At 40.4% G+C, this 144,179-nt stretch overlaps 4 protein-coding genes across 5 annotated transcripts; 2 read left to right on the top strand and 2 right to left on the bottom strand.

Annotated features, from left to right (window-relative positions):
* Positions 1-15,845: 15,845 nt before the first annotated feature.
* On the bottom strand, positions 15,846-42,463 carry pipox (pipecolic acid oxidase). The gene is made up of 8 exons (XM_031757775.2): positions 42,329-42,463; positions 38,728-38,876; positions 35,355-35,568; positions 34,779-34,961; positions 30,711-30,863; positions 26,970-27,119; positions 24,534-24,609; positions 15,846-16,398 (listed from the first exon to the last, which is right to left on the bottom strand). The coding sequence occupies exons 1-8, from the start codon at positions 42,437-42,439 to the stop codon at positions 16,268-16,270; spliced, it is 1,167 nt and encodes a 388-aa protein (XP_031613635.1). The 5' UTR covers positions 42,440-42,463; the 3' UTR covers positions 15,846-16,267.
* Positions 42,464-61,208: 18,745 nt separating this feature from the next.
* Positions 61,209-65,244, top strand: LOC120443543. The gene is made up of 15 exons (XM_039622405.1): positions 61,209-61,570; positions 61,743-61,882; positions 62,092-62,317; positions 62,430-62,505; positions 62,628-62,908; positions 62,994-63,029; positions 63,137-63,210; positions 63,312-63,389; positions 63,654-63,856; positions 63,938-64,037; positions 64,135-64,297; positions 64,400-64,506; positions 64,581-64,725; positions 64,863-64,989; positions 65,141-65,244. The coding sequence occupies exons 1-15, from the start codon at positions 61,523-61,525 to the stop codon at positions 65,242-65,244; spliced, it is 1,908 nt and encodes a 635-aa protein (XP_039478339.1). The 5' UTR covers positions 61,209-61,522.
* Positions 65,245-114,235: 48,991 nt separating this feature from the next.
* LOC120443585 lies at positions 114,236-120,067 on the top strand. Of its 2 annotated transcripts, none has more exons than XM_039622490.1 (2): positions 114,236-114,282; positions 117,096-120,067. In XM_039622490.1, exon 2 carries the CDS (start codon positions 118,376-118,378, stop codon positions 119,501-119,503), a length of 1,128 nt encoding a protein of 375 aa, XP_039478424.1. In that variant the 5' UTR covers positions 114,236-114,282; positions 117,096-118,375; the 3' UTR covers positions 119,504-120,067. The 2 variants fall into 2 exon arrangements, with proteins under 2 accessions (XP_039478424.1, XP_039478425.1); XM_039622491.1 differs by having other exon boundaries at positions 114,250-114,282; positions 117,745-120,067.
* A 19,307-nt stretch (positions 120,068-139,374) lies between these two features.
* LOC120443544 lies at positions 139,375-142,966 on the bottom strand. Its single transcript, XM_039622407.1, has 4 exons — positions 142,865-142,966; positions 142,627-142,782; positions 140,701-140,793; positions 139,375-139,700 (listed from the first exon to the last, which is right to left on the bottom strand). Exons 1-4 carry the CDS (start codon positions 142,964-142,966, stop codon positions 139,383-139,385), a joined length of 669 nt encoding a protein of 222 aa, XP_039478341.1. The 3' UTR covers positions 139,375-139,382.
* Between the last annotated feature and the right edge of the window lie 1,213 nt (positions 142,967-144,179).

Consider the following 144,179-nt stretch of genomic DNA (forward strand, 5'->3'; position numbering starts at 1 on the left):
AATGGTCTAAATTTGTTATGTATGGCATCTGATTACTTTCATTATTGAGTATATATTGTTTGTAAAATGTCAGAAAGTAGTGAAATATTATAACCTTGAGATATTCAGTAGTTTTAGTTCAGCTTCATACATTTTGTTTTCCCACAAAAAATACTTTAACATCATGATCCAAAAATGTGAAATTTTTTTTACTAGAAGGCATTCTTCACATTCATCATCAGTAGTGTAAGTTTCCTTTGTATTCATAAATCTGATTTAGATAAAATAGTATAGAAGACAAAGCTGGGTATCTTTCTTTTATCTGAATTTACTTACCCAACATTGGCAATCAAATAAGCAGCCATACGAAGCTGGTTGTCACCTCAGTAACTCAAGCCAGAGTTGCCTCTGTGTGTTCTCATGTAAGAAGTGGCACTGGCAGAACCAGACCAGTCTCAAACATGTACTTGGAGCAGAATGGCTGATTTTACAAAAGAAGGTAAAACTAGCATATTAGAAAATATGAAGAATAATGCAGTATTACAGGGTGAATACTGTAGACAAAGCAGTGACGGAAGTCTGCTACTGAAAACCCTTAGACATTCCTACTATCCACACAAGTCTGTGAGGAATTTCCAGGATTTTTATTTTTCAGAGAAGTTACTGATGAGCAGATGATGATTTCATATTTCTTAATTTCTAATCTTGAACATAACCTGCTCCGGGGCAGGTTAGGTCTAAAAGAAGAAGTGACCCATCTTTGTAGTACAGAAAACCCAATGTTAACTCTAAAGTTACCTGGATAAGCCCAACTCATCGTACAGGCCTTGTTGGGTCTGTTCCCACAAACCCCGCTAATTCTAGAGACTTATTCATCATGAATGAAAACAAGACAGTCAGCGATCAATCGATTACTTGCGCAAGGGAGGCCTCGTCTGTGTCCAGCACGAAAATGACCCCAAATCCGGCCTCCTCTCGCTGCCTTTTATTGAGAGACAGTTCACACAAAACACAGCAAAGCAACGCCCACATGGTTCTAAGGCATTGTATGTATATGTGTGAACCTTTATATGTAGGGTGTGTGTGTGTGTGTGTGTGTGTGTGTGTGTGTGTGTGTGTGTGTGTGTGTGTGTGTGTGTGTGTGTGTGTGTGTGTGTGTGTGTGTGTGTGTGTGTGTGTGTGTGAGTGAGTGAGTGAGTGAGTGAGTGAGTGAGTGACCTCCTGCTGACCAAAGGGTCATAAAAGCAGGAAGCTTACAACACAAGAAACAGATCTTTCAGATAGGATGTATCTACAATAAAACCTCCCCCAACACAGAGTGGTTAGAGGTGCTCCGGATCAAAGGAATGGCTTTGATAATACTGCTTAAACTAAGACTGTACAAATTTAAGAAACACAATGGCAACATTCAACAATTAGACCTAACAGGCCTCTTGTCCAGTATTCTGTATACAAAAGTATGATGTGAACACTTGGGCGTACAAATACTAAAAACAGACTTCACATTAAGTATGGGGCTGTCAAGATAAGTACCGCCCCGCAGATGGAAGACAGGTGGAGAGGTGTAGGTGTGGAACCAGGGTTCCATCCCAAGGGTCAGCTGCAGGGATGTAGAACCCGGATGGACAAACACCGGACACTCACTTGGATCAAGACAGGGACGTCTAAAGTTTAGTCATAAGACTAAACTTATGAAATGAAAAAAACTTCAAAAAATCCTGCAATTTTGAATTGGGAACAGGGAGTGGCATGTTCCATATTTGGGTGTATTTTAATAATTTATAAAAAGATGACAGAAAAAAAGAGCAGAAGTAAAGATTAGTTCTAAATGCTGAGCGGCAATCTTACAGAGCTGCCTGCTAAAAAAGAATCTGCAGTACATTACCACAGTAGATTTGAAATTAAACAATTCAATTGAGTTCAGTTTTATTTATACAGCGGCAAAGCACAATCACAGTCACCTCAAGCGTCTTTATATTGTAAGATAAAGTCTCTACAATGAATATGCAATTAAACTCTTAGCTTTAATTAAGAAGGTTTAAAAAAGATATTCAATTAACTGACAAGGAATGCTTACTATCTTTATACACAGTTCTGTAGTTTCAGGGGCTCACTCAAAAACCATTTCATGGACAGGTTTAATAATAATAATAATAATAATAATAATAATAATGGATTGGATTTATATAGCGCTTTTCAAGGCACCCAAAGCGCTTTACAATGCCATTATTCATTCACGCTCACATTCATACACTGGTGGAGGCAAGCTACGGTTGTAGCCACAGCTGCCCTGGGGTAGACTGACAGAAGCGAGGCTGCCACATCGCGCCATCGTGTTGGCCCCTCTGGCCAACACCAGTAGGCGGTAGGGTAAAGTGTCTTGCCCAAGGACACAAGGACCAGGACAGAGAGGCCAGGGATCGAACCGGCGACCTTCCGGTTACAGGTGCCCTTCCCAACCCCCTGAGCCACGGTCGCCCCGTGGTTTAGAATATTCCTTTGTGTTTTCTTAATAAACTAACCAGGTTTTAAGCCTGGAGAGGTTTTTACATTTGAAATTTGTAACTGGAAGCTGTCTGGAGTAAAATTACACGCAGGTTGATTGGAATGCACAAAAACTCCTTAATTGAGGTAAGAAGAACATCACAAGTGGCCAGATACAGTTTTGATAGATTACTGAAAATTGTCCAAGTTGACCATAATGATTTCTTATTTAACAGATATAATACAAAGTGTTCACCACATAATCCGAACACAGTAAAGGCTGATTACACTAACGCTGAGTGACAGAAAGGTACAGTAGGGAGACATCCTTGTTGATTTTATAGATTCTTCTGGGTGAAAATGAATGAAGTGAAGCAATGGTGCCAGACAATTTCAAATCTTATACATCAAAAACATATATGAAAAAAATAAAAACAAATTCCCAAACTCATTAAGTGATGCCTGTTTAGTATGACATATGAGAAAGAATCATTGTGTGCATTTTAGCAGCGTCCATGTAAAGGCAGCCTCTGATGTCCCCTTTTCTATGCTTAAGTGCTTTCTATCTGACATTCACACTCTGATGTATGCATCAGAGAGCAACTTGAGGTTAGTATTTTGCCCAAGGATATTTGGCGTACCCCATGCTCCTCTTCTAAAATGTGTTTATATCCAAAATGTTTCTGCAAAGTTTTGGACGTCACTGTAACTTTCAGTAATCAGCACCTCTTTGTCTTCCGGCTGCATCCCAGGATATTTGAAGCCTGTATTTAACCACTATTTTTTTTTTTTTCAGATTTAGTTTTTAAGTTTAGTTTTAGTTAACTGTAACAACTTTAGGGGTGAGATATCCCCACAGTTCACTCCTTGCACTTTGAGGTTTTAACTACTGGACAAGACCGTCCCTGTGTCTTTGGGTCCAGACTGTCATTTGTGCCTAAGCAGTAAATGACACATCAGAGTAGCTTTCTTGGAGTCACTGGGTGGGATGCTGGAGAATGCTATGTCTGGGCAGCAATGATCTGACCTCTAATTTCCTGCTTTTAAATTCAGATAAGACTGAGGTTATTGTACTGCCATAAAAATCTTACTAACATGATGTCTAACCAGATACTTACTCTGGATGACATGAACTTGGCCTCCACAAACACTATGAGGAATCTTAGAGTTTTATTTATTTATTTTTCCCATTCATCCATCTTCTTCCACTATTCTGGGGCTGGGTCGCAGGGGCAGCAGCCTAAGCAATAGATGTCTACCTTACCTGTTACTTGATTGCACTACCTAGAGGGCTATAAACACGTAGTGTGTGGCTGAAGAAGAAACACCTTCTCTAGCTTGTCCGGGTGAAAACCAATGCGTTCCCAGGCCAGCTGAGAGATATAATCTCTCCAGCATGTTCTGAGTCTGCCTCAGGGCCTCCTCCCGGTGGGACATGCCCAGAACACCTTGCCCAGAAGGCATCCTTTGTCAGATGCCTGAACCACCTTAATTAGCTATGTGGAGGAGCAGCGGCTCTACTCTGAGCCCCTCCCGGCTGGCTGAATTTCTCACCTTATCTCTAAGGGGGAGGCCAGCCACCCTTCACAGGAAGCCCATTTCTGCCGGTTGTATCTGCGATCTCGTTCTTTCGGTCACTACCCAGAGCTCGTGACCATAGGTGAGGGTAGGGACGTTGATTGAACGGTAAATTGAGAGCTTTGCTGTTACACTCAGCTCTCTCTTCACCACGGCGGACTGGTACAGCGTCCGCATCACTGCAGCCTCAGCACCAATCTGTGCTACTTTTCAATGCACAGACCTTAAAGACTTCATAGTACCATTGTAGCAGTGGCAAGGCAATGTGAAGGGGACCAAATGGGAAAAAAAACAACCACACGAGCCTTCAATTGTTTTCAAAGCTTTGTACCAGAAAAAAGAAAGAATATATTCAGAGGTTTTGTCATGCTCACCAGCAACACATCTAGAAATAACCACCCGAGCCTCTCAACAGACATCTCCTTAAATAGATGCTGGTCATACCATCACCAATAAAATGTAAAAGGTCCCCCCCCGACACAGCCCAGCTACAAAAACCTATACAGTGAAATACTGCGGTTATTTTGACACACCTCACAAAACACCCTCCAGCTAGACAATATCCAAACTAACTAAATCAAATTATACTGAAATTTCAGCCCACTCCCCCCCTCAACTCTCATCAGATGGTTCAACCCACTATCAGTGGGTGATTGGAGAACTCCTTTCAGGTGAACATCACTAGGCCATAATCATGTGTGCACTCCATGACTCAGGCCTTCAGGAAGTTGACTTTGAGAGAGAGAGAGAGAGAGAGAGAGAGAGGTTTTAATGGACTTCAAAACAAAAGCACAACAAAATCAAAACTTCCTATCAGACATGACGTGAGTGCGTACATCACTTAGTGAGGGAGATGCTCCCCAGCACCCTCACATCCCCCCTACACCAGGCTCGCCAACACAGTTGCGAGACAAAAAGTCAGCCACCTTGTTCTGCCTTCCCAGTCGATATTAGATGATAAACCGGTATGGTTGTAGAGACAGGAACCAGCGTGCAATCTGGCTGTTTGTGTCCTTCATCCGCTCCAACCACTGCAACGCCTTATGATCTGTCTCCAAGATGAACTCCCTCCCGAGCAGGTAATACTTCAGAGTGTCAATAGCCCACTTCATGGCCAAACACTCCAACTCTACTGCTGAATACCAGGTCTCCCTTGGAAACAGCTTTCTGCTAATAAAGGCCACTGGTCTCTGGTTCTCTCCCACGCCCTGCAACAGGACAGCTCCAATTCCTCGATTAGAAGCATCAGTTTGTACCGTAAAAGGCAAGTCAAAGTTGGGACTCTGAAGCACATGTTCACAACACAGGGCCTCCTTCAAATCTTTGAGGGCCTTCTCTTGCTCCTCTCCCCACACCAGTTTAGATTTTACTGTACTGGTGAGATCTGACAAGGGTGCCGCCCTCTCTGAAAAGTTTGGAATGAAGCGTCGGTACCAGCTCAATAGTCCAAGGAAAGACTTTACCTGTTTGCGGGTGTGAGGTCTCTCCGTCATCCGGATGGCCTCCACTTTATGGCTTGACTGGCTTGATTTCACCGTTCCCAATGTTGTAACCCAGATACTCAAGCTCCTGCAGAATGGGCACATCCTGACCTAAAATTACAGGATATGACAAGCTTTCCACCACCCCAACTGAGATAAGGTACTTCTGCCCAGAAACTTCTAGATAAACTACTGTTACTGGGTAGGCCTTACAATCACCATGTACACATGAAATATTAAGGACAGGCTTATCCAGAGGCAACTCTTGCTGGACTATTGTTGGATGTATCAATGTTTGCACACTACCAGTGTCCAGAAGGGCTTGGGCTTTCCTACCATTTATTTTCACCGTGGTGGTTTGCTGTTTCCCTTCCCAAACTTCATTCTCACAGGGCCTTGGAAGGGTACACACATATGCTGCCCTAGCCTTTCTGACAGGACACTCTGGCTTAATGTGACCCTCCCCCCCCACAATAGAAACAAACAGGTTTGGTGGTTAACTTTGTTTTTACAAACCCATCCCCTGACTTCAAAGACTCCTTAGGACCACCCCCAACCCCAGATAACTTACCATGTGAAGTGAAAGATTTGGCTGAAGCCCCAAATCGAAAGCTTCTAGCGCCTCGCCTTGCTGCTTCCTGCGCTGACTTTGGACCCCTTTCTTTCACCCACACCTGGAGTTCTGGAGTCAACGAGCGATAAAACTGTTCAAGGATAATGGCGTCTCCAACCTGCTCCTTGGTTTTATTTTCTGGTTGGATCCATTTGCCATATAGGTCTTTCAGACGATTATAAAACTCTTTTGGACTTTCGCCAGGCCGGATGTCAGGGTCTCGGAACCACTGTCGGTATACCTCATACTTTGAAAAAATTGCTTCCTTAACCTTTTGGTAATCCCCAGTGTCCTCTGCTGCCATGGCCACATAAGCAGTTCGAGTTCTTCCTGACAGTTCTTCTTTGATACTGTTTAGTATTAGAGTAAAATCATATATATATTAAATATATCATTTGGAATGACTGAAACTTGAATGTTATTGTTAAACTGAGTTGAGTAGTTACAGCATACAGGCACACATAGTAAAATTAATTAGAGGCAAAAAAAAAACTGCTAATAAAACTGTGACCTTGCAGGAAGGAGACTGAGAGATTTATCAGATTTAACAAGATGTCACCAGCATATAGACTGAGTTTATGATTGGAATTAGTTTTACTGCCTGAAATTTTGTCATGCTGTTTTGTATGAAAAATGGATCCTTGCCTAGTAACTAATTTTTAAATTGAAACTGACAGATGGGTTCAGGTGGAGGTGGAATTCATTAAGGGTCAGCTCTGACTCTTTTTAACGTTTGCAATTCGATGGTGAGAACCTGAGAAGTTAAAAGTATGCTTTGGAAAGAAAAAAGAAAGTCGGTTGGAGAAAACATGTGCAGGGATCAAGGGTGGGGAGAAAGCCACTTGAAATAGAGAGTCCAAGCAGAGTGGAATTGATGGAGAGAAGAGAATAATATTAGGAATGACTTGCAATCAATGTCTACCTTACCTGTTACTTGATTGCACTACCTAGAGGGGGCTATAAACACATAGTGTGTGACTGAAGAAGAAACACTCAATGCATCATGGGAATCTCCCAGCAGCCGAGACTTATTACAGCATAACTAAGGGAGGATTCAGGGTCACCTGATCTAACCCTAACTATATGCTGCAAAAAGGAAAGGAGAAGAGGGGCCTGAAAGCTGAAGTCTCTGCCTCCCATTTTACTTTTAAATACTGTAGGAACCACAAGTAAGCCCGCAGTCTGACAGCAAAGTGCTCTAATGGGGTGATATGGTACTATAAGGTCATTAAGATAAGATTGGGGCCTGATTATTTAACACCTTGTGTGTGAGAAGCAGGACTTTAAATTCGATTATGGATTTAACAGTGAGCCAAGGAAGAGAATAATAATTCCCCTGTAAAAACAGAGGCATCATGGTTTATGCATGGAAAAAAAACCTGATCAGTCATCTTGTGATGCAGCATACATCCTCTCTATTGCACGAGGGTGTAACCATTTCATTTTGTAAATCCACTCTTCCAAGTTTGTGTTTCACCATCTTTTCAACATCCTATATTAATCACCACACTGTGTTTATATACTACTGCTACTAAAACTGATTCTAGAGTACGATTTCACTGACTCAGACGGTATAGCAACTGTGATAGTTTGTCTTAAAACAACAGTAATTTTACATTTTGACTTTTTAGATTAGATTTTTGATCATAATCTTGAAATTTCGGCTTTTTTCTCAAAATGATCAATAATATTTTTTTAATGTGGTCCTAATACTCTGTTGCAGAGATCAGTGGATCCCAATCCTCAGAAAACATTTCGCACTGTTGTTGCAACAACAGTGGCCTCCTGTTACGGTACCATGCTAGGATTCAGTGCTTTAGAACGGTCCATGGGATGGCTGCAGCTCAGGCAGTAGAGCACATCATCTAACTAATCAGATGGTTGGTGGCTTGATTCTTGTCTGCATGCCAAAGTATCCTTGGGCAAGATACTGAAAACCGCGTTTCTCTGTGATGTGTTCATTGGATTGTGAATGCTAAATATAAAACAGAGTAGAAAGAGGTGCCTGCATGAACAGGTGAATGAGGCATGTTGTATAAAGTGCTCAAGTAGAGAAGGACTCTATAAGAACCAGTCCATTTTAAAAGTCTTGAGTGCTTCACAAGAAGGCAGCTGCTCTTCTTTTTAGTTTGTAAAGATGTTTCACCTTTCATCTGAGAAACTTCTTCAGTTTAAAACAACTGATGGAGAGTCCCAGGTATTTAACCCCTTGTGGGATTGAAGGTCATAATTTTGTTAGCAATTGCTGTCATGTTGGGATAGAGCATTGAACCCTGTCATATTAAATGCAGCTGCTTTAACCTTTGAGACAAAGCAAACATGGTTTCCTTGAACTAACACACTTGATGGAGCTCAGCTATCTCCTATGCCATCTATCCAATTTACACATCTTTTATGCATACATATGCTGCATTGCAAAGTGCACTCATAGTGACCAGTGATAGCTGGGTCCATTGTCTCTCCAGGATTTCTTATTTAAGTCCTACAGTGTAGATGTCCTGCTGAAAACACTCCGTCAGGTTGGCCTGTAAATATTCATCATCACAACTAGTCTCTTTTTGCAAAAATATCAGTTATGATCACTTATGCTTGCATTGGCCTGAAACTATCATGACAGCATCTTCTCACCACAGTGAGAGAGACAAACTGACGTGACACTTGCTGTAAGCTTGGCCAAGTGGAAAATACTTCTGCTGTCACTCTCAGTGGCTCAGTGTCTGCATGTCTCTTCTAGCTTTCCAGTCTCACAGCAGTGAGTGGAAACAGAGTTCTGTTGACTCACTCCCTTCTGGGAAATAGTTTTTAAAGAAGTGGTATTTCTGTCTGGTCCTGTACATTCTGGCCGATATTAACAAAGTTAACATTTTAAAAATATTAATGAGTGAAAAATAACTCAGGAAGCCCATATCTGGAAAAAAATATTGAAAAACCATCTATTGAGACAAAATAGCTGACATCCTCTTGAATGTCACTCCAGGAGACATTTTTGTACATCTTGAGATATTAAAGAATGCCAAAAGTCAAATTTCACACATCTAGTTCAAATCTATTGTAGCACACATCTAGTGTAGCACTGTTGTTGCTTCATTGGTGCTTATTATTGGGTGTGGCCTCTTAGCACACACACTAATAAGACCAAAACAACACAAAAGCCTTCATCACTTTGGAGGTGTGTGCCAAGTTTCTCACTTTTAAACTTTTCTGTCCCCTTAAACACTTCCTGTTTCTTGGTGAGTTGCCATGCCACCAGTATGCTTTCATAAGAAAGCATCAGGGTCAAAAGTTCAGACCACATTTAAGATGAATCCAGTCAACCTGTGAGGAGTAGTACACAAAAGCATAAAACATGACGCTGCATGTTTCTACTAGGTTACGCTCCAAATATTTCTTTTGGCATATAGCCTTGGCATATATTGTGACTGTTGTCACAAGCTGGACTCTTATTATTCATCAGAAGTTTGGCAAGATTGAACAATGTATGTGTGAATGACAGAAAATTACAACTTTATGGTGAATGATTGAACATTCCCCTCAATGAAAAGTCAACAGCTTTACACTTTGCACTAGCGTCACCAAAGTCTGTAGCTGATCAGACCAAATATGAAGTTGATCCTTTTGATCCCTAGAAGAAATCTGAAGACGTACACTGTCTGAAAATCACAATAAAGTCTTTTAAAATCAAAATGGCAGATGTCCTTTTGAGTTTGGTTGTTGTTTGGGGTTTTGGGATGTTACACATGTGTCGAACAGATGGTCGAATAGTGGTGGTGCCATTTTGTACCCTCCCTGTTTGAAACCCATCAAGATATACAGGTTTTTATCTATTTTAGAGCATATTTTGGTCCTCAAAAAGGTGATTTATTTGAAATATTAAATAGAAAACAGAGCAGTATCTGCTCTGGTTGGTTGTTGGTACATGGGACTTAATAATTACATTTAAGTAATTCAAAAGTTGTTATTTTTAGAAGATAAAGTGTGTTTGTTTTTTAGTATATCATGGATATTTTTGACAACTTTATCCTTTTTCTTCACTTTTATGGTTGAGGGCTAATGTAGAGTTGGTGATAAAATTACACAGCTTTAGGTTTTTGCTTAGCTATATGAATGATTATTGGTAGTTATACTGGCACACAAGGCTTTGGACAGAGCCTTGTGTGCATAATAAGTAATGCCACAAGTGAACCATGAGGCATTACTTATTCTGGACCTTAAAAAGGTGCCAGAGTTATATTAGGGTATCTAATGGTCGAGCCATGAATACTCTTCATATAACAGTAACATGTAATTTTACAAGCTAGATATTGTTCTGTAAGCAATGTTTCAGTTGATGATTATTTGTAGTTTAAACATGCAAATGCAAATATTTGTGTAATTCTAATTCTTGCATTTGTATAATGTCTCTTTGCTCCCATTTGCAGTCACTTAGAGGCAAGGCAGCAAATGGCTCAGTGATCTCTGTCGTCTCACTGCATAATTTTCCCATTCCCACTGATGGCCTTGGATGGCATCCATTGTAACAGGGCCTCTGATTAGTGATTAAAATGTTTACTGGTACATGGGGAAATGGATCTAGGCAATAGTCCACCTCCATAGCCTAAGCACGCAGCTCTAAGCAGGCAGCTAGCTTCACACAGACAGATTGCTCAGTGGCTGATGTCTTTTTAACACCATTTAAAATGATGGAAATTTAGGGAGGGTGGGTCACTGATGCATGAATGATCGATCTATCTATCCATCCATCCATCCATCCATCCATCCATCCATCCGCATACATATAATTAATATGTCATTAATTGTTGAATTAACAATAGCTCAACAATGTGGGATTACAGTGTTGTGTTGTTTGACACCCCCCCCCCCCCCCGGCTGCCTATAGACAGCTTGGAGAGGGTAAAAGGTCTTAATAATTAGGTTATTGTGCTGAAAGTCCTGAAACTGTTCTATATTTCCTAATAATAAAGTATTTTTATTCTTAATCAAATATTAATCAAAATATAAGTTTGATTATTACACAAATAAGAAATGTAATTTGAGTAGTAGAAATGGCTGTTCTAATATCGGAGCTTTGTCTGTGTGTGTGTGTGTGTGTGTGTGTGTGTGTGTGTGTGTGTGTTCGCACATGAGCCAGCTTCAACCTTGGCAGTTTTGTGTGTGTGGAGGAAAGCATAAAGATAAGAACTGTATTTCTAACTCATCATACACATAATCCTGAATTAGAATAATAATAATAATAATAATAACTTTATTTATAAAGCGCTTTCAAACAAAGTGCTGTACAACTATTTGAAACTAAAAAGATAAGTAAAATAAAAGCGATACATAGCAATACAGGTAAAAGACACAATACAAGTTAAAAACAGTAAAAATTGAAAAACTAAAAGCAATAGAATTAAGACATGTAAGATAGGGTGAACAAATGTGTCTTCAGCTTAGTTTTAAAAACCTCCACAGAGCATGCCTGCCGGATATCTTGAGCGAGGTTGTTCCACAGAAACGGGGCACAAAAAGAAAAAGCCTGCTCTCCAATTGTCTTTTTTCTGGCTCTAGGAACCTTTAGAAGGCCAGAGTCCTGGGATTGGAGAGCACGGGATGGAACATAAAGATGTAAAAGGTCGGAGAGGTATGTATGTGCCAGTCCGTTTAAAGCCTTGTAGGTGAGCAGCAGGACCTTAAAATCTGCTCGAACCTGACAAGGTAGCCAATGCAGAGAGTTCAGTACAGGGCTAATGTGCTCAAATTTCCCAGTTCTTGTTAAAATGCGAGCAGCTGCATTTTGCACCATCTGTAGACCTCTAAAACTTTTCTTTGGTAGCCCAGAAAGAGCATTACAATAATCAATACGTGAAGACACAAATGCATGGACAAGAACCTCTGCAGTGTCGCTTGACAAAACTTGTCTGATTCTGGCTATGTTCCTCAAATGGTAAAAGGCGGTCTTTGTTATCTCTTTTACATGAGACTCGAAAGAGAGCACCATGTCGAACCACACTCCCAAGTTTTTTACCTTGTCCCTGCAATTTATGACACTGTCATCAATTCTCAAGATGAAATTTTGGGACAAGTGCTGAAATTTGTGTGGCCCAATGACCATCAACTCTGTTTTATCAGTATTTAGGAGCAAGAAATTATCCGATAACCAGCCCTTAATTGCAGATAGACAAGATTCTAGTTTAGAGACTTCAGCATCATTTCCAATGGTTAAAGGAACATAAAGCTGCAGGTCATCAGCGTAACAATGAAAGGTTACATTAAAAGAACGTAAAAGAACACCAAGAGGCAGCAGGTACATAGAAAACAGCAATGGTCCAAGTACAGAGCCCTCAGGGACCCCGTGCCTCACGGCACAGGTCTCGGAGAGATCATTTTTAAAACTAACAGTCTGAGACCTCCCAGACAGGTAAGATCTCAGCCACGATAAAACATTTCCTGTAATTCCAATAAAATGTTCAAGCCTATCCAATAAAATGCAGTGATCCACAGTGTCAAACGCAGCACTTAGATCCAGCAGTAATAAAACTGAAGTGCGATCGTTGTCTGCATTTACCAGCAGATCATTTACCACTTTTACTAAAGCTGTTTCTGTGGAGTGATTTGGTCTAAAAGCAGACTGAAATGGTTCAAACAGATTGCTTGTTGACAAATGCTCAGTGAGCTGCTTAAAAATCACTTTTTCAAAGACTTTAGATAAAAAAGACAGATGTGAGATGGGTCTATAGTTTGCGACCATGTCAACATCCAGTCCAGGCTTTTTCAAGATTGGCACTACCACAGCTGATTTAAAACATTCAGGGAAGACTCCGGTCATCAGTGAAGTATTTAAAAGAAACAGAATGTAGGGTCCTAATGCTGACCAATAGCATTAAGTGTTGTTATTATTAAACATGGAACCATCATTTATGTGGTTTTATTGAGGGTTAACACAGTTGCACAAACACTTAACACTATTCACTATTACATTGAATTTAAAACAACATATTAAACGTAAATATGTACCAGTTACCATAACTTTTACGTGGTTTCACTAAGGGTTAATTATGCTCAATTGCTCTATACTGGTATGTTGAATATAAATAAATGAATCAAAATAAAGATGTTTATTTAACCAGAAAATAAAACAACAGTGATAACAGGCCTCATTGAGAGCCTTTACAGAGTCTGACCCTGGTGTGTGTGGTGCAGGATGGGGGTGAGAGTGACACACTGCAGCCACGAGTCTCACTGAATGACTTACAGAATGAATGATTTAATAAAAGATGTTACATAAAATACATTTAAAAAGATGTCTGACAAACAGTTGTAAAAGATAAAGTATTCCTCTTTATTTAAATTAAGATGGGATTATGTTACAAAAAATGTTCCTGTAAAAATGTGCTAAAGATAAATATAACTGAAGCAGAATTACATAAACTGAGTAAAACATGCAATGAATTCTATCCATGTGTGACTGAATGTTTCAATGTGATGTGAATTCTCTATGTTAAAAATAACAAAGTGAAAGTAATGAAATGATTTTAAAGTTTAACCGTTGTGTTAACTCTTGTAAGTCAGATAAGGTGTGGGTGGTCATTGGATGATTAGATGTCAGCAATTTGATTGGACGGCCAAAATGTGTACCCCACCTCAGCTCCAGCTGAGCTCTTCATACCAACTGACTGATAGAATTAGGGCTATTAGGACTTTTCAGTCAGAGAGCCGAAACCAACAAAAATAGTTTTTTGTTTTTTTCCTCGCTCTTTATCCAAAGTAAAAGTAACAAGAACCTTTTGTACTGTGTTATGGGATCACTGTCAAGCTGAAAAATGAAGTTATTGCCTATCAGATGCTTTCCAAACCATATTGGACAATAGATCCAATGACTGAGAATACTTTTCTGTAAGATCACCAACCACACTGGCTAAAACCGTCCCAGAGCCTCCACTGTGTTTTACAGATGGCTCACTCACTGTTACTTACCTTACTACTGACTTCGTTTGAACTGGGCTTCTTCTCCCAGTTTAAAGGAACTGTTATTTTTTGTTTCTTTGTCAATTCTAGTGTGAAGACTGTCCGTACTGTACTGATTCCTTTGCAAAGGTTTCTTTTAATAAATCTCAGAAAAACACAGTTTGGCTTCAACACTCAATTTATTTTTTCACAACACCCTCAGGTCCCGTGTCAGGTCTTTGGTGGATTCCCCCTCCCCAATTCATTAAGGACATGACTTTCACCATTCATCTGCCATAGTGTTTTAGGCCTGCTACATCTTTTGTCCTCAGTTTGTCAAGTTTCCTCAAACTTTTTGGGATATCTTGCACACCATGCAAAGATGTGTTATGTTTTTGTCTAACAACTGTTGGTGCAAAAAGAACACCATTTATGCCTGTCAAACAGTTCTGACATTTTTCTTGTAGATTCAACTAAAGAAATGGGAACAAACAGTGTTTTTGTGACAGACTGCTAATAACAAAAGACATCAGACCAAACTGTGGAATCATTTTAAGCACAGCACTTTTCAATTTTAAGCACTACACAATTTCAAATGGGTTCTTTGTCAAGTTGTCTGTTATACGCAGACACAACCCTGATTCCTGTCATGAGTTAGGCGCCTTTTTTGCTTGATTCACATTTAGGTCTGTTAGTAGCTTAAGAAACAAAAGAAAATCCTCTGAAAATGGTCAGACACAAAAACTGGACTGGAAATGAGTAAAAGTTTTATCACAAGTCATTCAAAACTTTCGATGCTATTGTGTTTACAGACAGAATTACACACGTGCACTAATGCTACCATAAACATGAGCTTCATCACATCTCATAAACTTTCTACAAGCACTACTTTGTGCAAATCAGCTTGAGTTGAGAGCAGAGATGGGCAGTAACGCGTTACTGTAATCTGATTACTTTTTTCAAGTAACGAGTAATGTAAGGGATTACTATTGCAAAAACGGTAATTAGATTACCGTTACTTTCACGTAGGAACGCTGCATTACTGCGTTACTAAAACCGTGATTTTTTTGCGAGAACGTCTCATGACAGTGACGTAAGCGAGTGCGACGTTCGTGACAACAGCTGTCTGCAGATCATAATATATCGAAAAGGGACAGAGTGTAGCATGCAGCGTTTAAAGCATGGAAGTACTGACCTTATTTTGAGTTTGATTCCATAAAAGTGACAAAACATTAGTGTCCGTTGTGCGTGGGAAGAAAACTTCTTTTACAGCGAAAAAACCCTAAACTTCCAAGCAAGCACCGAGTGTACTACGAGGTAATGTGAAATTCACAGAGAAACTCATGGATTCTTCCACTGACCGCCAAGGCACACCTGCACCAGGGTAAACCTCCGCCTACCCCAGTCCTGCTTTACAGGTGAAAATAGAGCAACAGGACCACTAGTCTTTGATTTTATTTATTTTCTGCTGTGTTTTACTTGCATCTATTTGAAAGAGTGAGTGTAAACACAAAAACATATTTTATTTTATGTGCTGGAATGTGCAGAAAATAGGTTTAAATGTTAAACAAATTTCTTCCAGTCAGAGAATGTTGCATATAATTTAATTTTGTTTGATGCATAAAGTTAAAAGATTAAAACTAATAAAACAAGTTTTAAAAGAGACTTTTCCATTTGATTACATTTTGTATGATGAATTATGCAGAAAAAGTAGAATTGGGCTGAAAGATCTATCGCTTTATCACCTATTCAGGTTGTAAATTGTGTTTTTAAAAAGTAACTAAGTAACTAAGTAATTAATTACTTTTGAAAATAAGTAATCAGTAAAGTAACGGGATTACTTTTTGGGGGAAGTAATCAGTAATTAGTAACTGATTACTTTTTTCAAGTAACTTGACCAACACTGGTTGAGAGATGAGAGATAGATGAGAGGATTGATAGAGCCCATCTATAATGTTTGTATAGTAATTATGGAAATGACAAAATATTATTTTGAAATCAGATTATGAGAAAAATTAGACTATAGCCTAGTTACATGGATAACAGCACACATATTCATCATGCTTGAATGCTACACATGTGATTACACCTAGTGTCAAAAAACAAAACATACAAAGAATACAATCATAGAATTTAAACGTAGTAATTAAATGAAATTACTAAAATTCAGCTGTTATTATTATTATAAAAGACTCGTTGTGTCGCAGATCTATAAAGCTGATCTAGTCTTTGACTGGAAGCGTCTTATGTGGAAAGGTGAAAGGTCATAGGAGGGCACTTCTCCCAGGCTGAGTTCACACAGAAGCTTGCCAATGATTGGTCCAAACTTGAAGCCATGACCTGGAAAAATAAAGAAGCCGTCACAGTGAGCAAAGCACAAACATAGGTCATCAAGCTGTGTCAGATGAATTGATGTCTTCATGTGAGCCAAAGCCAGGCACCTTGCAGTTAGAATAAAAATAGCCTGCATCTCTTGGGCTTTGTCTGAATAAGGCGATGGGTTTGAGATTCACGAGTGAACACATAAAAGAAAAGCAAAGCTGTTGCAACTCCTGTCACTGAGAATATACTCACTTTAGTGAACAGCACCAAATACTAAATTAGGGGAGAGTTGTCCTTTCTCGGCGTAATCGCTTCATGTGCTTTAGCTCAGGAGTAAGATGAGAGAAAGACTATTTTTAAAATGAGGCAGCATGATTCTTTGTTTTTAGGGTCTGAGAAGGAAATTGTGAATATCAACAGGGCTTGAAGAATGCAGCACAGTGCCATCTGACAAAGGTCTCAAGGCTCCTGTGGATTCTGTCTGGCTTTGAAGTCATAAAAACCTGCCTTTGACAGTTTGGACCTGTGAATTTTCATCTTGCCAGAGAAGGAGAATAGAAAACCTAGGCCAAGCCTACAGGATGATATTGTAGCCATGGCAACCCTTCTCAGTACTTGCTTGAAAGTACTTATGTCACACATTAATGATGAATGCATGAAGTGAAGGAGAGAACGGGAGGAAACACATGTTTCTGTGTTATGGTTAAGGCATGTGAACTTCCTCAATATATGAACTTATGTGAGTGGAAGGATGGAGACTGAGCACATCCAGTACACTTAATAATTAACAATTAGGGGTATTGTTCCTAGTTATGACTGTAATTGGAAAACTGTATTTTCTCTGAAAACATGTAATCAATTTATCTGAAAGAATAGAAATAGCAAAAACAAACAAACGATGCCACTACACACTAATTCAGCCCACTATTTGGGTCTGCATTTAAGTAATTTAATTATTGGATGGCTCCCCTTGTAAATTGGTAGTGACAATCAGAACCACTGATGAATCCCACTAGCTTTGGTGATCTAATAGATTTTTATTTAGTGCTACTGTGAGGTTAACATTTTTGGAGTTTCCTCTAGAAAACTTCATTATCAGGTTAATACATTTTTGACTTAATGTTGGAAGGTCATTTATTAGCATCTACTTTATGGTCAAAGTCTGGCAAGAATACTAACTACTGGGATGCCAAATGCCACTAGAAAGGCTTTAGTTTTTAAATGGCACTTGCTGAACTCTGTTCATAGACAGTAATTTCTGGAAGTGTTCCTGAGCCCATCTAGTGAGTTCCATTCCAGTGAGTTTCACAATCGAACATTGAGGAACATTTTCTTGAAATTGTACAATTTTGCACATGAATTGTTTGTACAATTTAATGTGCAAAAATAATTTCTGCACATCAGGTCATCTTACATATCAGACCAGCATATTAGGCTCATAGCGCTTTTGCACACAAATCTATTTAATACTTCAATTTTTTTTGTCTTCATTTATTTATTCATTCATACTATTTGCATTTATCTGTTCTAGTTCTATTTGTACATATTAACCGGCATCTGTGTGTGGACAGGGGAGAAAGAATTTCATTGTACAGAGAAATGCTTTACTTTGTACACATGACAATAAACGCTGTGAATCTTGAATTGATAGATACAGTTTTTGCAAGTTGGGAAATCTGTGACCATCTCTACCTCTGAGAAACTCAGCCTCTGTGTCCACCTATTACAGGACCATGTTTGGTGAGCTCTTTAAAACAAACTATTCTTTCACAAATGTTTACAAAGGCAGAATGTGCTTTTGTACACCTGTTGCAATGAGAATGAAAACACCCAAATTCACAGATGAAGTGTAGCCCGATGCTTCAGTCTATATAGTAGAAGAGTCGAGTGTAGAGAGAGCATAAACAGATAGGACAAAATTCCCAAAACTGGAAGGCAAACATAATGTTCATCCTCACCAATAAATCGGTTTTTGATTTAAGGCACATAATTAAATTACATTTTATTATGGAGTTCCACAAGATTATGTATACAGTATACATGCTTTCTTAGGCATTATCATTTGAAGGCATACCATACATTTTCATTGCATTGATACTCAACTTTATCCATGCAGCCAGATGACACGCATTAATTAGTTATACTGCAGGAATGGCTTAAAGCCAAAGATCTAGATGACTTTGTACTTCTAAATTCAAATAAAACTCAGGTTTTGTTCGTGGCCCCAAAAATTGTAGCATCTTTATGTCTGGTTGGCATTAACACTGACAAATCCTGGACTTTGACCAGGATAGGTCCTTCAATGTGCATGTTACACAAACATATAGGACTGCTTTTTGCATTTGTGCAATATCTCTAAAATTAGAAACATCCTACATAAGAGCCATGCTGAAAAACTAGGATAAGCATTTGTCACTTTTAGGCAGGACTACTTTAATTATACAATATTTTATATTGTAAGGCTGTCCTACAAATCCCTGAAAAGCAAAAACAAAACAAACAAACAAAGACCAAAAAACAAAAAACAAAAGTGCTGCCAGAGTACTGGCAGAGTAGAATGAGAGAGCATATTTCTCTTATACCATCTTCTGTTCGACTCCCTGTGAGAATTTCTGAATTGAATATATCGTAAAAGGTCTTGAATGGTCAGTCCCCATCTTACCTTAATAACCTCATAGTACCAAGTCACCACAATAGAGTACTAGCTTATTTGTGGTCCTTAGTCCACAGCTTCAGGCCCCACTTCTGTGGAACCAGTTCTCAGCTTGGTTTTTATGAGAAAGACACCCACGCTAGTTTTAACTTCAGGCAGAAAACTTTCTGTTTTTAAAAAGTGTATAGTTACGTTACAGTAGGTCTAGTGTGCTGGGGGCTTCCCATGATGCACTGAGTGTTTCTTGTTCACTAACCTAAAGCGGCTCGAGGTGACTGCTGTAATGATTTGGTGCTATGTAAATAAAACTGAATGAAACTCAAATACACACATGAAGACTTGCAGCAAAATATTCCTGGTGAAAAATGGAAGCAGTGCATGCTGGTGTGCCTCTGCAGCACTTGGTGCACAGGCAAAGTACAGAGCTATCATTTCCTTCAGTGCTGCACATGTGCATTTGGTGTGAAACTCTACATTTTTAGCTTCATTACTCATACGCCTCTAAGAATAAGAAACAAAAAACCCATTAATATGTAATCTATATTTGCAACATTTTCTATTGCAGGCCTGTTAGCCCAGTGAGTGCACACTTGTCTGAGAGCAAAGCACTGGGAGCAGGATATTAATTACAGTTATAATTAGGTAAAGGACACGACTGCATGAAGACATGGAGAGGTGCCAGGAGACACTATAGAGAACTGCAGGAGAGGAGAGGTGGAGTCGATCAGGCCGCATGGGAGCCTCTGGCATGTTAATTAGAGAAGAACACGAATGTAAATCCAAAGCACAGTGGTTAAGATCCTGATGTCTCCTGTGACAGTGAGGATACAACCATTAAGTAACTGAGGGGTCCTGGAAAATCTGTCACTGGGCCCCTAGAAATGCAGTTTACCAATCATTCAGAAAAGCTGCAATAATTTTTATACTGACCAAAAACAAACCACACTTCTGATAACTGATTCAACATTTGAGAACCAGCTTCACAAATGCTAATACTGGGAAGTTTTCTGCAGTAATAAAATTAAGATTTGAATGTATTAAGATAGGGATATTATTTGGACATTTTGAATATTTTGACAAAATAATTGCTAATTACTGCTACTCAATGCTGAGTATTAACTAATTCAGACTTGACACAAAACATACACTATTATTACACTTGTCAATAAACAATATTTCAGACTAGACCATCTTCAGCTGTTGCAAGTCAAAATGTCATAAAGAATAGCAGCTTGTCAGGACTTTTATGGTGGACTTCTTAATAATTTCTCCAAAAGGCTCCCTGAAAAACCTTCAGAGATTAGAACCAGAGATAGAAAAAAAGCTATTATCACATTAGCTTCTTGTTAATTGAGAATTGAGTGCACAAATCCTGATGATCAGAAACGGCTGGATGATATGATATCATGATCAGTCAACATGAATATCACAGTATAAATCACGTCCTTATTTCTGTCAAACTTAAAGGTTCCTTTTTATTCCTAAGTGCAGATGTGAAAATATAAGGTTAATTTTGGTTTTAATTTATATTTATTATCTGCCAGAAACTAAACTGCCCACTTTTGCCACAGATCTGTATTTATGGGAACAATGGAAACCTCATACTGTGCATATATCTCATATCGTGCATATACACAATATAGGGCAAACGTGTTACCTAGATGCGAGTAGGGATGGGTACCGGTGTCCGGTGCCATTATGGCACCAGTTCTGACATAGACGGTAGTAACCAGACCGAAAAGCAGCGCACATTTCGGTGCTTTATTTCGGTGCTTTTTTTTTTCCTGAGATGTCATACACTTTGGATTCTAGCCAATCATTTTACCTTTGCAAGCGTAGTAGGCGGGCCCAGGTACGTACGTTCTTTTAGAGCAGAACTACAGATTAAAAACGCCCAAGGCGAAGCGGTCAAAAGTCTGGCTGTACTTCACATCAAAAGATGCAAACTGAGCAGCCTGCAACAAGTGCTTTAAGGTGATACTGTGCAAAGGAGGTAACACCTCGAATCTGATGAAACACCTGGCGACATATAGCATTTTGTTAAAAGCCGAGAAATGCACCGTATTTGATAGCTTGCTGCGAGACCTCACACCATGCACATCTACTACAAGTGTGGTGCCTGTTATCGGACCCGGAGTTAGCAACATCCCCCGAGAACCCGAAGAGGAGAGTCCTGGCCCCTAGCCCTGCCAGTGTAGCAGAAATGATGACGGATGATGATGGCAGCAGCCGCCGTTCTTCTCTGCGTGAGTAGCTTCATGTTGTTCGTGTGTAATTTGCGTTGAGTAGGCTAACCACATTATTACATTAATGCATGTAAGGTGAACTAGCAAACACCGTCGTAGTTACATGCGGCTGTCTTCTTGTTTGATGGCAGATACTCCCTTCACCCTGGCCAAAAAGGCTAAAATGACCAAAGAAAAAGTGGAAAACAGCTAAACATGAGAGGTTTTTGGACAAAGTTTGTGTTTTTTTCCATTGTTTAAGCACTGCTTCCAGCCACGAGTGATACCATATATGCCCTATAGCTGCAGAAAAGGCTAACATTGTTATCTTTTTACAAAAAAAACAGCTGAACATGAGAGGTTTTTGCACCAATTTTGTGGTCTCCATTCTTTAAGCACCGGTTTGAGCACCGTTTAAGCATCAGCACCGTTTCAAAAGTACCGGTTTGGTACTGGTATCGGATAAAACCTAAACGATACCCATCCCTAGATGCGAGTACAGTTTTTAATATCTCTGGAAAACTGCATCTCTATTCTTGGAAGCTCTCAGACTGCAGATAAAAAACAACTTTAAACACACTTAATCAGACGGTCTAAAGTCTTTAGATAATAGTAAGAACTATAGATTCTTTTCTTTTCTTTTGGTTGCAAAAAAAAATTACAACAGTTTTATTGATCTATAAGAATTATTAGTTAATCCTAAAAAAAAAAAAATTACACAATACAAACTACAACTGGATAACACACATCGAAAGATTCATTTTATAATGAACTGCATTCTCCCAAGTCAGATATGACGTCCCTTTTTTGTGAAATAACATTGATTAAGCTGTCTTACTTACATTTACTAAAAGCAAACATCTGGCTTCTCTTTCCTTCTGCTACTACTCTTCATTTCTTTTTTCCTCTTTAGGCTGCTGCTCTGACAGAGGTGAAGCCCTTGATTCACCGAGTTCCGAGTAACACTGCTGTTCTTCCTGGAACAAGCAATGCTGATTAATTTAGCTGCTGCTCCTGCTGTTTTGGAGTTGGCACTCATCTGCACACATCTGGTGTACACAGTGCCAGCACACTTCTTGCTGTTCTTTGTCTTGAGCTGTTGACATTTTCATTTTAACAACGCCACTGACTCTGTCGACTGAATCAAAACACAGACACTGTGTGTTTTGTTTGACTGCTGTCACGGTGTTTTGCCATTAATAAGCGATTGTGAGGATAATGGCTCCATACAGTAAAGGTGTCAACAGGCCTTGTCAGCTAGTTTCATGATGCTCAGATGAGCCTGCCATTTTGGCTCATCTTTAGCTGATAATCCAAAAATGGAAAAGGGAAAAACTATTTAAAAAACAAACAAACAAACAAACAATTATTTCAATGTACTTTTTCAAAAACCATTTGTACCAATTTATTTATTTTAAAAAGAAAAATGTAAAAAACAGCCTCTGTATGTAACCAGGGTATGTACTACAAAGGAGGTTTGATGAGATTAATGCTGGCAGAAACTCGCTGATCTTGTAAAGTCTTCAGTAAATTTATCGTTATTTTAAAACTCAGTGCTACTGTTCCTTTGGTAGTACAACAGCTACAAATTTCAGCTCTTCAAATGTAGGTTTGATCATTTAAACATGATATCTAACTGCATTTAGAGACATTAATGAATTATTTATAGAAATCAGTTCATGTGAATATTACTGACTAACTCTTTACAAACCATCACTGCACATACGTCTGATATGATACTAAAAGAAACTTAAACCCACGCAGAGATTTTTTCCAAAAATATTTTGGACATTGTTATGATAAAAATTGTTACTTGTGTGAAAACATTTTCAGGTTGTATAATCTCACGCCACACTGAGGCAGACTGTAGGCGATATAAGCCTTATTTTATATTTCACATTACAGTACAAACACGATTCTCAGACAGGTTCTGCCCCATGATGCTTACAGAAAAATAATCTGTGTCACATCTTAACTTACATATTTACATTTTGGACGTAATAAAGCATTCATAATGATTATATGATTATAGATAATTATATAAGACTTGACTTGGGGACAGGAGAACGAAATGTTTAGAACTTGCCTGACAATCTTCTGTTTTTTTCCCCTCAGCTGTAAAAGGCTGATGTGGTATTGTCATCACCCTGCTGGGGGCAAGCAGGCAGGCAAGCACTGCCTGGACACTCAAGATTTTGAATGTGATAACTTAAGAAAGAAGTGATGTAGAATTTTGAAATGGCAATGGCAAGCAACCAGTATTTTTAATATTACTACAGGACCAAAGTAGTTCAGTAGGGTGATTAAAATCACCCAGTAGTACCTATCTGCTATAATATGACAATTAAATTAAATAAATTTTACAAACTGTAAATAAAGCTAATGCCAGCATTCAATTTCCCATTTTTATAAAATGAATCTCTTTGCTCAACGGAAAATTGTTAAAGGGACTTTTTCCAAAATGATTTGTTGAGGAAAAACAAACTCAGTTGAAGCTCATATTCGTTGCATTAAATCATTATCACGATTATCTAAATGGAATTGCTGCAAGTTTATCAGCTACAACACAGACTCAGAAACTAGTTCAGGAAAATGTAATTTTGTACTGATTTTTTGTGATTTTGTTTGATTTGATTTTTCTGACTTTTGTGTCAAGGACCCAAGGACTTAGTTGGGTCAACAGGGATGATTTTGAAGAATTAGCAGGGATTAATGCAGAGTGTCCACAGCTGCAGGGTTTCCTGAGTGGAGATGACACCTGTCCAGTGTTTACGACTACTTAAAATCCACTTTCCCACAGAGCCCATGTGCCTGAGGCATCACCACACGATGCACCTTACCTTGGTTCTTTGTTTTCAATATTAACTATTAACACAGATCTGGTTACGCTGGAAATGTCTCAAAAGGAAACATCTATATTAAGAAATTAACACTAGCATTGACAGCAAAAAAAAAAAAATATTACCATTCCTCTCTATACTTAGGTTTGTTTGTGTGGTTTGAATAACAGTAATGGTCTGAAGCAGCTTTTGTCTGAAATTCTCACAGCTAGAGTACTGACAGAATTAGCTATTGCTAGGCTACAGCTTCTACTACAAGTAAGCTAAATGAAAAGAAACCTCCAAATATAAACTGACATAGCCATTTCCTTAAAAAAGGAATTAACAGTAGTTTTGAATGAACAGGAGTTGGCTATTTATCCTGACAAATATGGCTTGTGTTATATGTGCTACACAGGTTTTCTTTCATTTATTTGGAGCCATCTTGTGCTGTACCTGAAAATCCTGCTCCAATCATGATGTTGCTGTACGCAGGGTGGTAGTCCAGCACAAAATGATGGTCAGGCGTAAGCTGCAAAAACAATAAAATATGAAGAGTTAGTAAATTAAAAAAAAAACAACAACAAAAAACCCAACCAAAAACAAAACAAGAAAAAAAATATCAGAAAGCGCAGGTTGTTTCAAGAAGGTGCAGCTGCACCACTTTAGAACTTAAATCCCTTCGGCACCCTGCCTGCTTAGGTGGAAGAATGGCGTGCATGGTACTTCTATATAAGCCTTTATACTGCACACAGAAAATGACAACGATCAGACTCTCCTGTACGCACTGGCACTGAACCCTAGAGTTTTCACCAAGTGTATCAAAGCAGCCCTGAATTCCTTGTGGGCAGAGGGGCTCAGAGTGTTAACATACTTGGATAAATTTCTAATATGTATTTCTAACAGAGGGGATCCACTACATTTTTCTATCCTCCTCTTCCATTAATATCTAACTTATTAATGTTAATTTGTTAATTAAACATAAGTTATGTTACAATAGGTGTAGGCTGCTGGGGGATTCCCATGATGCATTAAGTATTTCTTCTTCAGTCACCTTTCTCACTCACTATGTGTTAATAGACCTCTCTGCATTGAATCATACTTGCTATTAATCTCTGTCTCTCTTCCACAGCATGTCTTCCATCCTGTCTTCCTTCTCTCACCCCAACCAGTCGTAGCAGATGGCCGCTCCACCGTGAGCCTGGTTCTGCTGGAGGTTTCTTCCTGTTAAAAGGGAGTTTTTCCTTCCCACTGTCACCAAAATGCTTGCTCATAGGGGATCGCATGATTATTGGGTTTTCTCTGATGTATTATTGTAGGGTCTACCTTACAAAATAAAGCACCTTGAGGCAACCTTTGTTGTGATTTGGCGCTGTATAAATAAAATTGAATTGAACACACTCGATCTTTACACATCTGCTCAGCACGATCAAGTGCATCAGCAGTGCATCAACATTCAGCATCAGCACATCCACATCTACATATTGCACCCCTATAGAACATCTTATCAAACTTGCTTTTTTCCCCCCACCTGACTGATGTATGTATTTTTTTTTCTCATTCATTTCAGCGTCACATGCAGTGTGCAACATTAGCTGCACGCACACACAATTATTGGCACACTAAGGTTTGTCACATGGAATGTGCATGGAGCTGGCTCCAGAGAGAAGAAGTTAAAGATACTTAATCACCTTAAAAAAAAAAAAAAAAAAAAAACTACAAGCAGGCGTTGTTTTAATACAAGAGACCAATAAATCTGCTACAGTGACCCTTATGTCTTAGATGTAGTGGTAGTAGGGCTTCTGTGATCGTGGCATGGCAAAAGGGGCTTCTCATTATGAGAATCCTAACTTGGTATTCAGAGAACCAGGGTTACCCTGGTAACCAAACTTTCTTTGAGTAAATTAAATAAGTGTTATTCTCAAAAAAGCAGTAAGATTTAATGCACATTCATTCAAGAGTGCTGCAGCCTCTTCTTTCTGCTTCTTGTTGCCTCGTGAGCTGTTCCTGTCAAAGTCTTTATGAAAAATGTCTCAAAAACATGTTTAACTTGATAAAAGAGCCCACTGTATATACATAGTGACCTCTGACAGAAGACTACATTTGAGCACAACAGAAGACACGTGTAGTTTCACTAGTTATCCTCTTAAACATCACTTGTTCAGTGAGAGAAGAGTTGTCAGGATTTTCAGGGGTATTAGACAAGGTGGCCAAACTTTTATTGTCCTATTGCTTCAGTATGTGATCACATGTTGGTCAGCAGCTGCAAAACTGCTTTAAAAACAAAATACACAAACACAGTTCTGCACTGCATAAGATGAACCTTAGAGAACAGCATTAAAACCTGACAAGAAATTAAGTACAGACAGGAACTCACACACTTCACATAACAGTTTATTTTTTATTATAAACTTCATTTATTCTGATAAATCCCCTTGATACTGGATAAAATATGTAATCTATCCAGAGTGCAGAATAGAATAGAATATATTATCCATTATCGAGAAAAGTCTGCATTTTTCATTTTAGCATTATAAATGATATTTTTATTGTTGGCGACGGACAGGTCACCTTAGGTTTGCTTTTTGCTTAATAAATACCAATAGTGTTTTTTAGTTTTAAACTAGTTTTTGACAGATTACTAAAACGTTGGTTTTTTTCTTGTTTTTATGACTGGTGGTCTAACACATTAATCCCTGTCTGTGGTGAAGTACAGCATACAGAAGAAGACCTTTTTAAACCTTATTTTGGGACACAGCTCTGTTTACTAGATTTGACTGGTGATTCTATAAATGCAACACACAATTTATGCAGTAGATTTTCACTATCATTTTTTTTCCTGCACTTTCAGAGATGAAGATGATAACAAAACACACAATGTTAACACTGTACCGTATACAAGCAGCTCTCCACTATAGCAGGTTCAGGGACGAGGCCAGGAAAGCAGCGGGCGATGTAATGCTGGAGAATCTCAATATCAGACTTGTCTTTCTGCAAATCTCTCTGGTCTGGGTCTGTCTTGCTGCCCATATGGTAGCATACCTGTAATGACATCACTGGTATTGGTTCTATATGAAAGTACCAAAAACTCAGCATATTTTCAGTGATATCAGGAGCAGAAGGACAACTGCAGTATTGTGAAAAGAATAGCTTTGCATTCTGTTCTTCTCTCATAGTAACAATTTTGCATCCGAGTATTTTGTGTTTAGTGACCCTGGGACTAATTGTGGCTTTGGTGTTTACCATCAATTGAATGACAACAGAAACACAGCTTGAATGCCACTATGCACAAGTTCACTGCAAACCTGGTAGTGTTTAAAGGTACAGGTGCACACAAGAAGCTTTTTGTTTACCATTTAGCAGTTCTGGAGGCTGTCTCAGATTGTTTTTGCAGCACCGATTGGGGGTTATTCAGAACTCAATAAAATATTTTATATTAAATGTAATAAGGCACAAGCATATTCCACTCATTTCAGTAGCTACTGTCGGTTAGAATGACTCTACAAAAACTTCCAAAGCATCTTTTTTGTGCTGTTTTTATAAGCCAGGTTTGACACATACAGTCTTACTCGGAGACTAAAGGCAAAGCGAGAACCCTGAGGGATTAAAAGAACTGCTGCTTTGACTTTTTCCTTTGGGTTTTCTACAGCAGAAAACTGCTTGGCAGGTCCCTGCTGTAAAACAAACAAACTACAGATGAGAAAATGCCACAGTCTTCTGCTTCATTTTGGCATTCTTTCAAACTGTTAAATGGTCCAAGCATTGCTAGCTCTGGTGACTGTGTCTTAGAGTGAATAATGCAACGTGGCATCACCATCTGTCCTCCCGTTCTCTTCTGTGCATGTGGTCTGCTATTAGACTGTGAGCTCCTGCTGGCTTGCCATAATGCCCAAAATAGAGATGTGTCATCAGATGACATCAACTCCAGCACAAACCTTACAACTAATATGATGCTGAGGGAGAACAAATCACATTTTAAAGTCCACTTTGCAACAGCATTTCTGTTTTTAAAGAAAAGCATTAACAGTTGTGTATAACAAAACATAAAAAAAAACACTTAGAAGTGATCTATTAATTGCCTTGATTAAGTTCTTTAAAACAATAAAACAGGAAAGACCCAGGGAGGATAACCTATTTTTTCAGCTTTGATAAATAATCAAAGTGGTCAAATGTTAGCAAGACTTGCTGGTGAATTTGGATATACCCTCCAAACATGCATGGATTCATAAACTTTAAAAGGAAAACAGAAAACTTCTGAACAGCAAATAAAAATATGGAAAAAAGAAGTGAACAGTGTTCAGCAACAATGTTGAAGAATGACCCACCTCCTAGAAATGTAGACTTGTAACATTAATTATATTAGCAATATATACTGAAAAACACTGCTCATTATATGCAGTTCATATGTATTTGTTTAAAAGAGAACTCCAAAAGTCATAACCCTACAAATACAGAGTATTAGGGCTGCAATACTGATCACCTGAGGCGGGGTGGTGGTACAGAAACCACATCTGGTCAGAAGGGAAAACGACACAAACTTGGAAGAGTTGGCCAGATTTGTACAAAATGAAATGGCTGGCAATGGATAGATGCAAGGATAGTTACAGCCTTGTTCAGTAAATGCTGTATCACAAGACATGACAAGACAGTTGATCAGTTTCTTTCACTAAGATACCACACCCTTCTCCTCTGCCCAATCTACACATTATTGTGGATGTTGGGATTCTGAACCTCTCCATCTACCATTTGTTTCACCAGCAACAGCATCTATACCCTGTGGGTGCTGTGCTTTCATTTGGAGCACTGCTTCATCAGAGTCTTACTGCCAAAGGGCAACAAGACCAAAGGACAATAAGCAGATACTCTATTCCATAAAGGTAGTGACCCTTGTAACTTAAATAATTACTGCCCCATCTCAAAATTATCTTGCCTAACAAGTCTTAGAGTCCCTCTTAGTATCAATTTCACACCTATAGTTCATTTACTCCAGTCAAAATCAGTTGATGATTTTGCTGCTTTTCCCTGTGATTTGACTTATTTTCACACAGAGTAATGACCTAAGTGAACTCCAAGCACACCATAACGCATCACCACAAACCACATGACAATGTTCAGTTCAATTATTAGCAAGATGTGTCTGGGTGGGAGCAATAAAACTAAATACAGCAAGAAAGTGCTGTGTTCTGAACTACTGGAGAACATGGAGAATTAGAGACGTCTGCACATCTATAGTGGTGTGAAAAAGTGTTTGCCCTCTTACTGATGGATCTTTGTCAATTTACATCAAAACTCAAATCAACAAGATATTAGATATTAGACAAAGCTAACAGGTAAACACAAAACACAGTTTATAAACCTACCCTGTGTGATAAGGGGATTTCCCCCTAAACCTAATAACTGTTTGGGCCCTTAACAGCAACAACTGCTACTTTTGATACATTTTAGAACTCTCTTATCACACAAACTTTAAAACTTTGTTAAAACTAAGTACATAATACTTACAAGGTCACCTAAAAATATCCAGCCAACAGTTCATATTCAAACATTCATGGTCATGAAATTTAAAATGTTAATTGTTTTAAACACTCAGGAATGTGAATGGATGCTAGACTCCCTTTTAAAAACCATGCGGACCACCTCTCAAGAAAGTTTAGTTTTGATTACAGGCTGCATATGTCAGCAAGTATGGCACTCATTCACACAAGTACTGTTTTTATGCTTTGGAGTACTTTCTAACTACCATTCACACACATTCATACTCTGATGGATGGACTGAAGAGCAACTTGGGGATATTTGGCATGCAGACAACCTTCCAATCAGTAGATGACCTGCTCTAACTCCTGAGCTACAGCCACCCCAGTATGTGTTTATTATCACAAAACATTTTTTGCACTTTTGTTGGACAAATAGATCTTGATCTCAATTAGACTATTTAAAGGATGCTAAAAACCATAATGATGACCCTAAATGAACTGCTTATAGCAGTTATGTTTATTATTATTTAATTAAAACATTATATAAAGTCCTTTCAAATGAAAGTTAACCAGTTATCCAACATGATTTCTACAATATAAAGGATAAATCATCTGAGAGAACTAAATATAATTTCAGTAATATACTGTTTGGCATTGTTGTTCACTAGTTCTAGTTATTCATATCCATAAGCTATTTTCTGGTGTAGTTGCCAGATTTAATTTTTATGGACAAAATTTCTAGGCATAGCCCAGTGGTGGAAGGCTTTCACTTGGGTGGTCTCAGGATCTCATCTCTGCTTTTTGCAGATGAAGTGGTTCTGTTGGCTTCATTGGCTGATGGCCTCCAGCTCGCCTTGGAACGGTTCGCAGCCGAGTGTGAAGTGGTGGGAATGAGAATCAGCACCTCCAAATCTGAGGCCATGGTCCTCACTCAGAAAAGGGTGGAGTGCCCACTCCGGGTCAGGGACGAGTTCCTGCCCCAAGTGGAGGAGTTTAAGTATCCCGGGGTCTTGTTCATGAGTGATGGGAGAAGGGAGCAGGAGGGAGAAGGAGATCTACAGACGGATTGGTACAGCGGCCGCAGCTATGTATGTTAGAGGTAGGTATGCAGTAGTTTCTGTGTAAAACTACACTGAAGGGCCCAGTTACGTGACGTACCTTCATCAGCCCTGGGTACTCATTGGATGGAAGTCCGTAGATATGCACTTTGGACTCCAAGCATTCAGTTTGTACGAAGCAGGGAAAGCGCTGCTTCATGCCATAGGACCCAGGCACCTTCTCCTTCCAGTAGCACACGTTGATCTTCACTACCTGCAGTAACATAAAGTCATTAGCAACACAGTCAAGGACTTCATGACTGATTGTATATTTATACAGCATTGACCAGTTTGACCAAAAAATAAATAAATAAATACAAAATTCCATGCCAGTCTTGGTACTCGTTGAATGCGGGGTTTCCCACATATGACTGAATTGAATTTATTATAGTTAAACATTTTGTATAATGTATAGTCTAAATTGTAAATCTGAATAATACACATTTGAAACAAAATTAGCACGTTGATATCAGCTTCCAAACACCATTGTAGCTAAAACTTAAAATACACTCATGCATAACACCTCCCACTGCAACCGCCTCAGTTTTTGTGCTATTACAAAAGTAGCTCTGCAGTGGTGAGGTGAGAATTAGGATTTAATGAAACGTACAGATGCTTTTACAAATGACGTCCATCAATGGGTAGCAATAATAAGGACACATTTTTCAGGAGCTTTTAGCGTAATGAACTAATAGGCCGTACACTCATTCCCCAGGACAATAAAAATTCTGACAGAAGTGCTCTGGTGAGCCAATGTGCTCAGAGCTTGTGCTTTTCCACCAGTTCACTCAAGCATGGCATTCAACACCTTTTCACCCCACCACTACCCCGCCTGAATAATGCAATTCCAATATCACCTCCACTTCTCCACTCTAACAGCTGTCTGCTTGTTTTCTCATCACCTTCTCTTTTCAGGCTGTGTGGCATATTGCAAAATGGAAAAGACTGACTTGCTGAATCAGGTCTCTTGAGCTGTTTAAATATAGAGGAGAAATTATTTTGTTTCTGTGGCATCTTCAGCTGAATCTAAAAGAGTAGGAAGGACAGTATGCATGAGATAAGTCATAAGTTAATATAATAATAATATATAATATTAGTCATAAGATAATACATATGTATGTGTGTTTGCCACAAGCATCACTAATTACATACCTCTACAGTCAGGAAATTATTTTTCCTCCCAGCATTTTAATCTTCTAGCATCTTTCATTTTGGAGAACAAACCTCTCAGTCCATCAGGACTATAGGAGCTACAGGAGCTATGGTGCTTTCTTCTCTAGAGGATGTACTTGTGGTTTAGTTCACCAAAGAATTTATCCGAGTCCACAGATTTGCTGTTTATGCAAAGGTTGCTCATGTAAAAAACATTATTTGCAAAATTTAATTACAATCTTTTTTATTTTGCCCACAATAGAATTATTTCTAATAAAGCTGGTCACAACTCACCAACTGAACCACCACTGTTGCTGGTGACTGATGCCCTTATTTATATTTGGATTTAGCAGGTTCAGCAGTTCATTGCAATACTGACTCACTCGAGCTCAAAACAAGCACACAGAAGCAGTAAAAATAATTTGGCAAAAAAAACAGGGCCTATACAGCACCACTGAACCAAGGACACACTGACTTTTGTTAGCTAATTTTACGTTGCTGAACGTCATTTTACAGCTTACATTAAATGACACGTGAACGGTTATGACTCCGTCACACTAGAGTAAAAATAGGATGGCAAGCACCTAAAGGGAGTTACCCGGTGGTTGTATTGAATTTTGTCACTTTCAATAGCCTGTTGCAAATAGCTGTTGCAACCAAACGTTCATTTAGAGATTGTGAGTGAAACACCCTCAGCCTCTGGCTTACCAGAGGTCGCAAAGCAATTACACATGTCACCTGGTGGGAGGCAATTTGTTTCTAAATAACTGCGGTCCGACTTGGACTGATTGCAACCACTGACAAACTGACAAATGTCTGCAAATAATTGCTGTCTAATTTGAAAAGCCACACAAATTCTGCAATAGGGAAAATAAATCCATCCATTCATCCATCCATCCGTCTGTCCGTCTGTCGATAGCAGCCTAATCAGAGACACCCACACCGCCCGCTTCAGCTTATCCAGCCTAATACAGAAACCTGGTTACAGCAGGATGATTATGTTAGGAATATTTATTCAGATTTAAACTGAGTCATATGAACTGTCAGAATCCTCGAAGCACAGGCTGAGGAGTGGCACCAAACTCCAGCTTATTAATCAACCAAAGGCCCTGTCAGGGCCCAGGTAGAATTTGAATTCAGTCTGCGCCTTCAAATTGAATGTTTGATGCTTAGCCTTGTCCACCCTAACTGGAAAATTTTATTTGTTGTTATCTATCATCCACCCGGCCCTTACTCAGAATTTCTGATTTCTCTGACTTTTTATCTGATTTACTGCTCAACTCAGATAAAATAATTATTGGGGTAATTTTAACATCCATGTAGATACTGAAAACCCAGTCTGATCATTTTCTAATAACATTTAAATTAACAATAATGAATTTCACAGTAGTGGGCAATACATTTCATCACAGTAGATGTCTTTCTGAAAGTGCTGTAACTAAGTTTAAGGACATAATTCTGCCACTTATCTTCTTCAATGCCATGTGCCAACACATGGATAGAGCAGACAGAGCAGCTATCAGAGCTCTACTCAAACAGAGGTCGATTAGCTTGTTAACAGTATTACATCTTCACTGTGTACAACTCTGGATACTGTGACTTCTCTGAAAAAGAAAGCTTCAAATCAGAAGGACTTGATTCCCTGGTATAACTCGCAAATGTGTACCAAAGCTCATCACTCTTGAAAAAAAATAAGAACAACGCTAGGTTTCTCTTAAGCACTGCAGCCAGGCTGACAAAAAGTCAGAGCTCTGATGAGCCAAGCATTCCCTTCACTAGAAAAGACTTCATCAATTACTTTACAAATAAAATTGTGACCAAAAGAGAAAAACTTACTCATAACCATCTCACAAATGTAACATTATGTAGAGCTACTTTCAATACCATTTATATTTATATAAACTTTTTTTAAAATCTCCAATTGATCTTAGGTAATTATAGACTAATCTCAAACCCTTCTCTTATCTCAAAAATTCTTGAAAGAGTAGTTGTAAAACTAATAGCTGATCTGATTCCTGCAGAGGAACGGTTTATTTGAAGAGTTTCAGTCGGGTTTCAGAACAGTATATAAACAGCAACAGTAAAGGTTACAAATAATCGCCTTTGACAGTGGACTCCTCTCTTTGCTTGTCCTGTACATCTCAGTGCAGGGTTCGATACCACTGACCATAGTTTATTACAGCGATTAGAGAATGCTGTGGTATTGCGCTGCGGTGGTGTGAATCATATTTCTCTAATAGACTCCATTCATGTAAATAGAGAGTCCTCTTCACACACTAAGGTTAATTATGGAGTTCCACAGGGTTTAGTACTAGGGGCAATTCTGTTTTTATTATACATGCTTCCCCTAGGCAATATCATTAGAAGATATTGCATACATTTTCATTTTTAATGGAGATCACACCCATCTTCACATGTGTCATCTGCAGTCCAACGACATAACCCATGGTGTCACTGGGACCAGAAACCCCTCCTCCACAGTAAAGTAGTGATTCACACAGGGGATCTGGTTGTATTCTGGTTATAGTCCAAGAGAAAATCAAGGGTACCAGTGTCATTTTGCAGTTAAATTGCCATCATACAGCAACTACATTATTTCTGAAGGAATTCTGAATTTCTGTTTCAAGTCTATAACATGAAACAGAAATCTATGTCACAGAATTTCTATTTACATTAAGAAACTTTTATTTATTGTGAATTAAATTAATTAAAACTCACAGTTAATTGCTATATTATCTCTAACAGACAGCAAAGTCTGCTATTTAACGGGGTCAAGTTGTCAAAATTCCATCTTATTGCTTTTTGATGCACCAAAGTTGCACCAAAGACAGCAGCTCACTTGGCCCCTGCCTTTGAAATAACAGTTTCAAAAGCAACAAGGACACTATTAACTTTTTTATATACACCCTGAAAATACTGCAAAGCATGAGCAGCCATATAAACATTACTGCACATTATATACTGAACATTTTAATACCTCTAGTGGCAACTGTAAACCAGTGTTGGCCAGCAGTTTATTAGCCCAGGGTCCAGCGGTGATCACCAAACTCTTAGCATGATAAACACCCACAGAGGTTGAGACTCTTACAACAGGGCCAGGCTTGATGTCTGTTACCTTCTCATTGTCTCTTATAACGCCACCTAATTTCAGAAATTGCTCCTGTAAAAGAAGAGAGCAGCAAAATATTTGAAATTCCTGTTATAGCTACTAAATGGTACAGTAATAGCTACTAGACCGAACACAAGAAATGTATATGGAAATTTGTAACATGTATGATGATTAATGGACAACGGGTTCCAAGTATATTTAATTTATTATAAAAAAACAAAACAAAAACAGATTCCTCATACTGACTGATTGTCTTTGAGCATGCAGTTTAACAACATTTAAAGTCTTAAAAATATTTTGGAATGCCTGGACTTCATGTTTTAAAGTAATGATGACATCATTTTTATTTTTAGATTTGATTCTGTCAAATTTCAGAACAAACCAAAACATCCGCATTCACACACTCAGGCACAAGTCTGTATCATGTTATCAGTGGACGGTTACCTGGACGGTTTTGAGTGCCCGGTCGGCAAATAGAACTCCAGCAGTTGTATCCACCAGTGCTTCGTCTCCCTTAGCCAAGTTGACATTGGGAATGTGCTGACTAAAGTTGTCATGGGTCAGGACAACCATGGGGACCTTGTTTCTTTGAAGGGTGTCCTTAATATTTTGGTAATTTGCACTTTTCTCTGGTCCCATAACCAGGAGCCCTGTTTGTCTGAAAGTGGAGATTAGGGGGAAATTTAAGGTGGCATCTTGAAAAGAAATCTTCAAAAGAGAAGTTAATAAACTATTAATTGACTTTAATAGAGTGCAATATTAACTTTGGCATTGAAGAAGAAAAAAGAAAGTATCATAAAGAGCTAGCTACAAACTGCACTGCTCAAAAAAAACAAAAACAAAAACAAAAAAACACCTTAAGCACAGCATCAAGTCAATTAAACTTCTGGGATATTGATCTGGTCAGTTAAATAGCAGACAGCATTGTTAACCAGTTTCAGCTGCTTTGGCACACTAGAGGAGTTTTACAGGTGGACAACTGACATTTTTTCCTTCCTAATCTTTTCTGACCGTTTTTTTTTTTTTTTTTTTTTTCCCCCCCACTAATTTTGAATTTGGCTAGGATCAGTGTCATAACTGGCAACATAAAGTGAAACCTGGACCACGCATGTAGTTAGTGGAGAATATCTTGACTAGGCCCTAAAAGGTGCTTCACCCATCAGTAGGTCTGGTGTCCGGGATGAGCGATGCCAGAGCCCTACAAAATTACCTTCAACAGACCAGTAATGTGAATGTCCTGAGGGTGGTATGAGAGTTCTACATCCTTGAATGGACCCTGTGCTCACTGCCTGCCACTGTGGAGCTCAGTTGGCATTTGCCATAAATTCAAAGAGCCAAGTACTCATATTCCACCCTTCATATAGCTCTAGGTTACTCGACAAGTGGTGAGGACCCTTAACGGTCCTCACCACAGTGACTTTGAAGTGGTGGGGGTCAGACACGGGTGGAGCCACACAGGTATATCACCTTCCTAAAAGCATAGAGAGAGGCTGAAACCACATTTCTAGTTAAGGAAAAAATTCAACCATCCCTGCTTTCCTCAATTATGATAACTATCTCACAATAGAGAGCAGATGTTGCTGCATTGCAACAGCATTGAGGTGTTCTCCCCCCTGCTCGTTCACACGACTTTCATAGAGATCCATTTTGAAACGTCCCTAGCTGTGACAGTGCATTCACAGCCCTATTGGTTACCTGAGCCTAAAAGACAAATTGGTCATAGAGAATTTGGCTGAAAATGGAAGTAATAGAAAAGTCATACAGTGCGTGGTCTAGCCCCATAGTTCTTGTGTTATAGAAAGATGGGTCTATATGTTTCTGTGTCGACTACTGCAAGGTGAACGAGGTATCACAGTTTGATGCTCATCCCATGCCCCAGGTCGATGAGCTCCTGGACCAGCTAGGCACTGCTCAGTTTTTTGTGACACTGGATTGAACCAAAGGCTACTGGCGTATCCCCTTGACTGCAGAGTCCAAGGAAAAAATGTCCTTTTCCATTCTATATGGTTTGTACCAATTCGTCACACTTCTATTCAGCTTGTTTGGAGCCCCCGCCACTTTTCAGTGCCTCATGGACCGGGTGCTGCATCTGCACACTGCATATGCTGCCATCTACTTGGATGACGTTATCATCCACAGCGACACCTGGGCAGAGCATGTGTAACTGATAGACACGGCCCTGGAGTCCCTGTGGCGGGCGGAGCTCACGGTCAACCTGAAGAAGTGTGCGGTTGGGTGGAGGGAGGTAAAGTAGCTGGGCTTCCACTTGGGAGGTGGGTAGGTGTCCCCACAGGTGGAAAAAACAGCAGCCATCACATCTATGGCTCCATTGCAGGGGAGGGGTGGTACAGGGCAGTACAGCTGCATCGCATCCAGTATTCACACTCTCACCATTTTTCCGTGACACCAGCGGCTGGAGTGGGGGTTCTGTGTGGAGTCGGCTGGAAAGCTGCTCTGCAGTGTTGGTGAACAACGGTGTGAAGACAAAACTCAATATTCAGTATATATAAACACAAGCACGAAAAGTGTTACATGCCGTGTCTAGGGTTACAAAGACACTGCACAGTTTAACGAGAGATGGACTCAGCCAGTAAACTCAAGTTCACTAAAAATTGAAAGGTTAAGGACCTTAGCCACATAAGTTATCACATACCATCAGTTCTTTGATGCATTAATTACAGATGGTGAACAAAACTATGAAACCAAGTAATAAATGGACCCATTAATATCACCTGTGACATCATAGTGACTGGACATCATTACTAGTGGTAATACCCCAGCTCCAGTGTGTTAAGTTATTGAGTCCTATAGTGAGAGGGTCTGATTCAGTGATCTGTCTGAAAGATAACTGACCCACCCCGCGTCAGCACTACTTTCTCAAAGCTATTCTGAAATCTGTCAGCAGCCATAAGTCACTTGCAACCACAGCTTAGCAATTCATCACACAATTTAATGTGTGTGGTTGTGTGCTTGCAAGTGTGTGACAGAGAAAGCAAAAAAAAAAAAAAAAAAAAAAAAAAGTCACACAAATGTATGTAGACTCATAAATGTGATACGTCATTTGACCTGACCTGACATAACAGGTGACGCGTGGTACAGCTTCAACTGACGGATGTGCCAACACACTGTCATATATATGATAGTGAAAGGAATATAGTCCAGAAGGTAGATTTTAGCTTAGTTCTTGCTCTTTTTTAATGGCTAATATTCTAGAAGCAGCTGCTCAAACCAGCCTGGCTTGAACATTTCTCATTGTGATGCAGTCATTTTTTTAACAGCTCAAGGGCACAGGTGGCCTTCATTTGCAGACCCATCAGTCATAAGCTGTGGACCAGGAAGTTCACAGTATTTCTAAGGAAAATAATGTGGGTGTGTTCTGGTACTACAAACTATTATTTTGAGACACAAATAATGAAACAATGTGCTATCAAAATTACTGGTAATGAGACATAACGGGGCAGTTTAAGGGAATATGACCAGGAAAGTGAAAGTGCTGTTGGGGGTTACACACAGATTTATGCCACTGTCATGTTTATAAACAAACTAATTCCTCCTCACTCTGTGAATGAAATGAGGAAAGTTTAAAATAAAGAAAGAAAAAAAGGCACCGTTCCAGATTCAAAGGCATAGGAGCTGTCAAGGGCCGATTCAGTGATGCTGGAGGTAATGAGAAAGTCATGCATTTATAGCTCCTGTAGATTGAGTTGTTGTTGTTGTGCGTACATAACAACTTGAACGTAACAAATCTCCTTGTCCTGGCAAAGCTTTTATGTTCCATTTAATGGGTTTTCTCTGTGTTCTTCTGCTGACTCCTTACCTGTACAATTTCACTCCTGCCTCTCTCTCCAGCTGAGCCCACAGTTCATAGCACTCCTCCATCATGTGGGTGTAGAAGTTCTGCTCGTAGGCTTTGCGGATAATGCGGGTCTGGCCATGGGAACTCCCTCGGCTGTGGGGCAGTACAAACTGGAAAATAAGCATGAAATCAACTGGTTAAATTACTTTTGCATTGAAGTAAGAAAATGCTCAAAACTAAATAAAACTGCAGTCTAGTGACAGGCCACAAAAATTATTATGACTCGTTTACTGTACTATACATTATAAATACTAATTACTTGAATAATTAGTAGTTTTGCATTAAAAAAAAACATCCATTGATGTTACTGAATACAATGTTTTGATACAGTATAAACAAATAAAACTAAAGTAAATAGTTGGTTAATTGATTAGCAGCTGTCAGATAAGTCTGCACTGCAGTTAACGCCTCAAAATTGCAGATAAGAAAAAGGTTAGGGTTCTATGCAAGCTAGTTAAGTGGGCCAATGTCTTCCTGGATTGTCTTTGTGCATGTGAAACAAAGTGTTGAACCAGAAAAGAGCAAAACACAGCCTTTTGATAGAAAGTTGGAAGCATACAGTTGGGTAAATTTTAAACTAAAGACAACAAGGCCAGTTGAGGAAAACCAGACCCCGTCAAAAAGGACAGTATGAATACCTTTGAAATTAACGCTTAGTTGTCTTCAGTTCTTTGTTACGTTGTACTGTTTGAGTGTGTTCCTCATGCATTACCTTTTTTGGACTACCTTTGAACCCTGTTTTCTTCAGCTAACTGGGCTTGCTGCCTTACCTAAATAAAGTTCTTTTTTCATGTATTGAAATCTGTCTTGAAGTGTGCATTTTGGGTCCAAATTCTCCACAACAATCACAGAATGACACAGCCAGTAACATGGACACAGTGGATGGTGAGGGATTGACAGCGATAGCTTTTTTTTCCCTAGGAGAAAAGAAGAGGTGGAAAGCTTTGCGCACCCCAGACAATGAATCCCTATATTATGAACTCACTTGGCTATTGGAGGACCTCAAAGATGCCGATCCCCTCCAGCAACTACAATTTCCCTGCCCAATCCTCTGGAGATAAGAGTGACTGGTCTCTGCTTCACACCGACTGCTCAGTCTCCAGCCTCTCTACTCTCCACTTACTCTCTAGCCTCTTCAACCGTCTGCTCTCCTCCACCACCACCACTTGTATCCCACTCCAGGTCTGTCTAAGACAGCGCCTCTGCATCGACCACACCCGCCTTAACAACGCCAGACTACTCGATTTTGGACCACCGCCCTGGGGTTTGTCAGAGGCAATTGCTGCTTCAGCACTCCAGTCCTTCTTTTCCCAGAGAAAGCACAGATCCCATTGCCACTCCTCACCCAGGGTAGCACCGCCTAAAACCCACCTCAGTAAAGCCAGGACACTACTTTTTTCATTCATTGAGGGAAACAGGCACAACCCTAGGTTTCTTTTGAGAATTCTAGCCAGACTGACAAAGAGTCAGAGCTCTGTTGAACCAAATATTTCTTTAACTGTCCCACAGATGTATCATTAAGTACGGCAGCTCTAATAACTGCTGATATTAGATATTTCTCTACTATCATTCTTTTTAAGTCAACTTCAATAATTTCTTAGCTATAACCCATCAATGTGCCTTTTAGACCCCATTCCTGCAAGACTGCCCAAGTCCACCATAAATTAATGCTTCAATTTTAAAGAGGATGGTCTAGCTTTATTAACAGGCTACGTACAACAGGCTTTTAAGACAGTGGAAAATAAACCATCATTCAAAAAGTCATTATTTGTTCCTTAGCTAATTACAGGCTAATTTCTAACCTTCCCTTTATCTCAAAAACTCTTAAAATATTAGAACAGTTTACTAATCATTTGCAAAGTAATGGGTTTTTTGAGAGGTTTTTTTTTAGTTTCAGTCATGATTTAGAAAAAAAAAAACAGCACTAGTGAAGGTTATGAATGATATTTTTTGTGGACAGTGGACTCATCTCTGTGCTTGTCCTGCTAGTCCTCAATGCATTATTCAGTACCACTGACCACAATATTTCACTGCAGATATTACACTGTTGGTTTTAAAAGAACTTCGCTGCAGTGGTTTTGAACCACAGTTTTGTGGGGAGTCTTCCTGGTACACAAAAGGTAGTCACAAAGTTCCAAAGAGTTATGTGGTAGGAAAAAGTACATTTTACACATACTTCCTTTAGGCAATATTATTACAAAACACTGCATAAATTTTAGTTGACATCATTGCTATAAAAAAAAATTCCTGAAAATTTGATGCAGCAAGAGTGCTGACTGGGACTAGGAAGATAGATTTCTCCCATATTAACTTCTATTCATTGCCTCCCTGTTCAATTCAGAACTGAATTTAAAATCCTTTCTTCTTACATACAGAATCTTAAAAAAATCAGACCCTGTCATATTTTAATGACCTTATAGTGACTTTTTATCCCAACAGGGCACTTTGCTCTCAGACTGCAGGCTTACTGGTGATTCCAAGAGTTTTCAAAAGTAGAATGGGAGGCAGAGCCGTCAGCTTTAAGGCCTGTCTACTCAGTTCAATTCAGTTTGATAAAATGTTATTTATGTGGTCAAATCACAACAATTTTTGCTTAAGGCAAGTTTCCTCTACTGTGGAATCAGCTCCCAGTTTGGATTTACAATAAGTAATGACCAGCAGCTTGATAAAAATGATAAAGTCAGAGTTAAAATACAATACAGTTTGCATGATTAACTCCTTCAACACAACCAGATTCACAAGTGTGTCAGCTTCTAAAACAAGTGTGTCAGCTTCTAAAGCTCCCAAACCCTGAGGAGTGGAGCCTCAGGGTTTGGGAGCTTCTTTTTTTTCATTAAATTGGGCTAAACCCTTTGGGTGAGCTTCCTCCTTTAAGACGTCTTGGAAACGACTCAGAAAAGGGAATAAAATGAGCCAGGGATGAAGAATAAAGTTTTCAAACTATGAAATGTATAATGTTCACCCAACCTGAGAAACTCTGATACCCTCACTACATCAGCGTTCAAACATCTACGCTAGGAAGATCAGGACCACCACCGCCTCAAAGGACTGTAGTAATGGTCTGTAACAACAATACTTTTATGACTTGTTTTTGTTTTGCTTATTTCTTTACTTGTGTATTTATTTTTAATTTCCATACCCCTCTTGGCTCTCCCTTCTACTAATACCAATATGAGACTTAAGTATATGCACAGACCCAAATATTTCATTTCAAATACCAGGACTCGTACTTGTTTTGCTCGCCTTGGTCTGTACTATATGTGACTTCTCAGCTTATTGTTTCACATATCTGTATATTGTTTTGTTAAAGGAAAATAAAAACTACACTAAACTTCACTGCCTATCATACTCGTGAATTAAGTAGTTTTACTTTTGATGGCATTTTCATAACTACTCTTTAATACTTTCTTCTTTCGTGACATTTTCTATGCATTCTATGCGCTTGTACTCAATTATAAGTAAACTGTAATGGAGTACTGTTACAGTGGAACATAGAGAGAAATCTGATTAAAATGCGATGGGTGAAGTTAGATTCTTGACTCAAAATCGTTTTATAACACACCTGCTCCAACAGCAGAGTCTTCTTGTTCTTTTTTGCCAGCTGATAGGCTGTAAAGGAGCCCTGGACGCCTGCCCCGATCACTATGCAGTCAAAATCTCTGCTGGTCGACATGTTTAACTCGTACACAAAGCTCACAGATCGAGGTCACGCGTTTTTAAATATGCTCCACAGACCCGCCTACTAAAGCCAGGGGAAGGACGAACAAAACCTCCAGGAATTTTGCCCTGAGTGTTGGCCGTCAGGAGCCACACCGAGCAGGAACTGAACACATGCTGGACCGAGCTGAACTCTTCGTGGTTATGATCAGAAGTGCGTTATGTTGTTGTCTGGATCTACGTCAGCTCCAGTGGACAATAAGGCACACCGCATAGCATGAGTGCCTGAAAATCGTACTGTAGGGAAAATATTACCACCATATGTAATGACAAGGAGCCAACTCTGCAGCTCAGCTGTAAATGTTCAAACTTCGTTTGGGCTGTTTTTTACGGAAGCGTAGAGCTGCCACCCAGGCAAAAGAAAAATAGAAGTATATCACGTTATAACGTGAAAAGTTTATTGTTCTAACAAGATACTTTTCATGTTTGTACAATATACTTTTCACGTTATAACGTGATATACTTCTATTTTTCTTTTGCCTGGGTGGCAGCTCTACGCTTCCGTAGTTTTTGGTGCCTCGTTTTCTGCTCATAAATGAGACGGAAAACTAGGAATATATGATTTAGCCAAGGCCACTGTGAGGAAAATATCAAATTCATTTAATTTGTATTCTGGGACAAAATTTTCAGGAACAAAAAATAGAATTATTGTATAAATATAATAACAGTATGTAATAACTAGTAATAATAATAATAACTATTTGAATATGGGTGTTCTAATAATTATTTATAAGAATACAAGAAGTGTAAAGACAAAAAATACTACAGGAAAAAATGTGAAAATAACTACATATTTAATATTTTATTCCTTTATTTGTTTTACTATTTTATAGTGCAGAACAAAACTGAAGACAATCTTTCAATTATCTAAATAAACAAACAGAAACAAAAAAACTGAAAAGATTTCCAAAGATTTCAGAAGAAGTAGCTTTAATAATTCATCCACACTTCAATTTTCTGTCAAAGAAAATTAACTAATTTTACAACAGAACTAAGGCAGAATTCACATTTAGTTAAAAAGTGTCTTCTAAATGTTGCAAGTAAACACTTCTCTGAAATATTAGTTAACATATTGTGTGCAGGCCTGTTGGTCTGGGACTAAAACCATGGGTCATCTGTGGCAGGGTCCTTCCAGTTTTATCTTGCCTTTTCCAGCACTGCTAATGCAACACTTTCTCAGCAGATCAAAGTGCACCTGTATCAGTTATATAACCATAAAAAGCCTACTCAGTCCACAGGTCACTCCTCTGCAGCCCTGGAACAGTCAGGTAGAAATGCAATAATTTCACTGTGTAATATTGTGGCACAGTAAAAAAACAATATAAATTACATAAACTTTGTAAAGTGTCCGTAGCCAGCTGGAGGTTTGTAAATCTCCTGTACAGCCTGATAATAACAGTGTACATATATTTACATATTTCCAAGCTTAAAAACATTTATATATTGATATTTTCTTTTCTTTTTTTTTTTGTGGACTTCCCTACAGAACAGTACGAGTAGGCTTGGATATCCATTACCCAGAGTAGATGTCCTACAACTGCAGTCTCAAAGACAGATTTTTTATTTTTTTATTACCAAAATTTTGATCTTTAACAAAATTGAATTGAACACTTTACCTGACCCTAAATAAAGTTATCTGTGTTATAGTAGTTCCCACAGACAGAGCACAGGGACAGTATATCTTCCTTCACTTGTACATTTTTGAAGTTGAGGAAGCAGTGTGGGAATAACGTCACACCATGATTCAATTTTAGCAGCAATAAGTTTTAGTAATTATAATCCAATGAGAGACCTTGTTTGTTTCTCTCTTGTGGATAACCTCTTTTTTTTATGACAGGCCATTTGTTTATGTACAGCTCTCTTAATGCCTTGGCAGAGCAACAAGTCTCAACCTTGACTGGGCTGTTGCAACACCTTTTTTTTTTCTTTTTCAGCTATGGAGTTATATTTGCTGTTGTGCTCAGGATCATTGACATGTTCCATGACGTAGTTTTGGCAAAAAATTTAGCTGTCAGACAAATTTGGGTCACACAGAGGAGTTCATGATCAACTCATTTTTTTTCTGACTGCAATGTCCCTGGGTGCCGAGTGACTGCAAAACAAATTCAACTAATCAGTCTTCCATCACGTGTTTAACAGCAGGGTAGAGGTTACACACAATGGTGATCTTGAATGCTAATTCTTCTCATTGACACTTATTTACTTAGTTAAGGCTTTACAACTCTTTCCAGATTAGTGGGGGGCAATATTTGCTTCTTTACTATCATTGCTGATACCTTTCCTCCTTGGCATTGTGCACTGCTTCTGCACTTTTGGCATTTTGTAAAATAAGTAATGGTTCACTGTAACATGTCATGGGTTATTGTCATCTGAGGCTGTAATTAAATAATTTTCAAAACGGGTAGGGATCCAATTTAAAGTGCAATGTAAATACCATTGAAGTCAGGTTTCTGTCTTTGTGTGTAGTTCATGCATTTATTTTTGTTTAATGTATTTATTTCATTTTTGTCATGTCCTTGGTTACAACAGGCCATCTGTGGTCTGGATTCAGATGCCGTTCTTCATGGACCCAGTCCTATTACTAGACGTTGACTGACTGTTTCAATTATACTCTATTTTTCAATTAGTTCAATTTCACATATTTAGCTCCAAACCATAACAATAGGAAGCAGTAAAACAACAGTCACCTCAAGGGATTATGGCAAGCTTATTTTAATACGGCATTCTAACAGCATACGCTAGAATGCTGTTCATAGACTTCAGTTCAGCATTCAACACGATCATTCCCCACAAACTGGATCTGCTGGGGATCTGCACCTCGCTGTGTAACTGGCTGTTGGATTTCCTGACAGGAAGACAGCAGACAGTAAGGTCGGCAGCAACACCTCCAGCACAAGAACACTGAAAACAGGGGCCCCCAAGGATGTGTGTCTCTTCACTCTGCTGACCCACGACTGCACACACAGCTCCAACCTATTCATCAAATTTGCTAACGACACAACTGTGGTAGGTCACATTAGCAACAATGATGAGACCTACTACAGGAGTGAAGTTAAACATCTGGCCGAGTGGTGCAACAACAGCAAACTGTCCGCAAATGTGGAGAAGACTAAGGAGATCATCATAGTCTTCAGGAGAACTCACACCCTGCACACCCCATTAACCATCAATGGTGTTGCTGTGGAGAGGGTAAGCGGCACCAAGTTCCTGGGTGTGTACATCTCAGAATATCTCTCCTTTTCAAAAAACACAGCATCACTGGTCAGTAAAGCCCAACAATGACTCTACTTCGTCCGCAAACTGAGGAGAGCAAGAGCCTCAAGACCCATTATGAGCACCTTCTACAGAGACACCGCTAGAGTATCCTCACTAGCTGCATCACTGTGTGGTATGGCTGCTGCACTGGGTCCTGCCGGAAAAAGTTACAACGAGTAGTGAGAACAGTGGAGAGGATGGTAGGTACCTCTCTTCCCTCCCTCCAGGATGTCTACTGCACCCACCTCATCTGAAAAGCTCTCTGCATTACAGGTGACTCCACTCATCCATCCAACAGCCTTTTCAGTTTGCTGCCATCAGGAAGGAGACTGAAGAGCCTCCGGGCTAGAACGAGCAGACTGAGAGACAGCTTCGTCCATCAGGCTGTCAGGATGCTGAATTCACTCCCTGCTCTCACATACACAAACTCCAGACCTGCACCCCCCACACATTCAAAACTCTGAACTCTGAAAGGCACCACCATTGCCTTTTCCTGACTGCCCCACCCCCACTTGGACACAAACTCTTGCCTATGCCTTCTATGACTGTGTTGGACACTGCTGTTTATATAAGATTGTATTGTACTGCACATAAGACTTCTATTTTATTTTTATCTTTATATTGTTTTAGTGTACACTGAGGGCCATGGAAGCATTGCAATTTCACAATTCCTGTGTATGATCTGTACATATGGTCTTTGTCAATCAAGCTGACTTTGACTTTGAATTTGTGGAGCCTTTTCTTTTGTCTTCAATAGTTTGTGTTCAAATACAGGATTTACATCAAATGGCATCTTATGCCACTTGATGTAACTCAGATAATCAAATCATTTATTCAGAGCATGTGTGAAAATTGAAAACTGTGAGGAGACAAGATGCAGAAGTCCTAAAAAATAAGGTTGGGAAGAAGACAGAGAGAGAGAAAAAAAAGAAAAATTCAAACTAGATCCTTTTTAAAAATGCATTTTTTTAAAAAAAATGTATGAATGCAAACCTTTTTTAGTCTATATATAAAATGAGAAAAACATATTTTATTGCTTTATTATTGCATTTATTTTTACATTACTCTCCAGACAAAATTAAACCTAAACTATTTTGAAGCACTATTGAATTATACATTTCTCATTTTATTTGACAGCTGGGTGTTGACTATATACAGACACTGATACAGCTTTAGGCTAATATACTGCACTGAGTTACACTGTATGTAGAATTTTATGATGTTCTGGACCTTTGATTTCATTGTTTTTAAACTGACCTCCTTGAATTTTAATTGGATACCCCTGTTATATATTATTAGTTGCTCTCTCTATGTTTAGGATTATTTAAAATATACAAGTTTATCATGGAATGCTGATATAAAGCATGCAAGAAGTTCAGTCAAGTTTAACCGCTTGGCCATTGTTTGCAAATTAAGTTCCACTCAGATACCAGTGGGCATATTTGACAACTGGTTAAACCCACTGGTCCTGCATGTAGCAGTAGTTTTTTTTTTTTTGAGTGGGTCCAAAAATCCTGACTATGATGGTTTAATGAGCAGGTGTGCACTAAAAAAAAATAATTAAAAAAAAGCTGCATTTTACCTTGTCAGGAAAAGAAAGTTTCAGCAAGGATTATTTTAGCTGGAAAAGCAAAGTGTATGCTGAAAAGAAAATGCAGGAGAGTATGCAATGACTCAGGTAGGTAGTTGATGTATGTTCCGGTTTCCAGGTGTGCAGGTTTGAGTCTTCATGAGGGGATTAACAGAATTCTCACTGTCTGTGCTTCTCTTCACAGGATTAGTGGTAGTGGCAGAAGTTATGTAGAACTGCTTGTCTCCACAAAACAGATTGTATTTCCAGCAAGTGAGGTAAAAGTGGGTAAAGCGGGTAAGCAGCCTGATCTTGGGCAAGCTTCCCAGAAAGATCTCTAAAGAAAGTAACATTAACCAACAACTGTGGAAGGTATTTAACCCCTAGAAGGTGTTGTTATCAAAAGGCGAAGTTAGATTGGACATATATATATATTCATATATGGCATGTACAAGAATCAACAATTATATTTTGGTAATCATAGTTTAATACCATGTAATAAAAGAAGAACTCAGAGACCACAATTCTCTGCCAAGGCAGCTCACTCTCTGGGTAATATTTACTTTAAAGGTAAAAGAATTGTATATTGCTTATACATTTCCATATAAACCCAAAAAGTAAAGAAATGTGAGTTTGGATGATTATTGCTTTGTTGTAACAATGCTTCTTGGCAATTAGTCTTATATCATTCCATTGGAAAGCCTGTTCATTTCCCTTTAAACGGTACGACATTTGTAAGGAAAATGCATTTGTGGGTTTAGCAGCAGAGTTGAGTATGTGGATTGGCCCATGAAATACATGCAATTTTTTCAGCCATTGCCATACAGCTTATTCTGCTATTGATTCTTGTTTTGAGCTACTGATTGCTCTTCACCGTCAGACCCATTTGTGCTGGTGTCTGCAACATAAAGTCTGAAACCATTAGGTACCATTAAGTTCAATGATGAATCCATATTCTACCAGTTGGATCACAGGGTCAAAGTGTGGAGGAGAAAAAGACCAAGCTATACTGATTGCTGCCCTGATTAAGAGCTTTTGGTATTAATTTGGAAGTGGAGAGGATAGAATGGCCTGTCTGTAGTCCTGACCTCAACCCACCTGAACACTTGTGGGATCAGCTCAGATGTGCTGTTTGTTGAAGAGTGTCAAACACAACCACACTGGCTAACTTGAAACAAATTATGGTTGAGGAATGGGATGCCAACCCATAGCAGTATATGACCAAACTGATGGCCAGCATGAGGAAGCGATGCCAGGCTGTTGTGGCTGTATCGTTCTTTCACATGGTGTTTGTTAAATAAATAAACTGTTGAATCGCTAATATTTCTTCTTTCTTCAGATTTCAATCATTCAATCCAACAAACAACACCAAAATGTGGTACAGTTTAAGGGGAAATAAACTGAATTTTCAATTGTATGATTTATTGACAGCAAGCATTGTAACAACAAAGAAATACAAATACAGAGTTTCATGACAATTTGCATATTAATGATCAAGGAACTGACCTCGCAGCCCATTGCTCCTTCAGTGGTGCTAGTTTCAGTCACTGTGCAAAGGTGCTGTTTATAAGGTTGGGGAAACCTGCAGTCAGCTGAGACCGAAGAAGTCACTTGGATGAGTGATGAAAATATTTCTCCCACTGAAAACGCTACGTCCAGATGAACAGAATCAACATTTTGGGACAAATTTCCTTAATTTTGTGCTAAGTTTATGTTAATTTTGTTATTTTGGGGGTTTTTTTGTTTGATTTAATTAAAATCTGATTTTATTTGATCTTGAAGGAGAGGTCAGAGGTTCAGTGCAATGGGATATCTAGAATCCCGATATATCATTCATTGAGTACCTATATGTTGTCAGTACAAACAATGACAGTAGGAAACATAGATTTAAATAGCTCTATATAGCATTAATATCACGTTGAACTTCAGATCTATCTATTGACCTTGTAGGAGAGGTGAGATGTCAAATGTGACATGATATTTTAAATCTTTATGTTGTACTTCATATGGTTGACAATACACACAATACCTTTAAGAACCATAATTTTACAAATTGAAAAGGTGTTTTTTCAGTTTTCATCCAATAAATAATTTAGTTGACCTAAATATCCTGATGGATGCAAGGCAAATTTTGATGGATTGTTAACGTGTCCCCTCTTTAAGACCCAACAAAGTTTTGTCAGAATTAATTCAAAACTTTTCCCGCTATCGTGTTCACAGACTGAATGACATGAAGTTAGCAGTCAAGTAGCATTAAAAGAATGTGGAGACATTGGTTGGAGAGGTAGGAGCAACAATCAACAAGCCTGCCGTTAGCTCTTGAAGAAAAAAATCCATTTTGCCTCTGTACATCATCAAAGTGGATTTTAAATCAAAACAAAGATGCGACTGAAGTGCAGACTTTCAGCCATTCAAGTCTTTTAAGAGTAAGGCCTTAAGTGTTGGAAGTGCACCCATTTTAATTGTTTAAATAGTCTCCCAAAATTTAAGAACTAAAACATCTAAGATAAACATAAATCTAAGGATTTTTAAAATACTTGAATAAGATCCTTTGCAGTCGAGACTGACAGTCTGAAGTCTAGAACGCATAGATGTGGTGAGATGCTGTTTATACAAACTTGCTATGCTTTGCCAGGCAGGTTTCTTTGCCTTGAGATATGTTTTGGTTTCATTTGCAGGATGCTTTTAATCCCTATCCATTTGCACTTCATCTAATCAGGGAGTATACCCCTGTACAATCTTGACACATACCCAATAATCCAGGTAAGGCATACTCAGAAAGTTGAATCTGTTTATTTGGACATTTTCAGTGGAAGAAACATTTCAACATTTTTGTCTCTGATACATGAGTGTGTGGAGATTCAAACATTTATTTAATGATTTTTTTCTCCTCCCATTTGAGGACAGCTGGAGTCTCAGCCTGAACAGTTCTCCTTTGCAGTCAATGCTCAGATACCTCGTCACCATCGCCCTCTGCAACATAAGAATATATAAATAGGGTCCAGTCTCCTCAAAAACCACATCAGACCTCTGCTGTTATTAATATATGCAGAATACCAGCTCGTTATGTTGCAATTTCAATAACGTATTTTTTCCTCATTTCTATAAGACCTATCAAGACCTAATATTTGCATAATATGGATTTTCAGTGTGATTAATAAGCACAGACATAGAGAAACATAACAAAAGAAACAAACTAATTTGCTAAGCAGCTCAATGGTGAAAATGTTCAGTGCTCTACGTAGCTTACACTGACCTTCATTCATTATGGTGCCAATGGTTTGGGAATGTTTATGAAAAACCATTAAAGGATCATTATATTAACCAATCATTAGATTATGTAGTTTTTTTACTACCATTTCCATAATAAAAAAAATGACACTATCAACATGTACTACACATTGTTTTACTACCTCACCAACCATTATTGCTGCCTTGGATAGATGTGTCTGTAACACATCCACATCAGATTACGTTAGATGCCTTATGGGTAGACAATTGGGTGGGTGGGAGACAGTCTGTGTTGGGTCCATGGGGTTTGGAGGACAGCAGGGTGAACAGATGGATGGTGAAGAATATCAGACCTGCAGAGGGTCAGCTGGTCAAATGCCCTACTGTTCCGCTATGCCACGTCCCCACAATCCTGCTAAATCACACCACAAAACATTAACTTCACATGCCACATTCATCCTTCCTTCACACTGTGCTACCTTGAAGGACACATCCTCTTAACGAGTGGCTCGGGTGGTAGAGTGGGTCACATGCACAACTTGAGTAGAAAGGTGCTTTATAAGTACCAGTATATTTATTTTATTTTTTTGCAACTTTTATTTTTTGGTAATACTCAATTAATACTATGTTTTGATGAAGTTACCAAACATTCTTTGTTGGTCAAAATACTTCCAGAAAATCTTCTTGATGTGAGTTTTTGACATTAATCTCTTAACAGCACATATCTTTTACAAGCTTTGAATTTTAGGATAATTCAGAATTAAAGTTTAAATGTCAAAGAAAATGTGCCAGTCAGTATTTTGATGTGCTTCAGTGTGTATTGTATGTCTGAGAGCATGTTGTAACACTCAAGGGTACAGAGAGGCCCAACACACAGAGACACTGTTTTAGTTGTTCAGACAGACTTTAATCTTTTCTCTTTGTTGGTTGCACACACACTGCTTCTGCAGATCTAAACAATCCTATGCTGTTGAAACTTGGTTACTGCTTCCCCTCTGTCAGCTGCAGCTCTGCTCCTCTCCACTCACGCCTGGCCCAGTACATTTTATTAATAAGAATAACAAAAATCTCACTAGGCCAATATCAGAGGATCTAAGATCAGCAGGAACCCAAGGTATAAACATGAATAATGAAGAACCACACCAGAGGAACAGTTCACAAAATGGTATATTTGACAATATATTAATTGTTTGTCCTACCACACTCCAGTGAAGAAGGAAACTTCGAAGTCTTGCAGGTATCTGTTTCAACGATGCGATGGAAATGGAGCTCTGGCTTCAATAAAGCCTCAGCAATCTTACAGACTCTTGGGTTGGCTCGCCATCCAGTTAACTGGAACTGTGGAATCGCTACTCCTCTTGCTTCAGACTGGGTTCATCCCTCAAGTCATCATTTTACCAGATGAAAAATACCACACCTATAAACAGGTCACAGGAGCCATATAGTCACATACACAGTTGTGAAACAGCCACACTTATTCAGAATGAACAATAAGGAACAGTGTAACTTTTATCTCAATTCAACTAGCTCTGTTGTACAACAAAATAAATCACTGCAGCATCATACACTGTAAGAAGTCATCTATAGAATTTACCCAATAAATCTGAGGTGACAATTTGCATTGACTTTTTTGGGGTAGATTTAGTTCAATATATTGTGTATAAAATAGCTTCAATAAAAAGCTATGAAATACTTAATTAAATTGGGTAAAATTTACCCCATATTTATGTATACATTCAACAGCTACTTACTCATTGAAATTAGGTAAAATTATCTCTTGTTTGCTAGTTGGTAATATCTGATAATTAGTAATAAAATTTAATTATTATCAGTTGATAAACATTACCTATTCATATAAGGTAAAATGTACCCCCCCCCAAAAAAGATATTCAAATGGTTCCTCATCTCAATGTTTTTATTCCATAAAAATACAGAATAAAGTGCAACACAACGGCTAATGCAGACAACACTTTCAAAGGCTCATTTTAAAAGCCAACAGCACATACAGAAACTCTACAAGGTTGTTTCTGTGCATGTATGTTATCAAACATATGGATAGATAGAACAGAACACTAACACCAACATTCAATAGTTTCTGTGCTTGCTGTCAGAAGAAAAATTACAGCTCCATCAAGCTATGTCCTCTGGGAACAAGAGGGGGAAAGTGTGTGCATTGCATAAGCTTATTTTTGAGGCCGTGGACCCTTTTCAGTAGTTAGGCCCCGTCAAGTTCCAAAAACAAGTCAAATGTGTTCTTCAGTTCCTTCGGATATTCGAGGTTGAGGGCATATATCAGTCCCATCAGCAGTACACATGCCTTTGTTCGGCTTCCACATCCCTCCATCACTTGGTTTCCCTCAATCACAATGGACACATCTGATGGATCCTCCTCAGCCATGATGTTGTGGATCACGATCACCTTCATCATATTGTCTGTGTAATCCTCACATTCCTACGTGTTAAAAAGAAAGAAAGAAAAAGCATACACATGTTTTATTTTATTTAAGATGCTTTTTCAATACATCTCAGTTGATCTAAAGAGGGGAGTGGACAGAAGATGAATGGAGAAGGGGAGAACAGGGGATAGGAGAGGACAGGAGAGAAGAACATTAGGATCCCTTGAGTTAATAAGTAAACTGTTATCAATATGACATACCTGGCAGTCATGAAAAAGATCTTCTTGTCTTTCCCCGAGGTAGCTAATGAGGCAGCAGATAATGACATCCCTTTTCTTCTCAATGCTCTGTGCCTGTAGGGAGATACAATTTAGTGAAAAGACTAAGTCGAGTGATTTACTTACATTAAGACTGAATTACTTAAAAACAAAAACATGGCTGATGCCTATCTCCAGCTTTCAACAGGTGAGAGGCTGGGTACACCCTGGACAGTCAATCACAAGGAAACATAGAGACAGACAGGATAAACAACCATGCACGCACACACTCAAACCTAAGGACAATTTGGAGAGACCAATTAACCTAACAGCCATGCTTTCTGACTGTGGGAGGAAGCTGGAGTACCCGGGGGGAACCCACACATGCACAGGGAGAACATGCAAACTCCATGCATAAAGACCCTGGGCCGGGATTTGAACCCAGGACCTTCTTGCTACCCACTGCAGCCCTCCATAATTACATATTTGTGAAAAAAGTCAAATAACATACGTCATTCAAAGTGTCCAGCAGAGGTCTCATCTTGGAACCAGCAGCTCCTCCTTTGGCACGCATAAGCTGCAAAAGACCTGGTGTGTACTCATCAAGTTTCAGCATGAATGTCTCCACCAAAGAAACTGTGGTGATGCGTCTGAACTCTTCGATGAGCTAAGAAGTAAGGGGACAAAAACAATGACATTTCAAATGACAGACCAGATCTCATAGTTATAACATGAATGTTTTTTGGTGGATAGGAATAGTTATCACACATACTCACCTGAGCCTCAGTGAATAATGGTGGCCACCTTTCTTTTAACTCACCCACAGAGGGGCAGAGGCTGACCACTTCAACTCTTCGGCTAGAGAACGTTTTATTCATTTTTTCTGCAATTATCTTTGCATTGTTTTTCTTTGTTATTTCATAAATTAATTCAAGCCTCTCTTTCTCCAGTGTCTCTTGGGTTTCTCCAGTAGGATGCGGAGGGAGATAATTAACCTCTGCTTTTTTTGGCTTTTTTACATTCTTTGATGGCACTGGATCAGCTGGATGCTTCCTTTTTAAGGCATTAATTTCAATTTCCGGGTAAGAAAATTTTCGAGATCTTAGCTTGGCACGGTAATTGTGCATCTTGTTTTTTATGCGCTGCTGCCAGCCATATAAGCCGGCAAATGATCCTGGCTCCTTAAGACACGGAAACTTTGAAACCAAGGCTTCAGCCACTGAGAGGATCTGCCGATTGGTTGGGTAAGCAGTGTACGAAAAAATTACTTTTGCAAGGTCTTGCATTATTGCTGATTTAACACTGGCATCCATGAAAGGTCTTCCAGTGTTGTGATATGAGTTGTTTGCCTCAGCGAGGATTAGTTGTATGTCTCGGGAAAACTCTGGTACTTGAGACGGCACTGGCCATGCAGCAGGGCGACATGAATCAGGGAGAATAATGGTGTCACTGGAACTTGACGATGCGCAGTCGGACACCTGTGAGGGTGCATCATGATTGGCAGGGCAGATGTCCATTTCAGTAGTACTTGCAGGATGGGTGCTCACTGAAGTCGAAGAGTTCAATGTAGACGATGATCCTGATTCACATACTGATTGTAAGTCAAGGGTGATTACTGGCTCTTTAAGGATCACTTTAACAGTGGCCTTGTCATACAAGTCAGCAGTTGAGATGACACTGAAAAACTGATTGTCAAAGTCTTTGTCTTGGTATAGCAGTCCAAATTCCCCATGCAACTGGAAAGTTTCAGTAATTATGGAAACAAGATCTTCCACTGTATTAGGAATTCCTGTTGGAAGTGTCAACTTTTGAATGCTGTGTTCTTCTAAAATGACTCTTAACTGGATTGCCATTGTTGTTTGGTTTGTGTTTCCTCAGCTGTAGAGACAGAGAAAGAAAAGAAATTGAGACAGGTTATTAATAGTTGATAAGCTTACATGCATATATTTTCTTCATTATCTTCTGCCAGAGAAATAAAAGCAGAGATTTAGTTCAGTAGAATTTTGAATAAATAATTTTTGATGGTCATTTTAAGAAGAGGGAGATAAGGGAAATAGAATAGAGGAGGGTTAAGTATGCATCACATGTTTCCATTTTCTTTTTCAATGTTATATGTATTGTTCCTGTTAAATAAACATTACAATAAACAAATAAGACAGGATGCCTGCCCATATAGTTGTTGGTAAAATAATATATTTTTTCAATAATTTCAATAAGTGCATAAATATTTGATATAACAGAAATAATCAACCCATTACACTTACTCTGATGTGCAAATGAAGTGTTTAAGGGACACCATACGGCCATATGCTGTATTGTATGCAGCCATGGGGTATGTTTCTTTCAGTTCAGAATGTTTAAGGATTTCTGTCCCTCCTGTGGGCTCTACTTTGAAACTCCTCAGGTGTTCACAGTACCAGCCTCTAAGCAACTTCAGAACAAAGACAGGAGTTCCGTGCACAATGATTATTTGATGGATTTCTGCAAAGTCAGGTAGGCCTCCTGTTGAGCCAAACGGCAGCATCATGCCAATATTATAGTCTGTGCCTAAAATGGCTGCTTTATTTGTCATGTTCACAAAGTCTTCCCTGGGGAACTTCCTTGCAAAGGACTCCTTAATGCTGTCTTTTAGAACATCGACTGCCACTTGAGTCTTCTGGGACACTGACAGTGCTGGCCTTTGGTGGTTGTAATCGTGGGTATGATACGCAATCATCGATTGGTGTTTTCTTGCCATTGTCATGAGGATGTTTCTAAAACACCCAGTCTGCCTCACAATCCTTTTAAAGAATCGATGTTTGGCTTCAAATCGCGTAGTCCAGAAATGTACAAGTGGCCCGTAAACAGTTATAAGCAAAGGATAGTGCTCGAGAAAGTGATGTTTTGGTCTCAGTTTCTCCTCTGGGAACACTTCTAAATATCTGTAACGGTGTTCTGAGATCTTACTTTGCATGTATCCTATTGTGTGATCTGTGTGGAGAGGAGCCATGACAAGCTCAACAACATCTTTCAGGGTCATCAAAACCTCCCAAGCAGGCTCATCTTCTGGTACTTTGTCACCAATCATGAGTGGTATCATTCTCAACAAACACCAGTTTTCGTGTGCATTACCTCCTACACTTTTTCGTGCTGTGAAATTTGGGGCAATGGGTTGTGGACAGTTTGTTTTGTCACTCCATTTGTAAGGAAAGCAACGGATGGTATTTCTTCCTGATTAACACATCAAGACAGAGTGAAATTTCAACAGGTACAATCCCTTCAAGCAAATCATGCAAAGCATCTGGGGGATAACCTGATGTAGCATGAAAGTGACTGAGTCTGTCTGAGATTGGACACTGTCTTTTAACTCCACAGTGGTGAGCTTCTGCAGGATCAGACAGTGCTGCTTTGACATGGATGGCATAGTTGGACTTAGTCCGTAGAGGAAACAGTCCTTCTCCTACTTCATGCTCCTGGATCTGTGACCTTTCGCCAATGCAAAAGCGACAGAAATGTGAAGCTGAAAAGCTTTCAACAAACCCGCCTATTGAGTGAGCGCCAAGATTGTCAGCGACTACAGCAAGTACAGTGCCCTTGACCACTTTGCCCAGACTTGAAACAAAAATACCATTATCTTCAAAGGACTTCAAATCTTTGAGCAGTGGGTCCAAAACTTTTGCATAGCCAAACTGGTTGACATCATTTGCCTTGCATAAAATGGTTAAGTAAATGGAAGTCAGTGTAGATCTCAATGTGGCAGGTATGTCTGCAAACACCCAATACACAGCTGTGACTTTATGCTTCTTGCGGGATGTTCCCAGAGGGTTGCATATCTCAAAGTCATCTATATAAAGGATGAGTGGGAGTTTAAGTTCGTCTTCACATAAAAAGCTGTTTTCTCTTAGTAAAGATCCATCATTAAATGATTTGTATTCCGAAGAGACATCAGATGGCCTTTTGTTTTGTAATATTGTGTTTTGAATGTCTCTGTTGTCCACAAGTTGAGATAATAATGGGAGGATTGGAATATACTGAAATGTTTTATTATCTGTACTATCAAGTATGTACTCAACAGGTTCTGTCAATGAGAGATTTGAGAGATTGCTCTCTCCTGAACTGACTGCTTAAAGGCCCTTCCACTCTTAAAGCAGCACAGACAGGGCTTAGTCGGCAAAGGTCTTTGACCAGTTCTGAAATCACTGAGTCTTCCAATGTACAGCCATGTTTTCTCAAAGTGCTCAGAATTATTTCTTTAATGACGGGACCAGATGCAGATGCTGTAAGGAAATGAAGTTCCTCTACTAGTTCGTCAGTGCATGAATTGGAGACATTGAAAATGCTCTCCATTTTCAGGAGGAGTAGCCCCACTTTCTTAGTAATAATTTTGTTTAAGTCCTCATCCTCCTCAAGGACTGAGCCACATTCATTGTCATCATCAACAATGTCACATTCTTCATCCGGGTTCTTTTGGTATTGATGAAGAACATTAGTCTTGAAATCTTCCAAGGAATGTGGGTTGTGTTTTCTACTTTTGTGGCTGTGGAATGTTGTATATTTGTTAACCTTATAATCACAATCCTCAAAAACACATGGCACAGTTTCAAACTTTTTTAGATGGCCACCAAGATGTTCAAAAAACTGCCTCTCACTGTCAAAAGAGCATGAATTACAGACAATGCACGTGAATGAAAGGATGTTGCCTGGCTGGGATGACTGTGAATGATGCCTTGACAAATGTGTCCTTAATGCACCCCATGTCTTGACAGTGCAAGGGCAATCTGCATGAAGGCAGGGTATGGAGTGGAGTGGACTCGATCAAAATGCCCATGTATTAGCCTGACGTGTTTCAGCAGGTCTAATCTTTTTGTGGTTGTGAAGTTGCACAACTTGCATTTCCAGTTCATTTTCCCATAACTGAGGACTTTGGTTAAGATTAACCACATTTTTAAGGTCAATGTGATTTATTTCATTTAGAAACTTGCATACCTGTAAAGGATACACCGGGGGTGGGGACGTGGGTGGGTGCGTCAGCCCTAGAACTGGTAACAGAGTCGTCTATCAGTGAGTCTCTGCTTGTAAAGGACACACGTGAGGACCTGAAAAAGAGGGCAAATAGTGAGTGTCCACATACACAGATTCTTCATGCAACAAAAATAAGAAAATACATTACATAAAAGAAATTTTCAGATATGTACCTGGTTACAAGTTATTTATCTAACCTCAAAATTTCTCTGAGTCTCTTTAATGAAGGTAGAAATTAAACATAAGGTGAATATTGTTCTTCAGTTTTTCTTTGCTCCTCTTATCTGAGAAGTCTGTCTGTCTGTTATACTTAACAAGGGTCTGTTATGCAGAAATAACAGATTGTGTACTTACCTCACTAAAATAAAGGCATTTGCAATTGCATAGATTAGTATTCATGCTTCATGGAAGTAGCTTCATAGATCATATTCATAGATGTAATATGCTTCATAGAACATGCCGTATTTCTCCAAATTATAGCCCAGACATATAATATGCAAAATTAATTTGGACCCCAGGTGTTTAAAAGAACCAGGTTGCTATATGTGGCCCGCTGAATAATTGGGGAAGTATGATTATGAAAACAATTATTAAGCACTGACGTTCTAACACTACCCAATACAATATTAAATCAATTCAAAAATATTTTACTTGATCCCACAATTCAAAAAAAAAAACAAAAAACGTAGGTGCAGCAACAGTGGGCATTTTCACACATACTAGTGGGATACAGTAGTACTTTGTTTTATTTTTTAACATCTGCCATTTCAATATTTTAGAAGAAGCTAGCATTGACTAATTTTTAAACTTAAAACAAGCAGTTAGACAGTCATGCACAGGCCTGGACTGGGACAACATTTCAGGCTGAGAGCTTTACCCCCCCTGCTTTTATTTTGGTGCGACACCCTGGGGAATCACTTTAATCACTTTACTGACTCATGAATCATGATTCACAAGCCCAACTGACTCACTGACTCACTGACTCATCCCTGTTGCCGCTACTAAGTTTTAAAATTACTCTTATTATTCTTTCTGGGTCATATAATAAACTTTTAACATATTTTCAGGCGAGAATGTGGGTGTGTAAACTTCAAATATCTGCTCGGTTTATCAAAATATCGCATATTTGCAAAAGTGCTTCGACGTTTTCGGAGACGTCTGTTACCCAACAGCTCGATAGCTAGCCGAGAGCTCGAGGGTCACTAGAGCCGCCGAGAACGGCACAACTCCCGGCACATCATTTTCAGATCACCGCTGTCTTTCGCTACTCAGGTTAAACGTAGGTTTACATCCGGCCTACCTGACCTTCTGAGGACCCAGCCTTCGCGGGCTATGTGGGCTGGGTCCTCAGAAGGTTGGGTAGGCCGGCCCACATAGCCCGCGAAGGCCGGGTCCTCAGGAGGATTCAGCCCATGAATTTGGACACGACCTCAGTGTTCTGATTACCAGTCCGGGACTGGTCATGGATGCTGACCAGGGCTCTAGACTAACTTTTTGACATGGGCGCACCGTTACGCCTAACTTTAAAAATTTAGGCGTACCGGCACAAAAGTTAGGCGCACTCAAATTTTTCAACCGCATCGCTTAACACCGCAGTTTTACATGTGCACTTTCTTTGGGGGGAAGTCCATACAGACAATATTCATTTCTAAATTATTAACTAACAAACTTGTGCTTAAATTGCTTTGTCAATATTGTAGAAAATGTTAAACTTAATCATTATCTCGGCCTCCTCTGACGACCTGTTTGCTGCTGCCTGCTGCTGAAAGGCAGTGGGGAGAGGGGACACTTGGGCAGTGCATTTATTGCAGCATATAATGTGTTTTCTGGATACACTGCTGTTTTTTCAGCATTCAAAGATTGATGGCACCGTGTCAGAGCACTGGCTATGAATTTCAGACGGATCAGTCCTTAACACAAAAGTTATCAATAGTTCTTTTCATCTTTTCTTATTACCCACAGCTACATCCACTTCTGTCAGGCCTAGGCTGCTCACTAGGGCTGGGTATCATCACTGATTTCTATAATCCATTCGATTCCGGTTCTCAAAGTCCTGATTTGATTCAATTTAGCCTCAGACAGTCAGAAATATTATAATTCTGATCATTTATCAGTATTGATACACATGAGACTTCATCAGAATTGTGAACATCACAGCAGATGCCTTTGTGTCAAAGTAACTGAGAATAAAACACAGAAAAACATGAAGGAGATTTTCCTGGTTAGGTTAACCCTAACCTTAAAAATATTCTGCAATATTCTGTAATTTTGCATAATTTTAAGAAGTTTAAATTTCTTCAGTATTGAACAGCAGAAATTAGGCTTTCTTGTCCGAGGTCATTTAAGTGAAAAAAAGAAAAAGAAAAGAAAAAGACAGCGGCGGACAGCGCTGTAAACAACGGTAGACTGGTGGGTAATAAGCGAATGAATAATGCAGAAAACAGAGATTTGAGATGGGAAACTGTTCTTGAAGTACAGAGAGAGAGAGAGAGAGCTGTGCATGAAGTGTGATTTTTATCGTGGTGGAAGCAAAACAGCAAAAGTCAGAGGGAATTCATGACGACATTGATCAAATGTGAAGCGTAGTTTGCTGCTTCTTTTGCTGCTGGCTCGGCAAATTTTGGTTGGAGAGACGAAACCTGCAGCTCAGAATCTAGCGCAAAAAAGACGGAAACACAGCGCGGACCCGACGCATCAGAATCGCTAAGCTCCGACAGCGTGTCCGTGTTCGGGCCGTGGGGTGAGAAAGCCGAGAAAGACAAAGCTGATCCTGATGCGTCCGTCCGCTCTGTGTTTACGTCTTTGTGTGGAATCCGTTAATGCAGAGGTTCCCAAAGTGTGGGGCTATGGCGTTATTTCAGTGCCACTATTCTGAGCGCACGTAAAAAAAGATTGAGCGCACGTAAAAAAAGATTGCAAGTGCAAGTGTTGCATTTTGAGGAGAAATTTATTTTGAGCGTACAAAAGCTGAATTTGAGTGAACAAAATTCATTGCTGCGTGCAAAAAATGTATTTCAGTGTTTGCGCTTATCCATATACACACACACAATAGCACCCCCTCTCGCTCAGTTTTTTCATTTGCGCTTGCTCGCAATGTGTTGCTTGCGCTCACAACATTCTCTGCTGCGAGCGCTCAACTCTCTGTACACCGTTATAAGTGTGCCACAAAACCAACCAATCACAGACTTGGTTTCAAAAATTCTGATTGGCTCTTACGGTCTCCAATCAACTCGCTAGCTACAGCCTTCCGGACACCGGAAACACTGTCCACTCAGCCTGGCTTCTTGCAGATAGAGGGACTTTTGATTTACTCTGCAGCCAAAGAAGAGATGGCAGAATCAAACAATGGCTCCAATAATACTACACCACAGTATCAGGTGAGTTTAATTTTTTATTTTTTTTGGTGAATTTAGTAATTTGCTGTCCTTTCTGTTTAATATGCTGTGAAATTGTAGTTACAGATGCAGCTGTAGAGTTTAAGCTAGCCTAATGGGTAATTACCAGCGTAGTTGTCTTACTGAGGCAGTGTATCCTAATCATGTTTTTTAGGGTAATGGTGCAGTTGAGTCAGCAGTAAGAAATCTGGTGTCTTTGCTGCTTAACAACATATCCACAAATCCTTCAGGGAGGCCAACAGAGAGTGGGCAGCCGGAGCCTAGAAATCTGACTATCCAGCAAGAGATGACAAGGTGTTAGCTTCTTTTGTGTGGTTTTTTTTTTCTAAACTTTTTGCAATCTTTTCTGTTAAAGTTATTTGGTTTGTCGATTTATCAACATTGATTTTTAAATTAAAATGTGCTATTAGGGACTGATGTCATATTTGATAACTTTATTAAACAATAACCCTTATGTTATGCAACACTGCATTTTTTTAAACTCATGCATTTTCATCCCACAGATCATTTCCAGGATATTTCAAATCAAACTTGAGCCGTGGTAAAAAGAGATGTTTAACATCTACTAAGCAGCTTGTTAAGGCAGGCAGTAAGACGACAGGCCTCAGTTTTTATTTGCTGTCAAAAAACACATCCTACACACCTTTGACAGCTGAGGAGCTTGAACTCCTACAAGCTGGCATGGGGAGACAAACAGTGTCTCTTCCAGAAGATGGTGACCATGCAGAGGTAAGTTTGTATAGTCAGTATTAAAATAAGTCATTGGCAGACGCATTTAGCCTGAATCATATGCCACAGTCCATTTAGTGTTCCATTCTGCTTAACTGTGTTTTTAACTAAGATTTCTAGACTTCTGGAAGAAACCTTTCCAAAAATGGAATATCTTTGTGGAGGATGGCTCTTGCATAAGGCAACAGGTTTGTTGTTAATTCAGTTTTTATGTGTGTTTTTGGCATTCTTGCGTGCTCATACTGCATTATGATTATGTAGTTGATACTTTTGCTACTTGATTGTTTGTGCTATCTTTCTGTCAATAAAGGTGGGAGTGGTCGACGAAAGCTCACTGTAATTCCACCTGAAACAGAAGGATATTCTGTCAAAACACTGAAAGCTGTGTCAGGAGGTGGCAAATCCACTTTTTACATTGTACCTCTTCAGGAAACATTAGACACATCTCCTCTACCTCCCGACTCACAGCACTTTTCAAAGATGCCAAAGAAGATATGTTACCAGTGTAATGAAGTTATGCCTCTGCAGATGCTTGCAGTACACATCAATACGTGCAAAGGAAAATTCTCTCCTGATGAGACTGATGATGAGGTGAGACAATTTTGATAAAATCAAAATGAGCAATTTTGATTAAATAATATAGTATCACAATTACTGTTTTTTTTTAATTCTGCAGGAATCTGAGTTATGCATTGTGAAAAGCAAATGCAAGGTAAACCTAGCACATTACTAAAAACCCTAGTAACTACAATGAATTTTGTATCGGTAATGATCTTTTTCCCACTATGCATAACATGTACCCCCTTTTTGAAATTGTAGGTTATTTGTCCAATATGCACTAAGGACTTTCCTGAAGATGAGATCACAGTCCACGCGAGTCTGTGTGGGGATAGGTAATCTTTTTTCAGCCGTTTATGAAAAAATGTTCATCAGTAACAGTCCACGCAAACATATGTAGTTTTTTAAAAAAACAACAACTTTGTTTCGTCAACAGCTTTCTATGCATGGTGCCTGAAGAAAATGACCAAACTACAGGGACACCAGCTCAAACTTCAGTATGTACAACAGACAGGTACTTTTTGCTCTATTATAGTTCATATACACACTATTACGCAGAACCATTTGTTAAAATTATGTGTAAGATCTTTTACACAATTGCTGGGGTTTAATTTCATATAAAACATTTTATGATCACACTACTTTATTATTGTTAAAGATTGTTGCACAGAACATGCTGCGATAAGTTCTTATCAAGTTTAATGTGGTAGCCTCTTTTAATCTAGATGATTATTTTTCTTTGAGAACTTAGGATGTTTTCTACCCTGTTTTTGTTAAGCGTGGAAGATGTATTGCGTTGCCTTGAACAACAAGTCGACACCACAACAGAATTTAAGTTGTGTGTGGACAGAAGACCTTCCAGACAGAGGCATTCTCCAGTGGCAGAGAAAAAATCTGCATCTCCCACCAGTGTTCTTAGGGTGGTTTTCATTGGAGAGGCAGGCGTGGATACAGGAGCACTTAGGAAAGAGTTTTTGAGTGGTGAGTTGCCTATTACCTGTTTTGTCCTAGTGTCAAAAAATAATGGATAACTTAAAAATGCGGATATTTTTTGTATGAAAGACATGATTTCAGGTATTGAAAGCAGATTCTTTGAAGGACCTGAGAACAAGGGCAAAAACCCCAAGTATTCTCTGACCGATCTTGATAATGAAAACTTCAGGTTGGTTACATACGAGCTTTGTGTATTACATTTAATACGCAACCGATATTTTTGTAAATGTTACCTGAAAATGAATTATAATCATTTGTCTTCACAGAACTGTTGGTGAAATAATTGCAGTCAGCCTCGCCCAAGGAGGCCCATCTCCTGCCTTTTTCAAAGAATGGTGCTACAATTTCCTCTGCTCAGGAGAGGTTGATTTCAGCTGTCTGTCTAAGGAGGATGTTGCAGATGTGGAATCTTCCCTGCTCATCAGCAAAGTGAGCACCTGGTTTAGCTCTGGCACATGATATATTATGAGTATGGTGTTTTTAAACACTTTTAACCTTCTGTATTTCCTCTTTCACATTATACATTTCCAGGTTGAAGATGCAGCAGACATACAGTCTCTGATGTTGTGGGCTGATGAAATTGTCACCTGTGGATACACAAACCAGATAAAGATGGATAGTAAGGAAAGCATGATACGGTAAGCGAGAAAAAGTCAGTGAGATCATTAACCCATCCCCAACTAGTTTTTCATTTTGTTTTGTTTTCTTTAAGTGCCATTGTCTTACACTCTACAACAAGACTGATTCCAATGCTACAGCAGCTCAGAAAGGGCATGGAACTGTATGGTCTTGTGAACCTGATGGCTGTAAATCCTGAAGCTTGCCACAGTTTGTTTGTGCCTGGGAAAATCCTCAAAGTAAGTATTAACATAGCAGCTTCAGTCTGATCCGAAGACAGTCCACTTATCTGTACTGTAGTTGTCCTGTATTTATTTATTAGTTTTGAATGAACAATATATTTATAATATAATCTACTTTATTTCCTTATTTACAGCCAGACGCTGATTTCATTATGATGAGCTGCCAACCACATTTCAGTGAAAAGGGGACATCTAGGGAGAGAACTGAGAGGAAGATCATAAATTTTTTGCAAGATTTCTTGCAGGAGATTGAAGCATCAGGTACTATATAGTATTAGCTGTATATACCTATAGTATTGTGTATATATACCGTATGCATCTGTTAAATATTTTTGCTTTAACATACAGGGCACTTGGAAGTATTCTTAGTTGTTACTTTAAAACATTGTAATCCAGATTGCTTTTTATTTAGAAAAGACTTCAGAAACATTTTCAAACATCACAGATGGAAACACAGGCGGTGCAGGTGGTGAAAATCAGAGTCTCTTGCTGTCCAGCATGTGCTCCAGTGGATGACCGCCAGTCCCATGTTCCCATCCTTCCTGATGAAAAGAGACATTTCAAAATAACATGCAAGTTTGACCACGAATGTAAGGAGCGGCTGGGAGATCACTCAATTTGTTACCCAGTTGTGAGTGCATGCACTTGTACTGTGACTTTTCCAGTGCAGCATCTGGACACGTACACAATGTTTAAAACCATAATGAGTGCAGCAGTTAGATATGGTGGTGGATTCCACAGAGTTTAACACATTGTTGTCTTGTAATTTGGAAACTAAATGAGTAAAAATGTTTCTAAACATTAGCTGTTAAGATGTTCGTAGCTGTTTCATGAAAATGATAAGACTTCAAAACTTTGTGTAGGGTCCTACGTTGATAGATATTAAGCAAGTGCTTTGTTTGATTGTCTACTTGTAATCTGAATTGTAATCTGTAATCTTTCAGCAAAGAAATCCAGTATTTGAGAACAAAAGAGCGTTGACTTTCACGTCCATCTTAAGTGTCACTGTTGGTTTGACACCAGTAGCAAGAATTGTATATACAGGTCACGACCGTAAGATTCTGAATGTTCCAAAGGATTAATTGTTCTCCGAAGTCCCTCCAGGGTTTCCTCATCCAGTGGGCATTCAATTTCAGGAACCACAACTGTGCAGTTAGATTCTTCTTGCAGTACAGCACTCTCCCAGTCAATGCCTGGATCCTGAAGCTCCTTCAAATCCACAAACATATATAATAGTCATTATTCCAGAATAGGTACTTTTGGGAGTAATGTTATTTTGTGTAAGAGTTTTTTCCAATAAATACAACAATTTAAAAAGAATGCCTTTGTTTTCATGTTCTTCTTACTGTGATTTACATTAGTGGTAATTAATAGGCAAGAATGTATAAAATCACCAGAAGCATCTCGCAGATGTGCCACAAGTGTTTAATATGTTAATTTCAGAAGAGCAAAAAATTATGATCTGGTACCTCAAGTCTCTCGCCCTCGTCCAGCTCTTGTAGATGTCCTATACACCAGAGCTGTTCAGGAGTGAGACCACCTTCTGTCCTGAGGGGATGATTATTCCATCCTCCAACAAAGGCTACAAGATCTGCTCGGAGTTGAGGGACAAAGATGTAGTGGACACCAAAGAGATGAATGACATCTGAAATGTCAAGCAGGCCATCCTCCTCAAGTGAGTGAAGAACATCATGGTACTTGCAAGTGACTGCAATCCAGACATCACGCCAAAGTCGTTCTACTCTGTAAATACATTTGAATTTGGATTTATGGTATTATATGCTTTAAATCAATATCAGAACTGCTACAACAATCTACCCATGCAGTCAATAATAATATAAAAAAAAACATCAAAAGACTAACCTCTGATTGTGGACACTCTTTCCAGATATGAAACTCGCTCTCCCTGTTCCTCTTGTGGCAAACATGAAATGTGCAATGTCCAGGTTTTCTACTCCTTGATCTGCCCTAACCCTATGATAAAAATACATTTTTAAGGAAGTTGTCTTTAATGAAACTTGTTGCTAGCATATAAATTTGATCAGGGCATTAAACCTTGATGGCAAGCCGTGAAGCTGGGCTGATCTCAGGAAAAATGAGAATGCAGTTTTTGCCCTGTTGTTAGTTGCTGCATCCAAATACAGGACCTGCAGTAAAAACAAATGGAAAATTAAAGATCTGGTTTCAGATCATGTATAGTTTTTCAGTTAATAATGCAGTTCCATAATAAGTGTTCAGGGAACATTGTACGGTTCTATGTTCAAAACCATAATTCAAAGCTTGAGTAGTCTATACATCAATATTGGTAGTACTTATCAATAAATAAAAATGGCCTTTTAGTTGAACCTTTTTTTTTTGTAAAGAACTGATTATAATTTTTTTTTAAATTGCAAATCGTCCACTATGTTGGCTTGCTGAATAATTGATGTTCATAAAAAAATAACCTAATACAGCTCTCATGTCAAAACTACCAAATATTCTACATAACAGTTTAAATTTTACCTTCCTTGAGTAGCCATCCACTCCACCAAAGATCACAACATTGTACCTGTTTCAGAGGGAAAACAATCTCACTAAGGCTTGATTTGCAGAACATGTAAGACATTGAAAATACATTTTTCAGTATGCACACTTGCCACTGATTTAAACTGGACACTTGTCAGGTGTGCTGAAAATAATACCAACATTTTTATATGTGAAAGTGGATAAGTTCAATGAGACTTAATATTTTAGTTCCCTTGTCATGATTTTTTTTTAAGTTTTCAGGAGCACTTACCATATTATGTGTTGATAGGCTTGTTATCATGGAAAATATCGATATACAAAGTGTAAATAATTGCTCAAGAAAATTTACAATTAACAATATTACTGCTTTTGTTACACATCCTGTAATCCTTTTACTTAATATTACTCTATGAAGTGCTTTTTAAAATATTATAAACACACTGAAAGACCTATCAGATAAGGTTGATTAAAACAGATTTAAAGTTTAACGTGCATCTTTCTGCCCAACTTTTATTAGAGCTATATAAGTGGGTATTTTACCTTATTGGCTTGTGATTTGTGTCTATGTGGACAAGGGAGAGAGGGCCTCGCACCGAGTAGCTTCTTCGCACAACACAGCCTAGTTCTGTAATCCGTGTGAAGATCCCAACAGCATCAACTCGATGCATGGAGGCCATCATTCTCCACCACTGAACACGGAGACCCATAGAAACCAAATGTCCTTGAACCATTCAATAGCCAGCATTTGGCATCTGATTTTTGATAGCCGATATGATGTTGTCCAGCTCTTGGTCATTCATTGTGCTGTATGTTCCTCTCACAGACAAGTCAAATTCTTGCATCCTCCTGAAGATTGTTCTTCTTGAAACACCAAGACATTTAGCAATGCAGCTGACTGGCAGCTGAGTGTCCAACAAGTTCTTCAGTTTTTCTCTCTCTAGTACGATTTTGGGGTGGCCAGGTCCCAGACCAACTTCTGTTTCCAGTTCAATAATGGCCACAGAGCTGATGTTAATATCACACTGAACCAGATGATGAATGTTTTGTAGAGCCTCTGTAAAATCTGACAGACCGCCTATTTGCTGAGAGTAAGATTCAAACAGAACAAGCTCATGACGAGTCAAGAACTCGCAGCAGAGAATGTTGTGAGCGCAAGCAACACATTGCGAGCAAGCGCAAATGAAAAAACTGAGCGAGAGGGGGTGCTATTGTGTGTGTGTATATGGATAAGCGCAAACACTGAAATACATTTTTTGCACGCAGCAATGAATTTTGTTCACTCAAATTCAGCTTTTGTACGCTCAAAATAAATTTCTCCTCAAAATGCAACACTTGCACTTGCAATCTTTTTTTACGTGCGCTCAGAATAGTGGCACTGAAATAACGCCATATGGGGCCCGCCCCCTAGGGGGGGGGGCGCGGTATGAAAAGGGAAAAAAAAAAAAAAAAAAGCGCTTGGACACTGTGGACAGGTTTTTGACGGGGCTCCCACACAAACGCAAAGCAGGAGATGAAGCATCGCCAAATATGTTTCCAAACCAACTTCCTTCCAAGCAAAAGACAGGAAAATATGGTGAAGCATATCTTCCCTTTGGCTTCACCTGCACAAGTGCCAAGGTAGGTCCCCTGCAAAATTAGTTTCCCTGCATCGGGAGCACGTGCTGGGCTCTCCAAATCACGGACAAACAGGATCCCACATTCTTGATTTTTAGTTCACAAACATTTCTTGTAATAACTAACTACTCCTGACATTTTGGACATGTTAGCTCTTTATGCAGTAAAGTTACAGTGGGATACAAATAATATCAGGCTGATCCTTCCGTAATTTGTCCCCCCCCCCGGTTCAAATCACGGACAAACAGTATCCCACAGCTGTTTATGTGTTTAAACCCATTTTGCACAGAGAGGCATTTTTTGAAAAATGTATTGACAGCAATGTTGAATATTATTACACAGGAAAAAAAACAACACGTAAAATAATTACACCTTGACGCCTCTGCCTTTCTAAATGCAGGGACAGTAACTGCGTGTGTATATGTAAGCGTGTAAAACCTGAAGATAGTCAGATTAACAGTAACAGTATTTTGTCTCTATCTGCCATTCTGCAATTCATCTCATGTAAACAATAACGTGACGTGAAAAGAGGCACATACCTTTGTCGTTGCGTGACGAACTCTGTAATCCTCGTGCACACATAAACGCAAAAAAGGAGTTTTAAATAATCTCCGTTTTCGGTGAATCGCAACGCCGTTTACGTGTTGACGAAAAGCCCAAACGCATAGAAACAGCTGCGTTTTCAAAAATACCCGTGTAGGTGTGGACAAAGCGTAAAAGAGTTAGTAGTATATTTTATTACTACCTGTAATTTATTGCCGTTTACTTGTATTTGCTTAATTGTTTACTAAATGTTTGAGGTGTGAAATGAACCGCAATGGAGTTTGTAAACAAAATATGGGTGTGTGTGTTTGGAGGATGTGTTTGCGCGGGGGGGTTTAGGTGGTGGGGGGGCACGAACATTTTTCTTGTAAAAAAGGGGGGCCTGGCAAAAAAAGTTTGGGAACCACTGCGTTAATGAATTGATATCGCTTTATTCAAGCTACTCACCTCTCTCTTCCACCTGCACTTTCAACTGGACCACGGCCAATCAGAGAGGTCCCGCCCCTGACTATCTGTGATTGGTTTAGTCCACGATAGGGGCATAATGTGTGTCTGTTGTTGACCACACGGACAGTTGCAGAGAATTTTTTTTTTTTTTTGTACCGAAAATATTTGGTCGCACCATAATTTTTTTTTAGTTGCACCACTGAAAAATTGGTCGCACTCTAGAGCCCTGCTGACTGATAAAAAGCGCACCACGAACACATTTCATTGCAGTTGTCTAGACGGTTAACAGACAGCAACAGATTCAAAGTTTCATTTCAAGTAATGGTGCATTACACAGACCTAAGCAATACAAGTAAAGTGTAACAGCTCGTCACTTCAAAAATTACCATTTGCATGCGCTATTATATATTATTCACCCTATGTAAATAGCTTACCTTCACTTCTGTGGTTCGATCGGGTTCGATGGAAGCCGAAGAAAAGACCCAGAATTTGCTTGCAGTCCCGCTCAGTCAAAAAGCGCGGTCTGACTCACGGTTTGGGGGTATATTTTACTGCATTTTTTAATGTAATGTTGTTACTCTTAAGAAAAGGGTATAATAAATCCATTACTTTATAATTCCTTGGCTGAGTGCAATAATAGAGTAAATTTTATATGATTTGCATAGATTATATATACCTCTCTCCAAAATAGCTTTTATCAGTGTATCCTTCCATGTGAGCCATAATTCTATCAACTTGAAGAGTTGACAATGTTCACAAAAAACCCAACTCCTAGATTTAACACTTTAGCTGCATTTGGCAACTCACAGTAGCTCACCGGACTTAGACACACACACACACACACACTAATGCTGCTAGCACGAGTCGATAGCTTTTTCCTCTGCAGTAGCTGTTAGTCCACTAGCCAATAAGCTATCTGCCCAGCTACATCAAGTTACACAGCAACAAATCATCTAATTTGTCCACGTCTTTATTTAAACCCAAAATACATGACTAAATTTTTTACATCATAGTGTCATGTGTAGGCTACATGCTGGCAGGAATGGTGGACCCAAAGTGCAGACTCCGGGCGGACGGGTGGGCGGGCAGGCAGCGTGAGATGATGGTAGATCACAACACAGACTAAAGAAAACGCAGGGCTGAAATACACAGAGGGAGCAATCAGGGAATGAGCAATCAGGAGGGAAACACAGCTGGGACAAATCAGGCCTAATGAGACAGGGGAAGCAAAACCAGACACATTAACATAAGACATGGACCTTCAAAGTAAAACAGGAAACATAACACAGAGACGCGGACTTCACACGGGGATACAGCAGACAGGGGAGACAGCAACTATGGATCACAGACAGAAAACCAGAAGACTACAGCTCTAACAGACACACAGGGAACCTACACTTAGAATAATCCAATAACCCATAAGACAAAGAAAGCTAGAATCTAAAGAAATAAACAAAATCAAAGAACCAAAAACACAAAACACTGGGTCGACGACCCAGGCACCCTAACACATAGACACCAAAAATTACTTTCCATTGCTCTTTGTTTCTAGCCGGGCTACACCAGCGTGTTATTTTGTAAAATAGGAGAGGCATAATTAGGGGATGGCTGGTGGCTGTACCAGCCTGAGGGAATAGCACTGTGGGCACCTGCTGCACATGCCCAGGTGTTGCTATAGATGATAACATCATCCAGGTAGGCAGTAGCATATGCAGCATGCAGTCTCAGCACCTGGTCCATGAGGTGCTGGAAAATGTTGTGAAAAAATGAGCAGTGCCAGTCCCATTCAGCTGAGGAGCTTGTTAAACAAGGCAGTGATTCTTGAGATAAGGGACAAAACATGTCCGCCAGATAAAACACAGTTTTGGGGTTAAAATATGCATACAAGTGTTAACCCAACTGACTAATAGACAAATCAAGGTGTTTCTGTGCTGTGCTCAGCACAGCACAGAAACAGCTTTAGTGAAGGTTACAAATGATCTTCTTATGGCCTCTGACAGTGGACTCATCTCTGTGCTTGTCCTGCTAGACCTCAGTGCTGCATTCGATACTGTTGACCATAATATCCTATTAGAGCGATTAGAACATGCTGTAGGTATTACAGGTACTGCACTGCAGTGGTTTGTATCATATCTATCTAATAGACTCCAATTTGTACATGTAAATGGAGAGTCCTCTTCAGACACTAAGGTCAATTATGGTGTTCCACAGGGTTCAGTGCTAGGACCAATTCTATTTACATTATACATGCTTCCCTAGGCAACATCATTAGAAGACATAGCATAAATTTTCACTGCTATGCAGATGACACGCAGCTCTATCTATCCATGAAGCCAGGTAACACACACCAATTAGTTAAACTGCAGGAATGTCTTAAAGACATAAAGACCTGGATGGCCGCTAACTTTCTGCTTCTTAATTCAGATAAAACTGAGGTTATTGTACTCGGCCCTGAAAATCTTAGAAATATGGTATCTAAGCAGATTCTTACTCTGGATGGCATTACCTTGGCCTCCAGTAACACTGTGAGAAACCTTGAGTCATTTTTGACCAGGACATGTCCTTCAACGCACATATTAAACAAATATGTAAGACTGCTTTCTTCCATTTGCGCAACATCTCTAAAATTAGAAATATCCTGTCTCAGAGTGATGCTGAAAAACTAGTTCATGCATTTATTACTTCCAGGCTGGACTACTGTAATTCACTATTATCAGGAAGTCCTAAAAACTCGCTGAAAAGCCTTCAGCTAATCCAAAATGCTGCAGCAAGAGTACTGACAGGGACTAGAAAGAGAGAGCATATTTCTCCTGTTTTGGCTTCCTTCATTGGCTTCCTGTTAAATCCAGAATTGAATTCAAAATCCTGCTCCTCACATACAAGGTCTTAAATAATCAGGCCCCATCTTATCTTAATGACCTTGTAGTACCATATCACCCTATTAGAGCACTTCGCTCTTGCACTGCAGGCCTACTTGTTGTTCCTAGAGTATTTAAAAGTAGAATGGGAGGCAGAGCCTTCAGTTTTCAGGCCCCTCTTCTGTGGAACCAACTTCCAGTTTGGATTCGGGAGACAGACACTATCTCTACTTTTAAGATTAGGCTTAAAACTTTCCTTTTGCTAAAGCATATAGTTAGGGCTGGACCAGGTGACCCTGAATCCTCCCTTAGTTATGCTGCAATAGACGTGAGGCTGCCGGGATTCCCATGATGCATTGAGTTTTTCCCTTCCAGTCACCTTTCTCACTCACTATGTGCTAATAGACCTCTCTGCATCGAATCATATCTGTTATTAATCTCTGTCTCTCTTCCACAGCATGTCTTTCATCCTGTTTTCCTTCTTTCACCCCAACCGGTCGCAGCAGATGGCCGCCTCCTGAGCCTGGTTCTGCCGGAGGTTTCTTCCTGTTAAAGGGAGTTTTTCCTTCCCACTGTCGCCAAAGTGCTTGCTCATAGGGGGTCATATGATTGTTGGGTTTTTCTCTGTATTTATTATTGTGCTATCTACTGTACAATATAAAGCGCCTTGAGGCGACTTTTGTTGTGATTTGGCGCTATATAAATAAAATTGAATTGAATGAATTGAATCAAGGCAATGATTGTACAACAAAAGTATGACTTTCTGTTTTTTTATACATATATTTTTATTTTAAATGGTACAGTACATTACTAGTACCTTAAAAATCCATTGTCCAGAAGCAGGTGTGATGATATTAAAATACAAAAAAAAATTAAAGCTGCAAGCAGCGATATGAGGGCCCTCGCACCCCCGGCGCGTCGAGCCAAGCCCAACACCTAAAACCTGCGCTTCCGATCTGATGTCACATTGATGGAATTCATGCATTTAACCACCAGCTAAAATTTCATCTCATTCAACCATTATTATAGTCGTCCCACTAGGTGGCGCTCTAACCATTACTGACAAATGGCATAACAAACATTTCCGAGCTCGAGTCTCATCACGCCTGCGACCTTTGGGAGAGATTGGACATTGTGTTTTTGAGCGACAGCAGGTTACTGCTTTTTGGCGAGTGATTGAAACTCCACGTGCCGCCATGACCACCCCGTTTCCCTAAACGTAAAAAGCTTCGCAATTTAACATCACAAAGGTCTTTAGATTCCACACACAGGAGATCGCGTAAATCTAATGAAATCCCTTGGAGGAGTTCATCAAAGTATGAGGCCTGAAAAGAGGGAAAATGTCGCCAAATTTACACATTAATTTTAAAATGGCTGACTTCCTGTTGGATTTGGGATATTGCTCCAAGAGACTTTTTGTACATCTTGATATCTCCAATAAGCTTGCCAGGTTTCAAACTCATACATAAAACACAGAGCAGGGGCTGTTGTTTTGAAATTTTGTAGGGGGCGCTGTGGAGCCATTTTGCGCTGTTCAAGGAAAATGAACATATAAAAAGAAATCCCTCATCACATTAGAGGTGTGCGCCAAATTTCAAGACTTTTTAAACTTTCCAAGCCCCTCAAAAGCCACTTCATCTTTCATGGTGAACCGCGTTGCCACCAGGGTGCGCCGTTCAGTTTAAAGTCACAATTTTCGCACAGAAGCATCATGAAGGACTGATGGTGATACTCACCGCTTTTGAGGTAGCCACGATGAACCTGTGAAAATCAGTACAACAAAATGAAAGACATGACATTTCCTGGTGCCACTAGGTGGCGCTCTACGTATTCCTAACAATGGGCATATCAATCTGTTCAGGGCGGGTCTGACATCATCCCTGTAAAGTCTGGTACTGATCAGATTGGATTTCATTGAGTTACACTAATTTGTTTCTTCATGGCGAGACCTCAATGTTCGCCATGCTGCTGGGGTCACACCCTTCAGCGAAAACTCACAGTTTTCTCTGTAACCCAAGACCAACTCCTTAAGGCGTTCCTGAAGAAATTTGAGGCTGCAGATGTCACCCATTACAATACTGTACCCCAAAGTGTAAAACATGACATTTCCTGTTCCCACTAGGTGGCGCTGTACCTGATGTCAAATATGGCAGTTGAAATATGTTCAGGGTGGAGCCTTATCATATGTGTCCACTTTGGTCAAGGTCGGACAATGTATGACAGAACGAGAGGCAGTAACATTTTCATGGCGAGTCATCAAAATTAGCCGTGGCGCCACGGCCTCACCGTATCCCGAAAACTCAAAAGCTCCGCAATTTAACATGGCCCAGGTGTGTAGTTGACACTGACCAAATATGAAGCTTGTACGATGAAATTCCAATGAGGAGTTCGCAAAAGTTCGAGGCATGGAAATGGCAAAATTAGAGCCAAAATGTCACCTTCACTTCCAAATGGCGGACTTCCTGTTGGGTTTGCATCAATGGTCCCAGAGACTTTTTTGTTCGTCTTGGCATGATACACATGTGTGCCAAATTTCATACATGTAGCTCAAACGATGTGTTCGTAGGGCTGCATTTAACAAGGCATAGGTGGCGCTCTAGAGCCATTTCTCAGTGCTCATATGTAAAACCATTAAAATACAAAATTTTTCACCAGACCTCGCATGTGTGCAAAATTTCATGAGTTTTTGAGCATGTTAAAGCCCTCAAAAAGGCAATTCATTTCAATGAAAAATAATAATAATAATAATAATAATAATAATAATTAAAGCTGCAAGCAGCGATATGAGGGCCCTCGCACCCCCGGCGCGTCGAGCCAAGCCCAACACCTAAAACCAGCGCTTCCGATCTGATGTCACATTGATGGAATTCATGCATTTAACCACCAGCTAAAATTTCATCTCATTCAACCATTATTATAGTCGTCCCACTAGGTTGTGCTCTAACCATTACTGACAAATGGCATAACAAACATTTCCGAGCTCGAGTCTCATCACGCCTGCGACCTTTGGGATAGATTGGACATTGTGTTTTTGAGCGACAGCAGGTTACTGCTTTTGGCGAGGGATTGAAACTCCACGTGCCGCCATGACCACCCCGTTTCCCTGAACGTAAAAGCTTCGCAATTTAACATCACAAAGGTCTTTAGATTCCACACACAGGAGATCGCGTAAATCTAGTGAAATCCCTTGGAGGAGTTCGTCAAAGTATGAGGCCTGAAAAGAGGGAAAATGTCGCCAAATTTACACATTAATTTTAAAATGGCTGACTTCCTGTTGGATTTGGGATATTGCTCCAAGAGACTTTTTGTACATCTTGATATCTCCAATAAGCTTGCCAGGTTTCAAACTCATACATAAAACACAGAGCAGGGGCTGTTGTTTTGAAATTTTGTAGGGGCGCTGTGGAGCCATTTTGCGCTGTTCAAGGAAAATGAACATATAAAAAGAAATCCTCATCACATTAGAGGTGTGCGCCAAATTTCAAGACTTTTAAACTTTTCAAGCCCCTCAAAAGCCACTTCATCTTTCATGGTGAACTGCGTTGCCACCAGGGTGCGCCGTTCAGTTTATAGTCACAATTTTCTCACTGAAGCATCAAGAGGGACTGATGGTGATATTCACCGCTTTTGAGGTGGCCACGATGAACCTGTGAAAATCAGTACAACAAAATGAAAGACATGACATTTCCTGGTGCCACTAGGTGGCGCTCTACGTATTCCTGACAATGGGCATATCAATCTGTTCAGGGTGGGTCTGACATCATCCCTGTAAAATCTGGTACTGATCAGATTGGATTTCATTGAGTTACACTAATTTGTTTCTTCATGGCGAGACCTCAATGTTCGCCATGCTGCTGGGGTCACACACCTTTCGCGAAAACTCACAGTTTTCTCTGTAACCCAAGACCAACTCCTTAAGGCTTTCCTGGAGAAATTTGAGGCTGCAGATGTCACCCATTACAATACTGTACCCCAAAGTGTAAAACATGACATTTCCTGTTCCCACTAGGTGGCGCTGTACCTGATGTCAAATATGGCAGTTGAAATATGTTCAGGGGTGGAGCCTTATCATATGTGTCCACTTTGGTCAAGGTCGGACAATGTATGACAGAACGAGAGGCAATAAGATTTTCATGGCGAGTCATCGAAATTCGCCGTGGCGCCACGGCCTCACCGTATCCCGAAAACTCAAAAGCTCCGCAATTTAACATGGCCCAGGTGTGTAGTTGACACTGACCAAATATGAAGCTTGTACAATGAAATTCCAATGAGGAGTTCGCAAAAGTTCGAGGCATGGAAATGGCAAAATTAGAGCCAAAATGTCACCTTCACTTCCAAATGGCGGACTTCCTGTTGGGTTTAGGACATGGCCATAATAGACTTTTTGTGCGTCTCCGAACGTTAGATATGTGTTCCGAGTTTTATACATGTAGGTCATACCCATCTCGGGGCTCGCGTTTCTCATTTTTCTAGGTGGCGCTACTGAGCCAATTTTCCTGGACATGTCTCACGGAAATTAAAATACGTAAATTTTCACCAGACCTGACGCGTGTGCAAAATTTCATGAGTTTTTGAGCATGTTTAGGCCCTCAAAAGGCCGATTCATTTGCCGAAATAATAATAATAATAATAATTAAAGCTGCAAGCAGCGATATGAGGGCCCTCGCACCGGAAGCTGGCGTCGAGCCAAGCCCAACACCTAAAACCAGCGCTTCCGATCTGATGTCACATTGATGGAATTCATGCATTTAACCACCAGCTAAAATTTCATCTCATTCAACCATTATTATAGTCGTCCCACTAGGTGGCGCTCTAACCATTACTGACAAATGGCATAACAAACATTTCCGAGCTCAAGTCTCATCACGCCTGCGACCTTTGGGAGAGATTGGACATTGTGTTTTTGAGCGACAGCAGGTTACTGCTTTTGGCGAGTGATTGAAACTCCACGTGCCGCCATGACCACCCGTTTCCCTGAACGTAAAAAGCTTCGCAATTTAACATCACAAAGGTCTTTAGATTCCACACACAGGAGATCGCGTAAATCTAATGAAATCCCTTGGAGGAGTTCGTCAAAGTATGAGGCCTGAAAAGAGGGAAAATGTCGCCAAATTTACACATTAATTTTAAAATGGCTGACTTCCTGTTGGATTTGGGATATTGCTCCAAGAGACTTTTTGTACATCTTGATATCTCCAATAAGCTTGCCAGGTTTCAAACTCATACATAAAACACAGAGCAGGGGCTGTTGTTTTGAAATTTTGTAGGGGGCGCTGTGGAGCCATTTTGCGCTGTTCAAGGAAAAGGAACATATAAAAGAAATCCTCATCACATTAGAGGTGTGCGCCAAATTTCAAGACTTTTAAACTTTTCAAGCCCCTCAAAAGCCACTTCATCTTTCATAGTGAACTGCGTTGCCACCAGGGTGCGCCGTTCAGTTTATAGTCACAATTTTCTCACTGAAGCATCAAGAGGGACTGATGGTGATATTCACCGCTTTTGAGGTGGCCACGATGAACCTGTGAAAATCAGTACAACAAAATGAAAGACATGACATTTCCTGGTGCCACTAGGTGGCGCTCTACGTATTCCTGACAATGGGCATATCAATCTGTTCAGGGCGGGTCTGACATCATCCCTGTAAAATCTGGTACTGATCAGATTGGATTTCATTGAGTTACACTAATTTGTTTCTTCATGGCGAGACCTCAATGTTCGCCATGCTGCTGGGGTCACACCTTCAGCGAAAACTCACAGTTTTCTCTGTAACCCAAGACCAACTCCTTAAGGCTTTCCTGGAGAAATTTCAGGCTGCTGATGTCACCCATTACAATACTGTACCCCAAAGTGTAAAACATGACATTTCCTGTTCCCACTAGGTGGCGCTGTCCCTGATGTCAAACATGGCAGTTGAAATATGTTCAGGGTGGAGCCTTATCATATGTGTCCACTTTGGTCAAGGTCGGACAATGTATGACAGAACGAGAGGCAATAAGATTTTCATGGCGAGTCATCGAAATTCGCCGTGGCGCCACGGCCTCACAGTAACCCGAAAACTCAAAAGCTCCAAATTTAACATGGCCCAGGTGTGTAGTTGACACTGACCAAATATGAAGCTTGTACGATGAAATTCCAATGAGGAGTTCGCAAAAGTTCGAGGCATGGAAATGGCAAAATTAGAGCCAAAATGTCACCTTCACTTCCAAATGGCGGACTTCCTGTTGGGTTTAGGACATGGCCATAATAGACTTTTTGTGCGTCTCCGAACGTTAGATATGTGTTCGAGTTTTATTCATGTAGGTCATACCCATCTCGGGGCTCGCGTTTCTCATTTTTCTAGGTGGCGCTACTGAGCCAATTTTCCCTGGACATGTCTACGGACATTAAAATACGTAAATTTTCACCAGACCTGACGCGTCTGCAAAATTTCATGAGTTTTCGAGCATGTTTAGGCCCTCAAAAGGCCGATTCATTTGCCGAAATAATAATAATAATAATAATAATAATAATAATAATAATAATAATAATAATAATAAGAAACAGAGCAGATACAATAGGGCCTTCGCACTTTTGTGCTCGGGCCCCTAATTAAAGCTGCAAGCAGCGATATGAGGGCCCTCGCACCCCGGCCGCGTCGAGCCAAGCCCAACACCTAAAACCAGCGCTTCCGATCTGATGTCACATTGATGGAATTCATGCATTTAACCACCAGCTAAAATTTCATCTCATTCAACCATTATTATAGTCGTCCCACTAGGTGGCGCTCTAACCATTACTGACAAATGGCATAACAAACATTTCCGAGCTCGAGTCTCATCACGCCTGCGACCTTTGGGAGAGATTGGACATTGTGTTTTTGAGCGACAGCAGGTTACTGCTTTTGGCGGTGATTGAAACTCCACGTGCCGCCATGACCACCCCGTTTCCCAGAACGTAAAAGCTTCGCAATTTAACATCACAAAGGTCTTTAGATTCCACACACAGGAGATCGCGTAAATCTAATGAAATCCCTTGGAGGAGTTCGTCAAAGTATGAGGCCTGAAAAGAGGGAAAATGTCGCCAAATTTACACATTAATTTTAAAATGGCTGACTTCCTGTTGGATTTGGGATATTGCTCCAAGAGACTTTTTGTACATCTTGATATCTCCAATAAGCTTGCCAGGTTTCAAACTCATACATAAAACACAGAGCAGGGGCTGTTGTTTTGAAATTTTGTAGGGGGCGCTGTGGAGCCATTTTGCGCTCTTCAAGGAAAATGAACATATAAAAAGAAATCCTCATCACATTAGAGGTGTGCGCCAAATTTCAAGACTTTTAAACTTTTCAAGCCCCTCAAAAGCCACTTCATCTTTCATGGTGAACTGCGCTGCCACCAGGGTGCGCCGTTCAGTTTATAGTCACAATTTTCTCACTGAAGCATCAAGAGGGACTGATGGTGATATTCACCACTTTTGAGGTGGCCACGATGAACCTGTGAAAATCAGTACAACAAAATGAAAGACATGACATTTCCTGGTGCCACTAGGTGGCGCTCTACGTATTCCTGACAATGGGCATACCAATCTGTTCAGGGCGGGTCTGACATCATCCCTGTAAAATCTGGTACTGATCAGATTGGATTTCATTGAGTTACACTAATTTGTTTCTTCATGGCGAGACCTCAATGTTCGCCATGCTGCTGGGGTCACACCCTTCAGCGAAAACTCACAGTTTTCTCTGTTACCCAAGACCAACTCCTTAAGGCTTTCCTGGAGAAATTTGAGGCTGCAGATGTCACCCATTACAATACTGTACCCCAAAGTGTAAAACATGACATTTCCTGTTCCCACTAGGTGGCGCTGTCCCTGGTGTCAAATATGGCAGTTGAAATATGTTCAGGGTGGAGCCTTATCATATGTGTCCACTTTGGTCAAGGTCGGACAATGTATGACAGAACGAGAGGCAATAAGATTTTCATGGCGAGTCATCGAAATTCGCCGTGGCGCCACGGCCTCACAGTAACCCGAAAACTCAAAAGCTCCGCAATTTAACATGGCCCAGGTGTGTAGTTGACACTGACCAAATATGAAGCTTTTGTACGATGAAATTCCAATGAGGAGTTCGCAAAAGTTCGAGGCATGGAAATGGCAAAATTAGAGCCAAAATGTCACCTTCACTTCCAAATGGCGGACTTCCTGTTGGGTTTAGGACATGGCCATAATAGACTTTTATGTGCGTCTCCGAACGTTAGATATGTGTTCGAGTTTTATACATGTAGGTCATACCCATCTCGGGGCTCGCGTTTCTCATTTTTCTAGGTGGCGCTACTGAGCCAATTTTCCCTGGACATGTCTACGGACATTAAAATACGTAAATTTTCACCAGACCTGACGCGTCTGCAAAATTTCATGAGTTTTCGAGCATGTTTAGGCCCTCAAAAGGCCGATTCATTTGCCGAAATAATAATAATAATAATAATAATAATAATAATAATAATTAAAGCTGCAAGCAGCGTTATGAGGGCCCTCGCACCCCCGGCGCGTCGAGCCAAGCCCAACACCTACAACCAGCACGTCCGATCTGATGTCACATTGATGGAATTCATGCATTTAACCACCAGCTAACATCTCATCTCATTCAATCATGATTATAGTCGTCCCACTAGGTGGCGCTCTAAGCATTACTGACAAATGGCATAACAAACATTTCCGAGCTTGAGTCTCATCACACCTGCGATCTTTGGGAGAGATTGGACATTGTGTTTTTGAGTGACAGCAGATTACTGCTTTTTGGCGAGTGATTGAAACTCCAAGTGCCGCCATGAACACCCGTTTCCCTGAACGTAAAAAGCTTCGCAATTTAACATCACAAAGGTCTTTAGATTCCACACACTGGAGAATGGTTCAATATGATGAAATCCCTTGGAGGAGTTCGTCAAAGTATGAGGCCTGAAAGGAGGGGAAAATGTCGCCAAAATTACACATTAATTTTAAAATAGCTGACTTCCTGTTGGATTTGGGATATTGCTCCAAGAGACTTTTTTGTACATCTTGACATCTTCCATAAGCTTACCAGGTTTCAGACTCATAGATAAAACACAGAGCAGGGGCTGATGATTTGAAATTTTGTAGGGGGCGCTGTGGAGCCATTTTGCGCTATTCAAGGAAAATGATCACATAACAACAAAGCCTTCATCACATTGAAGCTGTGGGCCAAATTTCAAGACTTTTTAAACTTTCCAAGCCCCTCAAAAGCCACTTGATTTTTCATGGTGAACTGCGTTGCCACAAGGCTGCGCCTGCTCAGTTTAAAGTCACAATTTTCTCACTGAAGCATCATGAGGGACTCATGTTAATATTCACCGCTTTTGAGGTGGCCACGATGAACCTGTGAAAATCAGTACAACAAAGTAAAATACATGACATTTCCTGTTGCCACTAGGTGGCGCTCTACGTATTCCTGACAATGGGCACATCAATCTGTTCAGGGCAGGACTGACATCATGCCTGTAAAGTCTGGTACTGATCAGATTGGATTTCATTGAGTTACACTAATTTGTTTCTTCATGGCGAGACATCAATGTTCGCCATGCTGCTGGGGTCACACCCTTCAGCGAAAACTCACAGTCTTCACTGTAACCCAAGACCAACTCCTTAAGGCTTTCCTGGAGAAATTTCAGGCTGCTGATGTCACCCATCACATTACTGTACCCCAAAGTGTAAAACATGACATTTCCTGTTCCCACAAGGTGGCGCTGTACCTGATGTCAAATATGGCAGTTGAAATATGTTCAGGGGTGGAGCCTTATCATATGTGTCCACTTTGGTCAAGGTCGGACAATGTATGACAGAATGAGAGGCAATAAGATTTTCATGGCGAGTCATCGAAATTCGCCGTGGCGCCACGGCCTCACCGTATCCCGAAAACTCAAAAGCTCCGCAATTTAACATGGCCCAGGTGTGTAGTTTACACTGACCAAATATGAAGCTTGTATGCGATGAAATTCCAATGAGGAGTTCGCAAAAGTTCGAGGCATGGAAATGGCAAAATTAGAGCCAAAATGTCACCTTCACTTCTAAATTGCGGACTTCCTGTTGGGTTTGCGTCATATGTGGCCACAGACTTTTTTGTTTGTCTTGGCATGATACACATGTGTGCCAGATTTCATAGATGTAGCCCAAACGATGTGGTCGTAAGGCTGCATTTAACAGCGCATAGGTGGCGCTCTAGAGCCATTTTCCAGTGCTCATATGTAAAACCATTAAAATACGAAATTTTTCACCAGACCTGGCATGTGTGCAAAATTTCATGAGTTTTCGAGCATGTTAAAGCCCTCAAAAAGGCCCTTGTTTTGCCTGAATAATAATAATAATAATAATAATAATAAGAAACGGAGCAGATACAATAGGGCCTTCGCACTCTCGGTGCTCGGGCCCTAATTAAAGCTGCAAGCAGCGATATGAGGGCCCTCGCACTCTCGGTAGCGCCGAGCCAAGCCCAACACCTAAAACCAGCGCTTCCGATCTGATGTCACATTGATGGAATTCATGCATTTAACCACCAGCTAAAATTTCATCTCATTCAACCATTATTATAGTCGTCCCACTAGGTGGCGCTCTAACCATTACTGACAAATGGCATAACAAACATTTCCGAGCTCGAGTCTCATCACGCCTGCGACCTTTGGGAGAGATTGGACATTGTGTTTTTGAGCGACAGCAGGTTACTGCTTTTGGCGAGTGATTGAAACTCCACGTGCCGCCATGACCACCCCGTTTCCCTGAACGTAAAAGCTTCGCAATTTAACATCACAAAGGTCTTTAGATTCCACACACAGGAGATCGCGTAAATCTAATGAAATCCCTTGGAGGAGTTCGTCAAAGTATGAGGCCTGAAAAGAGGGAAAATGTCGCCAAATTTACACATTAATTTTAAAATGGCTGACTTCCTGTTGGATTTGGGATATTGCTCCAAGAGACTTTTTGTACATCTTGATATCTCCAATAAGCTTGCCAGGTTTCAAACTCATACATAAAACACAGAGCAGGGGCTGTTGTTTTGAAATTTTGTAGGGGCGCTGTGGAGCCATTTTGCGCTGTTCAAGGAAAATGAACATATAAAAAGAAATCCTCATCACATTAGAGGTGTGCGCCAAATTTCAAGACTTTTTAACTTTTCAAGCCCCTCAAAAGCCACTTCATCTTTCATGGTGAACTGTGTTGCCACCAGGGTGCGCCGTTCAGTTTATAGTCACAATTTTCTCACTGAAGCATCAAGAGGGACTGATGGTGATATTCACCGCTTTTGAGGTGGCCACGATGAACCTGTGAAAATCAGTACAACAAAATGAAAGACATGACATTTCCTGGTGCCACTAGGTGGCGCTCTACGTATTCCTGACAATGGGCATATCAATCTGTTCAGGGCGGGTCTGACATCATCCCTGTAAAATCTGGTACTGATCAGATTGGATTTCATTGAGTTACACTAATTTGTTTCTTCATGGCGAGACCTCAATGTTCGCCATGCTGCTGGGGTCACACCCTTCAGCGAAAACTCACAGTTTTCTCTGTAACCCAAGACCAACTCCTTAAGGCTTTCCTGGAGAAATTTGAGGCTGCAGATGTCACCCATTACAATACTGTACCCCAAAGTGTAAAACATGACATTTCCTGTTCCCACTAGGTGGCGCTGTCCCTGGTGTCAAATATGGCAGTTGAAATATGTTCAGGGGTGGAGCCTTATCATATGTGTCCACTTTGGTCAAGGTCGGACAATGTATGACAGAACGAGAGGCAATAAGATTTTCATGGCGAGTCATCGAAATTCGCCGTGGCGCCACGGCCTCACAGTAACCCGAAAACTCAAAAGCTCCGCAATTTAACATGGCCCAGGGGTGTAGTTGACACTGACCAAATATGAAGCTTGTGCGATGAAATTCCAATGAGGAGTTCGCAAAAGTTCGAGGCATGGAAATGGCAAAATTAGAGCCAAAATGTCACCTTCACTTCCAAATGGCGGACTTCCTGTTGGGTTTAGGACATGGCCATAATAGACTTTTACGTGCGTCTCCGAACGTTAGATATGTGTTCCGAGTTTTATACATGTAGGTCATACCCATCTCGGGGGCTCGCGTTTCTCATTTTTCTAGGTGGCGCTACTGAGCCAATTTTCCCTGGACATGTCTACGGACATTAAAATACGTAAATTTTCACCAGACCTGACGCGTGTGCAAAATTTCATGAGTTTTCGAGCATGTTTAGGCCCTCAAAAGGCCGATTCATTTGCCGAAATAATAATAATAATAATAATAATAATAATAATAATAATAATAATAATAATAATAATAAGAAACAGAGCAGATACAATAGGGCCTTCGCACTTTTGTGCTCGGGCCCTAATTAAAGCTGCAAGCAGCGTTATGAGGGCCCTCGCACCCCGGCACGTCGGGCCACGCCCAACACCTACAACCAGCACGTCCGATCTGATGTCACATTGATGGAATTCATGCCTAGAACCACCAGCTAACGATTCATCTGATTCAATCATTATTATAGTCGTCCCACTAGGTGGCGCTCTAACCATTACTGACAAATGGGATAACAAACATTTCCGACCTTGAGTCTCATCACGCCTGCGAACTTTGGGAGAGATTGGACATTGTGTTTTTGAGTGACAGCAGATTACTGCTTTTTGGCGAGGATTGAAACTCCACGTGCCGCCATGGCCACCCCGTTTCCCTGAACGTAAAAGCTTCGCAATTTAACATCACAAAGGTCTTTAGATTCCACACACAGGAGATCGGGTTAATCTGATGAAATCCCTTGGAGGAGTTCGTCAAAGTATGAGGCCTGAAAAGAGGCGAAAAAGTGGCTAAAATTACACCTTAATTTTAAAATGGCTGACTTCCTGTTGGATTTGGGATATTGCTCCAAGAGACTTTTTGTACATCTTGATATCCTCCATAAGCTTACCAGGTTTCAGACTTATAAATAAAACACAGAGCAGGGGCTGATGTTTTGAAATTTTGTAGGGGGCGCTGTGGAGCCATTTTGCACTATTCAAGGAAAATGATCACATAACAACAAAGCCCTCATCACATTGGAGGTTTGGGCCAAATTTCAAGACTTTTTAAAATTTCCAAGCCCCTCAAAAGCCACTTCGTCTTTCATGGTGAACCGCGTTGCCACCAGGGTGCGCCGTTCAGTTTAAAGTCACAATTTTCGCACAGAAGCATCATGAAGGACTGATGGTGATACTCACCGCTTTTGAGATGGCCACGATGAACCTGTGAAAATCAGTACAGCAAAATGAAAGACATGACATTTCCTGGTGCCACTAGGTGGCGCTCTACGTATTCCTGACAATGGGCATATCAATCTCTTCAGGGCAGGTCTGACATCATCCCTGTAAAATCTGGTACTGATCAGATTGGATTTCATTGAGTTACACTAATTTGTTTCTTCATGGCGAGACCTCAATGTTCGCCATGCTGCTGGGGTCACACCCTTCAGCGAAAACTCACAGTTTTCTCTGTAACCCAAGACCAACTCCTTAAGGCTTTCCTGGAGAAATTTGAGGCTGCAGATGTCACCCATTACAATACTGTACCCCAAAGTGTAAAACATGACATTTCCTGTTCCCACTAGGTGGCGCTCTCCCTGATGTCAAATATGGCAGTTGAAATATGTTCAGGGGTGGAGCCTTATCATATGTGTCCACTTTGGTCAAGGTCAGATAATGTATGACAGAACGAGAGGCAATAAGATTTTCATGGCGAGTCATCGAAATTCGCCGTGGCGCCACGGGCTCACCGTATCCCGAAAACTCAAAAGCTCCGCAATTTAACATGGCCCAGGTGTGTAGTTGACACTGACCAAATATGAAGCTTGTACGATGAAATTCCAATGAGGAGTTCGCAAAAGTTCGAGGCATGGAAATGGCAAAATTAGAGCCAAAATGTCACCTTCACTTGGAAATGGCGGACTTCCTGTTGGGTTTGCGTCAATGGTCCCACTGACTTTTTTGTTCGTCTTGGCATGATACACATGTGTGCCAAATTTCATACATGTAGCTAAAACGATGTGTTCGTGAGAGCTGCATTTAACAAGGCATAGGTGGCGCTACAGAGCCATTTCCCAGTGCTCATATGTAAAACCATTAAAATACAAAATTTTTCACCAGACCTGGCATGTGTGCAAAATTTCATGAGTTTTGAGCATGTTTAGGCCCTCAAAAGGCCCTTGTTTTGCCTGAATAATAATAATAATAATAATAATAATAATAATTAAAGCTGCAAGCAGCGATATGAGGGCCCTCGCACCCCGTTGCGCGTCGAGCCAAGCCCAACACCTAAAACCAGCGCTTCCGATCTGATGTCACATTGATGGAATTCATGCATTTAACCACCAGCTAAAATTTCATCTCATTCAACCATTATTATAGTCGTCCCACTAGGTGGCGCTCTAACCATTACTGACAAATGGCATAACAAACATTTCCGAGCTCGAGTCTCATCACGCCTGCGACCTTTGGGAGAGATTGGACATTGTGTTTTTGAGCGACAGCAGGTTACTGCTTTTTGGCGGTGATTGACTCCACGTGCCGCCATGACCACCCCGTTTCCCTGAACGTAAAAGCTTCGCAATTTAACATCACAAAGGTCTTTAGATTCCACACACAGGAGATCGCGTAAATCTAATGAAATCCCTTGGAGGAGTTCGTCAAAGTATGAGGCCTGAAAAGAGGGGAAAATGTCGCCAAATTTACACATTAATTTTAAAATGGCTGACTTCCTGTTGGATTTGGGATATTGCTCCAAGAGACTTTTTGTACATCTTGATATCTCCAATAAGCTTGCCAGGTTTCAAACTCATACATAAAACACAGAGCAGGGGCTGTTGTTTTGAAATTTTGTAGGGGGCGCTGTGGAGCCATTTTGCGCTCTTCAAGGAAAATGAACATATAAAAGAAATCCCTCATCACATTAGAGGTGTGCGCCAAATTTCAAGACTTTTAAACTTTTCAAGCCCCTCAAAAGCCACTTCATCTTTCATGGTGAACTGTGTTGCCACCAGGGTGCGCCGTTCAGTTTATAGTCACAATTTTCTCACTGAAGCATCAAGAGGGACTGATGGTGATATTCACCGCTTTTGAGGTGGCCACGATGAACCTGTGAAAATCAGTACAACAAAATGAAAGACATGACATTTCCTGGTGCCACTAGGTGGCGCTCTACGTATTCCTGACAATGGGCATATCAATCTGTTCAGGGCGGGTCTGACATCATCCCTGTAAAATCTGGTACTGATCAGATTGGATTTCATTGAGTTACACTAATTTGTTTCTTCATGGCGAGACCTCAATGTTCGCCATGCTGCTGGGGTCACACCCTTCAGCGAAAACTCACAGTTTTCTCTGTAACCCAAGACCAACTCCTTAAGGCTTTCCTGGAGAAATTTGAGGCTGCAGATGTCACCCATTACAATACTGTACCCCAAAGTGTAAAACATGACATTTCCTGTTCCCACTAGGTGGCGCTGTCCCTGGTGTCAAATATGGCAGTTGAAATATGTTCAGGGGTGGAGCCTTATCATATGTGTCCACTTTGGTCAAGGTCGGACAATGTATGACAGAACGAGAGGCAATAAGATTTTCATGGCGAGTCATCGAAATTCGCCGTGGCGCCACGGCCTCACAGTAACCCGAAAACTCAAAAGCTCCGCAATTTAACATGGCCCAGGGGTGTAGTTGACACTGACCAAATATGAAGCTTGTACGATGAAATTCCAATGAGGAGTTCGCAAAAGTTCGAGGCATGGAAATGGCAAAATTAGAGCCAAAATGTCACCTTCACTTCCAAATGGCGGACTTCCTGTTGGGTTTAGGACATGGCCATAATAGACTTTTACGTGCGTCTCCGAACGTTAGATATGTGTTCGAGTTTTATACATGTAGGTCATACCCATCTCGGGGCTCGCGTTTCTCATTTTTCTAGGTGGCGCTACTGAGCCAATTTTCCCTGGACATGTCTCACGGACATTAAAATACGTAAATTTTCACCAGACCTGACGCTGCGTCTGCAAAATTTCATGAGTTTTCGAGCATGTTTAGGCCCTCAAAAGGCCGATTCATTTGCCGAAATAATAATAATAATAATAATTAAAGCTGCAAGCAGCGTTATGAGGGCCCTCGCACCCCTGGCGTGTCGAGCCACGCCCAACACCTAAAACCAGCACGTCCGATGTGATGTCACATTGATGGAATTCATGCATTTAACCACCAGCTAACATTTCATCTCATTCAATCATTATTATAGTCGTCCCACTAGGTGGCGCTCTAACCATTACTGACAAATGGCATAACAAACATTTCCGAGGTCGAGTCTCATCATGCCTGCGACCTTTGGGAGAGATTGGACATTGTGTTTTTGAGTGACAGCAGATTACTGCTTTTTGGCGAGTGAGTGAAACTCCACGTGCCGCCATGACCACCCCGTTTCCCTGAATGTAAAAAGCTTCGCAATTTAACATCACAAAGGTCTTTAGATTCCACACACTGGAGATTGGTTCAGAATGATGAAATCCCTTGGAGGAGTTTGTCAAATTATTAGCACTGAAACGAGGGGAAAATGACGCCAAAATTACACCTTAATTTTAAAATGGCTGCCTTCCTGTTGGATTTGGGATATTGCTCCAAGAGACTTTTTTGTACATCTTGATATCTTCCATAAGCTTACCAGGTTTCAGACTCATACATAAAACACAGAGCAGGGGCTGATGTTTTGAAATTTTGTAGGGGGCGCTGTGGAGCCATTTTGCGTTGTTCGACAAAAATGGTCACATAACAAGAAAGCCCTCATCACATTGGAGGGGTACGCCAAATTTCACGACATTTTAAACTTTCCAAGCCCCTCAAAAGCCACTTCATCTTTCATGGTGAACCGCGTTGCCACCAGGGTGCGCCGTTCAGTTTAAAGTCACAATTTTCTCACTGAAGCATCATGAGGGACTGATGGTGATATTCACTGCTTTTGAGGTGGCCACGATGAAACCGTGAAAATCAGTACAACAAAATGAAAGCCATAATATTTCCTGTTGCCACTAGGTGGCGCGCTACGTATTCTTGACAATGGGCACATCATTCTGTTCAGGGCGGGTCTGAAATCATCCCTGTAAAGTCTGGTTCTGATCCGACTGGATTTCATTGAGTTATACTAATTTGTTTCTTTATGGCGAGACATCAAAATTCGCCATGCTGCAGGGGTCACACCCTCTCGTGAAAACTCACAGTTTTCACTGTAACCCAAGACCAACTCCTTAAGGCTTTCCTGGAGAAATTTGAGGCTGCAGATGTCACCGATCACAATACTGTACCCTAAAGTGTAAAACATGACATTTCCTGTTCCCACTAGGTGGCGCTGTCCCTGGTGTCAAATATGGCAGTTGAAATATGTTCAGGGGTGGAGCCTTATCATATGTGTGCTCTTTGGTCCAGGTCGGACCATGTATGACAGAATGAGAGGCAATAAGATTTTCATGGCGAGTCATAGAAATTCGCCGTGGCGCCACCGCTTCACCGTATCGCGAAAACTCAAAAGCTCCGCAATTTAACATGGCCCATGTGTGTAGTTGACACTGACCAAATATGAAGCTTATACGACCAAATCCCAAGGAGGAGTTCGAAAAAGTTCGAGGCATGGAAATGGCAAAATTAGAGCAAAAATGTGACCTTCAATCCAAAATGGCGGACTTCCTGATGGGTTTGCGACAATGGTCCCACTGACTTTTTTGTTCGTCTTGGCATGATACACATGTGTGCCAAATTTCATACATGTAGCTCAAACGATGTGTTCGTAGGGCTGCATTTAACAAGGCATAGGTGGCGCTCTAGAGCCATTTCTCAGTGCTCATATGTAAAACCATTAAAATACAAAATTTTTCACCAGACCTGGCATGTGTGCAAAATTTCATGAGTTTTTGAGCATGTTTAGGCCCTCAAAAAGGCCCTTGTTTTGCCTGAATAATAATAATAATAATAATAATAATAATAATAATAATACTAATAATTAAAGCTGCAAGCAGCGATATGAGGGCCCTCGCACCGCAGCACGTCGAGCCAAGCCCAACACCTAAAACCAGTGCGTCCGATCTGATGTCACATTGATGGAATTCATGCATTTAACCACCAGCTAACATTTCATCTAATTCAATCATGATTATAGTCGTCCCACTAGGTGGCGCTCTAACCATTACTGACAAATGGCATAACCGAGTTTTCCGAGCTCAAGTCTCATCACGCCTGCGACCTTTGGGAGAGATTGGACATTGTGTTTTTGAGTGACAGCAGATTACTGCTTTTTGGCGAGTGATTGAAACTCCACGTGCTGCCATGACCATCCTGTTTCCCTGGACGTAAAAAGCTTCGCAATTTAACATCACAAAGGTCTTTAGATTACACGCACAGGAGATCGCCTCAATCTGATGAAATCCCTTGGAGGAGTTCGTCAAAGTATGAGGCTTGAAAAGAGGCGAAGAAGTGGCTAAAATTACACCTTAATTTTAAAATGGCTGACTTCCTGTTGGATTTGGGATATTGCTCCAAGAGACTTTTTTGTACATCTTGATATCCTCCATAAGCTTACCAGGTTTCAGACTTATAAATAAAACACAGAGCAGGGGCTGTTGTTTTGAAATTTTGTAGGGGGCGCTGTGGAGCCATTTTGCACTATTCAAGGAAAATGATCACATAACAACAAAGCCCTCATCACATTGGAGGTTTGGGCCAAATTCCAAGACTTTTTAAAATTTCCAAGCCCCTCAAAAGCCACTTCGTCTTTCATGGTGAACCGCGTTGCCACCAGGGTGCGCCGTTCAGTTTAAAGTCACAATTTTCGCACAGAAGCATCATGAAGGACTGATGGTGATACTCACCGCTTTTGAAGTGGCCACGATGAACCTGTGAAAATCAGTACAACAAAATGAAAGACATGACATTTCCTGGTGCCACTAGGTGGCGCTCTATGTATTCCTGACAATGGGCATATCAATCTGTTCAGGGCGGGTCTGACATCATCCCTGTAAAATCTGGTACTGATCACATTGGATTTCATTGAGTTACACTAATTTGTTTCTTCATGACGAGACCTCAATGTTCGCCATGCTGCTGGGGTCACACCCTTCAGCGAAAACTCACAGTTTTCTCTGTAACCCAAGACCAACTCCTTAAGGCTTTCCTGGAGAAATTTGAGGCTGCAGATGTCATCCATTACAATACTGTACCCCAAAGTGTAAAACATGACATTTCCTGTTCCCACTAGGTGGCGCTGTACCTGATGTCAAATATGGCAGTTGAAATATGTTCAGGGGTGGAGCCTTATCATATGTGTCCACTTTGGTCAAGGTCGGACCATGTATGACAGAACGAGAGGCAATAAGATTTTCATGGCGAGTCATCGAAATTCGCCGTGGCGCCACGGCCTCACCGTATCCCGAAAACTCAAAAGCTCCGCAATTTAACATGGCCCAGGTGTGTAGTTGACACTGACCAAATATGAAGCTTGTACAATGAAATTCCAATGAGGAGTTCGAAAAAGTTCGAGGCATGGAAATGGCAAAATTAGAGCCAAAATGTCACATTCACTTCTAAATTGCGGACTTCCTGTTGGGTTTGCGTCAATGGCCATAATAGACTTTTTTGTTCGTCTTGTCATGATACACATGTGTGCCAAATTTCATACATGTAGCTAAAACGATGTGTTCGTAGGGCTGCATTTAACAAGGCATAGGTGGCGCTACAGAGCCATTTCCCAGTGCGCATATGTAAAACCATTAAAATACAAAATTTTTCACCAGACCTGGCATGTGTGCAAAATTTCATGAGTTTTTGAGCATGTTAAAGCCCTCAAAAAGGCAATTCATTTCGGTAAAAAATAATAATAATAATAATAATAATAATTAAAGCTGCAAGCAGCGATATGAGGGCCCTCGCACCCCCGGCGCGTCGAGCCAAGCCCAACACCTAAAACCAGCGCTTCCGATCTGATGTCACATTGATGGAATTCATGCATTTAACCACCAGCTAAAATTTCATCTCATTCAACCATTATTATAGTCGTCCCACTAGGTGGCGCTCTAACCATTACTGACAAATGGCATAACAAACATTTCCGAGCTCAAGTCTCATCACGCCTGCGACCTTTGGGAGAGATTGGACATTGTGTTTTTGAGCGACAGCAGGTTACTGCTTTTTGGCGAGTGATTGAAACTCCACGTGCCGCCATGACCACCCCGTTTCCCTGAACGTAAAAAGCTTCGCAATTTAACATCACAAAGGTCTTTAGATTCCACACACAGGAGATCGCGTAAATCTAATGAAATCCCTTGGAGGAGTTCGTCAAAGTATGAGGCCTGAAAAGAGGGAAAATGTCGCCAAATTTACACATTAATTTTAAAATGGCTGACTTCCTGTTGGATTTGGGATATTGCTCCAAGAGACTTTTTGTACATCTTGATATCTCCAATAAGCTTGCCAGGTTTCAAACTCATACATAAAACACAGAGCAGGGGCTGTTGTTTTGAAATTTTGTAGGGGCGCTGTGGAGCCATTTTGCGCTGTTCAAGGAAAAGGAACATATAAAAAGAAATCCTCATCACATTAGAGGTGTGCGCCAAATTTCAAGACTTTTTAAACTTTTCAAGCCCCTCAAAAGCCACTTCATCTTTCATAGTGAACTGCGTTGCCACCAGGGTGCGCCGTTCAGTTTATAGTCACAATTTTCTCACTGAAGCATCAAGAGGGACTGATGGTGATATTCACCGCTTTTGAGGTGGCCACGATGAACCTGTGAAAATCAGTACAACAAAATGAAAGACATGACATTTCCTGGTGCCACTAGGTGGCGCTCTACGTATTCCTGACAATGGGCATATCAATCTGTTCAGGGCGGGTCTGACATCATCCCTGTAAAATCTGGTACTGATCAGATTGGATTTCATTGAGTTACACTAATTTGTTTCTTCATGGCGAGACCTCAATGTTCGCCATGCTGCTGGGGTCACACCCTTCAGCGAAAACTCACAGTTTTCTCTGTAACCCAAGACCAACTCCTTAAGGCTTTCCTGGAGAAATTTCAGGCTGCTGATGTCACCCATTACAATACTGTACCCCAAAGTGTAAAACATGACATTTCCTGTTCCCACTAGGTGGCGCTGTCCCTGATGTCAAACATGGCAGTTGAAATATGTTCAGGGGTGGAGCCTTATCATATGTGTCCACTTTGGTCAAGGTCGGACAATGTATGACAGAACGAGAGGCAATAAGATTTTCATGGCGAGTCATCGAAATTCGCCGTGGCGCCACGGCCTCACAGTAACCCGAAAACTCAAAAGCTCCGCAATTTAACATGGCCCAGGTGTGTAGTTGACACTGACCAAATATGAAGCTTGTACGATGAAATTCCAATGAGGAGTTCGCAAAAGTTCGAGGCATGGAAATGGCAAAATTAGAGCCAAAATGTCACCTTCACTTCCAAATGGCGGACTTCCTGTTGGGTTTAGGACATGGCCATAATAGACTTTTTTTGTGCGTCTCCGAACGTTAGATATGTGTTCCGAGTTTTATTCATGTAGGTCATACCCATCTCGGGGCTCGCGTTTCTCATTTTTCTAGGTGGCGCTACTGAGCCAATTTTCCCTGGACATGTCTCACGGACATTAAAATACGTAAATTTTCACCAGACCTGACGCTGTCTGCAAAATTTCATGAGTTTTCGAGCATGTTTAGGCCCTCAAAGGCCGATTCATTTGCCGAAATAATAATAATAATAATAATAATAATAATAATAATAATAATAATAATAATAATAATAATAATAATAATAAGAAACAGAGCAGATACAATAGGGCCTTCGCACTTTTGTGCTCGGGCCCTAATAATAATAATAATAATAATAATAATAATAATAATAATAATAATAAGAAACAGAGCAGATACAATAGGGCCTTCGCACTTTTGTGCTCGGGCCCTAATAATAATAATAATTAAAGCTGCAAGCAGCGTTATGAGGGCCCTCGCACCCCGGCGTGTCGAGCCACGCCCAACACACCTAAAACCAGCACATCCGATCTGATGTCACATTGATGGAATTCATGCCTAGAACCACCAGCTAACATTTCATCTCATTCAATCATTATTATAGTCGTCCCACTAGGTGGCGCTCTAACCATTACTGACAAATGGGATAACAAACATTTCCGACCTTGAGTCTCAACACGCCTGCGAACTTTGGGAGAGATTGGACATTGTGTTTTGAGTGACAGCAGATTACTGCTTTTTGGCGAGGGATTGAAACTCCACGTGCCGCCATGGCCACCCGTTTCCCTGAACGTAAAAAGCTTCGCAATTTAACATCACAAAGGTCTTTAGATTACACACACAGGAGATCGGTTTAATCTGATGAAATCCCTTGGAGGAGTTCGCCAAAGTATGAGGCCTGAAAAGAGGCGAAAAAGTGGCTAAAATTACACCTTAATTTTAAAATGGCTGACTTCCTGTTGGATTTGGCTTATTGCTCCAAGAGACTTTTTTGTACATCTTGATATCCTCCATAAGCTTACCAGGTTTCAGAGTTATAAATAAAACACAGAGCAGGGGCTGATGTTTAGAAATTTTGTAGGGGGCGCTGTGGAGCCATTTTGCACTATTCACGGAAAATGATCAGATAACAACAAAGCCCTCATCACATTGGAGGTTTGGGCCAAATTCCAAGACTTTTTAAAATTTCCAAGCCCCTCAAAAGCCACTTCGTCTTTCATGGTGAACCGCCTTGCCACCAGGGTGCGCCGTTCAGTTTAAAGTCACAATTTTCGCACAGAAGCATCATGAAGGACTGATGGTGATACTCACCGCTTTTGAGGTGGCCACGATGAACCTGTGAAAATCAGTACAACAAAATGAAAGACACGACATTTCCTGTTCCCACTAGGTGGCGCTGTCCCTGGTGTCAAATATGGCAGTTGAAATATGTTCAGGGCTGGAGCCTTATCATATGTGTGCTCTTTGGTCCACGTCGGACCATGTATGAGGGAATGAGAGACAATAAGAGTTTCATGGCGAGTCATCGAAATTCGCCGTGGCGCCACGTCCTCACCGTATCGCGAAAACTCAAAAGCTCCGCAATTTAACATGGCCCAGGTGTGTAGTTGGCACTGTCCAAATATGAAGTTTCTATGACAAAATCCCAAGGAGGAGTTCGAAAAAGTTCGAGGCATGGAAATGGCAAAATTGGAGCCAAAATGTCACCTTCACTTCGAAATGGCGGACTTCCTGTTGGGTCTGCGTCAACGGTCCCATAGGCTTTTTTGTTCGTCTTGGCATGATACACATGTGTGCCAAATTTCATACATGTAGGTCAAAAGATGTGTTCGTAGGGCTGCATTTAACAACGCATAGGTGGCGCTACAGAGCCATTTCCCAGTGCTCATATATAAAACCATTAAAATACAAAATTTTCACCAGACCTGGCATGTGTGCAAAATTTCATGACTTTGAGCATGTTAAAGCCCTCAAAAAGGCAATTCATTTCAATGAAAATAATAATAATAATAATAATAATAATAATAATAATAATAATAATAATAATAATAAACAGAGCAGATACAATAGGGCCGCCGACTTTCGAAGTGCTCGGGCCCTAATTAAAGCTGCAAGCAGCGATATGAGGGCCCTCGCACCCCCGGCGCGTCGAGCCAAGCCCAACACCTAAAACCAGCGCTTCCGATCTGATGTCACATTGATGGAATTCATGCATTTAACCACCAGCTAAAATTTCATCTCATTCAACCATTATTATAGTCGTCCCACTAGGTGGCGCTCTAACCATTACTGACAAATGGCATAACAAACATTTCCGAGCTCGAGTCTCATCACGCCTGCGACCTTTGGGAGAGATTGGACATTGTGTCTTTGAGCGACAGCAGGTTACTGCTTTTTGGCGGTGATTGAAACTCCACGTGCCGCCATGACCACCCCGTTTCCCTGAACGTAAAAAGCTTCGCAATTTAACATCACAAAGGTCTTTAGATTCCACACACAGGAGATCGCGTAAATCTAATGAAATCCCTTGGAGGAGTTCGTCAAAGTATGAGGCCTGAAAAGAGGGGAAAATGTCGCCAAATTTACACATTAATTTTAAAATGGCTGACTTCCTGTTGGATTTGGGATATTGCTCCAGGAGACTTTTTTTGTACATCTTGATATCTCCAATAAGCTTGCCAGGTTTCAAACTCATACATAAAACACAGAGCAGGGGCTGTTGTTTTGAAATTTTGTAGGGGCGCTGTGGAGCCATTTTGCGCTGTTCAAGGAAAATGAACATATAAAAAGAAATCCTCATCACATTAGAGGTGTGCGCCAAATTTCAAGACTTTTAAACTTTTCAAGCCCCTCAAAAGCCACTTCATCTTTCATGGTGAACTGCGTTGCCACCAGGGTGCGCCGTTCAGTTTATAGTCACAATTTTCTCACTGAAGCATCAAGAGGGACTGATGGTGATATTCACCGCTTTTGAGGTGGCCACGATGAACCTGTGAAAATCAGTACAACAAAATGAAAGACATGACATTTCCTGGTGCCACTAGGTGGCGCTCTACGTATTCCTGACAATGGGCATATCAATCTGTTCAGGGCGGGTCTGACATCATCCCTGTAAAATCTGGTACTGATCACATTGGATTTCATTGAGTTACACTAATTTGTTTCTTCATGGCGAGACCTCAATGTTAAGCCATGCTGCTGGGGTCACACCCTTCAGCGAAAACTCACAGTTTTCTCTGTAACCCAAGACCAACTCCTTAAGGCTTTCCTGGAGAAATTTGAGGCTGCAGATGTCACCCATTACAATACTGTACCCCAAAGTGTAAAACATGACATTTCCTGTTCCCACTAGGTGGCGCTGTCCCTGGTGTCAAATATGGCAGTTGAAATATGTTCAGGGGTGGAGCCTTATCATATGTGTCCACTTTGGTCAAGGTCGGACAATGTATGACAGAACGAGAGGCAATAAGATTTTCATGGCGAGTCATCGAAATTCGCCGTGGCGCCACGGCCTCACCGTATCCCGAAAACTCAAAAGCTCCGCAATTTAACATGGCCCAGGTGTGTAGTTGACACTGACCAAATATGAAGCTTGTACGATGAAATTCCAATGAGGAGTTCGCAAAAGTTCGAGGCATGGAAATGGCAAAATTAGAGCCAAAATGTCACGTTCACTTCCAAATGGCGGACTTCCTGTTGGGTTTAGGACATGGCCATAATAGACTTTTATGTGCGTCTCCGAACGTTAGATATGTGTTCGAGTTTTATACATGTAGGTCATACCCATCTCGGGGCTCGCGTTTCTCATTTTTCTAGGTGGCGCTACTGAGCCAATTTTCCCTGGACATGTCTACGGACATTAAAATACGTAAATTTTCACCAGACCTGACGCGTGTGCAAAATTTCATGAGTTTTCGAGCATGTTTAGGCCCTCAAAAGGCCGATTCATTTGCCGAAAATAATAATAATAATAATAATAATAATAATAATAATAATAATAATAATAAGAAACAGAGCAGATACAATAGGGCCTTCGCACTTTTGTGCTCGGGCCCTAATAATTAAAGCTGCAAGCAGCGATATGAGGGCCCTCGCACCCCGGCGCGTCGAGCCAAGCCCAACACCTAAAACCAGCGCTTCCGATCTGATGTCACATTGATGGAATTCATGCATTTAACCACCAGCTAAAATTTCATCTCATTCAACCATTATTATAGTCGTCCCACTAGGTGGCGCTCTAACCATTACTGACAAATGGCATAACAAACATTTCCGAGCTCGAGTCTCATCACGCCTGCGACCTTTGGGAGAGATTGGACATTGTGTTTTTGAGCGACAGCAGGTTACTGCTTTTTGGCGACGGATTGAAACTCCACGTGCCGCCATGGCCACCCCGTTTCCCTGAACGTAAAAAGCTTCGCAATTTAACATCACAAAGGTCTTTAGATTCCACACACAGGAGATCGCTTAAATCTAATGAAATCCCTTGGAGGAGTTCGTCAAAGTATGAGGCCTGAAAAGACGTGAAAACGTCGCCAAATTTACACATTAATTTTAAAATGGCTGACTTCCTGTTGGATTTGGGATATTGCTCCAAGAGACTTTTTTGTACATCTTGATATCTCCAATAAGCTTGCCAGGTTTCAAACTCATACATAAAACACAGAGCAGGGGCTGTTGTTTTGAAATTTTGTAGGGGGCACTGTGGAGCCATTTTGCGCTGTTGAAGGAAAATGAACATATAAAAAGAAATCCCTCATCACATTAGAGGTGTGCGCCAAATTTCAAGACTTTTTAAACTTTTCAAGCCCCTCAAAAGCCACTTCATCTTTCATGGTGAACTGCGTTGCCACCAGGGTGCGCCGTTCAGTTTATAGTCACAATTTTCTCACTGAAGCATCAAGAGGGACTGATGGTGATATTCACCGCTTTTGAGGTGGCCACGATGAACCTGTGAAAATCAGTACAACAAAATGAAAGACATGACATTTCCTGGTGCCACTAGGTGGCGCTCTACGTATTCCTGACAATGGGCATATCAATCTGTTCAGGGCGGGTCTGACATCATCCCTGTAAAATCTGGTACTGATCAGATTGGATTTCATTGAGTTACACTAATTTGTTTCTTCATGGCGAGACCTCAATGTTCGCCATGCTGCTGGGGTCACACCCTTCAGCGAAAAACTCACAGTTTTCTCTGTAACCCAAGACCAACTCCTTAAGGCTTTCCTGGAGAAATTTGAGGCTGCAGATGTCACCCATTACAATACTGTACCCCAAAGTGTAAAACATGACATTTCCTGTTCCCACTAGGTGGCGCTGTCCCTGGTGTCAAATATGGCAGTTGAAATATGTTCAGGGTGGAGCCTTATCATATGTGTCCACTTTGGTCAAGGTCGGACAATGTATGACAGAACGAGAGGCAATAAGATTTTCATGGCGAGTCATCGAAATTCGCTGTGGCGCCACGGCCTCACAGTAACCCGAAAACTCAAAAGCTCCGCAATTTAACATGGCCCAGGTGTGTGTAGTTGACACTGACCAAATATGAAGCTTGTACGATGAAATTCCAATGAGGAGTTCGCAAAAGTTCGAGGCATGGAAATGGCAAAATTAGAGCCAAAATGTCACCTTCACTTCCAAATGGCGGACTTCCTGTTGGGTTTAGGACATGGCCATAATAGACTTTTTGTGCGTCTCCGAACGTTAGATATGTGTTCCGAGTTTTATACATGTAGGTCATACCCATCTTGGGGGCTCACGTTTCTCATTTTTCTAGGTGGCGCTACTGAGCCAATTTTCCCTGGACATGTCTCACGGACATTAAAATACGTAAATTTTCACCAGACCTGACGCGTGCAAAATTTCATGAGTTTTCGAGCATGTTTAGGCCCTCAAAAGGCCGATTCATTTGCCGAAATAATAATAATAATAATAATAATAATAATAATTAAAGCTGCAAGCAGCGATATGAGGGCCCCTCGCACCCCGGTAGCGTCGAGCCAAGCCCAACACCTAAAACCAGCGCTTCCGATCTGATGTCACATTGATGGAATTCATGCATTTAACCACCAGCTAAAATTTCATCTCATTCAACCATTATTATAGTCGTCCCACTAGGTGGCGCTCTAACCATTACTGACAAATGGCATAACAAACATTTCCGAGCTCGAGTCTCATCACGCCTGCGACCTTTGGGAGAGATTGGACATTGTGTTTTTGAGCGACAGCAGGTTACTGCTTTTGGCGAGTGATTGAAACTCCACGCGTGCCGCCATGACCACCCGTTTCCCTGAACGTAAAAGCTTCGCAATTTAACATCACAAAGGTCTTTAGATTCCACACACAGGAGATCGCGTAAATCTAATGAAATCCCTTGGAGGAGTTCGTCAAAGTATGAGGCCTGAAAAGAGGGAAAATGTCGACAAATTTACACATTAATTTTAAAATGGCTGACTTCCTGTTGGATTTGGGATATTGCTCCAAGAGACTTTTTGTACATCTTGATATCTCCAATAAGCTTGCCAGGTTTCAAACTCATACATAAAACACAGAGCAGGGGCTGTTGTTTTGAAATTTTGTAGGGGGCGCTGTGGAGCCATTTTGCGCTGTTCAAGGAAAATGAACATATAAAAGAAATCCTCATCACATTAGAGGTGTGCGCCAAATTTCAAGACTTTTAAACTTTTCAAGCCCCTCAAAAGCCACTTCATCTTTCATGGTGAACTGCGTTGCCACCAGGGTGCGCCGTTCAGTTTATAGTCACAATTTTCTCACTGAAGCATCAAGAGGGACTGATGGTGATATTCACCGCTTTTGAGGTGGCCACGATGAACCTGTGAAAATCAGTACAACAAAATGAAAGACATGACATTTCCTGGTGCCACTAGGTGGCGCTCTACGTATTCCTGACAATGGGCATATCAATCTGTTCAGGGCGGGTCTGACATCATCCCTGTAAAATCTGGTACTGATCAGATTGGATTTCATTGAGTTACACTAATTTGTTTCTTCATGGCGAGACCTCAATGTTCGCCATGCTGCTGGGGTCACACCCTTCAGCGAAAACTCACAGTTTTCTCTGTAACCCAAGACCAACTCCTTAAGGCTTTCCTGGAGAAATTTGAGGCTGCAGATGTCACCCATTACAATACTGTACCCCAAAGTGTAAAACATGACATTTCCTGTTCCCACTAGGTGGCGCTGTCCCTGGTGTCAAATATGGCAGTTGAAATATGTTCAGGGGTGGAGCCTTATCATATGTGTCCACTTTGGTCAAGGTCGGACAATGTATGACAGACCGAGAGGCAATAAGATTTTCATGGCGAGTCATCGAAATTCGCCGTGGCGCCACGGCCTCACAGTAACCCGAAAACTCAAAAGCTCCGCAATTTAACATGGCCCAGGTGTGTAGTTGAGACTGACCAAATATGAAGCTTGTACGATGAAATTCCAATGAGGAGTTCGCAAAAGTTCGAGGCATGGAAATGGCAAAATTAGAGCCAAAATGTCACCTTCACTTCCAAATGGCGGACTTCCTGTTGGGTTTAGGACATGGCCATAATAGACTTTTATGTGCGTCTCGAACGTTAGATATGTGTTCGAGTTTTATACATGTAGGTCATACCCATCTCGGGGCTCGCGTTTCTCATTTTTCTAGGTGGCGCTACTGAGCCAATTTTCCCTGGACATGTCTCACGGACATTAAAATACGTAAATTTTCACCAGACCTGACGAGTCTGCAAAATTTCATGAGTTTTCGAGCATGTTTAGGCCCTCAAAAGGCCGATTCATTTGCCGAAATAATAATAATAATAATAATTAAAGCTGCAAGCAGCGATATGAGGGCCCTCGCACTTTTGGTAGCGTCGAGCCAAGCCCAACACCTAAAACCAGCGCTTCCGATCTGATGTCACATTGATGGAATTCATGCATTTAACCACCAGCTAAAATTTCATCTCATTCAACCATTATTATAGTCGTCCCACTAGGTGGCGCTCTAACCATTACTGACAAATGGCATAACAAACATTTCCGAGCTCGAGTCTCATCACGCCTGCGACCTTTGGGAGAGATTGGACATTGTGTTTTTGAGTGACAGCAGATTACTGCTTTTGGCGAGGGATTGAAACTCCACGTGCCGCCATGACCACCCCTGTTTCCCTGAACGTAAAAAGCTTCGCAATTTAACATCACAAAGGTCTTTAGATTCCACACACAGGAGATCGCGTAAATCGAATGAAATCCCTTGGAGGAGTTCGTCAAAGTATGAGGCCTGAAAAGAGGGAAAATGTCGCCAAATTTACACATTAATTTTAAAATGGCTGACTTCCTGTTGGATTTGGGATATTGCTCCAAGAGACTTTTTGTACATCTTGATATCTCCAATAAGCTTGCCAGGTTTCAAACTCATACATAAAACACAGAGCAGGGGCTGTTGTTTTGAAATTTTGTAGGGGGCGCTGTGGAGCCATTTTGCGCTGTTCAAGGAAAATGAACATATAAAAAGAAATCCTCATCACATTAGAGGTGTGCGCCAAATTTCAAGACTTTTTAAACTTTTCAAGCCCCTCAAAAGCCACTTCATCTTTCATGGTGAACTGCGCTGCCACCAGGGTGTGCCGTTCAGTTTATAGTCACAATTTTCTCACTGAAGCATCAAGAGGGACTGATGGTGATATTCACCGCTTTTGAGGTGGCCACGATGAACCTGTGAAAATCAGTACAACAAAATGAAAGACATGACATTTCCTGGTGCCACTAGGTGGCGCTCTACGTATTCCTGACAATGGGCATATCAATCTGTTCAGGGCGGGTCTGACATCATCCCTGTAAAATCTGGTACTGATCAGATTGGATTTCATTGAGTTACACTAATTTGTTTCTTCATGGCGAGACCTCAATGTTCGCCATGCTGCTGAAAGTCACACCCTTCAGCGAAAACTCACAGTTTTCTCTGTAACCCAAGACCAACTCCTTAAGGCTTTCCTGGAGAAATTTGAGGCTGCAGATGTCACCCATTACAATACTGTACCCCAAAGTGTAAAACATGACATTTCCTGTTCCCACTAGGTGGCGCTGTCCCTGGTGTCAAATATGGCAGTTGAAATATGTTCAGGGGTGGAGCCTTATCATATGTGTCCACTTTGGTCAAGGTCGGACAATGTATGACAGAACGAGAGGCAATAAGATTTTCATGGCGAGTCATCGAAATTCGCCGTGGCGCCCACGACCTCACAGTAACCCGAAAACTCAAAAGCTCCGCAATTTAACATGGCCCAGGTGTGTAGTTGACACTGACCAAATATGAAGCTTGTACGATGAAATTCCAATGAGGAGTTCGCAAAAGTTCGAGGCATGGAAATGGCAAAATTAGAGCCAAAATGTCACCGTCACTTCCAAATGGCGGACTTCCTGTTGGGTTTAGGACATGGCCATAATAGACTTTTATGTGCGTCTCCGAGCGTTAGATATGTGTTCGAGTTTTATACATGTAGGTCATACCCATCTCGGGGCTCGCGTTTCTCATTTTTCTAGTGGCGCTACTGAGCCAATTTTATCTGGACATGTCTACGGACATTAAAATACGTAAATTTTCACCAGACCTGACGCGTGTGCAAAATTTCATGAGTTTTCGAGCATGTTTAGGCCCTCAAAAGGCCGATTCATTTGCCGAAATAATAATAATAATAATAATAATAATAATAATAATAATAATAATAATTAAAGCTGCAAGCAGCGATATGAGGGCCCTCGCACCCCCGGCGCGTCGAGCCAAGCCCAACACCTAAAACCAGCGCTTCCGATCTGATGTCACATTGATGGAATTCATGCATTTAACCACCAGCTAAAATTTCATCTCATTCAATCATTATTATAGTCGTCCCACTAGGTGGCGCTCTAACCATTACTGACAAATGGCATAACAAACATTTCCGAGCTCGAGTCTCATCACGCCTGCGACCTTTGGGAGAGATTGGACATTGTGTTTTTGAGCGACAGCAGGTTACTGCTTTTTGGCGAGGATTGAAACTCCACGTGCCGCCATGACCACCCGTTTCCCTGAACGTAAAAGCTTCGCAATTTAACATCACAAAGGTCTTTAGATTCCACACACAGGAGATCGCGTAAATCTAATGAAATCCCTTGGAGGAGTTCGTCAAAGTATGAGGCCTGAAAAGAGGGGAAAATGTCGCCAAATTTACACATTAATTTTAAAATGGCTGACTTCCTGTTGGATTTGGGATATTGCTCCAAGAGACTTTTTGTACATCTTGATATCTCCAATAAGCTTGCCAGGTTTCAAACTCATACATAAAACACAGAGCAGGGGCTGTTGTTTTGAAATTTTGTAGGGGGCGCTGTGGAGCCATTTTGCGCTGTTCAAGGAAAATGAACATATAAAAAGAAATCCCTCATCACATTAGAGGTGTGCGCCAAATTTCAAGACTTTTTAAACTTTTCAAGCCCCTCAAAAGCCACTTCATCTTTCATGGTGAACTGCGTTGCCACCAGGGTGCGCCGTTCAGTTTATAGTCACAATTTTCTCACTGAAGCATCAAGAGGGACTGATGGTGATATTCACCGCTTTTGAGGTGGCCACGATGAACCTGTGAAAATCAGTACAACAAAATGAAAGACATGACATTTCCTGGTGCCACTAGGTGGCGCTCTACGTATTCCTGACAATGGGCATATCAATCTGTTCAGGGCGGGTCTGACATCATCCCTGTAAAATCTGGTACTGATCAGATTGGATTTCATTGAGTTACACTAATTTGTTTCTTCATGGCGAGACCTCAATGTTCGCCATGCTGCTGGGGTCACACCCTTCAGCGAAAACTCACAGTTTTCTCTGTAACCCAAGACCAACTCCTTAAGGCTTTCCTGGAGAAATTTGAGGCTGCAGATGTCACCCATTACAATACTGTACCCCAAAGTGTAAAACATGACATTTCCTGTTCCCACTAGGTGGCGCTGTCCCTGATGTCAAATATGGCAGTTGAAATATGTTCAGGGGTGGAGCCTTATCATATGTGTCCACTTTGGTCAAGGTCGGACCATGTATGACAGAACGAGAGGCAATAAGGTTTTCATGGCGAGTCATCGAAATTCGCCGTGGCGCCACGGCCTCACCGTATCCCGAAAACTCAAAAGCTCCGCAATTTAACATGGCCCAGGTGTGTAGTTGACACTGACCAAATATGAAGCTTGTACGATGAAATTCCAATGAGGAGTTCGAAAAAGTTCGAGGCATGGAAATGACAAAATTAGAGCCAAAATGTCACATTCACTTCCAAATGGCGGACTTCCTGTTGGGTTTAGGACATGGCCATAATAGACTTTTTTGTGCGCCTCCGAACGTTAGATATGTGTTCGAGTTTTATACATGTAGGTCATACCCATCTCGGGGCTCGCGTTTCTCATTTTTCTAGGTGGCGCTACTGAGCCAATTTTCCCTGGACATGTCTCACGGACATTAAAATACGTAAATTTTCACCAGACCTGACGTGTGTGCAAAATTTCATGAGTTTTTGAGCATGTTTAGGCCCTCAAAAGCCGATTCATTTGCCGAAATAATAATAATAATAATAATAATAATAATAATAATAATAATAAATAATAATAATAATAATAATAAAAACAGAGCAGATACAATAGGGCCTTCGCACTTTTGTGCTCGGGCCCTAATAATAATAATAATAATAATAATAAGAAACAGAGCAGATACAATAGGGCCTTCGCACTTTTGTGCTCGGGCCCCTAATTAAAGCTGCAAGCAGCGATATGAGGGCCCTCGCACCCCCGGCGTCGAGCCAAGCCCAACACCTAAAACCAGCGCTTCCGATCTGATGTCACATTGATGGAATTCATGCATTTAACCACCAGCTAAAATTTCATCTCATTCAACCATTATTATAGTCGTCCCACTAGGTGGCGCTCTAACCATTACTGACAAATGGCATAACAAACATTTCCGAGCTCGAGTCTCATCACGCCTGCGACCTTTGGGAGAGATTGGACATTGTGTTTTTGAGCGACAGCAGGTTACTGCTTTTGGCGAGTGATTGAAACTCCACGTGCCGCCATGACCACCCGTTTCCCTGAACGTAAAAAGCTTCGCAATTTAACATCACAAAGGTCTTTAGATTCCACACACAGGAGATCGCGTAAATCTAATGAAATCCTTGGAGGAGTTCGTCAAAGTATGAGGCCTGAAAAGAGGGAAAATGTCGCCAAATTTACACATTAATTTTAAAATGGCTGACTTCCTGTTGGATTTGGGATATTGCTCCAAGAGACTTTTTGTACATCTTGATATCTCCAATAAGCTTGCCAGGTTTCAAACTCATACATAAAACACAGAGCAGGGGCTGTTGTTTTGAAATTTTGTAGGGGGCGCTGTGGAGCCATTTTGCGCTGTTCAAGGAAAATGAACATATAAAAGAAATCCTCATCACATTAGAGGTGTGCGCCAAATTTCAAGACTTTTAAACTTTTCAAGCCCCTCAAAAGCCACTTCATCTTTCATGGTGAACTGCTTGCCACCAGGGTGCGCCGTTCAGTTTATAGTCACAATTTTCTCACTGAAGCATCAAGAGGGACTGATGGTGATATTCACCGCTTTTGAGGTGGCCACGATGAACCTGTGAAAATCAGTACAACAAAATGAAAGACATGACATTTCCTGGTGCCACTAGGTGGCGCTCTACGTATTCCTGACAATGGGCATATCAATCTGTTCAGGGCGGGTCTGACATCATCCCTGTAAAATCTGGTACTGATCAGATTGGATTTCATTGAGTTACACTAATTTGTTTCTTCATGGCGAGACCTCAATGTTCGCCATGCTGCTGAGGTCACACCCTTCAGCGAAAACTCACAGTTTTCTCTGTAACCCAAGACCAACTCCTTAAGGCTTTCCTGGAGAAATTTGAGGCTGCAGATGTCACCCATTACAATACTGTACCCCAAAGTGTAAAACATGACATTTCCTGTTCCCACTAGGTGGCGCTGTCCCTGGTGTCAAATATGGCAGTTGAAATATGTTCAGGGTGGAGCCTTATCATATGTGTCCACTTTGGTCAAGGTCGGACAATGTATGACAGAACGAGAGGCAATAAGATTTTCATGGCGAGTCATCGAAATTCGCCGTGGCGCCACGGCCTCACAGTAACCCGAAAACTCAAAAGCTCCGCAATTTAACATGGCCCAGGTGTGTAGTTGACACTGACCAAATATGAAGCTTGTACAATGAAATTCCAATGAGGAGTTCGCAAAGTTCGAGGCATGGAAATGGCAAAATTAGAGCCAAAATGTCACCTTCACTTCCAAATGGCGGACTTCCTGTTGGGTTTAGGACATGGCCATAATAGACTTTTATGTGCGTCTCCGAACGTTAGATATGTGTTCCGAGTTTTATACATGTAGGTCATACCCATCTCGGGGCTCGCGTTTCTCATTTTCTAGGTGGCGCTACTGAGCCAATTTTCCCTGGACATGTCTCACGGACATTAAAATACGTAAATTTTCACCAGACCTGACGCGTCTGCAAAATTTCATGAGTTTTCGAGCATGTTTAGGCCCTCAAAAGGCCGATTCATTTGCGAAATAATAATAATAATAATAATAATAATAATAATAATAATAATAATAATAATAATAAGAAACAGAGCAGATACAATAGGGCCTTCGCACTTTTGTGCTCGGGCCCTAATAATAATAATAATAATAATAATAATAATAATAATAAGAAACAGAGCAGATACAATAGGGCCTTCGCACTTTTGTGCTCGGGCCCTAATAATAATAATAATAATAATAATAAGAAACAGAGCAGATACAATAGGGCCTTCGCACTTTTGTGCTCGGGCCCTAATAATTAAAGCTGCAAGCAGCGATATGAGGGCCCTCGCACCCCGGCGGCGCGTCGAGCCAAGCCCAACACCTAAAACCAGCGCTTCCGATCTGATGTCACATTGATGGAATTCATGCATTTAACCACCAGCTAAAATTTCATCTCATTCAACCATTATATAGTCGTCCCACTAGGTGGCGCTCTAACCATTACTGACAAATGGCATAACAAACATTTCCGAGCTCGAGTCTCATCACGCCTGCGACCTTTGGGAGAGATTGGACATTGTGTTTTTGAGCGACAGCAGGTTACTGCTTTTTGGCGAGTGATTGAAACTCCACGTGCCGCCATGACCACCCGTTTCCCTGAACGTAAAAGCTTCGCAATTTAACATCACAAAGGTCTTTAGATTCCACACACAGGAGATCGCGTAAATCTAATGAAATCCCTTGGAGGAGTTCGTCAAAGTATGAGGCCTGAAAAGAGGGGAAAATGTCGCCAAATTTACACATTAATTTTAAAATGGCTGACTTCCTGTTGGATTTGGGATATTGCTCCAAGAGACTTTTTTGTACATCTTGATATCTCCAATAAGCTTGCCAGGTTTCAAACTCATACATAAAACACAGAGCAGGGGCTGTTGTTTTGAAATTTTGTAGGGGCGCTGTGGAGCCATTTTGCACTGTTCAAGGAAAATGAACATATAAAAGAAGTCCCTCATCACATTAGAGGTGTGCGCCAAATTTCAAGACTTTTTAAAGTTTTCAAGCCCTCAAAAGCCACTTCATCTTTCATGGTGAACTGCGTTGCCACCAGGGTGCGCCGTTCAGTTTATAGTCACAATTTTCTCACTGAAGCATCAAGAGGGACTGATGGTGATATTCACCGCTTTTGAGGTGGCCACGATGAACCTGTGAAAATCAGTACAACAAAATGAAAGACATGACATTTCCTGGTGCCACTAGGTGGCGCTCTACGTATTCCTGACAATGGGCATATCAATCTGTTCAGGGCGGGTCTGACATCATCCCTGTAAAATCTGGTACTGATCACATTGGATTTCATTGAGTTACACTAATTTGTTTCTTCATGGCGAGACCTCAATGTTCGCCATGCTGTTGGGGTCACACCCTTCAGCGAAAACTCACAGTTTTCTCTGTAACCCAAGACCAACTCCTTAAGGCTTTCCTGGAGAAATTTGAGGCTGCAGATGTCACCCATTACAATACTGTACCCCAAAGTGTAAAACATGACATTTCCTGTTCCCACTAGGTGGCGCTGTCCCTGATGTCAAATATGGCAGTTGAAATATGTTCAGGGGTGGAGCCTTATCATATGTGTCCACTTTGGTCAAGGTCGGACAATGTATGACAGAACGAGAGGCAATAAGATTTTCATGGCGAGTCATCGAAATTCGCCGTGGCGCCACGGCCTCACCGTATCCCGAAAACTCAAAAGCTCCGCAATTTAACATGGCCCAGGTGTGTAGTTGACACTGACCAAATATGAAGCTTGTACGATGAAATTCCAATGAGGAGTTCGAAAAAGTTCGAGGCATGGAAATGGCAAAATTAGAGCCAAAATGTCACCTTCACTTCCAAATGGCGGACTTCCTGTTGGGTTTAGGACATGGCCATAATAGACTTTTTGTGCGTCTCCGAACGTTAGATATGTGTTCCGAGTTTTATACATGTAGGTCATACCCATCTCGGGGCTCGCATTTCTCATTTTTCTAGGTGGCGCTACTGAGCCAATTTTCCCTGGACATGTCTACGGACATTAAAATACGTAAATTTTCACCAGACCTGACGCGTGTGCAAAGTTTCATGAGTTTTTGAGCATGTTTAGGCCCTCAAAAGGCCGATTCATTTGCCGAAATAATAATAATAATAATAATAATTAAAGCTGCAAGCAGCGATACGAGGGCCCTCGCACCCCAGCACGTCAAGCCAAGCCCAACTCCTAAAACCAGTGCGTCCTATCTGATGTCACATTGATGGAATTCATGCATTTAACCACCAGCTAACATTTCATCTAATTCAACCATTATTATAGTCGTCCCACTAGGTGGCGCTTTAACCATTACTGACAAATGGCAAAACAAAGATTTCCGAGCTCGCGTCTAATTATCACGCCTGCGACCTTTGGGAGAGATTGGACATTGTGTTTTTGAGTGACAGCAGATTACTGCTTTTTGGCGAGGAATTGAAACTCCACGTGCCGCCATGGCCACCCCGTTTCCCTGAACGTAAAAAGCTTCGCAATTTAACATCACAAAGGTCTTTAGATTCCACACACAGGAGATCGGGTTAATCTGATGAAATCCCTTGGAGGAGTTCGTCAAAGTATGAGGCCTGAAAAGAGGCGAAAAAGTGGCTAAAATTACACCTTAATTTTAAAATGGCTGACTTCCTGTTGGATTTGGGATATTGCTCCAAGAGACTTTTTTGTACATCTTGATATCTTCCATAAGCTTACCAGGTTTCAGACTTATAAATAAAACACAGAGCAGGGGCTGATGTTTTGAAATTTTGTAGGGGGCGCTGTGGAGCCATTTTGCACTATTCAAGGAAAATGATCACATAACAACAAAGCCCTCATCACATTGGAGGGTTGGGCCACCTTCCAAGACTTTTTAAAATTTCCAAGCCCCTCAAAAGCCACTTCGTCTTTCATGGTGAACTGCGTTGCCACCAGGGTGCGCCGTTCAGTTTAAAGTCACAATTTTCGCACAGAAGCATCATGAAGGACTGATGGTGATACTCACCGCTTTTGAGGTGGCCACGATGAACCTGTGAAAATCAGTACAACAAAATGAAAGACATGACATTTCCTGGTGCCACTAGGTGGCGCTCTACGTATTCCTGACAATGGGCATATCAATCTGTTCAGGGCGGGTCTGACATCATCCCTGTAAAATCTGGTACTGATCACATTGGATTTCATTGAGTTACACTAATTTGTTTCTTCATGGCGAGACCTCAATGTTCGCCATGCTGCTGGGGTCACACCCTTCAGCGAAAACTCACAGTTTTCTCTGTAACCCAAGACCAACTCCTTAAGGCTTTCCTGGAGAAATTTGAGGCTGCAGATGTCACCCATTACAATACTGTACCCCAAAGTGTAAAACATGACATTTCCTGTTCCCACTAGGTGGCGCTGTCCCTGATGTCAAATATGGCAGTTGAAATATGTTCAGGGGTGGAGCCTTATCATATGTGTCCACTTTGGCCAAGGTCGGACAATGTATGACAGAATGAGAGGCAATAAGATTTTCATGGCGAGTCATCGAAATTCGCCGTGGCGCCACGGCCTCACCGTATCCCGAAAACTCAAAAGCTCCGCAATTTAACATGGCCCAGGTGTGTAGTTGACACTGACCAAATATGAAGCTTGTACGATGAAATTCCAATGAGGAGTTCGAAAAAGTTCGAGGCATGGAAATGGCAAAATTAGAGCCAAAATGTCACCTTCACTTCCAAATGGCGGACTTCCTGTTGGGTTTGCGTCAATGGGCCCCGAGACTTTTTTGTTCGTCTTGGCATGATACACATGTGTGCCAGATTTCAGACATGTAGCTCAAACGATGTGTTCGTAGGGCTGCATTTAACAAGGCATAGGTGGCGCTACAGAGCCATTTCCCAGTGCTCATATGTAAAACCATTAAAATACAAAATTTTTCACCAGACCTGGCATGTGTGCAAAATTTCAAGAGTTTTTGAGCATGTTAAAGCCCTCAAAAAGGCCCTTCTTTTGCCTGAATAATAATAATAATAATAATAATAATAATAAGAAACAGAGCAGATACAATAGGGCCTTCGCACAGTCAGTGCTCGGGCCCTAATAATAATCATAATTAAAGCTGCAAGCAGCGATATGAGGGCCCTCGCACCCCCGGCGCGTCGAGCCAAGCCCAACACCTAAAACCAGCGCTTCCGATCTGATGTCACATTGATGGAATTCATGCATTTAACCACCAGCTAAAATTTCATCTCATTCAACCATTATTATAGTCGTCCCACTAGGTGGCGCTCTAACCATTACTGACAAATGGCATAACAAACATTTCCGAGCTCGAGTCTCATCACGCCTGCGACCTTTGGGAGAGATTGGACATTGTGTTTTTGAGCAACAGCAGGTTACTGCTTTTGGCGAGTGATTGAAACTCCACGTGCCGCCATGACCACCCGTTTCCCTGAACGTAAAAGCTTCGCAATTTAACATCACAAAGGTCTTTAGATTCCACACACTGGAGATCGCGTAAATCTAATGAAATCCCTTGGAGGAGTTCGTCAAAGTATGAGGCCTGAAAAGAGGGAAAATGTCGCCAAATTTACACATTAATTTTAAAATGGCTGACTTCCTGTTGGATTTGGGATATTGCTCCAAGAGACTTTTTGTACATCTTGATATCTCCAATAAGCTTGCCAGGTTTCAAACTCATACATAAAACACAGAGCAGGGGCTGTTGTTTTGAAATTTTGTAGGGGCGCTGTGGAGCCATTTTGCGCTGTTGAAGGAAAATGAACATATAAAAAGAAATCCTCATCACATTAGAGGTGTGCGCCAAATTTCAAGACTTTTAAACTTTTCAAGCCCCTCAAAAGCCACTTCATCTTTCATGGTGAACTGCGCTGCCACCAGGGTGCGCCGTTCAGTTTATAGTCACAATTTTCTCACTGAAGCATCAAGAGGGACTGATGGTGATATTCACTGCTTTTGAGGTGGCCACGATGAACCTGTGAAAATCAGTACAACAAAATGAAAGACATGACATTTCCTGGTGCCACTAGGTGGCGCTCTACGTATTCCTGACAATGGGCATATCAATCTGTTCAGGGCGGGTCTGACATCATCCCTGTAAAATCTGGTACTGATCAGATTGGATTTCATTGAGTTACACTAATTTGTTTCTTCATGGCGAGACCTCAATGTTCACCATGCTGCTGGGGTCACACCCTTCAGCGAAAACTCACAGTTTTCTCTGTAACCCAAGACCAACTCCTTAAGGCTTTCCTGGAGAAATTTGAGGCTGCAGATGTCACCCATTACAATACTGTACCCCAAAGTGTAAAACATGACATTTCCTGTTCCCACTAGGTGGCGCTGTCCCTGGTGTCAAATATGGCAGTTGAAATATGTTCAGGGGTGGAGCCTTATCATATGTGTCCACTTTGGTCAAGGTCGGACAATGTATGACAGAACGAGAGGCAATAAGATTTTCATGGCGAGTCATCGAAATTCGCCGTGGCGCCACGGCCTCACAGTAACCCGAAAACTCAAAAGCTCCGCAATTTAACATGGCCCAGGTGTGTAGTTGACACTGACCAAATATGAAGCTTGTACGATGAATTTCCAATGAGGAGTTCGCAAAAGTTCGAGGCATGGAAATGGCAAAATTAGAGCCAAAATGTCACCTTCACTTCCAAATGGCGGACTTCCTGTTGGGTTTAGGACATGGCCATAATAGACTTTTATGTGCGTCTCCGAACGTTAGATATGTGTTCCGAGTTTTATACATGTAGGTCATACCCATCTCGGGGGCTCGCGTTTCTCATTTTTCTAGGTGGCGCTACTGAGCCAATTTTCCCTGGACATGTCTACGGACATTAAAATACGTAAATTTTCACCAGACCTGACGCGTGTGCAAAATTTCATGAGTTTTCGAGCATGTTTAGGCCCTCAAAAGGCCGATTCATTTGCCGAAATAATAATGATAATAATAATAATAATAATAATAATAATAATAATAATAATAATAATAAGAAACAGAGCAGATACAATAGGGCCTTCGCACTTTTGTGCTCGGGCCCTAATAATAATAATAATAAGAAGAAGAAGAAACAGAGCAGATACAATAGGGCCTTCGCACTTTTGTGCTCGGGCCCTAATAAATAAAAGTAATGTAAAATTAAACATCATGGCTCTTGTCAAGAAGTATTTAAGACAATACCTTATATAATATCAAAATATGCAATCAAAAATGTATTTTTACATATTTATTAGGTGAGTAAAATCGTGTCCAGAGTTTTTGTCAACACCATCAGATTTTTGAAAAAGTACAAAAAAATCAGGAATTATTGTGGGCAGCTTACTCTCTGAGGACCCCTTTACCACTTCCTGTTTGATACACATGCCATGAGGTCACTGCTCTGGTAAGTTTTTTATTTTTATTTCATTTATTGTATACCTTTCTAAAAAAAAATCTGTGTCACAACCATAGTGCGTCAACACCACAGTCGATGAAATGCAAGATTTAATTCTTTTTTTTTGTAAACAGAGCTTCATTTAGGTAGATTGTAGAGGCCATAAGCAGCTGATGAAAAACAATGAATGCTTCTATCAGAAAAACATGTGTTATGAGAGAAAGTAGGTAGGGTATTTTGTCAGCACCATCAGATGTCAACACAGGATTTTTGCCTGACGGTGTTGACCCTTTTTCTAGTGGTGTTGACAAATGCCACAAAAGTGTGTCATTTACCAATTATATTAATTTTAAAAAAAATAATATTTCAGTTATATTACTTCCTGTGTATTTTACTGATATTTCTGCTTTACAGATGTGTTGAATATTATTGAATTTGCCTTATCTTGAATCTCATTGTTATCCGGTCTTTAAGTGATGATGTATAAACATTGCTTTTCGGTCCAAACAACTCTGTGTTTATTAAGACTGTTGTATTTTTAACATGTTTTAATGTTTTCTCTCTTGTTCTTTTTAATCTGAACAAGCCCCTAAAAACCCCTAAAAAGTTACCGTTCATCTTCCAGCTTCAGTGTACAAATGTGTTTATGTTATGCTAACATAGCTGTGTCGCTATTGATCATGTAGCACATCATTATATACCAGCTAGCCCAACTTCAGTAACCCTACAAACGTCACTGCTATTTAGTTTTCTGTCTTCATTTATGTTGGAAGAGATAGCAGAGCTGTACGTTTAAATTTTTTTAATCATCTCTCAGTCAGAACAATGTACAGTGGCTTGCAAAAGTATTTGGCCCCCTTGAACTTTTCCACATTTTGTCACATTACAGCCACAAACATGAATCAATGTTATTGGAATCTACGTGAAAGACCAATACAAAGTGGTGTACACGTGAGAAGTGGAATGGAAATCATACATGATTCCAAACATTTTTTACAAATAAATAACTGAAAAGTGGGCTGTGCATAATTATTCAGCCCCCTGAGTCAATACTTTGTAGAACCACCTTTTGCTGCAATTACAGCTGCCAGTCTTTTAGGGTATGTCTCTACCAGCTTTGCACATCTACAGACTGAAATCCTTGCCCATTCTTCTTTGCAAAACAGCTCCAGCTCAGTCAGATTAGATGGACAGCGTTTGTGAACAGCAGTTTTCAGATCTTGCCACAGATTCTCGATTGGATTTAGATCTGGACTTTGACTGGGCCATGCTAACACATGGATATGTTTTGTTTTAAACCATTCCATTGTTGCCCTGGCTTTATGTTTAGGGTCGTTGTCCTGCTGGAAGGTGAACCTCCGCCCCAGTCTCAAGTCTTTTGCAGACTCCAAGAGGTTTTCTTCAAAGATTGCCCTGTATTTGGCTCCATCCATCTTCCCATCAACTCTGACCAGCTTCCCTGTCCCTGCTGAAGAGAAGCACCCCAGAGCATGATGCTGCCACCACCATATTTGACAGTGGGGATGGTGTGTTCAGAGTGATGTGCAGTGTTAGTTTTCCGCCACACATAGTATTTTGCATTTTGGCCAAAAAGTTCCATTTTGGTCTCATCTGACCAGAGCACCTTCTTCCACATGTTTGCTGTGTTCCCCACATGGCTTGTGGCAAACTGCAAACGGGACTTCTTATGGTTTTCTGTTAACAATGGCTTTCTTCTTGCCACTCTTCCATAAAGGCCAACTTTGTGCAGTGCACGACTAATAGTTGTGCTATGGACAGATTCCCCACCTGAGCTGTAGATCTCTGCAGCTCGTCCAGAGTCACCATGGGCCTCTTGGCTGCATTTCTGATCAGCGCTCTCCTTGTTCGGCCTGTGAGTTTAGGTGGGCGGCCTTGTCTTGGTAGGTTTACAGTTGTGCCATACTCCTTCCATTTCTGAATGATGGCTTGAACAGTGCTCCGTGGGATGTTCAAGGCTTGGGAAATCTTTTGTAGCCTAAGCCTGCTTTAAATTTCTCAATAACTTTATCTCTGACCTGTCTGGTGTGTTCTTTGGACTTCATGGTGTTGTTGCTCCCAATATTCTCTGAGACAACCTCTGAGGCCGTCACAGGCAGTTGTGGAGCTGTTTTGCAAAGAAGAATGGGCAAGAATTTCAGTCTGTAGATGTGCAAAGCTGGTAGAGACATACCCTAAAAGACTGGCAGCTGTAATTGCAGCAAAAGGTGGTTCTACAAAGTATTGACTCAGGGGGCTGAATAATTACGCACAGCCCACTTTTCAGTTATTTATTTGTAAAAAATGTTTGGAATCATGTATGATTTTCGTTCCACTTCTCACGTGTACACCACTTTGTATTGGTCTTTCACGTGGAATTCCAATAAAATTGATTCATGTTTGTGGCTGTAATGTGACAAAATGTGGAAAAGTTCAAGGGGGCCGAATACTTTTGCAAGCCACTGTATATTATGGTTGGGTGGAAACAAGCGAGCCAACTTCCTGCTAACTTCTAACTCTGTTAAACTTCATAAATTCTTTTTTCATGGACTCCTGGATGTTAGACTTAAATGGTACACCTGGTAGAGTAGCAACACTGATCATTTTATTAAAGATGAAAGAATTTAGACTGTTTTTTAACTCTCAGTGATGCCACAGTGTTCGTTTGACGCAGACTACTTTAGGCCCGGAAGCAGGATTCGTCACGTCATCACTTAAAGACCGGATTGCTTAATACATAATTGTTTTGTGAATATTCATCCTTAACTTGTATAAATGCATATGCTTCAGAAAAATTATAGTAATTACAAAATGGTACATTTCAGGCTAGAATGGCAAAGGGGAACCTGTCAGGAGAGGAACGAAAGAGAAGGAACAGGGAGTATCAAAAAAGAAGGAGAGAAAAAATTAACACCCAGCCAGAGTTGAAGAAAGAGTTTCTCATAAAGGAAAGGGAAAGATGGAGAAACAGTGAAAGAGGGAAAAATAAAGAATATCAGTAATCTGAAAGAAAGAGAAAAAAGGCAGAAGAGAAGCTTTTGGAGACAAGAGAGCAGCAGAGAACGTCCAGCAAGGTCTGAACACACAGCCACAGAGTACTTTAGACCTTAATTTTGAGGAATCAAGCAGTAGTAGGCAGCTACTTGCTGGTGAACTATTAAGATGCAGAAATAGAAAAAGGCATTCCAGAGATGTTAAAGCACTCAGAGACAAACTTGACAAGTTACAAAAAGAGAAAGATAAGCTTAGAAAGCAACTTGAACGGAGAAGGCCCATTCTTTGTGAGATGACGGAAGACTCACCTCGGACTCAAACGCAGAAAATGATTCAAGGGAGTGAACTCAGAAACCCTTTAATCAAACGAGCACTGCTTTTCCAACATGCATTGAATTCTGAGCTGAAAAAAAATGCTCATCATGTTCACAAACGAGGTAAACATACATCACAGTAACCAAAGTTGTCTTTATCTGGCAGAATACTCAAGAAATATCCCATGATGCACAGGGTTCGGGAGTTACAAAACACTGAGAGAAAACATACCAAAGCAAAGAAAGCCTAATTTCCTCCAGACCATTTCTTCAAGTGTCCACAGTTTTTTTTGAAAACAATGCAAGAATAACAACAGATAAGCAAGACACCATCACCAGAAGAAAAGTAAAACGTCAAAGAATGATTATGACAGACACTATGCAAAACCTTCACAATGCATTTATCGAGCAAAACCCAAACATTCAACTTAGTTATTCATCCTTCTGTGCATTGAGTCCATTCTACATCACATCGCCTAGAGCATCAGATCGAAAAACATGCCAATGCCAGTACCACGAGAATGCAAAATTGATGCTTGAGGTTCTGAAGTCATTTCAAAGCTGTGTCAACCAGCAAACTTGAAGAGTCATTCCAGCTTGTGTGTTGTCCTCCAGCTAGTGAATCTTGTCTTCTACGTACTTGTTCAAGATGTCTAAACAAATGTTCAAGTCTTCCTTCAGAGCAACGGAAAACACAAGTGGAGTGGAAGCAGTGGAAACATATCAAAGAGCAAACGGAAGATGGAGCTCATTTTCACACCAAACTTCAGAAACACACTGGCACTCTGTCAGAGCTTATGGTTCTCTACCAAGACAAATTAAGAAGTGAAACAACCACCCATTTCCATCTAGTTCAAAATCAAAACAGGGAGTACAAGAACATGACAAGAAATTGCAATGAAACAACAGTTATTGTGCATGTTGACTTCTCTGAGGCCTGGAAATGTAAATTCAACTCGGAAGTACAATCCTGCCGTTATGGACAAAACCTCCCACAGATAACACTTCACATAGGCATGTTTTACACCAAACATGAAAAGGCAGGGTTTTGCACCATTTCAGAGTCGAAGTGCCAGGATGCAGCAGCCATATGGACCTACATGGATCAAGTCCTGAAAGATATTCATACCAGACTGCCGTACATTGACACTGTTCATTTCTGGTCTGATAGTCCAAGCAAACAGTATAAAAATAAAAAGAACTTTCTCCTCCTTTCTGCCATCCCTCCCCAACTGGGATTCAAGAATGCAACATGGAATTTCTTCCCTACATCCCATGGAAAGGGTGCCCCAGATGGCATTGGGGCAACAGTGAAGAGATGTGCAGACCACACTGTACTAAGAGGTCAGGACATTGTGGATGGCAGAGCATTTTATGAGATGGTGTCCAGCAGACTAAGTGGTGTTAAGCTACACTATGTCACCACTGATGATTTCCAGTCTTACGACACTATACTCAGGAAACACTTGAAATCCATCACAGGAACAAGAAAGATTCATCAAGTATTAGCTCAGGGAAATATCATCCATTGCAGACATGTTTCATGTTTTTGCAGTGTGCCAAAGATTTGCCAGTGTTTCAGTCCAGTTGCTTACACTTTTGACGGCATCTCACAGCACCCAGATGAGCATCAGAATTCTAAGGCTGTTGCAAAACAAAGTCCTCTGGCCATCTTGATGGAAGCAATGGAGAAAGAGCCCAGTAGAGCACCTGATGGTACTACAACTACAGTAGGGTGCAGTGATGTTTACACAGGAGACTGGCTTATTGTCATGGATGACCAGAACTGGTGGCTGGCTAAAGCTTTAACAGTCGATGAAGAGCATCAAGATGTTCAAGTAGAATTTTTTTCATCCTCATGGGCCAAATGTCAGATTTCAACGAAAAAAAGGATGCCAAGATGTCTGCTTTGTTCCATTTGCTGATGTTTTAGTTAAGCTTAATGAACCATCATCACCAGTCCGCACAAGCAGAACCCGGAACATATACCAAATATCTCCAGAGGTCATGGACTTAGATGAGGAAGTTGTTAATCGACTGTTGCCTGGTGTTTAAAATCCAGGCATCCAGATTTAGTGTTATATTCAAGTTTATCCAGATTTTCTGAGATTGCTCATTTGAAAGTTTTAAGAGCTAAATGTTCTGAATTATTTTCTGCATGACCAACATATGATGATTTTCTGAACTACAAACTGATTATATGTGCTATCTTACTGCCTTGTTCCTTATTTTAAAGTCCTTGGCATGTGCAAAAATAGAACTGTTATGAAGTGTCTTGCGATATTACATATGTAGTTAAAGTTTAATGGTCATTTTAAAAGAAATAATTTCTTGTTTTCTACTAGTGTGTCACCACCGTCAGATTTGTGTCACCACCATCAACACCTTGTCAACTCCATAATATGGATTTTTTGTTTATTTTTCTCTTTTGAAGAACAAAATGTTTTGCTCCCTCATGATCTTCCAATAAAAATACTTAATTTTCTGAACAAATGTGTCATTTGCATGCTTGTAAAAATGATTGTTTCTAATGGAGATTAAATACAAGCTTCTGAAAATATGTATGACTGTAACTCTAAAAATAAAAAGACAAAAAATCTTACTTTTAAACATGGTATAATTAGTTTGAAAACATATGTGCATAAACATTGGAACAGAGAAGTTGCTAATAGTCAAAATAGCTGAAACAACTTAATTTAAAATATATATTTTTACATTTCTGTGTGTCTGATGGTGTTGACAAAAACCTTGCACTTCTCCAGCAAAAACATAAATTATTAATAGATGTCACACCTGGGAGATTGTACCAAAACATGGTGAGACGGCCAAAACTTTGTGTAACAATTATATGTAAATATGTTTTTGAAAAATCAAGAAATATTTTTTAGAAAATTAAAGCCTTTTTTGTCCCTAATCTCAGGAATCACTGAAGGGTATGAGATGAGCATCAAACACCTCATTCACCTTGCAATAATCTATACAGAACCGTATAGACCCATCTTTTTCTACTAAAAGAGCTATAGGTCAACATCATGCACTGTGCATCTCTTCTCTCACTCCCATCTCCACAATTACAGCCAATGGTATGACAGGGCAGTGGGAAGAACAGATCTGCAAAATGCAGTTGTAATGCAGCAATGACTGTTCTATGGGTCAGCGTGAGATGGTTATCTCAATGTGTGGCTATGTGGCTGAATTTGGCACCTCAGACTTCACCTCATCTCCATTTTCACCAAGCTCACCAGAGAAAAACATTCTGTCTCTCTCAATGATTTGAGAAGGTAGAATGGTATACAGTATTTATATGGCTCCACCCCTGAGTGAATGCACTGCTTCATAGTAATTGTCCTCCACTTGCCAAGTGACCAAGAAGGGTCCTTGCCACTTGGCAAGTAACTTTGAACTGGATAAAGAGCGCAATACAAGTGCTTTTTCACCCAGTGTAAACTGCATTAGTCTCGCCCCTCTGTTGTGTGTGTGTGCGTGTGTGTGTGTGTCTGTGTGTAGCTTTGGTCTCAGGTCCAGGATGTATTGAATTTTATTTTTACTTGGTCATGATCCTTCCTTCCAGTTTTCCTTAAAGCAGGTCCAACACCCCATGCAGTTTACTACTTTTAAGTCCTCATACTGTGAAGACTTAAAAAAAAGATGGGCGAAATAATAGTCAAGGCATCAGGTATTTCATAAAATGAGACATGCTAGTCAGAGAAAAATTTTACAAAAAAAATATCAATTAAACAAAGTTTATTTATGATGTGCATCATAAATAGTTTCGTTGTAGCCTATCTACAACTGTATTTTCTAATCTCAGATACAACAGTGCTCATAAAGTTCTTTCTTTTTAAATTTAAGGCCACTTTTAATTAAATTCACAGCATAATGTAATGTGACAAGAGCTTGGACCAATTTTTTATTCCACACAGAAACAGTGAAGGGCAGAAAGTTTGATCATCTCCGGCAACTCTCTTCTGTTCAGTGTTGTCTGTCAACTGCAAGGGCTTGTTACTGGTTGTTGTTGGTAATACTGTTGAAAGTGCAGCAGCAGCAACAATAGCCCTGCCAGCTAACATGAAGGTAATTTCACACATTTGGGTGCATTTTTTAAATTTTATTTTATTGTCTCACTTTTCAGGCTCTCCTTTTCGCCACTTTTTCCAAAGTAAACTTTGTTCTACAAGTTGCATAAATGCACAGTGAAGGTAGAGGAGGGCCGAGATACTTTAAGAGATTTGATTGGACAATACAGTGTCAGTAATGAAAATGACTTGAAAGGGCTGCTGTCAGTGCTTGTACTTGGACAGCAGCCCTTCAATTTACCCATCAGCCTAAAAGTGCTTCGGCCCACCGGGCAAATGCCCAGATTGCAAGCCCAGCTCTGCTGACAGACCTAAGTGCAGCATTCACAAACACCAGTCACAACATGTTAGTATAGAGACAAAAATGTGTTTCAGATCTTAATTCTGATTGCCAAAAAATCCCAATAACATAATCAGTTTTATTGTGATATCACCACAACCAAAGTTGCAAGTCCAGCTTTCATGTACTCTTTATTGAGAAAATTCAAGTTATTTTTAGCAGACAAAAAACTAAAAATTCTTTTTGCAAGGTTGTCATTTTTTAGGCTAGAAGCCACAAAGTACAAGAGAGAAGGCAGAAAAATCCATGGTTCTTCCCTCCTATATATACTTTGATATGTGTTCAAATCAATGCAGATGGAAATATTTGTTTAAAATATACATGTTCATATGTGTAGTCCTCATTTGCATTGTCTGTTTGAGGGCAAAGCTCCATTTTCCACTTTTCTATGTTGCTAGGGATATGAAATAAGACATCTCAAAGTGTCGCAGTTTTTATTGTGAAACTGACACATGCTGCTCATTGAATTCACACAAGCACATTGTCTGCAGTTTATCAGTAACAAGTTTAGTCACTACTGCATTCATGTTTTCTTTTTCATATTTGCTGTCTTGAAATAAACCAGACAAGCCTTCCAGTGACTCTCCATAGCTCCACAGAGAGGTAAAATGTAGTGTACTGTCAGTGTATCTTTTATACACTGTAAAGACAGATAGATTTTAAAAAAAAAAAAAAAAAAGCAAAAAAACCCTTTCATTATCCTGGGAGCTGCGGCTCCAGAAACATACCGTAAAGTAACAGAAATTTGCCATCTTGTAAGAATCCTGAAATTCTATGATTAAAATAAATTTATTGTTATATCTAAGATAATTATTTAGATACTTTGATACAAATAATCAGACTTACAAATTACAAAAAAGTGCTGTTGTTTGTTGGATCTTATGTAACTTCATGTGAAATATCTTGTACATTTAATTCATACTTAATTTAATAAAATAATATACCACCCATAATAAAGCACCGTTGTAAAGTTAATAAATGGGTTTATAAACTGGTGTATTTCAGTACTGGTGTACTTCATGGAAATAGTCAATTATTAAAAATTACAACAAAATATTTGACCTCTAGCATTGTGGTTGAAATACATAAATTATAGATTGATGAGGTTTAGGTTTACAATGACAGCTCTTAAAAACTTAGGACACACTTACTTCCTGTTTTCAACATTTTCGTCATTTAACCAATAGAAGGCAACATAAAAACAACATTCCTGAAAAGCAGAAAAATGCTTCTGACAAGACAAAACTTGAAATGATGTGCATTCTGTTTATTGTGCTAATTGAATGCTTAGTGCCAATTGGCTTTTAAAGGTCATGTAAACAAAGAGAGACCAACAATTAAAAAACTAAAAACTAAACTTACAATCACACTGAACGTGGGAACTACCCCCGGTGCTGTACACACCTTAAGAAGTTTCAGTCCACATGTAGCTGACAGGTCAGAGCAGCTCAGTTTCACAGTGAAACATTTCCATATCTTCAGGTGAAGGTGACCAAAAATCATTGCTCTCCTCTTATCCATGCAGATTTTTCTCTAGTTCTACTTTTTGTTACGGCCCTCACCACAAATGGTAGCATGAGGCAGTGGATTGAGGAAATACTAAGAGAAAAGGTAAGACAGGATTGTAGAAGGGTATCATCCACTTGGTTTACCATTAAAATGTTGTGACCTTCTGAAAGGTTTTTCTGTCTCCATAGACCACGTCTTACTGTTTTGTTACATTTTTGGTAACCAATTTGACCAAAGGTTATCCCACTAGATTATTTTTTTAAATTTCACAATTGCTGTGGGCACTGGACCCCTGAGAACACCAAAGATTTAGATGATTTTCTATCTCTGTTTTTTCTGGGCCTCACAACACGTTTATCTAGAAGACAGTTCCCTGGATTTCATAACTCAGTGTTTTTCCTGACTTCCAGTTTGTATTTTGGGTGTTTTTTTTATATATGCATGTGCATTTCTAAACTATTTCAAATTCATCAAATTTTCCAAATTTCCCACAGATTAATGGACACATCTCAAAGGCATAAAACAGGATGCACATGACCATTATTTGGAACCTCAGCAAAAGTTGTGAATGCTTTTCTATTTTTGCCATGTGTTTGTGTGTATAGATTTTCTGCATAAAGTCCATCCCAGTGAAAAAAACTTCATTTGAGAAAAGGTAAAAAAAGACAGCACTCACCGAGACTCAAATATTACTCTACTGCTGTTTATCTGCCATTTACTACTGGACATGTTTAAATATCAAGGACTGTCAGGAGTTTTCCTGTATTGCAACTCAGGTCGGAATAAAACGCTCAGACAGGTTTAACGTGTACACGGTCGAGACTCAGGGAGACTCGCACTGTGCAATCAAAAGAAAGAGTCTTTATTCAGAGAGCACATACAGGAAGAGAGAAAATAGAACTGCAGGCTTCCTGTGTAACTTCCCCATTTAGGAGTCTGCACAGAGTTGCAGAGTTTAAGCTGAATACTGAAAAGAGCAAACACATTTAGATAATGAAACGTACTTTTAAGCATAACATAATAAAAATCCCAAAATCCTAAAAAATCTCTTCACAAGGACCTCATGTAAATATTCATGATGATTGTCCATACTAACATGACAAGAATATGCTCCGGAACATTTAATGAATAACTGAAGGCTTATGAATAATCAACAGCTTTCGTACTGTGCTTTGGTTTGAGGCAGAAACCAGCGGCCTTTCCCTCTTTACTGCCATGATACATGTTTCTAGTACTTGGAGCAGTAAAGTGCTTCTAGCTATGTTCTCTTTGCCTTGTTAATCACTCTGTTTGACTGCTCTCCATGAATTGCTTGAGGATTAACTGTTTTATTCTCCTTTGATAAGCTCCTGTTGCTAACTTTAATTGATGCACTTTGTTTGTCAGACGTAGGCTTACTGAGGGGAAACTTTTATTCAGGAGTGTGGTTATGGATTGCAGTTCAGACTACTTACTTCACTCTCTTTATCTGAATGTACAGTAGGTGCTGAGATAAGAATACATTTCTCTGGCTTTAAAATTATGACTACCTAGTCATCCTTTTTCCTGTGCTATGCACATTGTTTAACAATTATTTTTAATGCTTTGACTCTAAATAAGAAGACATTTAAAATTCTTCCACTAGCTTTCCTGGAAAAAAACACTCTTATTCTTTATTCTGTATTCTTTAGCATGTCGCAAACTGCAGTCCCTACCAGGGTGTGATGAGACAGCTGTCGCCTGCACTCCCTCTGGAGCTGGCAGAAAGAGAAAGTCTGTAATGAACAAGACATAGCAGGTAACTACTCTGCCTGCAAATGGCTTTGTTATAACTCATATACAGCTTCTCTCTTTTGTTCGTGGTGGAAAACACGTAAATTTAATGACATTCGAATTGTGGTATAGCATGATTTGAGCTGTACAGTAGAACATTAAAGTATGAGTTCACAGACTGTTTCTTGCATACAGCATGCCCCATTCTCCCATTCTTACAATCATTTTTTTCTGCACCTTAGTGCTTTTTATCGGACAATGACAAAGAAGGCGGTACTGCCCTTGGAAACAGTTACTGTTGAAAACAAAGGGGGAAGTAACAAATTATGAAAACTTATGTACTTAAGTAGTATTTTCAGGTACCTGTACTCTACTTGAGTATTTATTTTTATGACAACTTTTTACTTTTTATGGAGATGAATTTGAGTTTAAGCTGATGGTGCTTTGATCCATTCACTGAATTCAACATTGAATTGTATGCTGTCTAGTATAAAGACAATATAAATGGTATATTGTCAGTGCAGGAATGGAAATTATCCAGTACAGCTTGAGAAATATTTGCATCTGACCTAACTCAGTTATGTAAATCCACAAAGAACAGTAAATCTCAGAGCGGCAGCACGGATCAGCTGATCACTACAGTTGTACACTGTACAGTTGTTTTTCCTCATGCTAAGCGACTACAACAGATCTTGGTTTCTCCCACCTGCCGAATCAGTTATTTAGTACAAAGACCTACTTTTTACTTTCTTACCTTGAATACATTTTAGAGTCTGTACTTTTTCACTTTTACTCGAGTAAAGAAGTTGAATCAGTGCTTCAACTTTTACCAGAGCAACCAAAGTATCTGTACTTATACTTAAGTAAAGAATGTCTTTACTTTTGCTGTCACTCCTTATAAGGTAAGAGTACTATGTTAACGTTATGGTTAGGCTTAGGCATAAAAGAAGTTAGGTTACTGAAAAATTACAGTTAAAACTGGAGGATTTTCATTGTCTAACCGTCAACATTTGTTAACATTATGAACAGTCCGGGCTAAAAGAAACAGCACTGAACTTAACTTTTGAAACTAAAAATGACATGTAAATTGTGTGATATTTTGTTGAACGATCTACAGAACTGACCTCCTTTGTATGTGTAATCAGTGGATGTAAAACTTGACATAGATCATTTAAAAATACTGCTGGAGTGTTTTAAGTTCAAACCCAACCACAGAGCCAGCCTTCATGATAAGATTATCTACTCTGTTTATGTCTGCTATACAAACATCTTCTTCTCCAGCAGGCCACAGCAAAAAATAGAGCACTGGCCAACACCGCATGGCAGGAACAGCAGAATGGAATTGACCATTTTCTATTGCAGGTAAGGACACTTTGTGGCTTTCTTTTCGTGGGTTTGTCATCCTGCCTGTGACTTTATGTTGAAGTGCACATTGCTGCCCTCTAAAGCTGTGGTAGGCAAAACTATTTCACTTCTCTTTGTTAATCTGGTACTTGGCTTCCTAACCAGCTACACTGACTGATGTAGGTGTGTGAGTTGGCTGGAGGTTCCACTTGCATTCTGTGACTGTTACAGTTTTCAGGTGAGGTAACCAGCTACAGGAGCTGTTTAGCTTAACAAAGTTAACTAGTACAAAGCTTGGTTAGGTCACCTAGCTAGCCTGTTAAGATTGTTGGCTATCACCTCTCCAGTTTTTCACATAAACCATCAGGGTTGGACCAGATCGCTCGGGTCCTCGAGGGAAGCCTAGACGTTGCTAACAGGGACATATTCTCATTTTGCTTACCTGAAAGCCATGCATCTCCCAGGCAGAACTAATTCTATGGCGGACCACCTGTTCATCATAGACTGCCCCCAGGGGAGTGAACGCTGCATCCACAGGTGGTGCAAATGGAATTAGTGCTTCATAGCCCAGGTGGACCTCTTTGCATCAGAGCACACGAGCTCTGTGGGTTCCTTGGCAGAGGCCAGCTTCACACTCAGGGTGAACGCTCTCGCCAATGCTGGGCAGGAGGTCTTCTTTAAGTTATCCCTTGGATGCCACTGACACTGCACAGAAACTGTGTCACCCAGAAATGTGCACCAACTGTAATGCCCCTGTTTCACAGGGTGAGGCATTCGGATCACAGGGTCCTTTTGGTGGCACTCAGGTGGCTGCCAAGGATCTGGTTTCCCTGGTAAGCAGGGACCCGTGAGAGTTTCCAAGGAGACCAGACCTTTTGCCACCTGTCCCCAGGCCTCCTCCAGCTTTGGGTGTGACCACTGAAGGAGATCAGTAATTCTTGACCGACCTTGAATTGACTGAACCCTTGATTCGCGATACCTTGCAGAATGCAAGGGCAGGAGTTTGGACTCACTCACCTGTCCATTGTATTAGCAGCATCTTTTTGAAGCTGCGTCACCTCTAAAAAGTCGCATTGCAGCTATATGGGCTTATTATGACTGTATTGAGGGCAGGACAGTTCCCACATAGCAGACAGGTCTGGCCCAGATCTGGTGTCAAGCCGGCATTGCTGGCTGACTTCTGGCATGGTAAGTGGTATGTCATCCAGATATGGGCCAGGCCTGGCGTAGATGGCACTGTTTATGTGATGGCATGCCACATCTGGCCCAATTATGGTTTGGTTTATGTGGCCCAGGCTCATAGAAAACAGGTCTGGCCTGGATCCGGCATTGAGCTGGCACTTCTGACTGACTGGTGTCATGGCAGGGTGTATGTCAACCAGATGTGGGCCAGGTCTGGCAATGATGCCACTGTTTATGCTCCTATTTTAGAAGACCCAAATGCCATGCTCCAATACTATACTGCTATGGTAGCCAACGTTTCAAATGCAGGTTTGACAGGTTTGTGAGTGTATACTTTATCCAAAACCTAGTGAGGATTTACTCATATTTGCCACCAGGTGGCTGTAACTCAGGAGGTAGAGCAGGTCACCTACTGATCAGAAGGTTAGTGGTTCGATCCCTGGCTCCTCCAGTCTGCATGTCAAAAGTGTGAATGATGAATGTAGTTAGGAAGCACTCAGTTTAGTGTGATTGGGTGAATGTGCCATGTTGTATAGAAAACTTTGATTAATTTGGGAGAGTAGAAAACTGCTATGTAACAATCAGTCCATTCACTGTCTGAACAGAGTTTTGTCATGTTACTTTATGTTCCGGTGCATGTTGTTATTACATGGCTTGATTAAGGTACACATTAGGCTGACATCTGGGGCCAGAGCTGAAACTGTTCTGGGCCAGCGCAGGGCCAGCAGTGTGTCTGCAACTGGCCTGTGGCTGCACACAACTTACACATGGCCCACATATCGCAAAGAATGACGGCCCTTTGGTGGCCCAGACCAGGTTTGCCAGAGGTAATCCACACATGGGCCAGCACAGGACCACCAGTGTGTCTGCAACTGGCCTTGTGCTGGCCCATGTGTGTGGGCCAGATCCGGGCCATACCAATTTTCCTGTGTGGGAATTGGTGCACATTTCTGGGTGACACAGTTTCTGTGTGGTGTCAGGGGGTTACGGCCTTGCAGAGTAAAACGAATGGCAGCATGGGACCTGCCATTGGTTTTCCAGGCCCTGGGCAGGTCACCATTCAAACCCATGGGAGAAAGTGAAGATTTCTTTTGGCGAGTGAGCTCTGCGCACTCTCTGGTGCTTAAGTTCTAAGTCATATGGCCGGGGTAATGGTGTGGCCAAATGTGGCCATTCTACCCACGGTGATCAGACTGACACTGAACTGAAACTATACACTATAATATTAGGTGATATGTCCTGAAGTTATTATCTTGTTTTGAGCCAAACTGGATTTTCTCTACAGGAACTTTGTGTTATAGGTTAATACACCAGAAATGGGTTTTGATAAAATTTGAAGAAACAGATTCTCAAAACTGAATTTGTTTATAATTGTGACTGAGTTTTTGTTTTATTCACTGTGTATGTTTGTTCTACTTTAAAAAAAAAAATATTTATTTTTTTTACTGTGTACAGCACTTTGGTCAACCTGTGTTGTTTTTAAATGTGCTTGGATGAGTTTACAGACACTGTCACCTCCTATATCCACTTCTGCGAGGACAGCATTGTGCCATCACGCACCTGGGTGAGTTATATTAATGACAAAGCCTGGTTTAATCCTAAACTCAAACAGCTGTGGCTAGAGAAGAGAAAGGCGTTCAGAAGACAGAAGACAGGGACTGCTACAGAGAGGCCAAGTACAGGTTCGGTAAAGAAGTGGACATTGCTAAACATCATCAATCTGAGAAGATGCAGCAGCAGATCTCTTGATTAAATTTGGAAAAAAAGCTGGAGTAACTAGACTACTAAACTATTTTGAACTTTGGAAGGTTAAGTGTGACCTACTTAACAGCAACTCTGATTATTTATTTTTTTTGTTTTATTTCACTTGCTGGGGCCACGTCCTCATTTTAGGTTTGACAGTGTTTTTTAGTAGCTAAAGACAAATGACTCAAAGATGAATTGAGCTGCCGTTTGGGGAAGGCCAATAAATTACACAAATGTTGTGTAAGAGGGAGACAGGTGACAGATGTGAAGATGCAGTGGCCAGAGGTAGTGAAGGTGGACCAGTTTAAATACCAGCGTCCAACCAAAGCAATATAGTGCACAAAATATACAACGACGAAAGTATAGGCAAAGTGGGGTGGACATGAGTGTCGGGGATGATTTATGACTGTAGGATAGCTGTAAGAATGAACATGAAGATTTACAAGATAGTATTGAGACCTTTTATGAAGTTTGTTTTGGAGATTGTACCATAAAAAGACAGAAGGCAGAGCTGGAAGTTGAACATTTTAAGATACTAAGATTTTTGTTGAGAGTGACAAGAATGGCAAGAGTGACAAGATTACAAATGTGTCTATCAGAGGGACAGCAGTTTGAGTGGTTTGGAGACAAAGTTAGAGATGAAAGGATGAAGGGGTTTGGACCTATACAGAGGAAGGATAGTGGCTATATTAAGCAAACGGTGTTAAATATGAAGCCGCGAGCCAGGAGAGAATGAAGAAGACCACAGACAGGGTTCATGGATGTAGTGAAGGATGTCATGCAGAGGATTACTGTGACAAAGGAGGATATTAGGGAGAGAGTGAGAAGGAGTCCTTCTCACTCTCTCCCTAACATTAACTATGAATAAATAGAACAGACAGCAGATTATTATTTTAACACTGATCAAAATAACTGATTATATGAATTCACTCAATATTATAGTATGTCTATCATTAGTTGTAGGTCTCTCAAGTTGTTGTTGGCTTTTACATTTTAAGCTCATGGCTTATTGAGTTCAACAGAATGTAGATTTAACAGCTACATCCCATATTCTTTACAAAAACTACATCCAAAAATTGCCCTAATACATTTCTAGTATAAAGATCTTGGGACATATGTACCTGTTATATTACAATTTGAGGAAGAATATGCTGTATTAAATGTGCTATGAATCAAGAATGGATTTAATGTAAAGTGCTTTGGGCTTCTTGAAAACCGCTATTTAATCCATCATTATTAATATTATGTGAAATTAATACAAAAATCACAAAGTCATATTACATGTATCCATTACCAGCACAACCATGCTTACATTCAGCAATTAAAACCTGTATTTTTTTCAATAAATAAATGTAAAAAACATTGTGTTTGCCTGTTCTAAACTTTATTGGAATCTTCCATTAAAAAAACTATGCAAGAGTGATTTACAGTAGGTTTATGTATTTTTTTTCAGAGAAAAAATGTACATATTACGGTTTTTCCACATTCATTTATTTATAGAAATTTCACATCAAATCAACAGTTTTAAACTGTTTTATAGTTAACAGGTTTTTCCTGTTGTATTTTTACTGTCTTTCACTGTTAAATATACGGATATTTTTTACAGTGCAGATGACCTGCTGGTGACACCCTAAAGCAGGGGTGCCCAATCCCAGTCCTCGAGAGCTACTGTCCTGCAGCTTTTAGATGCATCCCTACTCCAACACAGCTGAATCATATAGTTGGATTACCAATTCGGCATGCCATCAAGTCTGGCAAAGGCCTGATAATGAGCCATTCATTTGATTCAGGTGTGCTGGAACAAGGACGCATCTAAAAGCTGTAGGGCAGTAGCTCTCGAGGACTGGGATTGGGCACCCCTGCCCTAAAGGAAGCAGCCAAAAGAAGACTGCACACCAAGTGTCTATGATGAGTCACAATGTAAAGATGAATGTAGTAGAAAACCATAATGGGTTAAAAATGCATTAAAATGACATATTCCAGTAAGTTTTCATTAAGTTGTATTCACAACAGAAAAAAAATCATGTATCTTTAATACTTTTCACATATTCTGTTACAGCAGAAAGCCGCCTCCCTTAGTTTACACCCTTGTTTTTGAGTCCTGCATTTGGGTCCAACCACTGCCTGCCACACGACCGTACATGACAACAACAGAAATTGTGAGTTAAATAAAAAAGCCCTAGCTGAAGTGAGCTGTATGATCTGACACATTTTATCACAGGATGCATTTGCTATAAACCTATAATAGGTTTGTTGTCACAAACCCTGTGTTCTATATAAGAAGATGACCATGCCTGCTGAGGCCAAGTAAAAAAGTAAAGTAGCAATCTAGCTTCTTTTTACCAAGGGTCAAGGTTCAGGGTTTTTTATTTGGCACTTATGCATAAACCAACAGTCAAGGCACATTGGAATTCTTGTGCAGAGCTCTCTGTCATAGTAAGCGTGTTAGAAAAAATAGACATAAATAAACAAGACAATACAATGCTAATACAAATTTGTAAATTATAAATCATAAATAATAAATTCTACCCCCTTTACAAGAGGAGTGGCAGTATATACACAGGAGCCTGAATATATTGCAGATATTTCACAGTTAGGATATACACATTTCTGACAAGTGAAGTGATGTAGTGTGGGGTTATTATTGCATATTGTTCAGTGGTTTTTGTTTGCCATCAGTCTGACTGTGACAGGGAAGAAGTTATTCAAAAACCTTGTTCTGTGAGTGATGATGCTGTCTGCTCTGCTGTGTCTTAGGTTGTATTTGCAGTTCTTGTGTCAGAGCAGAGAGTGAGCTGGATGGAGTGAGTCCCTGATAATTCCCTTTCTTCTTTTCTGGCAGTGCTCTGAGTATATAGAGTCCATGGATGGACGTTTTTTCCCTATGATGCTCTCCACAGTCTTTATGACTCTTTGCAGAGCCTTCCTCTCTGCCTGTGTGGTGTTCCCATACCAGACAGTGATGCCTGTGGTGACAATGCTCTCTACTGGTCCTCTGTAGGTCTTGGGTGAGAGGGCAATGGTTCAGGCTGGCTTTCATGAGCAGCCTAATGAATTAGAGCCTTTGCTGGCCTTTTTTCACTGTGGCTGTGGTGTTAAGAGTCTAGTTCAGGTCTGGTGTAACCTGCAATCCTGAGGGGATCAGTTCCTTTGATGATAAGAGGCTGCAGAGGGGGAGGATTTTTCCTGAAGTCCAGTATAATTTCTTTGTTCTTGGCTGTGTTGATGATGAGGTCATTCTCTCCGTAGACAAGACTGTTGTTTACCAGGGTCCTGTACCCTGACTCATTTCCCCCTTTATGAGTCCTAGGATGGTGGTGTCATCAGTGTATTTAATGATGAGGGTGTCATCCAGGATGGAGACACAGTCACAAGTGTACAGGGTGAACAGTTTGGTGCTGAGGCAACAGCCCTGTGTGGATCCTGTGCTGACTGTGAGCTCGGCAGACACCCATCCTTCCATTCTCACCACCTGTGGTCTATCAGTCAGGAAGTCCAGAATCCAGTTGCAAGTGGGAGTGGGGACGCCGAGGTCTGTCAGCTTTTTGATCAGCTTGCCGAGATGGATAGTATTGAAGTCAGAACTGTATTCCAGGAAAAGCATCCTGACATAAGTTCTGCTACTTACCAGCAATGTTGGGAAGATTACTTTTAAAATGTATTCCACTACAGATTACAGAATTCATGCCCCAAAATGTATTTTGTAACGTATTCCTTTACATTACTCAATGAGAGTAACGTATTCTGAATACTTTGGATTACTTAATATATTATCATGCTTTTTACAACATGAATGTACTATTGCTGTGTGATTTATTACTATTACTGAAGGTTACTCGCCATACCAATACCAACTGGATTTTTAAATCTTAATATAAATGAGTAACAGTAGGTGGACATTTGGTAAGGCTGCACTTTTTGCAGCGATCTCTTATAGAAAACTATTCCGCGCGTATATAAAACAGGTCCGCGGCTCCGAACCGTAGTAAAGGGACCTCTGGCTAATACGTCGGGTTCGTGTCGGGCTCGTAGCTGAAAACTAGCTTTACTTTGTTGTCTGGGTCAACTTTGCTAGTGAGAGACAGAGAGAGGCGTTGAAAGGCTGCTCCAATGAAACTTATTGTTTTGGAGGAAAACACGAACACAGTGTACAGTCGAGTCTTAATAGCTTACTTACAACTGGGCCACACTGCCCATGAGGCTACAATTCTTTAGGGCTATGCCTGTAACACTCTGCCTATTGTCTTCATATTAAATATTTTTTTGAACAATAATTAAAAAAAAAATTTCTTCACATCATTATGCGGGCCGCAAGTAGAGGTGACATGGGCCGCAAGATTGAGATACAATAGAGCCTCTTAATGCGTGTTTTGTTTGGGCTTCCGCCAGCGTGGAATTACCAAAAATAGAGAGAGCATAGCCTAACATGTGAAACAGGAAAAGACCGCCATGTAATCCATTTATTTCAACAAAGTAACTGCATTCTGAATACCACTTTTTTTAAACGGTAACTATAACAGAATACAGTTACTCATATTTTGTATTTTAAATACGTAACATCGGTACATGTATTCCGTTACTCCCCAACACTGCTTACCAGATGTTGCAGAGTGTGGTGTAGGGCTATTGCTACCGCTCCATTCCAGTGATAGCAAACTGGAGGCGATCGGCAGTGTCTGGGACCATGTGGTAGATGTGCATGAGAACCAGTTGTTCTAGGCACTTCATGGCAACTGGTATGAGTGCCACTGGCCTGAAGTCGTTTAGGGTGGATATGTCTGGTCTTTTGGGGACTGGTATAATGGTGGAGGATTTGAAAATATGTGAGACTACTGCCCCAGCATCAATTGAAGCTCAGCTACTCTCCTAAATAGTGGCTCCTGACGAGATCATCAAAGGTAGGTGTGTGCAGCCCAGAATGGGGAAAAACCTCAAAGTCCAGATGCAGCACAAAGACGAGAACACCAGAACACACACAGATAGCAAAGGGAAAAAGAGCTTGAGGAGGTCAGACCAGTGAGAACAGAGGGACCATGACAGGTACAGACATGGCAATAAATCTGTTGAGGACATTCAGCACTGTGTTCTTGAGTCATCTTTCAGTGAGGTAAGCAGCAGCTGCCAGGCTAGACATAACCCTGAAAATGTGAAGCACCTAGGCTGCAAAATCCTGAGAATTCAAAGCTGAGAACAGCTGCCCAAAGGCCTTAGGCCTGCCAGAGGTGCAGCAGTAAGTTTGGTATTGAACTAACAGACGCGACAGCAGTATGTAGATTTTCAAGACAAACCTTATGATAAGACACAAGCTCACATATCATCATTTTGCAGATATAGCACAGCCAAACACAGCACTGTAATACATTCAACAGTTCTGCATTAATTCCCAAGTGGCCGATGTCTATCCTCATGTATGATTCATAAGTGTTGCTCGTTTTAAAATGCAGATTTAGCTATTTCCAGACAGCAAACGCGATGATGAGCAGGTCATTGTATGGCTAATCTCTATAAAAGATTGGTTTAAGCACTTCATTTCCATTCTGCTGCCTGCTATTTTTCTTTTGACAGGAATTCAAGCCAAAACACCATAAATGTGAAAAACCATTGATAAACAACAGTGGGCATCAGTGGTGTGCCCTAACCTCTTAATAATGCCAATTTTAATGGGGGTGTTAATGACATTCTACTGGATTATTCATGGCTCGTCACATTTCAGACATTATTATCATCACACACTTTGTACATCATTTGCATTTTAGAATAATTTTTAATTCATTCAAACCCTTAAAGCACAGAAAAGGAAGCTGGATACAGTCATTAAGATATATAATTTCTAACAATTCAACACAAGATAAAAACCACTGAAAAGTGATGTGAATAACTCATTATTTTATTACCAGAGCACCTATAGGATATAATAGACAGCAAAAAAATATACTAAAAGTAAGAAAAATGGCACCAGACTCCAGCACACTCCTGCCTGCACTCATTTGTTACTTCCCACAAACTGGTTGCCTTCCTCCAGGTTGGACCCACCACTCTCATAAGCTGGAAGATTCCCTCACAATGCCTGCTCCATATTCACACCAAAAACTTTGCTTCTCAGAGCAATAACTCGACTGTTCTGACCGTGGTTTAGACTTTTGTCTCCATTCCCATGATCTGCTCTGTTAATTCCTCTGGTGTTTAATAAAGACTCTAAAAACATACTCTAAAATTTCTTTCGATGTTCAGTCCTCTGGATTTGAGTCCACATTTCTGCTTGGCAACGGGGTTTTTTTTGCTTCCAGAGTTTCCTTCTATTCTTTGTTGTGTAATAATAATTTGAAATCTGAGAGGACCAAATAAACCATTACAATGAGTGTCACAGTTTGGTACTGATTATTAAACTGTGCAAAAACAAAACTTGTCTCAAAATGTTTTTCATGAAAATAAAAGTTCAGTGGATTTTAGTTTCTTCTCCTTTGGGATGTGTTGGAAGCAGCCTGTATAATGTTCATTATTTATGTGTCTTTGAACCCTGCTTAGGTGTTTTTGGGGTGTTTATCTTTATTGTTCATTCTTTCAATCAATATATTTAACTTTTATAAGAAGACTGCAGGATTGGCAGTGGTGGACTGCTATGTGGACATTCTGTCAAAATGTAGACATCTGTCATGACAGAGACTGGGTCACTAGCCTACAATAAATTAGCTTAGATCACAATCCAGATGGGTGTCGTTTCACTGAGTTAAATGTCAATCATCTTATGTAAGTTACAAAGAAGAAAAAGGAAGAAGAAAGCAGAGAATTTGACAAATAAATTGTAACTAAACATTGAGTTTTCTGACATGATATCCACACACTCTTTACACAGGTTAATAACTGCCTAAATATTTCCAGCAGTAAAGTGATTGCTGGGCCACATGTGATTGTTATTGCTCTGTTGACAGTGAGGTCTGGCGCCCACTCCAGAATTTAGGTTTAGTACTCTGAGTATGTTAACTTTTGGAAGATGGTGGAAATATAGTTTTATTTGTATCACTCCAACTCCACTTTAAATTGCAAGGCAAAATCCATCCCACTTTGAATAGAGCAGCAGTCATTTCAAAACCATGTGCCAAAACAGTACAGAGCAGCTTTCTAAACTCTATTCCCCTAGAAGTCGATTATCTAGTTAATATTGTTGCGTCCTCACTGGGTTCTGCTCTGGATACTGAAAAAGACAGCCTGAAATCAGAAGAACTTGACGCCCTGGTATAACACTCAAAAGCCCACCATAAAACAGATAACCCATAAGCTTGGGAGGAAATAATGTTTTACTAATTTAGAAGATCTTCATACAGCCTGGAAAAAGAGTTGCTCTTTAAAAAACAAGACCTCTATAAAATTAACACCAGGTTTCTCTTCATCACACTGTTGAACTGAGGATTCCTTTATGCTTAACTAGTAATGACTTCATGAATTTCTTCACAAATAAAATTGAACCATTAGAGAATAAATTAGTCATAATTTACATACAACCACTTTTAATATCATTACATTTATTTAGTCTTTTTCTCTGATTGATCCTTCAATAATTACTTCCTCCAAACCATCAACTTGTCTATTAGATCCTAATGCTTCAAGACAACTCAAATAAGTCACACCATTAATTAATGCTTCAGTCTTAAATATTAAGACTCTATCTCTATTAATAGGCTAAATACCATGACCGTTAAGGTTGCAGCAATTAAATTACTAATTAAACTACTGCTGTTGGCTCTGTTTGTGGTTGAATTACACTTCCTGTTACAATACACACTGGCATTTTTGTGTAGTTTATCTGTGTAGCCAGTTTAATTAAAAACTCAGAGATAATGTCTTATTTCATCCTGTAATCTTGGTTTGTCCAAAACACATTCTGTGTTGATTCACCTGCTAATTACATTATTCCCTGTGTCTTTAGGAATTCACTAGCTTTGCTTGGCTTTTACCTGCTTGATAGCAAGGTAGCCTCTTCACCTATCCCTCCTGCACCTTCCTGCTCAGTGTGGCAGATGTTTAGTTACTCCTTCTTTAATGTTATTCATACTTGTAATAAATGTAGCATGTTTACAGCTCTGGAGTCTGTCACTGAATTGGAGACCTGTTAGTGCATGAATTAATAATTGATCAACAAACTGATTTACTCAGCCTTATAGAAACCCAGTTGCAACAGGATGATTGTCAGTTTAAATGAATCAACACATCTGAGTCATACTAATTGTCAGAATCGCTGAAGCACAGGCCAAGCATGGCAACAATCTGTGGAAGCAATCTTCCACTTATTAATCAACCAAAGACCCAAACAAAGTTTTAATTCATCTCAGTGATTTTAACATTCAGTTCAATTTAATTTAATTCAATTAATGTTTAGTTATGTAGCACCAAATCACAACAACGGCTGCCTCAAAGTGTTTTATATTGTAAGGTACACTCAAAAAAATAAAACATTAGATTTACTTAAAAATGTTATGTCAAGTGGTTCCACACAACTGCTTTAAGTAACTTTTAAGAAATGTTGTTACTTAGTTTGAACTCAATACTGTTAAGTTAGATTTACGTAAGTGTATTGGCTAAATGTAACTTAATTGCAATGCTTAGCTGATACTTATCTTTGTTGCTTTAAGCCTACATAACTTGTTTAGGCAATATCTTTGTAATACTGTTACTTAGCTGGTACATAACTTTTCTGCTTTAGAAGGACATAACCTGGTTAGGTAGTATCTTTGTAAAACTGTTATGTAGCTGCTACATAACTTTGCTGCTTTTGAATTACATAAAAATGTTAAGTAATTTCTATTCAATACAATTACATATAAATCATTTACACTGGTTACTTCCATACAAAATAGCAAAGTTTCTTAAAAGTTACTTAAAGCAGTTATGTGGAACCACTTGACATAACATTTTTAAGTAAATCTTAGGGAGATCTTTTAGGAAGAAATGAAGACAGCACCCAAATTATCAAACACAATCCTGCCTTTAATAAGCACATTCAGTGCATATAAAATACTTTTTCCAAGCACAACAGCTTAACACAAAGTGCAATCAATGCAACTTGTTACAACTTCCAAGTGAATATTTTGTGCAGAAAATGTAGATCAGTACAAAGTGCTAACCAACTTGTCGTCAAACTAAAATGATTAAAAAATGATCCAACAAAGTCCTGTCTTTACTAAGCACATTCAGTACATATTAAATACTTGTTGACAGACCGAAAAGACTGTAGAGCCGTAGCTTAACACAAAGTGCAATCAATGCAGACAACTTGTTACAACTTTAACTAAATACTTTGTGCATAAAACAATATTTTACTTCAAAGATCAGTGAAGTGCTAACCAACTTGTCTTTCAACTGGTCCAGAAAGCATCCAAATTATCAAAAAAAAATCTACATTTTACAAGACGTTTCAGGAATTATTTTCAAACACTGGTAAGCATGAAAGAGCAAACTAAACTCATTTAAAACAGTGAAAATTGGCTGTTTTGTTCAAAAACTGTACTGTAAAACAGTGCTACTCAGTTTTTCAAGTTATGGTTACATCCCAAGTTGCAGACAGCTGCCAAATGTCACATTCTTTGAAATATCAAATCACAGCGGCCTAACCGCTAAAACTTTTAAAATGTCTGTCATTTTCTGTATGTTGTCAAGTAGCAGTAGAAGAAGTGCAACACCAATTTTTAAGTAACAGTATTTTGCTAAAATGCAAATGAACATTATTGTTCTCTAAAACTGGTGAATGTTCCCAAGAAACAGTACTGACAATGAAAAAAAGTGTTTATGAACAACTTAACTATACCTGAACGTAAAGCATTCAAACTAAGTTAAGCAATAAGGGCCTCCGCTTCCTCCTCTTTATTCAAGGAGTTTGTTTCTGAGCACTTGAACTTTGTTTGATAGCTTCTTAGCATCAAGTCCCATCAGTACTTTCTGAAAAAACTCAAAAGTGTACCTGAGGTTGGATGGGTAGCTCATGTTTAAAGTGTAGATCAGGCCGAACAACAACACAACAGCAGTGGCAACATCAGGAAGATCTCTGAGCACAGCGACACCCTCAATTATGATACCAATGTCTTCTGCCGGGTCAAGGTCACGCTCTCCTTCTGGTTTGATGACGTAGATGCCAATGAGCGTCTTCTCCATTTCACTTTCGGCCTCATGGAAGTCCACATCCTAAAAAAATAAATAAATAAACATAATAATACAAGTTGCAGGGTTTCTTATCAATTAAAGGGATATTCCACCCAAAGTGGAAATTTGTCTATTACCATATTGCCAAGAGTTAGATAAGTGAGAAAAAAGCATCTTGTAACCAGCACAGTACATTTCTGATCTTATACCCATTGTTCCTGGTGAGCTCAATAATCATGTCGACTGCAAATGAAAAGTAAAAAGTAACACGACGGATTTGCAGGAGGAGGCGATTTAGACTTGGGCCTACATTACGGTTACGCCAAAGCACCCTGTAACCCGCCATGGCATAGCACTTGGATACAACAACAGTGGTTGAAAAAGCCTCTGGTTTCCATAAATAAACACATATTCGAATATCCATGCACCATGCAGCGGCGGCTTACAGTGTTGTATGTGGTAACCATAATGTATTCCCAAGTCTAAATCTACTCCTCCAAATCCTTCAAGTTACTTATTACTTTTCATTTAAAGTCGATATGATTATTGAGCTCACCAGGAATAATTGCACCATTAAAGAGTCATTTGCAACCAAAATGCTTATAGTTCCCATTCACTCCATTTTTAAATGCTAGGCAAAAGCAAATAGACTGCTGCCGGATCAGGAGAATTATTGCACTGGTTACAAAATTATTTTTTCTCACTTATCTTACTCTGGGTAATATGGTAATAGACCAATTTTCACTTTGGGGTGGAATATCCCTTTAAGCTGCAAAACAGTAGACAGCTCAGAGTGAGATGAGAGGTGTTGGTCCATCATCTAGATTACACGGCAGAACAACAAAGCAGAAAGACAGTACACTCAGCCCACATTACACCCCAACTGTAATGGCAAGGGTCACTCCCGCATAAGCTTGTGCTTTTATATCTCCAATAATGTTCTAATTTTAACTTTTTGTTATAATCTAGTGAATGTGTGTGAGGAAAAATTACCGTCAGTTAAATTTTTATTACTGGAAATTGTTTCTATTTGATTACTTGCCTGATATTCTTTGATCAAGCTGTTCGGATCTTCATTGAGGTAGACTGCAAGTCCTTTCAGCGTACACACTCTTCTCATTGCAACTGTGTCGTTCTGTAAAACATAAAAGCAAATTTGACTTAGCTAAACTTTAAAGACATTTTCAGTTAACTTCAGCAAAATAAATGTATATAATGCTTTGAGAAAAAAAAGTCCATGACACACTACAGAAGAACAACAAAATTTAAAAAAAAAAAATTAAGGAAAGAAGGAACATTATCATTTGAAAAAATGTGACGAGCAAAAAAAGGTAACCACAGGATCCCAAAAAAAACAGAAACCCGACCAAAAACAGCAGCATGAAGAATCCAGTGAGGAAGAGGATGAACAAGAGATCACACCAAAGCCAGCCTGAACAGAGGATTTTTTTTTTTTTAAAGTAAACCACTGAGTCCACTGATCTAAGGCTTAGGAGGAGAGTTCCAGAGTTTGGGGCCACAGCAGCAATGATCTGTCACTTTTGGTCTTTAGACTGTTGTGCACTACCAGGCTTTGATCACTGGACCTCAGGGACCTGCTGGGGGTGTTGGGACTGAGAAGATCTCCATTGTATGATGGTGCTTGTCCATGTAAGGCCCTAAGGACCAGAACCAGGATCTTGAAATGAACCTTGAAGTTAACCAGCAGCCAGTGACGCTGGAAGAGAAGCGGGGTGACGTGGGTGTGTTTGGAGGACTTGAACAGGAGGTTTTGCAAGGACAAATGAAAAAACAGTTGTAGTACTAAGCCAGGGTTTCCCATAACCCTGGTCCTCAGGGCCCACTGTTCTGCATGTTTTCCATGTCTCTGCTTGAGTTTGGGTCACTGAACTCGTGTGTTGCACAGTGTGTCACGTCTCTAGCGTCCTAAGAGTGTGGCATGGGCAGCCGTGTGCGACGGCTGAAAAAACGCACGGTGTGATCCCGGCACAAAACAACCAACAGCAGAGGACATCCAGGACCACAATCTGAATATTACAGACAACACCAACAAGTACCAGATTCAAAACTGTTTGTAAGGTAAAGCATGTTGGTGCAATAGCTTTACTTTTGAGCTGATTTTATAAGACAGACCATCGCATCATTACAGAGTGATAAATCCGAATCTGTAAGCCGCGTAAATGCGGCAAGGTGAAAAGTGATAAAACTCGATTCTGAGACGTTTTGCCTCGTAGTAATATTGCCGCTTGAGTCCCTCACCTTTGTTCGCTGAACGCACATCAAGCGTTCTTGTCACAGAGGAAGTCCCCGTAGTGGAGCCAGAGCAGCGCTGCCTCGGTTGACAGCAGAAGTAAATAACACAGGCAGACCATGGGCTGCTCAGCTTGTTTATGATCAACTGGACGGACGCAGTGATACTACGTTCTTTTGGCCATTAAGAAGACAGATCGCTCGTCTGTTTAGGGACAGTGAGAGACAGCCAGCGGTTCAATTGAGTGGTAAAAACACTGCGCAGAGCGGAGCGTGGGCGGGAGAGACAACAGGTGAGCTCCAAGCTAAAACTACTGTCTGTTTACCATGGTCGCTGCAATTGACGCTGAATGCGTGACCCTGTACGTCACATGCGGGGGGGGCGCTCAGAGACCTCCCTTTATCCCGTCTTGGTTTGAAAGGTGCCTGATGGCAGTTTATTCTAGCTTCAGCTTTTCTACTGTAAATGCCAAAATTCTCCCCAGGGAGCCGCGGCAAATCCCGTTTTGGAAACGCTACGGTCCTGTAAAAACAGCTTTTTTTTATGAAGTATCCAAATCAACTTAAAACTTTATTACTGTGACAACACTATCATGAAAAGGACAAAGAATAAACAATCCCATAATACCAACATTAAACTTTACCTTACAATAGAAGGAGACAACAAAATCATATGTATTAAAAGAGGAATGAAGCATTCAAAAAATTAATTCCAAACCTCATCAATTGCAGCCATGATTTCTGTGATCTTGCGTCCAGATGTTCCTCCCTTGTTTCTGAAGACTTTGGTCAGTTTGGTTGTGTTGTTGTCCAGCTGTGCCATAAATGTGGATGTTAGCGGGACCGTAGTGATGCGCTGGAATTCAGCATTTATCTGTAAAATAAACAAATGTTTAGCATGATGGGTTTAAAATATTGCATGTGGAGTGCATTTGCAGATCAACTGATTCAGTTACCTCACGTGGAGAAAAAAGAGCTGGCCATCGGCTTTTAAAGTCAGCTACTGAAGGGCATGTCCTGAAGAATTTCTTGCCTCCGGTGAGAAAGGTTTGAGCCATTTTGCTTTGATGGTTTCATCGTTGTTCTTCTTCTTGAACTCTGAAAGCAGCACCAACCTTTCTTCTTCCTGACTCTCTTGGGTTTCTCCAGCTGGATAATCAGGGCAGAAATTCACCTCCGCTCTCCTGGGTTTCTTGACTTGGTTGGGATGCACATTACTGTTCCCTCTTCTTTTGAGAGATTGATGACCAACTCACTACACCCTAAGTTCTTCAGTTTTCCACGATAGTTTGACATTTTATACTTCAAACTGATCTTCCATGCAGAAAATCCAGTTTCTGAACCCTTCTCTTTCAAGCATGGATGCTTTACAACCAAAGCTTGGCAAACATCACTAAGATTGCTGTCTAAAGGGTAAGCTTTGTACTTCATAATTTCTGAAGACAAGCTCTCTAAAATGTCAGACTTGAGCTTTGGTTTTAGGGTTAAAAGTGTTCCATTGGCTTGGAATTCCTGGTTGCCTTTTGTCAATTGCAGCTCTACATCGAAGCTAAACTCAGGTATGCGAAAGTCCAGTGGCCAGGCTTCTGATCGCAGCGTGGAGTTTGCTGAGCTCGAGGAGCTTGATGACCTGGATTCTGGCGATGACAGTATATCTGTGTCATAATCAGGGTTGTGGCCAGAGCAGGGGCTACCCAAGTTAAATGAGGACACACTGCTTTCATTACTACCAGTGGATGTTTCTGGTACACCTGTTTTAATAATAAAAATAGTTGTATCGTGATCAATATTTGCACTTATGTCCTCTTCTACAATAGTGTCTGTACTGTCATCAGCTGATGTTTGGCCTACAATAGTGTTAGCAATACCGATTTTAAAGTCTTTTAAGGTATAAGGATTGTGTTTCCTATTTCGATGAGACTTGAATGTACCATAGATATTTGTTTTGAAAGAACAACCTCAAACATGCAATGCACAGTCTCGTTACATTTTAGATGGTTGTTAATGTGAGAAAAATACTCTGCTGCTCTGAAGCTATGTTGCAGCAGGAACACAAATGGCAGTTAAATGTTGCCAAACTCACAGACTTGTCTAGAGTTCTTTGGGTATGTGATCTGCTTAAGTGGCTATGTAGAGCATTCCATGTTTTGAAAACACAGACACAATCAGAATAGGCACATGGATACTGCTGTCTACTATGAACTAACCTGTAGTGTTTTAATAACAGAGCTCGTGATGACACCACTTTTTTTGCACAATTTGCACTGCCAC

The sequence above is a fragment of the Oreochromis aureus genome, linkage group 14, assembly GCF_013358895.1.
Source record: "Oreochromis aureus strain Israel breed Guangdong linkage group 14, ZZ_aureus, whole genome shotgun sequence".
Lineage (NCBI taxonomy): Eukaryota > Metazoa > Chordata > Actinopteri > Cichliformes > Cichlidae > Oreochromis > Oreochromis aureus.

Bases quoted from the DNA above. Each gene is read 5' to 3' on its own strand.
- pipox (XM_031757775.2), bottom strand. From the start codon at position 42,439: ATGTCGACCAGCAGAGATTTTGACTGCATAGTGATCGGGGCAGGCGTC. The intron at 30,864-34,778 runs GTATTAAAATGT...ATGTTACTGCAG, and splicing joins GTTTACAGTTGCCACTAGAG to GTAGTGAAGATCAACGTGTG. The intron at 24,610-26,969 runs GTACAGTGTTAA...TTGTTTTTGCAG, and splicing joins TGGAGAGCTGCTTGTATACG to CTTACGCCTGACCATCATTT.
- LOC120443543 (XM_039622405.1), top strand. From the start codon at position 61,523: ATGGCAGAATCAAACAATGGCTCCAATAATACTACACCACAGTATCAG. The intron at 62,506-62,627 runs GTTTGTTGTTAA...CTGTCAATAAAG, and splicing joins GCTCTTGCATAAGGCAACAG to GTGGGAGTGGTCGACGAAAG. The intron at 62,909-62,993 runs GTGAGACAATTT...TTAATTCTGCAG, and splicing joins CTGATGAGACTGATGATGAG to GAATCTGAGTTATGCATTGT.
- LOC120443585 (XM_039622490.1), top strand. From the start codon at position 118,376: ATGGTTCTCTACCAAGACAAATTAAGAAGTGAAACAACCACCCATTTC.
- LOC120443544 (XM_039622407.1), bottom strand. From the start codon at position 142,966: ATGGCTCAAACCTTTCTCACCGGAGGCAAGAAATTCTTCAGGACATGC. The intron at 142,783-142,864 runs GTAACTGAATCA...TTTATTTTACAG, and splicing joins CTCTTTTTTCTCCACGTGAG to ATAAATGCTGAATTCCAGCG. The intron at 140,794-142,626 runs GTTTGGAATTAA...TATGTTTTACAG, and splicing joins TCATGGCTGCAATTGATGAG to AACGACACAGTTGCAATGAG.